General features: G+C 40.4%; 9 protein-coding genes and 2 long non-coding RNA genes across 22 annotated transcripts in view; 6 read left to right on the top strand and 5 right to left on the bottom strand.

The window, feature by feature from the left end:
• Positions 1-10,741, bottom strand: part of elna (elastin a) — a 47,216-nt gene extending 36,475 nt beyond the window's left edge. For 6 of the 10 annotated variants that reach the window (XM_079676199.1, XM_079676201.1, XM_079676204.1 and 3 more), the window contains exons 1-4: positions 9,869-10,170; positions 1,373-1,441; positions 758-805; positions 4-102 (exon numbers count right to left, since the gene is read on the bottom strand). In XM_079676199.1, the coding sequence (XP_079532325.1) occupies positions 4-102; positions 758-805; positions 1,373-1,441; positions 9,869-9,944 (292 nt within the window). In that variant the 5' untranslated portion in view covers positions 9,945-10,170. Of the gene's footprint in view, positions 1-3; positions 103-757; positions 806-1,372; positions 1,442-9,868; positions 10,176-10,722 lie in introns of those variants that run through there. The other 4 variants (XM_079676197.1, XM_079676198.1, XM_079676195.1 and 1 more) reach the window with 3 other exon arrangements.
• Positions 10,742-45,403: 34,662 nt separating this feature from the next.
• On the top strand, positions 45,404-48,510 carry LOC307038252. The gene is made up of 2 exons (XR_013807934.1): positions 45,404-45,508; positions 46,914-48,510. It is a non-coding gene; the product is annotated as an uncharacterized lncRNA (long non-coding RNA).
• Positions 48,511-48,838: 328 nt separating this feature from the next.
• Positions 48,839-57,409, top strand: nipsnap2 (nipsnap homolog 2). Its single transcript, XM_079679622.1, has 10 exons — positions 48,839-48,996; positions 50,024-50,163; positions 50,254-50,299; positions 50,669-50,763; positions 51,404-51,474; positions 51,596-51,736; positions 54,041-54,072; positions 55,190-55,284; positions 55,840-55,923; positions 56,358-57,409. Exons 1-10 carry the CDS (start codon positions 48,905-48,907, stop codon positions 56,420-56,422), a joined length of 861 nt encoding a protein of 286 aa, XP_079535748.1. The 5' UTR covers positions 48,839-48,904; the 3' UTR covers positions 56,423-57,409.
• psph (phosphoserine phosphatase) lies at positions 57,189-60,629 on the bottom strand. Its single transcript, XM_079679623.1, has 6 exons — positions 60,471-60,629; positions 59,621-59,764; positions 59,366-59,500; positions 58,385-58,530; positions 58,011-58,159; positions 57,189-57,918 (listed from the first exon to the last, which is right to left on the bottom strand). The coding sequence occupies exons 1-6, from the start codon at positions 60,512-60,514 to the stop codon at positions 57,808-57,810; spliced, it is 729 nt and encodes a 242-aa protein (XP_079535749.1). The 5' UTR covers positions 60,515-60,629; the 3' UTR covers positions 57,189-57,807.
• A 3,213-nt stretch (positions 60,630-63,842) lies between these two features.
• LOC307035323 lies at positions 63,843-66,444 on the top strand. Its single transcript, XR_013807066.1, has 5 exons — positions 63,843-64,030; positions 64,378-64,449; positions 64,703-64,763; positions 65,778-65,883; positions 66,223-66,444. It is a non-coding gene; the product is annotated as an uncharacterized lncRNA (long non-coding RNA).
• Positions 66,445-69,031: 2,587 nt separating this feature from the next.
• Positions 69,032-85,593, bottom strand: phkg1a (phosphorylase kinase, gamma 1a (muscle)). The gene is made up of 10 exons (XM_079674350.1): positions 85,350-85,593; positions 84,379-84,503; positions 82,892-83,070; positions 82,636-82,690; positions 82,494-82,559; positions 82,240-82,403; positions 80,968-81,058; positions 74,944-75,097; positions 74,726-74,851; positions 69,032-70,036 (listed from the first exon to the last, which is right to left on the bottom strand). Exons 2-10 carry the CDS (start codon positions 84,459-84,461, stop codon positions 69,770-69,772), a joined length of 1,185 nt encoding a protein of 394 aa, XP_079530476.1. The 5' UTR covers positions 84,462-84,503; positions 85,350-85,593; the 3' UTR covers positions 69,032-69,769.
• A 182-nt stretch (positions 85,594-85,775) lies between these two features.
• chchd2 (coiled-coil-helix-coiled-coil-helix domain containing 2) lies at positions 85,776-89,176 on the bottom strand. Its single transcript, XM_079674354.1, has 4 exons — positions 89,003-89,176; positions 87,981-88,254; positions 87,104-87,302; positions 85,776-86,165 (listed from the first exon to the last, which is right to left on the bottom strand). Exons 1-4 carry the CDS (start codon positions 89,044-89,046, stop codon positions 86,155-86,157), a joined length of 528 nt encoding a protein of 175 aa, XP_079530480.1. The 5' UTR covers positions 89,047-89,176; the 3' UTR covers positions 85,776-86,154.
• Positions 89,177-89,502: 326 nt separating this feature from the next.
• Positions 89,503-93,690, bottom strand: LOC307035253 (protein FAM98B). Its single transcript, XM_079674353.1, has 8 exons — positions 93,551-93,690; positions 93,365-93,471; positions 91,323-91,448; positions 90,989-91,239; positions 90,817-90,897; positions 90,525-90,641; positions 90,077-90,223; positions 89,503-89,965 (listed from the first exon to the last, which is right to left on the bottom strand). The coding sequence occupies exons 1-8, from the start codon at positions 93,592-93,594 to the stop codon at positions 89,819-89,821; spliced, it is 1,020 nt and encodes a 339-aa protein (XP_079530479.1). The 5' UTR covers positions 93,595-93,690; the 3' UTR covers positions 89,503-89,818.
• A 9-nt stretch (positions 93,691-93,699) lies between these two features.
• Positions 93,700-112,196, top strand: LOC307035250 (BICD family-like cargo adapter 1). The gene is made up of 11 exons (XM_079674349.1): positions 93,700-93,780; positions 94,554-96,695; positions 98,134-98,349; positions 103,991-104,110; positions 105,256-105,402; positions 105,873-106,055; positions 107,896-108,060; positions 108,981-109,058; positions 109,627-109,739; positions 109,999-110,119; positions 111,185-112,196. The coding sequence occupies exons 2-11, from the start codon at positions 96,450-96,452 to the stop codon at positions 111,392-111,394; spliced, it is 1,599 nt and encodes a 532-aa protein (XP_079530475.1). The 5' UTR covers positions 93,700-93,780; positions 94,554-96,449; the 3' UTR covers positions 111,395-112,196.
• Positions 112,197-114,525: 2,329 nt separating this feature from the next.
• On the top strand, positions 114,526-129,659 carry ube4a (ubiquitination factor E4A). 3 transcript variants are annotated; one of them, XM_079677345.1, is made up of 20 exons: positions 114,526-114,666; positions 116,441-116,604; positions 116,777-116,953; positions 120,338-120,450; positions 120,581-120,733; positions 121,101-121,260; positions 121,350-121,552; positions 121,735-121,926; positions 121,994-122,327; positions 122,525-122,651; positions 122,820-123,127; positions 123,826-123,958; positions 124,091-124,281; positions 124,519-124,619; positions 125,288-125,401; positions 125,679-125,853; positions 125,953-126,133; positions 126,270-126,417; positions 127,051-127,208; positions 127,404-129,659. In XM_079677345.1, the coding sequence occupies exons 2-20, from the start codon at positions 116,481-116,483 to the stop codon at positions 127,537-127,539; spliced, it is 3,228 nt and encodes a 1,075-aa protein (XP_079533471.1). In that variant the 5' UTR covers positions 114,526-114,666; positions 116,441-116,480; the 3' UTR covers positions 127,540-129,659. The 3 variants fall into 3 exon arrangements, with proteins under 3 accessions (XP_079533471.1, XP_079533470.1, XP_079533472.1); XM_079677344.1 differs by lacking the exon at positions 114,526-114,666 and adding an exon at positions 114,900-115,047; XM_079677346.1 differs by lacking the exon at positions 114,526-114,666 and adding an exon at positions 115,293-115,456.
• Positions 129,660-131,202: 1,543 nt separating this feature from the next.
• Positions 131,203-143,552, top strand: part of kmt2a (lysine (K)-specific methyltransferase 2A) — a gene marked incomplete at its 5' end in the record, with an annotated part of 37,531 nt that continues 25,181 nt past the window's right edge. The window contains 4 exon segments of the mRNA XM_079673862.1: positions 131,203-131,241; positions 131,244-131,522; positions 140,397-140,469; positions 140,568-143,552. The exon segment at positions 140,568-143,552 is cut by the window's right edge and continues 365 nt beyond it. Of these exon segments, the coding sequence (XP_079529988.1) occupies positions 131,203-131,241; positions 131,244-131,522; positions 140,397-140,469; positions 140,568-143,552 (3,376 nt within the window).

Genomic DNA, 143,552 nt, shown 5'->3' with positions numbered 1-143,552 from the left:
TACCTGCTCCCAGTCCTCCAACGCCCAGGCCTCCGTGCCCAATGCCTCCTGGCACCAGACCCCCTGGTCCTACTCCACGGCCCCCACCTCCATAACCTCCGACTGTCAGGGTCAAACGCAGTGATTGTGATCATATTGTCATTATTGTTGTCAAAATGCATTGCTATCATCTGCTAATAGTGTTCTTGCCTTGTGGTCATGTTGTAATCGTCATTACTTAGGCTTTCCATTCCATTCCATTACTCACCCCTAAGCTTGTACAAGTCAAATATGTAACCAGCCACATATTTGCAGACCTCAAACCTCAAAATGTTTTCCAATAAAATGACTCAATAACAGTGGTTGGCTAAACACAAATTGTTTATTGCTACAGCAATGTTCTGAGCATTTAATTCTAAGCTTGTGGTATTGTGACAAGGAAGTGTGTGCATGTGTTACCGCCATGCAGGTCGGACCAGACCGACGCTGAGTATTGACAAGGGATTTGGTTTTATACAATTATTTCTTCTTGAAGTTCAGTTCTTCCTGCTGTAATGGCTTTAGTACTCCTGGCTATACAAAATGCAGAGAAACTTAGTAATGTAAGTAATACAGATTTCTAAATATTTGACAATATATAACTCCCTACTAATAAACAGTGTTCCCTTATTATATCCAAGCAGCGAAACAGAAGTGCACCAGTGCATGATAAACCAGATGCGATTCTTATACAGGAGATGGGGGAAAGGATCATAAATCTAATGTCTCTTCTACTTACCTGGAGCTTTTGCTGGTTTATAGCCTGCAGGGACTCCTCCAGTAGACCCTTGTAAAATAATAATCATACAAAGTATATAGTTATGGTATGCGTACATGTAGTGATGTAATGTACAGTTTTTCGGCTAAGCAATTTAATATTACACCATCCGAAGTCCTACTTTGTTACAGGACACCCTGATTGAGCGTATTGTAGCGTCTTGTGGCATTTTATACATGTCTGCATTTGCTTCTTTACTATGAGAGTGCAAAGCTCCATACAGCTTGTAGGAGCTTTACAATTCTGTTTATTTAAACTTATCCATAATACATACTGCAATGAATAAAGTGAGTTATTTGCAACTGTAGGAAGTATTACAGTTGCATGATCCTAAAGGCGTGAAATTTATAAAATAATGTGTTAATTATTTAATATTTTGAGTAAAACAATGAATCACCACATCACTCAGATATTTCTTATACCGACCTGTGTTAACTTTCAGTAAAACCTCTGGTCTTAACTGGTATAATTTAACTGTTATACGTCTGCTAAACACCAACAGACTTTGTTTGTTTGTCGCTGTGTTGTGGATTATTCTCTTTAATCTGTCCAGGCAGTCAGCAGAGGCTCTGTTACCTGGAAAGAATCCAGTTCCTGGTCCGGCGCCTCCTGGTCCAATCCCAGTACCAGGTGGTACATACACACCTGAAACATACAAGAGAGAACACATAGGTCATCCTCTATCAACAACACGCATGACACCATCTAAAAGTTATCCGAGATAAAAGTGTAGCCAATCAGTTCTAAGCCGTCCATGTCTTTTTGATTATTATTTTATTGCAATGACATGTAACAGCATTTCTGAACAATGACCCCCCCCCTTTTATTAGATAAACATTCTCCAACACTTCCATCATCTCTGACACCAAAACGGAAATCTGTCTTGGCATAAACATGTGCCCAAGGTCAGGTCAGGTGATGGGCAGCATATTGAAATGTGAACACAGCAGTTCCAGCCAAAGTGAAAGCAAAGAAACTAAATGTTATAGGTTTGATCATGAGAACACTCTAATTGTATTCCTACTGATGAGGTATTGCAGTTGGAAAGCTGCTGCAGTACTGTGGACAACCTCCACCCCCACCTGCATCCCCTAACCTCATTTCATGACAGATTTCTGGAATCAACCCATGCAGAGAAACCCCTGAGAGGGTCGTTCTGGATCCCAGACATGGTGGCCTCATGTGTGCAAGAAACAGCAATGAAATACAAATAACGGGAGGATTAAAAATTCCCTCTAGTTGTTATGGGATGACTACAACCTAAACCCTACGAGACTGGTGAGCTGATGCCAGAAATACCAATTTATTTGAGGGAAAAACCTGGTTCATATCAATAAAAACAAAACACAGAGGAGAGAACAGGGCTACAGGATCACTATGATTACGTTTAATGGCAATTACATGCAGTGGGAGGCCAATTAATTTAAACCACATGTCAAAGGCGATAATATTTTATTAGCAAATACTGTGTGAACACTGAGCGTTGTTCTGCCCACTGAGTGTAGACACTGGGGGGAAAACATTACCAGTTTGTCACCTAAGGAGGCAAATGTTGGGAAGTAGGTGTGCCTATATATTACTCAAATGCACTGAAAAATGCTTAACCTTTTAACTAACAAGCTGTGACAGATTTAATTGGTTTGTGCTATTGTACTTCAGCGCTGATTGATGAAACAAACTCATGATATGCATGATCCAGCAGGACACTCCAAAAATCAACTGTTGGAAGGGTTGTAAAGAGATTTAATCTTATACCCGATGCTAAGAACCATCAGGTGTGGAATCACTAAGGAATTGAGTAAGAGTTTGTGTTTTTGGATAGACAATCTGAAACTACACTGCAGATTCTGAAAGCCAACAAGGGTTTTAGAGTATGGTCATGAGAAATGTAGGCGAATATTCCATAATTTAACTTTTTTCGTGCAACAGTATAAGTTATGGCGGCAGCTGTGGCTTTGGACACAAAATTATTCCATGAATGAACGAATGGACAAATGAGAGGAAAGTTTACTAATGTATCCAGGTCTGGGACATGGACGATGGCAGAACTAACCAGTTTTCCTGGGATCTGGCCTTGTAAAACTGAGGACTTACTGCAGAGAAGGTAAAATCCTACAGGCTCAAATTAAAATGAGGAAAACATAAGAAAGTCCAGGGTTATGTACTTGATCATCAAATGGCTAAGTCACTGCAAGTAATGTGTATGCATGTGCTTGTGTCTCTGTCAGTTTGCCCATGCTATTGGATCCAGATCTCCGGTGCAGGCAGCACACGCCTGGGATTGAGTGATTGTTGGAATTGAGCTCTTCATTTAACAATCAAAAAGAGGATTTCCTGTCTCGACACAGCAAGCGGGGCAAAGGGAGAATGTCTGCTCCAGTTTTCCTTTCACTCAATTCCAACATGTTACAGTACACTTACAATACAAACGCTAGAGAGCATCAGGTTCACTGCGATTTGTGCAGTCATGTAGTCACACACCAACCTTTGCCAGGTGACCTTCCCTACATTAATACAAAAAGAAAAGTAATTTTCCTTAATTATTATCATCATCATCACCACGTGCTTACGCATCTTGTGAACTCCGCCAGGTCGTGGGAATGTGCTGGAATGTGTGTGATGGACAATATTGACTTGCAGAGCTCAAGGGAATAGATGAGGCAAAACAAATTGCACAGTCGACAGTCAAGAGTTCACTCTGACTGTATGTGATATGATTAATGGTGGTTAATAAAAAATCCTTGGAAAGAAGATTTGAAATTATTACCGAGTGGTGAGTTTTTTATTAGGGATCGTGCTGAAACAATGGCTTAACTATTGAAAGATAAGAATGTCAAATATGGCCGAATGTGTTAAGCCAAGCAAACTAGAGGATGATAAGTTAGAAGTCATCTCTGACAACTATGTTATGAGGCGATGGTGATGTTATTCCATCAACAAGAATCCTGACTGTGATTTAAATCCATCTTTACTCCATTTTGGATTTGAATCTGCCCAAACTTAAGGCTCAAAGTCGACAGTGAATCAGTAAATTAGAAATACAGCCAGTTAAGCAAAATGGAAATAAGTCAAATTGAAAGATTGGGAGAAAGTCTATGTCTATGAAACTGGTGGATGATTTTTTTGGCGGCAGTTAGGTTGCTCGATTTTCAGCCCGTGATGATGTCGTAGAGATTTCTAACATTTCCAAGATCCACTTATCAAACCCCAGTAGTATGTACTGTATAAGAGCAATATGGTTTTGTAACAACCAAGAAGTTTAGGGTAACTTTTTTTCTTTATAAGGGAAAACCCTGTCAAGACTTGACACTTTCACATGGTTATTAAATCCAAAATCCAAAAAAAGCAGTGCAATTGCTGAGAAATGTCCAAATCAGATTTAGGTTTCTAGAGGATTTAAATGTGTATTTATACAACACAAAAATGACCGTGAGCAGATCAAGGGCTTAGCCTTAGAAGAAAATCATTAATGTAAACAACATATGCATATGTGGTGGTTTTGGTCTCTCCAATTACCTTGTTTTGAATTTTTATAAAATGACGTAATCCACCAGACACAAGCAAGCAGGTGGAAAGAACTGTTTCCAGCACATTTTTGGTTTAGTTTTGCATCATGTCCTGCTCTGTATGCTGGCCTAGAAAGTATGAATTGACATGTTTATCAAGTATTTTCAATATCAATGCAGGCAATGGAGCCCAAATTGTTTGGGAAGTCCTTCGGAGAAAAACCCTGTAGTGTGTTTATCAACACTGACCACCTGACATCACTTCCGATGAAATTAAAATTAAATGTTGGCAAACTAGAAAAAACTGTTTGCTGTGTTTCGAAATATCCAAAACCACTGTCCCAGAAGAGAAGGTTTGGTCTCTTGGTCTATGGAAAGCTCCCATACTGAAACCCAGAGCAACAGAACAGTGAAGCAAACACTGTGGTTGCTGGCACTTTCAAATCTCCTGTTATCAGACATGTGACAGCTGGCCCACTATCAGTCAGCCCTTGTCTATTTTCCACAGCATGTTGTAGGCAAGAGAAAGACAGTGAAGAGCTTCAAAACATTTAAATAAATTGGTCCATCTTTTTCTGGTAACATACCTCAACCTAACTCCACCGTCGCTTTCTACAAGGCCAAACCTTGACAGTGAAACTACCTTGAAGTAGGACATTGGTGTGAGGTATGGGAGGTATACTGTATACCAGCAAACAAATTCACAGCCCATTATCGGCCATATTTGAAGAAGATCTGATTCTCATCCTGTTCTTATCGAATGTAGCTTTTGAGTGTCTGAAGTATCGACTACCAACTGGCAGAACATCGTTACATAATTAGATAAGATGTGCCTTTTAAAACAACAAATTGAGTCTGTAACAGATGTGGACTTCCTGTTTAGGTATACCATAACAGGACTTTGTGAAAAGATAAGCAGTGATTGAACACAATCATTAGCCTCGTCTATTATTGTGTCAGATGTGATAAATTAGATACAAATTACAGTGTGCCTTCTCTCCTTTCCCTCCATCTGAAGCTTTTAAACCAAAAAAAAAAGATCTGACGCAATACCTGTCAATAGCAGCAAAATAACTGAGTAGTAGTAACTGCTAAAATAGTCATAAAGTTTAGCTTTCCAAAAATGAAATTGCACTTGGGAATGTAATGTTGAGGCGCAACATCTGAAATATGAGAAGGAACATGAATGAGACAAGGAATCATAAATAAAATGTTTGAGCAAGATATTGACTGTTCAACTTTTATACTGGCAATGAGAATATAAGTTTACAAAGTTGGACAGGGAGAGCATAAAATATTAGATTTATGTGAATGAGAAATTCAGGACCATCCAGTCGAGTCTGCAGTCAATTGATAAAGAGTATGTGGGAACTGGACATGTTCTCCAGTAGTTTTGTTAGTAAAACCCAACAAACACTTCCAAAATGCTGTTTGGTTTGGTTTAGCCCATTGTATTGATGCCAAAGGCCGAAAGCTGCCATGTTTACTCCCACCCTCTTTCACAAAAAGAAATCCCACTAAAACTAATATAACACAGCATAGAATGTTTTCATGCCCGAGGATTTGATTATATTGACGTAATGTGTTTAATCAGGTTGATTTTATTACCATTTTCTCTCATCAGTTTATCATCAGTTATGGCTTTGAATTGAAAAAACGTTTCTTTAATACTAATGTTGTGCTCATGTTGTCATATTGTTTGTAAAACTATAATATCTTGGAAATCAGTAGGCAGAGGGGGGTCGACAGGAAAACATTGTGACAGAAGCCCTTTCAGTGTGCTGGCCCAGAGAGACCTCACAGCCCGGTGAGGTCTGCCTGCAGAGTGGCTGGAATGAATCATCGGAGTTAATGTGCTTCTATGTTGAACAGTTGGCAGGGTTTGATCGCACACCAAACATCTGACTGGGAGATGCTGGGACTGAAATTCTTCCACAACCAGAGTAAGAGTTAGAACTTAACAAAGTATTAACGGTGTTTCTAGCTATAATGAGGACTCACTACTATGTGATTACCCTTACAGCAAATGTACACATGCTGTACAGTATATATCTACGTATGTAAAAGTGTATTTTTTTGTGCGAAACCTGTTGGCATTCAATCAACTGATTTGTGATTCAACTGAGCCATCCATTTATGATGGAATTGGCATCATACAGTCCATGAGGTTTACAAATGTATGAATGCAGACAGTAACAATGTTGAGTATAGTGCAAGAGACAACCTCAGTGTACTTTAAACCTGTAATCTTTTTATTGGTCAGCAGGGGGCAACTCCAATGGTCTGTTGTGTAGAAGTCAATTAAAATATTATCACACTTCTCAGTTGATTTATTACCTCAGTCCACAAACTCATGGACATTGTCATAGCGACTACGTCCACTTCGTGTATACACTGTGTGGTGCATGGAGTTGACCCATTAAAAGTACAGTCAGTTGAATAACATGTCTTTTAAAAACAACCCAGACATACAGTTGAATCCCTAAACTGCACTTGATAGTAGTTACAGTTAGTAATGGCTTAGCTAGGAGCTTTGAAAAAGAAAATATGTTCAGTGCCAGCCAACAAGCTTCAATGTAAAATGCACGCCGAGGATTGAATTGTCCAATTCCTTAACACTTTCCCAGAATGTGTGCAAGACTAAAAAACAAAGATATCGAATAACAGTTCTTTCACAATCGCAAACTTAACCAGTCAGTCCTTGTAACCAAAAAGCCCCTTCCCAAAATGTTACTGAATGAGGTCACCTCACTACAAATTGCACAAAACCCCTCGACATCATCAAATGAAAATGCCTTTGTGGGTCCAACATTAAGGAAGTTGAAGAAATTGAACAAAAAACTCAAATCAAGAAAAACCTTCAAGGCTTCTCAGATAGGTCTATTTCTTTAATTACAGAGTGAAGTTGTTGGGAACTGGAATGCCCACTTGATGTGTCTCACGTTAATCCAGTATGCTATGGTTTGCGCTGAGCTTTGCCAGAAGAGGGATTAAAACCAGAGAGTTGTTCGTTACACAATACAAATAAAGGCTGAAGCACCACTTGCTTGAGGATTCAACACTATCAGTTTAGGTATCTACCAGCAAAGCCGGAGTAAAGCTGCAGTTTATCACAAGTGTTTTATGACAACATAGTCATGCCATCCAATCTGCACTGTTTTCATTTAACTTCACCAACAGCCAGGCAGGTGTCAAGTATTAATGTTGAATTCCTACGATGTCTCAGGGCTTAACTCGACCAATGCCAAATGAGGCAAACTGGCTTTCACCAGGACTAAAGAAAACATCCCACAACCATTAAGACTGCAACAAAAGAAGAGGAGCTATTTCCCCCTATTCATCTTCCACTGGCCTGTCAGAATTAACTTAATCAATGACTTTGGCTCAAGTCCACCAGTTGGTTGTTGCCAAGTTAATACCTGTAAAACAGGATACTTGGTACTTGGGAGTTTTTAAAGTAAAAGAAAGTAAGAAACATTGGTATCCTTTCACAAAAATGTGCAAATACTGTATGAGATTATCAGTCTTCATTTTATTAAGTTAGTGGCAAAGGCAAACGAACTTAAATACATTCCTAAATTGAGAAATCTATTCCAAGAATGCTATCAACTATTTAGGTCTGGGTTTGATTAAGTTATCAAATGCAGCAATAAAAAAATAGAGGTCAAAATAACATGCAACTTAACTGAACTCATGTGACAAATGTTTGCTCGTAAATTTTAAGCGTAGTCTGCCTACTCCATTATACTAGGAAGTTCCAGCAAAAGTAACTAAAGTACCTGTACAGCGTTATAGGTTACCATGACAGACGGCATATTTATTAACATACTCCTTTCCAGATGTTTCCTCTAGAACCATAACTCTTATACCCTTGTTGATCGAAAAGCTTTGCACTACACTATATTTCAAGGGTTGAATATCGCAGGTATGAGAGGTGTTTTCTGTGCATAGGCATTAAATAACCGGATTGGGTGTTAATAGGGTTTATGTTACTCACAGATAATTGACCCTTGCACCATGCAGAGAGAATTCTTCCCCTCAAGATAGAGTACGCAGTTACAGATGGAACGAGTTTGAGCGCCACAGAAAGGTTTGGTTTAGACAGATTCAACAATCACTTGAGATCAAAGTGCTGTAAGGCCAATATTGATATATGTTGGCTCCTTTACTACATAATTTTTTTCTTCAGTTCACCTCAAAAGATCTCAACTGAAATGTGTCTGGCACAAATAAGAAAGGATGAATGTGCTATGAGGCGGAGAGAAGATGGGCAAAATACATTTTTAGATACAATCTATGACCTGATCAAAGCAGACTTGGTAAACTTTGTCAATGTGACCAAAATAGAGAAGGCCAATAAAGTAGCTTGGCAAGAAAGACACTTTATATGGACAAAATATTTCATCTTTCTTTCATCTTGCAAGCTAAACACAATGCATCTAAAAGGAAGATAAGTAACATAAACAGCTGTGATCTTTAATCAAATAAATACAATTTTAAAAAATGGACTCAAGAATAGCCAGCCCCAGGTGCTAAACATGTTGCCCAGATTGAGGCAGAATAACCTAGAGAATCTAAGGAAAAGCGCAGGCCAGAAACCTAATCAAAGCAATGCAGAAAGGGGAGAAACAGCTAAATCATGGGTTGAATGAGAGGGAGAGGAAACGCATGCTCACAATCTCTCTGTGTGTCTGAAACAGATATGCTGTACCTTTAAACTGCACTTGATGCTGGGCGCTCAAACCTGCAAGTTTCTGCTTCACTGATTCTAGACAGAACAGTCCTCTAACTTCAGGAGAAGACCTGACACACATATGCACTGTGTCCACTGGGAGTTCATCAAGGGTGATGTAACACCAATTGCTTTTGGCAAATTGAGAAGAGGGACCAGCTGGGCAACCTTCTCTTCCTGACATGTTATAGGATATGGTCTCCAGCCATGTAAACATATACTATGTATGCATAAGTAGAACGTAATTTAACCGTCTTAAGAACAAAGAAAAAAAAAGAGACACAGAAATGAACAGTTACTTTGAGTAGGAATGGGCATTACGAAAAATTATCATGCAGGGTCGGTTCTTATTATTCAAGCTGGAGTGATACACGTTTTACTGTCAGCGATTACCGTACAGAAATATCTGGTCAAATTCTGGACAGTGCTGAATCTCTACATTTGCAGGAACAGACATAACAAATATGATGCGAAGAAAAAAATCTCTATGTTCCATGTTGTTCCATCCCATCATCAGGGTTAGGGTCACTGATGATGGGATGGAAGAACACATTTCAGGGATTTAGACATGTGCAGAAGATAGAGAAGACTAGACAATATTTCATTTCAAAGATTAAAAAAATCAAAGTTTGCCCTAAAAATATTTCTTATTTGATATACCTTTAAACTACATTACACGGCAACCGATGAATAATACATGGTGTATAAATAAATATGTGTACCTACTGTACAAAGCAAAACTTTGAGGAGGCACACAATCAAATTGCACCTGTTCTAAGCCTGTGATTGATGCAGTCCAATAAATGTCTCAGTTCACCTGCAGCACACACTTACCTCTTTGAAGAGAGGGATGAATCAGTGCTAAGAGGAAGAGTCCACAGAAGAGCAACAGAATGTTTCTGTTAGCCATCTCGCTTGAAAATGCACCAACCCTCTCCCGATCAGCTGGTTTTATTCTCTTGAAACTAATTACCACAAGCCCCCATAAGAGTAGGGAAAAGGTGAAAAAAAGGAAAAGATATGAGACTCGACGTAATTAAGAGAGGGCAAAACCCCCTTGTTCAATGGATCACTTTGCTTTTTTTCTCCTCTATGTCTGGTGTTGCTGTTTTATTCTGGTCACTCCTGCCAACAGTACAGACGCTGCTGCCAGCAAGGAAAGAGAGAGAAAGGGGAAGACACACACACACACACACACACACACACACACACACACACACACACACACACACACACACACACACACACACACACACACACACACACACACACACACACACACACACACACACACACACACACACACACACACACACACACACACACACACACACACACACACACACACACACACACACACAGATTAGGGAGAGAGAGAGAGACAGAGACACCCCCCCTCTCATCCAGAAGGAATTGAACTGTCTGCCAAACATTTGCATGGATATTGAGCATACTAATCTGTGAGAGTCAAAAGAGGGACAGAGGAAGAGCAAACCAAATACCCTAATAATTATCTTTCCTCATTGGCTCTAATGTTCACCCGGTTGGTTCTTAAAACAAGCAGTAACAAATGTTTCTGCTTTTGCTCTCAAGCAAGTGATCCAGAAAGCATAACAGCAGAGGGGAAAGAACACAGCAACTATCAGCATGCATCTACAAAATATCAGAACAAGACATTACAAACTCACTCGCTGCAGGAATGATCTGGAAACAGCAGTGCACTGTGCGTGGCAGTCCATGGAGAGAAGTCAGTCACAGTGGTAAGCAACGAAAAAAGAAAACTGTCTGCATCCCACATAGAGGACAAGGAAAAAAGAACCTGAGAAAAATCAGCCTGCTAGCCTGTGCAGTCTCACAGCAGATTCATCAGGATAATTGTCAATGTCAGTCCTGTAACAGATATCATAAGTAGAGGGAGGACCAAAATTAGTCCACTCTCAACTTTAGAGAGCTTTAGTTTCTAAAATGGTACTTTTTGTTGCGAAACAGAGGACTTGACCCCTGGAGCATCAATCATCTTACAGTACAGTACAGTACAATCATCTTACAGTATCTCAACAACCAGTCTTATGTACTTTTAAAAGTAACTTCAAAGAGTTGGATCACATAATTGCACATATGGGTTACATATTTATTCTACGGTCTTCCAAAGTTAGAGGTCAACATATTGAGCAGAATCAATAACAGCAGGATTCTCCTCTCTTCTGATACCACCTGTACATCCAGGGTCATCAGTATCATCACACTAACACAGGCTATCGGGCCTTTATCTCTACAACAATTTTGACAGCATGATCTATCTTTAGCAAATGGATATTTATGAGCTGGGAAAGAAGGGTTGGTAAAAGAAGACAACTGCCCCAGCTTCATAATATCAACAAATCACTTTAAAACATCTTTGCTGAGTGATTAAGTGTTTCACAGATCTTGTGTCCACAGCAGAATTGAACTGGAGTTCGATCCAGAACAGGAAACATCCTCTCCAGGCACCTGTGTGCAGATTCATCTTGGCTTTACATTTAGCCATTACTCAAAAAACACCTCACTGCTGACAAGGCTGTCGTTGTCCAATTTTTTTTTTTTTCTGCCCCGGGACACATTTTTGGGATTTCAAGTAGAAGAGGTTGAGCAGAGGTACTTATTACTGGCGAGAGCTGCAGCCAAAGTCATTACTCTCTCAGACACAAACCTGACAGACTGGGCTGTTGCATTCATGCTAATGGGTTCTGCTTTCCAAGAAACACAGTATCCTTCATAATAGTGAAGTCCACCATTAGTGTTCTAATTCCCTCATGCTGATTTCCTTTAGGTTTGGTTAGGGGTCCTTAAAATATCGGATGTTAAAGGTTTGACTGAGGGGAAAGCATAATTTCCCTTAAATCATAAAATAGAGTACAGCTAAGGAACACATATTTTTACTCAAATAGAATTTCAATTCATATTGATCCATCACCTCATTTCTGGGGAATAATGCAAATTATACAAAAGTTGTATCTCACATTTACCCATTTCTCTTTACATTTTGTGTAACACACATTTGGAATAATTTCACAATCCTTTAAACTGATCAAAAGCAAGTCATTTGGAAGAAATCCCACTGTTATAACTTATATATTTAGATACTGCCAAAAACAAAGCCAAGCATTATTCATGGGAGCTAAATTAATGAAGATTAATGACACTAAATGATGGATAGTACAAGGACAGATTAAGAAGAGTATGTGACCTTGATGTTAGACGCCGGCCTGATTAATTATTGGGCCGACAAGTAAATATAATGAGCTGCCGGACTTGGCTATTAACTTAACACAACAGGTTTGTACATAAGCCCATTCAATTGCTTAGATAAAACAATTTAATGTTGTTTGGCTTTAAACACCTGAGCTTCGATTGCACCAACGTGCCCTAACTCTTTATTCAAAGCCAATTGCAATGTATAACTGCTAACAATCTTCCCATTGTCATACATAGTGGAATAAGGATTTCAACAAGTAAAACATCTGTTTTTCAACAAACTCATCAGATACATGACAAAAAACACACTGAATGGAGTCCAACAAATCTATTAGTCAATAAGATGAAACATTTGAACTCCAGTCAGCTCTTATGATTACAATAAATCATTACTTACAGTCCAAACATCAGAAGGACACTGACCTAATGCTGTATCCAGCATGGTGCTATTCTTTCATCGTTTGATTTAAGACCAAAGGCCCCAGCTGACTAGTCTGTTTGGGAAGCAAAAGTGTACTCTGGACGAGAGGAGTGTTTTTCTCCATTTATTTGAAAGTCTACATTTCTATTTTAGCTCATGTCTGGTACTCCTTGGTGTGTGTTTTTGCCAAAAAAGCTGAGGCTGAACATGGACTTTGGTGAGACATGGAGTGGGGTCCCACAGTACTTACTGTTATATATTAAACTATACACTGTAGTTTCCTTATAACACTTTAGGTTGCTGTAAAGGCTTTCATTATTGATAAATAGAATGAAAAAAGGACACTTTTTTTCCATCCACACAAAATACTTATTTGTATTAAATACTCTGTAAAAACTGCTTACAATTGGTAAGCCAAGAGAACTCATCCATCTGACAGGTATTGCAACTCAAGCTTATTGAACAGCATGATTATAACATGTGTACTGTACCTTGGGCTGGTCACAATAAAAGGCTACTCTAAAATTACATGCTTATCTTGCAAAATGTGATTTATTAGGTATACTCTAAATTATGAATTTCACATGACTATAGCTAGAGATATGCATTTTTTGGTTTTGCATTTCTTGAACCAGATTTTCTCATCTTTGAGAAAACTTCATCAAAAGTGAAAACACCATTAAGTGGGAGAATTTGCTCACTTCTGGAGTTGGTAGCGAAGACTGACTGCAGTCCACTCAACAAGTAACCTGCTAAGGACAATTCATGCTCTGATCGTTTGTGCAAAGACCATTTGATTTGCAAACCAACAGCTTTGCATCAGCTGTTCGGCAAAGATGATCTTGCAGGTGAAAAAGCCACATATGGAGGTCCTGGGTTGGCATGGTTACATGTAGTCTGAGGTTGTGAGGCCTGTTTCAAGTACTGACAAATGACATGAGAGATAGTTATAGAGACGGTTATGTTCGTGAAATGAACATTGCCTACATTTCAGTAACAGCTCATACAGTAATGCAGTCAGCATGCTGGTCTTCTCACAAATGTGTGACATCGTCAGCATTGCCTTTTCTTATAAAACACGCAAAAGAGGCCTTTTCTTTGGACCAGCCGAAGAAACCCCTGTTGTGCTTTTGTATTTTTCTTTAGTCAAGTCTTATTTTTCTCATGACAGTGACAGTGTAACTATGTTTCTTTACAGAAAAAGGAGTAGAAGTGTCTGGGTTTTTTGTGTTTAGAACCCAGTAAACGAGTGCTGACACAATCGAGGGTTGTTCTGTCACCAGTACTCGGCCACTTGCCAATCGTATCCTCTGATTGTGAGTCTGATAACAGTGAAATCATGTGCTCCAAGTACCTAAACTTCTAGGTGAGTTTGGACCTTCTTTGTGCCTTTGTCACATTTCATTTCCCAACATGCCGCAACATGCATGCATCCTTGGTTTTCTCCTGGAAACAACTAAGGATTACAAAAGACACTTGCTTTAATGGCTTTGCACCGTTGGCAGAGCATCACAACATAACACACGTCAACTGTCCAAGTACTTTTGGCTTAGGTTTAAAGGAAATTAAGTCAACCATGTCGACGCACTGAGGTACAAGTATAACAAGAACATTCAATTATAGAAATACACTCTTTACTTCTCTGCTCAAAAACGTAATGATGTCGTTCAGCAACCAATTTGAAACCAGACATACAACTAAAGTCAGTCGGCTATTTCAATTAAAAATAACCCAAAGAGAACAGCATTGCTCTAAAACATGAACGATAGAATTAAGAGTGTAAAAAAGATAGATAGCTTACCATTCATTATTCTTCACTCATGTGCAGAAGTGGTGCAATCAATATACCAATTATTGACCTTATAGAAAAACAAATTATACTTTTATTGGTCACTTTTGAGAATGTGATTGAAATGTGCAACAAGTGCAAAGCATTCTACTGTATTTAAATATGTAAATTGTGTAGACTGTGGCTCACATATTCCTTTCCCAACCCATTATGGATGTGATGTTACATGCATTCAACATCTGTTACCTAAACAGAAAACACTTTTTGGGTGGCATCCACAATGAACTGAACTGAGTGTGCTGCCTGTGATGGTCGTATGTTCAAACAACTACTATAATGATACAGATGGAGTTATTTTCTAATGTATTTCTTGAATCAGTAGGGGAATTACTGTATAACCCTCTACACATGGACTACTATTGGTACAATGAACCTTTGTTCATTGGGTAAGTACTCACATGTTGCTGTGGGTTGCTGTACAGGATCAGCTCTGAGATCGTTATCATGCAATAATCACAAAGAAAAGTTGTCCAGCTGTGTTGGCTGGTTCTAGCACAACATGCATCATGGCATGCCAAAGATTCCTCCATCTTCTTTTGATGTAAGGCTGACACTGTACAGATTTGTTTGATGTCTATCCACTCCACACTTTATTGGTTTTCAGCTACCAAAAAACATGCAAAGTGTCAACCACAAGGGTCAGATCCACAGACGGAGGCATTCTTCATCTTTTCGCAGTGGGACACCGGAGAGTGAGAACTATCACAGTCAGATGTAGATGAAGAGTGCCCTAGTCTAGTACAAACGTCATTCTTGGTCTGTGGAGTCACCAATACACACAGACAGGGAGACTGGCCTGTCTCCAAAGTGTGAAACACATTCAGAACACACTCCAGATGTGGTTTCTCTGCAGTTAACATTGCTCCGTATACAAAGCATGTTCCAGTGAACATCAGATCCAAGCGCAGGCACCCAGGGGAAACTGATGAGTTCTGGTAAGAGCCCGACCAGCAGCACGGTGACTCATGTTTGGCATTAAAATCTCCAGGACTCCAACTTTAAGAGAGCTTTGCATGCACACAAGTAAAACATCCAAGTCTCTATCTATCCTTACTCTTTCAACCTTTGCAGTGAAGATTACATTTATTACATGTGTTTCAATCGCATCCACACTAATCCCAAGCATTTGGTTACATTTTACCGTAGATTGCATTGAGGCTTTAGAGCTGGGTTCAATTAATGTGGAGGTTCATTGAAATAACTGAAAGTAGCTTGGTAAACTCTCTCTGTAGTGGAAAAGTCAATGCCAAATATTTGGTCAATAATTCCAAAAATGAAATTGTGAAACATTTATTAGGCTTTTGACATTAAATCACTAGTATTGAAATGTGATCATTGTAAGGTTATTGCCATGTTTCCACTGCATGGTACAGCAGGTCTATGACTCAACTGGACACATTTTTGTTTTGTTTTTTAATTTAAAACACTGAACACGACTGTCTAAGAGAATCGTCAATAGCGTTACATCCTGAATAAACAAGATACAAATGATAATGTCCTTCTCTAGTAACAGCAGAGGCCACTATAACATTGTGCCATAACAGGCAAATATGAAGAAGCAAATGTACACAATTCAAAGTTTCTGAATGTTTGACTTAGAGCGACAACTTCTTTGGGAAGTTTACATTTTATTCTGATGGCAGAAACAGCAGTGGAAAGTTTTGAAGTCAGGTAACATTTCTTGTAGGGAAGCGATCAGAAGTCTGCAAGGCTCTCTTAATGTAGCACCCAAAAGAAATCCCTTGCTAAAAGTAAGTTTTCGTAAAAAAAATGAAAACAATTAACTATCCTAATAATTGTGTCAAGTGCAGCTTCTGAATCTCCATAATGCTGTCCATCACATTAATCAAATTAAAAAATTAGTGCCACTCAAAAGTTATCCCTTTTCTCTCTCAAAAACTATAAACAGTGCTGACAGCGTAACGAAATGACATCATTCACAGCAATTTTGAAATATTATTAGAATGTTTTATTATCAGCTTATCAGAGTATTTCTCAGGCTTTCTTTGGGACTCTGGGGCAGGATAGTCTGGCAATGTGCCACTAAAGAGTCAGATTAGGCAGCAGAATTCATTGGCAATATAAAATGCTGATGAAAAAACGTTTCATCACATCAGATGGCTCCCAGCAAAATAACCCTTAACTAAGATGTTTTACCCAAGACATGGGAAACTGCTGGAGGCCAACATTGACAACACTCCCACACATTTCACCAAAGTTTCCAAATTTAAAAAGCTAAATAAAAGAAGAAAAAACATTAACATTTCCTGCTCCCACAGATTCAAATCATTTCTGAAAAAACCACCCGTAGTTGAAATTTGGTTGAAGTTAGTTCGACCCCATTTCTAAACGCTTGATTAAGTGCAGTCACATTTCCGACAGGCACACTAACACACTTCCTTTACATTGTTATAATTTCCCTATGGCACCGATAACGGACCTCTTGGGGCAGGCTCTATGGACAACATAAGGGAGTTCCCCTAATGTGATAAGAACTAAGTATCTTAGTTTACTCAATGTGTGTGTTCTTAGTGGATGAAAATGAATCAATGGCATACTTTAGAAAGGCTGTGAAAAATTGACACAATCTAAAGATAAGCCAGCAAGTTCTCACACAAAGTCTAAAGAGTCACACCATCAGAGTGGACGTTTTCCAAAACGTTGCTTGTTTAGAACAATCAAAAGGATGAGCAGGGCCTTGGGGAGGTTTTAAGACATGGATTACTACCATTACATTTATTTGGGGAACTCACTTTTTTTATTCACTCAGTTTTTGTCTCTAATTCTCTACACTATGTTTTTGACACTATGTTAAGTACTTAGAGAAACAGAGTACAAACGACCGTATGTGTGGGACTAGGATATGCATGCCAAGTAGTTCAGATACAAGTATCACAAAAGCAGCAACATCTCAGTTCATGTTTTATGGAGACACCTGGGAAAAAATCCCAAGCAACAACAATTTGACCACTAGGGGGAAGAAATATTCCAAAACAAAGCCACCAAAACAGATCATGTTATTCAACATAAATCTATTTTCTTTGTTGCATCTAACTCTTAACCTGACCCTGGTTTGGTTGTCAATTCTGACAAAACATATTTAAACGTTTTATTTTAAAGAGCTATGTGAATGAACATTAGAGATATTGTATTGCTTCCTACTTAATGAGAGATGTCCGCATATTGAATCATGGCAGGTGGATTCCAGTGTCAACACAGAAAATGATCGACTATTAACTTTGAATAAGACATGTTCATATATGAAGAAATTATGTTTTGAGAAGTGAGAAAAAACTCCTTTTATGGAAAATGAAATAGACAAAGATTCCTAATCCAAATCATATATGTATTTTGTATTTAGCAATAAACCAACTTGTCTGTATGCCAAAGACAATAAGCTATTTTTGAGGTCATGGTTTTGAGGAAATCAGAGATAAACAAATTAGATAAATAATTACCAGGAATTTATTTTTATTTTTTGCATATATTTATTTTGTAACACAATAGAAAAATGAAATCATATGAAACCACACTCAATAGGTCTATGACATATAACAGTTAGTATATTGGACAACACACAATCAAGTCTGCTATTAGTTCTCTACGAGTCCTCCATGTGCTGGGATCATGTTGTGAATGAGGATTATATTCTAATACAACATTAATACCTCATGTGTTTGAAGTGCATGGGTGATCCTCGGTTGCAAAGTCAACAAACAAACAGTCACCTTCGAAAAACATCTGTCAACCTTCATGATGCATTTCTGACAATATCAAACTGTCCAACTAAGTCTAGTGATATGTGAAATGGGCTGCTGTAGGTCAGTGTGTGTTCTGAGCTTTACATTCGCTGTGCAGCTGCATAAAGCTGCATGCCAGGTCGGATGTTTACCTAGAGTGAGATCACTTCAGATGAAAATCCCATAAAAACCCCAGCACCCCCAATGTCATACAAGAGCACAAGCATTTACTGGACAAGTGGAGTGTGCATATGATACACCGACATAAAGCTCCAATAACTAAAGTAACCAAACCTTTATTGAAGAACCAATGTAGCCACGGAAGGCAGGAAAGTATTGCCCTACACTACAACACTGCATTATAGTCAATTAAATAAACTACTAGGCTTGATTCATTAACATGATAACACAATAACTGTCACATTTCGGATTTAAACCCATTGTTGATAGAAAAACTGTAAAAACTGTCAAGAAAAGCAATCTGTAGACTTTTAGTATGAGCTGTTTTAGAACATAGCCATTCAATTTGGATAACTGAAGGCTAATCTTGTCTTTGGCTCTATTTCTTCAAAAGTACATTGTGCTACATTGTGGTTATAGAACAACAGGGTGTATTTTAAGTGTGGAGAGACTGGATAATTAAAATAAAATAAAACCTTTTTTTTCTGATATGAAATTCTGATCACATATCTAAACCAGTTTAATATCTTTGGATGCTACTGTATGGCCAGTGTTTTTCTATTGATTGATACCCCCGACAACACAATAGCATATTATAGTGTGTTCATCGAAATGATCAAAACTACATGAAACTCATGGAGAGGGGTCAAGTCAGGAACAGCTTATGTGTGATCCTCCAAGGCGCCACAAATCTAATTCCAATTTTAGTCTTGAAATAATTCCAATTTCCCAGCTTCACATTGGGGAACATGTAGCCTAAAACTCATTCAGCAGCACTTTTTAATTATGACTTCTGTCCCCAAATCTCCCCATGAGACCCTGGGAGTAATTTACACAGTGTTCAAGAAGAAGAGCGTGCTGTGCAACATCTAGCGTGCCGAATGTTTGGATTAACAGTTTAAGAGGATTTATTAGACATATTACTCAGTGCTTTCCAATTTCTGACTAGTTTAATTCATAAAGTATTACTTTTACTTTCTTTCTAGTTTATTTTCATAAGAGTGATGTTTGGTATCTGCTCATCAGTGTACCCTGCCCATGTAATCCCTGAACTCTTGATCTTTTATCAAAAACATAGCTAAATTGTGCTTTGTCTTGTTCTCTGCAGCTCAGACAAAAAACCACATCACTCATTAGATCCCATTTGTTTTATTACAAATGTTTCATATCTACTTCTGTTTATTAGTAATTGACAGGAAGCAATAATGATCATCATTTGTTTCTCTAGTAAATGTAGCACTCCAGCTCGCCTAACGTGGAGACAAGGCCAGGCTTACAACATTGTATGGAATTTGCAGGGATGAGACAAGCAGATCTATTGTTCCTCTCTCTGGGGCCATCCAAAACCCACGGGGCTCTGGTCTGAACACTCTGTAAACCTGAGCCTGTTGGCATTGTCCGGTCAGGTAAGCAAGCACTGGCACTCAAAGAACTAAAAAAGTTGTATTGTAGTTTTAACAAAATCTTCTTGAGACTTGGGAGCTGAGCCCTTATGAGACATTTTCAATCCAAACAAACAACAACATTACTTTTAACATGGCTAATGCTATGATTTATTGTTTTTAATTTATTCAAGATTCAGACTCAAGGCTGCATTGCACAGTAGCTACATTGTAGATATGGCAATGAACAATGTATTGTTTATTGTTTTGGCAGCTTTTGTGGTTCAGCTTTTGTGGTTAAGTCCATTTTCAATACAGAAGTAAGCTTGTTGAATGAAACATGACATTAGGTGCCTCATAATCAGAATGGTACTGTAGCCGCAACACTGGGGTTTAAACATGTTTTAATAGTTTATTTTCCAAGCGGACAATTTAGCCAATACTGTCTGGCTAAATGCAGGACCCAGAGACAAAGTCTTGAATGTAATAAAAAAGTTTATTTATTTTCACATTTCAGGTAATTCCTCTTAACAGGTGGTGGAAATAACATAAAGCGCTCACAAGGAGGAAAAAACTAGCGTAACAAAGAGAGGACTTAATAAAAACTGAGTGAAAAGCGATCCTGTCAGAGCTGAGGCTTGGCACGACCATTCTGAGAAACAAACAAGACGAACTGACACAGGACAGAGGAGAGACAGGACTATTCAAACATGAGGTGAGTGGGAGCAGGTGGAAACAATCAGGGGCGGGGCAGACACTGATGATGGCGGGAAAAACACACAAGAGGAGGAAGAAACTGAGGTTACCTACTGTAACCCCAGTTTCTATGAGTAAATGGCTTCGCCCTCTAAGGCTATCGCTATTGGGTAATCCCCCTGCGCCCCCGCGCAGCACTGAAACACTTGTAGTCCACGCCCACCCGCAAGGTGGGCCCCACCCTCGGGCCTCCTTCCGGTATACATAGGAAGGAGGCCCGGCAATCTGCTCCCATACCAAATAACTTTTCTTCAGCTATTCGTAGAGCAAGTGGGGCCCAGCGCTTAGAGGGCTGCGCCATTTACTCATAGAAGCTGGGGTTACAGTAGGTAACCTCAGTTCTACTTCGTATATGGCTTCGCCCTCTAAGGCTATCGCTATTGGGTTAAGGGCGAAGCATGATGTAGTCTGCGCCCCACTGGGTCCGCCCGGCACTAGAAGCACAGACACACCTGCTAAATAACACCCCAGGCCTGTTGTGACATGCGTAATGGCGCATCACCGTCCCTGGAACATAGCAAAACATGCCTATCTTCCCGACGGGGTGAAGGCTGGGAACAATACATACCGGCCGCTGTGAGAAAGTAGAGACGAAGGTCCCACCTTGCGCAGCGATCATAGAGGGGGAACAGCAGCTCTCTGCGTGTCAGACAGGAGAGCGCCCAGCTGGATCCCTGACGTCACTCACTCTGACCAGGCACTCCGTACAAAGTGTGTCAGAGGAAAAAGGAACATCCCTCCTATAAGAGAGGAAAAGGACCGCTCTCCGCGTGCCGAGAGGCAGGAGAGAGGCGCACATCTGGCTCCCTGACGTCCCTCACTCCGACAGGACACCCAGTACAGGGTGCGTGTGTCAGAGAGGAATGGGAGACATCCCTCAAATAAAAATGAATAAAGGAACAGGGGGAAGACCAAGATGCAGCAGTGCAAATATCTTCCACTCCACATTCCTCCGTGCAAAGCCGTGGAGGAGGAAATTCCTCTGGTGGAGTGCGCATTGATGTTCTCCGGGGGCTCCACCCCAGAGGAGACATATGCCTGTGACACAGCCTCACACAACCTGTGTGACAGCCGTTGTGCAGACAGAGGTTGCCCGATCGAGCGCTCTCTATAATGCACAAACAGGCGCTGAGAATGGCGCAAGGCAGCCGTGCGCGCCACATAGCAAGACAGCGCGCGCACAGGACAGATGAGATTTAGAAGAATAGCGGGGGTAAAAAACCGCGCAAGACACTATTCCTGGGATGACAGGAGTGTTTCTTGTATCCCATGGAACTGCTGGGGGGAGAGGCTTCTCTGTGAAGTGCCGTAATGGTCTTCATGGTGACGAGCCACGCCATCCCCGCCGCTGCCCGTGAGGTAAAAAGGGCTGCGAGGGAGTTTCCACATGCTGCCTTTCACTCCGTCTCTCCTCATGAGGCGCGTACACGCCCAGGGGATGAGAGGTGTGTGCATGCTGTCCACACGAGGCGTTATAACGGTGCTCGTGGTTATTATGACCGTGTGTAGGAGGCATATCTGGGACAGAGGAATGCTGCGAGTTCTGCAGTTTATAAACCAACAGGTTAAACAGCAGGCTTCTGCAGGGAATGAACCACCTCTGGAGTGTCCCCCTGTTGGAAGAGACTCAGGGGGATCATCACGTGACCAGCTCACGCCAACGCCGAGCAGCTGCGTCACGGAGACGGCTGTGTGGGTTGTGACACGCCGGAGGAGAGCTGTCAGTTCTTCCCCTCGCTGCCGCGAGAGCCGCGCTCTCATGCTGGCTGAGTTTAACTCCACTCCCAGATAAACGATTGTCTGAGAGGGAAGAGGACAGCTCTTCTTCCAATTTATTATGAAACCCAGGCTTTGACAGATGCGATACGAGATGTACCGTCTGTAAAGCGACTTCCTCCCTGGAGCGAGCCAGGAAATAGCAGGTCGTCCAGAGAAAAACCACACTCTCATCCCTCCTCTGTGTAGTGGCTCCAGCCTTCTCTACACAAATGCGAGGAGCCAGGAAATATCCTAACGGCAGACGATTGTCTGGTCTGATATTCCCTGAATGGAAAACGCAGGAATTTCCTGTGTTTCGGGATGATGGGTACGTGGAAGTATGCATCCTTCAGGTGGAAGTGAACCAGTCGTCCTGGTGAAAACATTCCAGCACCTGTTTGATCGTCAGCATGTGGAATACTGACAGATCGAGGATGTCTCATTCCCCCAGTCTTTTTCGGGATTAGAAAAATAACGGGAGTGAAAACCCCTGATTTTCTTCCCTTTGAGGAACCCTGGAAATATCCTCTTTCAACAGGAGTTCCAGCAGCTCGGATTGGAGCGCAAGACATAGCTTCTGGGAGGACAGGAGTGTTTCCTGTATCCCATTGAACTGTGGGGGGGGGGGGGGGGGGGGTGAGAGAGGCGAACTGCAGGACGTATCCTCTGCTGATCAGCCTGCTCATCCATCTGTCCATCAGACACACGCGCTGCCACTCTGAGAAACACTCTAAGAGCGGGCGCACATGCTCGAGATGTTCTGTGGTCGTCATGGCAACGAGCCACGCCAGGGAGCCTCCACACGCTGCGTTTCACTCCGGCTCTCATCATGAGGCGTGTACACGCTCAGAGGATGAATGGAGGTGTGTGCAGTGCTGTCCACACGAGGCGTTATAACAGCGCTCATGGGTTTATTATGACCGTGTGTAGGAGGCGTATCTCGGACAGAGGAATGCCGCGAGCTCTAGTTTATTAACCAACAGGTTAAAACCAGGCTTCTGCAGCGAGCCCTGCTGTCTACTAAACAACACATTAGTGGCAGCCGGCTTAATTAGCGCGTTCTGAAATTTATTAACCGACAGGTTAAAACCAGGCTTTAGCAACGAGCCTTGCTGGCTATTAACCGACAGGTTATAGGCAGCTGGTTTACACAGGGCGTGAGGCAACCCCAGGTGGGCTTGGACCGAACGGGCTGCGCGTGGGCCTCCACACGCTGCGTCTCACTCCGACTCTCATCATGAGGCGCGTACACGCTCAGGGGATGGATGGAGGTGTGTGCAGTGCTGCCCACATGGGGCGTTATAACGGCGCTCATGAGTTTATTATGACCGTGTGTAGGAGGCGTATCTCGGACAGAGGAATGCCGCAAGCTCTGCAGGTTATTAACCGAAGTTAAAACGGGCAGGCTTCTGCAGCGAGCCCTGCTGGCAATCAACAGATTAGTGGCAGCCGGCTTAATTAGCGAGCTCTGCAGTTAATTAACCGATAGGTTAAAACCAGCAGGCTTCTGCAGCGAGCCCTGGCGCCGTGACGCTGCGGGCGCTGCCGCTTGGGGCACTCAGCCTGGAATATTGCTCATTCCCCCGTTCTGGCTTCTCTGTGATGTGCTGTAATGGTCGTCATGGTGACGAGCCACGCCATTGCCCTCGCCGCCGCTGCCCGTGAGGCGAAAGAGCTGCGAGGAAGCCTCCACACGCTGCGTTTCACTCCGGCTGTCATCATGAGACGTGTACACGCTCAGGGGATGGGTGGAGGTGTGTGCAATGCTGTCCACATGAGGCGTTATACCGGCGCTCATGGGTTATTATGACCGTGTGTAGGAGGCGTATCTCGGACAGGGGAATGCCGCGAGCTCTGCAGGTTTATTAACCGATAGGTTAAAACCAGCAGGCTTCTGCAGGGAGCCCTGCTGTCTACTTAATCAACAGATTAGTGGCAGCCGGCTTAATTACCGGCTCCGCTTCCTCGGAGGCTCTCGCGGAGCAGACTCACTCCCCTTTGACTCGCCGCCGGGAGACCCTGTCTCTGGGGTGGCGGGGGAGCGGAGACGTGGGACGGAGCCCCTGCAACCGCCGGGGCGGTTGCTGTGGGCGTCTCTCCGCTTGCGGCCTCCTGTGGCCGGCGTGGACGCCGCGGCTGCTGCGGGCGTTGGTAACGCTGTGGCAGCTCAGCCGACTGGAACCAGCTGTACATGCTGGCGAATGCCGTCCACCTGTTCCGCGGCCGTCTTCATGGACTCCACCATGGCGTGGAACTGGGGTCCGAACAGCCCGTCCGGGCTGATTGGAGCGTCCAGTAGCACTTTTCTGGCCGTCTTCGTAACAGACGCCGCCGCGCTGTGGTGACGGAGAGGGGGAAAGCATGTTCGGCCGCCAAGCTGGCACCCTGCTCCGACTCTGTCTCCCCCGTCCGGGGGAGAGGAGGGAGGGGAGAACCGAACGGTGAACCGTGGAGGGAGGCGGGGCAGGAGTTGCTTCGGACTCCTGCCCGGCACTCGTAAGCCTGGACGGGCCAATCGTCCTCCTCGGCCACAGCAGCAAGAGTGTCCGCTCTCCGCTTTCTGTCGCCCGAGGGGAGACGAGCGCAGTGCATGCTACCTGCTGGTTTAGAGCCGCCTACGCGTGCTCTGACCCCCGGCAGGATTCGCATACTGCTTTTATCTCTGCAGGTCATAACTCATTATGAACCCAGAGCGACATGAGGGACAATCAGGGACGCAGTTGTTGCTCATGATGATTCTCAATTGCTGTGCTTCAGTAACTGTGCTGGTTTGCTGAAAAAAAGAGGGAGCAGATTGCCGGGCCTCCTTCCTATTTATACCGGAAGGAGGCCCGAGGGTGGGGCCCACCTTGCGGGTGGGCGTGGACTACAACTGTTTCATTGCTGCGCGGGGGCGCAGGGGGATTACCCAATAGCGATAGCCTTAGAGGGCGAAGCCATATACGAAAAAGAACAGGGCCTGAAATGAAAGACAGGAGGTAAATACAAAATAAAACAGGAAATGACAGACAAAATACATAAACAAAACTAACACATTTGACGAGACACAACACTGGCTCTGTTGTTTCCACAAACATCAGTTATGTTCACAGAGTGGCAGTGAAAGAAAACGCTTGAGAGTGAACATTTCCTCATGAAACAGATGCACTATTCAACAGTAGAGGCCTTTTCCTGACAATCCCTTTGGCACATTGTTGCAGTTGTCACACATTCATATAGCTATGCTGGTCTGTTAATTTCTGGATGTGGTTCTTGGCATGAAAGTATGGATGCTTCATGGTGCAAAACCAGTGCGTAATGTCTGTGATATGTCCACTAAACATGCCCAGGAAGGGATTGGCATTATTGTTCTGTATGTGAGCTAATTAAGTAAGCACTGCCAGCTTGGTCAGATTGTAGACACTAGGGAAACAAAAACAGCCTCTATTCTCTGTTACCCCTGAAGTGGTTCTTGTTCTCTTGTTTTCCAGCAGCTGTACTTGCCTGGGAGGGAATGACGAGAGGAAAATGTGAACTAAGTTGTGCCCAGGGTGCCAGTTTTTTTTGTTTTAAAGTAACTGATGTTTGTTGTTGCTTCCTTCTCCATATTCTAAAAATGGTCATGTCTCTTGTTATGAGCACCAGACTGATGTTGCAGGTGACACACATTACATTGTTCTACTCACTGTTTAACACACCGTTCAAAAGTCGCATTTAAGAGATTAAAAACCTGCAGTAACCGACTTCAGTTACCAACAAACAGCCTGTTTATGATCCAGTGAAATAACACAGTGTGTATTACACAGCTGCTCCTTATATTGACAACATAATAAAAATAAGGAGCTAGTGACGTCAATGAAATGTGCATTCAATATCAAGATTATAAATAATGTAATTCTAGCATCATAAAAGTAAGTAATCAGTAAGTCAGTAAGTCATGTTTTTATTTACAATTCTGGAGAAAGGAGACTTGAGACGTAAAATGTCCTTCTTCCATTTAAATAATGTAGTTTTATCAAACTCTATATTGTGCCACAAGAGACAGTATCATTTACCCTCATATTTCATCAAAGTGTAGTTCACTGTATCTAGGTCAGAACTTCTCTGGAAACTCTGGATTCTCAGTATGTAGTACAAGAATGTGTTTCTTACTTTAAGTCTCCTGCAACTTCACAGCACTCAAAGGGTGGTAAGTTGGAAAACCGGAGAAAATGCACAATATATTTGGTCGGAGGCTGCATAAGGAACTAATTTCTTTATTCTATGTTCAGCTGTTTTCAAGAAGCTATAAAACGTGATGCTACCTTAGACAGTTGTAATTCAAGTGACAGACGCAATTGATCCACATCGCCATATCAGCCGAGGAACTGGTCTCACTTTAAAATGTAAACATGATTGATTCCTCAACAAAATGTGTGCAGTCAAGCAGCACAAAGACAACGGTTCTAATGGCGGTGAGGATAATGGGACACAAGGTGCATCATTAGACAGGAACTCAGCTAGATATGCTGAAGGAGCATCACGCTAACTGAAGTCATTTCCAAAATGATATCCAGATATGAACATGGAGTGTTTTTGGTTGAGCATCTGATCATTCTTGTCATCACTATCGCCTTCCAGCTGGATGCTATTGCCTTCTGATTTTTGACGGTTGGCAATCGCCCTGTTTGACATCACCCTAAGCCAATCAGGAGCAAGCTGAGAAACTAATACAAATGCAGTATTAATGGACACCAGCTTTAGAATCATCCATCATCAGTAGGTATGCAGCTTGAACAGTGAAGCTGTAGCCAGAGCAGCTCAGGATCCCTGCCGTGATGCTGCTCCTGTTCTTTTCATCTAATCTAACGGGTGCTGGGTGGCCTGGAGCACCGCTGGGCCTCAGTTGGGTCTGGCTATACTCACAGCCATGCAAAGGGTCAGTGTTTTGTGATGTATTGGAAGCCGCTATCGTGGATAATTATTATGAATAATTATGACTTTTCTTTAGTTTCTTCCTGACTAGCTACAGCTCAAATGGAACTTTTCCAAAATATTCACCGTGGTTTAAGAATGCCGTTTTAACTAGGAAACAACAACTTGGATATGGAAAGCCTACACATATTTATGTATTTGTATTTATATCACTATTTATTCAACTTCTATTGTAGTCCATAGAAATAATTATGTCAATGTAATCCTTAAGAATGATATTCCACCTTGCAAGGTATTCATGTTGCCTGAACTGTGCCATATTTTAAAATATGAACATAGGAATTTGATGTCTATCTAACAAAGAGTCAGTAAGTCATTGAGTTGCATGTCTCAGAGTGACTCATTTCCTGGCAATGTCTTCTTCAACAAATAATGTTTGATAGGCATATTATGGATAAAATAAAATCTTCTTGTGTTATGCAATAAGCATTGAAGGAAATTCACAAGACTGTTTGCATGAATTAAAAGAATGCAACTGGACAGAAAATATATTGAATATACTTATCAATGGACAAGTATTGTGTGTGATGGTAGATTACCTTTTTTCTCGGCCCATAGTAAATTAGTTAGCAGATAAATTAAAAGACCTCAAACTGGCCGCATGTCCACCACATCACCATCAGACAAACACACAACAATACTTATGAGTAATTATGAATTTCCAGTCCCCTTAATATGTATATCTCTGGATTTTGGACGTAAACCATAGCACCTGGAACTTCAGTGATACATAAATGAATCTATACAATCCATTTCAAGACTTTCCTTCTCCATTTCAGGAACAAACTAGCTAAGAAACCAAATACAAAATAGTCAATAAAACACATTTGGACTAACACATGCAACAATTAACTGAACCATGAACAATTAAAGAAGTCATGTAATCATCATGTTTGTACCCAGCATACTTCACAGGCTTCGCAGGTGTTTCATGAATATAACTGAGCACAATACCGCAATACTGATATATTGACCTTTGATATGATGTAGCACAAAACAATCTATCAATAATCCTATGTATTTAAGGCAAGAGGAGGAAGTTCAGCAGTATCTCAAGGCTTCAACCAGGTTCACGATGGACTCTGACAAGGGTTATTGTCTACTGTTATGTCCCACTCAGGCAGGCCCATTGACTTCATTATTTGTTGGCTTGCTTTGCTGCTCTCACCCTGCTTTATCCCACACTCACGTACGATGCTATCACTGACCTTTTCCTCTAATCAGTGCCCTATGTCTCTGTGGCTTGATCTGTCAAGACTGCTTAGCTCTATGAGGCCGTGCAAGCTTGAGACAGAGTGAAGGATTTTTTGGCTGATAGATGACTGCACATGGTGCTGGATCAGTGCAAACCCTGCCAGTATATGTAGCAAGGAAAACATACAAGCTGTCTGCCATAAAGGCTTGTTTTGTTTTTTGCTAATATGGACATGAGATATCAATTATAAAGCCATGCATGTTAACAAAAATATTTCAGCTCCTTCAGTTTCATCATTAACAATTTGCAAATGTTGTAAAAAGGAAAAACTACTTATGTGGTAGGATACTGAACTAGCCTAAAAATATAAGACATAAATGGAAAATCCAAGGGACTCTACGGCATGTCTGCCACAGCGTGACTCCACCTTAAACTCATTAATCACAAAGTAAGGCCCACTTTAGCTGGCCATTATAACCTTAGAGATGTGATATCACATCAAAGCCGAAACATAACTGTCAAGATGATGTGTCATCGCTTCATAAATCATCAGAGTAGAATAAATGTCTTGCCTGTCAAGAGTTTTGACGGGCAAGACAAACTGTGTTACTCATAAAAGCAGTAAGAGCCCAGAACAACCATTTTCCACAGACCCTGCCAAGGGGGGAAAATGCTATTTTACTACTATGGCATGGTACAGCACACCTCTTGGACTTTTTGTTAGATCAAACTGATGGCACGGAGGTAAAGGTTTGATGAGACTTGACAATCGTTTGACTCCTGATTGATTATCATGTAAAAATACTGCATTATTTCTGACAGCTCAAAACGAAGTGTGGGGACACTTGGATGCAGATTTTAAACAAGTATGTTTGATTTTTGCACGTGTTACGGTTAAAGAACTAAATTCATGTCCTTTGGATGACTGTCCCAAAGCTAGCATCCCAACATTTGGTTCCGTTTAGAAGTGAAAATAGTTGGGGTGATGAAATTCTAATAGCGATAAAAATGGGCGGAAACACCATTGGTTATACAATCATAATTTATGACTTTGGTGATTCAGTCTAAGATGGAAGGTGGACAAAAAGAACATAACCTTTTCCATAGAGTTGCTATACAGTTTCCTTTCTTACAACTACATTTTTGTACCAAAGCTATTTGTATCAATCATGTACCGGTCACAACCAACATGGATCTTTATTCCAAACATGTTTAATAACCACATCCTATAAAGTGGTTTTCAATATCCCTCAATGTCGCACTCCCCTCCTCAGGCACACCATGACCAGACAGAGCACCCTTTAAAAGCTTTCTAGCCAATAGGGGCCACGACACAGCACGATGTCTTAAAAAAAACTTGCATCACAAAAACCAGCAACTGCGTTGTCTCATTTCCCCCCCCCCCCCCCAGACAGAACATAACGCTCTATAAAGAGTGCTCAGACTTCTATATAACTTACATTGTGATTCTGGTATCAAAAATCTGAAATAGGCAGACTCTAAATCTATCACCCTTTATATGCTACATGTTCAGTGTGGATTGGTGTGCTGTGTCCACAACCTTTCTCAAGAAAATTGAAAATATTAAAAACATGTCCAATAACAGACACACAATGAAATCAAAGTTTAAATGAAGACTTTCTCAAATCTGACAGCTTTGGCTGAATACAAAATGTAGACCAATGTTTAATGCAGTCAAACAATGACTTCTTCATATGTTCAATCTAAATATGAATTAATGAAATGGGAGCAGAGCTGCAGAGCTCCAAATAAAACATATGAAACAGCTTATTTTATACAAACAATAAATTAGCTGTCCAATCTGCAAATATTTAGCTGTTGGACCAGTTATCTGTATGTCAGCAGAAGGCTCTAACAGGGAGGGTTTTTTGGGCCAAGAAAGTTAAAATGTTGTATTTGAATTTTGTACATTTTAATATTGCATTGTGACATCAATGGTTACACACCGCCAGCGCCAACATGTAACACGAGTAATTAATGTGATGACTTGGGACCACGTCAAACTTTTTATATTAACCACTGATTGCCAATAATTATAAATGCAGTTAATCAATTGACAGATGCATTTAATTAAACAACTCAACACTTGTCACCGACAGAACACATGGAGACCAGTAACAATGGATGTTTTTTGTAAGAGATCAACACAAGCAGACCAGGAATGTCAGACAGTCCTATTATATTGCAAACTCGCAACATGAAATGGTCAGAGAGGTGATGCAATTTGTTTTCATTGTCATGCTTTCTTTGTAATGGCTAGAATTATGAAACTTATTCCAAAGGGAACCTAGTCTGGGCAAATCAAATCAATTGGACTGCCACAGGATTTTATTATTGAGATTGTTATCTGCATGCACATGCCAGTATGCATTCACAAATAATTCCCAATGGGTTGATGTGGTATGATACTTTGTTTTTTATAACAAGAAATATAGAAATGTCCGTGTTCTAAGGCTTTCATTTGATAATATGTGAGATTACAATCATTCATGTTTTAAGACTGGTAAGAATAAAGGTTTATCAGCATGAGATATTTCAGCAGTCGTCTTCAGAACATAAAGTAATTGATAATGCTTAATTGATAATCAAGTTTTGCATCATTATATGATCATTCTACAGTTTAATTATACAAAACCATTTTGCTTCACTCTAAAAAGGAACAAGAGAGGTATCACAAGGTGGCAGGCTGCAGACATTTCACATGACCTCAAGTTTAGAAGATAATTAATCACTCAATAGAATTCTGAGTAAAGCAATCCTGGGTAGCTAAATTCAACAAAAACAATAAAGCGATAAGCTTTGAGCTGTGCTGCAGAGTATCCCATATGTCACCATGCTGGCAAAGTAGCTCACCCTGGGAAATATTTAAATATTCAAATATAAAGACTCATTTTAACTCTATGCCTAAAGAGATGTCTTGGGAAATAAAAGCGTAAATTGCCAAACATCTGAAACAACTTTCAAAAATGAGGTTGAATTTATCACTATCTGGAATTAATATTGAAGAATAGCATGGGAGAGGAGGGAAACATCATCACATGTCATTTGCTTTACGAAGAGCAAGGATATTTGAGGCTGTTAACATCCACATCAAGTGTATAAAAGAGGCTGACATCAAGTGCTTCATGTGATACGTCATACTACCCCCTTCCCCTCCACTAGTGGACAACAATCCACATTTGGATCTAACTGTGTTAAAAGCAGACAGAACAAAACAAATAAGAAGGGTATATGCTGTGGGAAAGCCAAGTCACAAATTAAATAAGATTAGATTAAGTTTATGTTAACGTTTTTTTCTGTCTCCTAAAATTGTGGGAATATGTATTCAAAGGGTTACAGTTTCAACACATCTGATGTGAGTAAGACATAATAGTCATATTCATTTCCAGGCATTTTTAAATGTGCAACTTTCCTCATACTTTCTGTATAAAATGTAGATGTATAGTTTACAAGCCTTTAGGCACTGAGCGTTTGAATTCATTTTGAACTTACTTATGGGTTTGACATCATTAACACAGTCTGTGAAACCATGCTATGTTCAATTGTGTTAATGTGATGCCTAGTGCTGGAGGTTAGAATCTGTCAAAGCTCTGTCAACACAGCGAGCCGAGTGGGAAACAACAGTACATGTGCACAGCTTAGGGTGTAATTTTTGCCACCTGTTTTCTGTCTTTACATCAACAGACGGAAACTTTTAGGGTTCTGTTCATGCCTCGGCAAACTGTTTTAAATGTTTCAGAGAATGTCAGGGAATTTTAATCAACATTTAATTGATGGAGTAAACAAGCTTTTAGAAACAAACAGTTTGTCGTACACCTTATGTGTCAATCTTTATCATATGCATGAGGCAACTTATAATGTTGTGGCATTTATTCGTGTATGTTATGTTCTGAAAGTGTACTTTTCATCAACATCAACCAACGGTTTTGAATCATACCTATGCAAAATATTAAATTGTGTTCCAAATAGTATTTTATTTAGTATATTTAGGCTCTTTCGACATAAAAGTACCACCATAACTAACCGCTATAGAAATATGACCCTTTTAAAAGACACTTAACACTATTTATTTAACACAAAAAAATATCACCAGATCAAAGATCAACATAGGTGTATGTCTGCTTTGTAATATTGAAATTGCAATATTTCTTCAAACAGGCAACCTAATGTAATTTCCAGGGAAAACAGTGAAGCAGACGATGACTACAGAGCCAGATATATGAGATCACATTCAAATAAACAACCCATGTTTTTTGTCACTGTCAGAAATGCGCAATGGGACTGTACAAAATATGTTGCACTTTCTTTCTAGAAAGCACCGGTGGGGTCACATTTTTGTCAAGGAAGATATTTCATTGTTTAGAGCTTTCCTAAAAAATAGGCCTAAAAAGATAATTTTACATAAAGGGTCATACAGTCCCTTAGCTAGTAGTCTGCATTGACATACATGTATGTTAAGTAAGGTGTTACTACTTTTCTGTTAAATAAAATGAAAACCCTGCTGACAGTTTGTTGAGGTCTCCGGTTGTTGGTTCAGCTGTGCAAGTGTTACGGGACAAATGAAAGGTGGTGTTGCTCTTTAGTCAATGGCAAGTGTGCGTTTCCATTACACAGATCGGCAGCTTATCATCAATTAAAAACACCCAAATGCCTGACCAAATGTATATGAACTATTGTTCCTCAGGTTTTCTATTCAAAAAGGAAACAATGAACCTTTCTAAACACACCCTAGTTACATACTGTAAATGGAGATTTCCTATCAGAAAGTCAAACGAAAATTAGCTGTCAAGAGAACAAGCTGTCTTGAGAAGAGCCTGCAGATGGATGTTTATTCAATTCAATCGAGAAAAAAAGGAAACAGTTAGCTATCTGCAGTTCAACATACCATTCACTGACTGTATATAGACCATACTTTGCCATCTCATTTAGATGAAATACATAACCAAAACCATAAACAATAACAAATTACAAAAATATATAAGTGTTTACAATAAATGCATCCACTGAATACAAATCTGCATGTTTGCTGGACAACACTAGATATGATGAAAATAAATGTTGACACCAGAAACAATAGCTAATCTAACTTTTTTTTGCAACACCACCCACAAAAAACAAAAAACATTCATCATGTTAATGAGAAAACAGACAAACACGCTCATGTCAAGCGTATTTTCTGGTGAATACTAAGGCCCTGTTGACACAAAAATGATTCACATCTGGGAAGAATCAAAATTCAAAAGACTGAATCAATCCTCCTTAATTTCAAGGTCATGTTGGCATACAATGCACCAAATGATTACATCTGTTTGAGTGTGTTTGTTCTTTCAGATGTTGAAATTGCATTGGAGACATCAAAGCCAGATTGGCAATGTCTAATGCCCGATACACGGTCAAATAACATCCAGGAACAGTATGGCTAAAGAATGTTATGTGTTGACAAATCACACTGCAACTTCGTGCTTACGATTGCAGTCATGGAACGATTACAGCTCTAGTATTACAGCCCAACATGAGCACACTGCAACACTCGTCTATTGGCCGTCTTGGTGACGACTAAAGTGACAACAGAAGGGTTCGATTTGAAGTACATTTCCTGGTTGGTGTGAGTTTCTCGACATTCATTCTGGAATTATTCACAATCTAATCTAGTTTGATGAAGAGTTAGGGCCTGGGTCCACATGTGGCCAGACAGTTTTTTCAATTATTCCCAATGAGGTCAGAGCGCATGCAAACGGCCCAAGGAAAAGCGCTGCATCCAGCATGCCGGCATTTTTGTGCTTGTCTGACATAATTATAGACATTTTGAGAATTGGAAAACTTTCATAACAAAGACCGAAAAGCCCATTTGTCGGAGCAAATCGACCGGTCGGAACCTAGATGTACTGTCAGTGAGTGGTGTACTGTTGTTGTCGTACGTATATCGCCCTCCTGGGCTCAAAGCTATCAGATTGAGTGGTAAGGTTCATTCCTTCAAAGTGTGAAAGCAAGTATCTTCCGGCACTTTTTTAAAGCTTTGAGGATGCTCTGCCCAGCACCCTGCCAGCACCTTTCTGCCATAAAAACATACGCATTTTTATTAAAAAATAAAGTATTTTTGAAGCCGCAGTTCAATGACTCACTCAGATGTGTGTGAATTAAATAGATTACTGTAAAAGAAAACATGGCTTGGGGGTTGCCATAAATCTTTATGTCTTGGGAATACTGACAATCCGTGAGGACTAAACAGGACTGCCATGGGTTTTACTTTTTGCCCAATAAATAAAAAATTTGGAAAACAATTTTACAAATTAAGTGCAGCTTCAAAAAAGATCTGCAGTGATGATTTCCCTGACTTTAGCCATAAAAATCTTAAATCCCACTTCAGTGACTTTTTCCCTCAAGTATTAGCTTTGTTGAGTTATTGCGAAACAATTACACATATGATGCACGTCATCGTCAGGGGTTTAGCTTTCCCATAAAACACCAACATGGAATTATTGTTTTTCATAATTGCTAGAAAACAAAGTGTAAAAAAAGAGGTTAAATGCAACAGGAACAATGTTAGGCGTGTGGTGCAGTGGGTTGTACGTTGGTGTTCGGATCAGGGGGTCACAGGTTCAAACCTCAATGCAGTCAGAATGTCGTTGTGTCCCTGGGCAAGACACTTCACCCCAAATTGCTCCTGTGGGGATTGCCCACAGTATTGAGTATGGAAGTCGCTATGGATAAAAGCGTCTAACAAGTAACATGCAATGTAATGTTAAGAACAAAGAAGTGTTGTAGCACTGTTGTTAATGCATACCATCTGCATCTCTAGGTTTGGTTAAAAACTTCTATTCTAGAAAGCGCTCTTGGACGTGTCATACACATCATATTTTATCAATTATTCTCTGCTAACAATGAGGTAAATTATAAGCACAGACAAGAGTGGTTCCAAACTATGTGGTCATCAGACGCTGTTTTGTTTCTCAAAGCTTGGTTCCAATGAAATCAGAGCATTTCATGTCATAAGGTTCGTCTTACCAGCCTTAAATCAAAGGACATCATTTGACATATTTCTATCAATCTGCACTACACCTAAACAGAGAGGAAGACATGCTTCATTGTATTCTTGGGAATCTTTCTTTTCTGACGTTATTGACTATGAACATAAGCAGGAAATCACTCTCATATGGATATATGGATGTTTTCCACATTCTGTCAAAATATCTTTCCATGATATTGTCAGAGTCATCTCTTTTGGAGGAACTTCTCATAATTTAGCTGGAACACCCTGCTGGTTTGGAGATGCGTGTATCTGCATAATAAACACTAACCACCATGAGAATAGTATCAAAAATGTCCATAGCCACAGAAAAATAAACCCTACAGGATTTCCACTTCAAGTAGAACCATCTGGTGTTATCTTCTACAAGGGTCTATTCTACTCTTGCATCTTTGTCAAATACACTTGCTTAAATCCAGTCTGATTTTTTTCATTTTATGAAAACAACATTGTGTCTATGAGCATGAATTTAAGTTGAAAAAACCAAATGTATTTGTGATAACCCTGTTATTTGCCCTGTATGAATCAACTTTGATCTTCCTCTAAAGCTACCACGATAAGCATCTACTTGATTTTGGTTTAAAAATGCAACTTGACATACCACCCTATGCCTATGCATTTCAATTTCATTCATGGAAACAGTGGTTCATAATAATAATATTCAGATGTGCAGTCTGGCTCAATGTTCTTGAATGACCTATGCAAGTGACCTAATACTGCAAACATTTGGCTGAGTGAAAGGTAACATGGCATCTGAAAAATATGTTGATAAAAGTGGATGGTACTTACAATAAGGAACGCAGAATTAGGTATTTGTCATTTCAACATTCAACCCTATAATGTATCTAAAAGTGATGGACATATGTAAAAAATAGTTACACACATACCAGATGTCTGCAGTTTATTACAGCTATAGCTCTTAAGCAAGGATTCTCAACCTGCTTTGCCTGGGGGGCCACTTTTGAGAAATGACAGTAGGCAAAGGGCCAGTTAATAAACACATTAGGACCTCAGACCCCTGTCAGGGGATTCTGGGAAATCCTCCACTGTCAATAAACAAGCTTTTTTAGTCTATTTGAACAAAAGTATCCACTTGCTTTTCTTATTAACATTGAAAGTATCTTTTTTTATTCTGAATAAGAAAATGCCACTGCACCCTATTCATAATGAGAAACATATATTTGTCCCACTGCAGGGAAATATAACTTGGGCCAAAATGGCCTTAAGTTGTGTATTACTGCTCTAAATGGTAATTATCTCAGATCCCATAACAGTATTCAGCAAAGGCCAAAATAATGTGGGTATTCATGTAACTGGTAACAACACAACCAGTTGGACAATAGCCAAAAGAAAGCAGTCATTTCAACTACATTTAATAATTGATTACATTTGTATGGCGTTCTTTCTAGATACACTGCTGCCACACAAACCCTGTATGGACACAAATACAGGTTGGGTTTCTCTTTCTGTCCTAAATCACTATGAACTAACTTTTATGTCATTCATGGCCACATATGGTACAAAACAGAGGTCCTCTCAAGAGAGGCTGATGCAATGCTATTACAGATGTAATTCACAGAAGATGACTCAAATACTTTGCAGCTGGAATTCTACTTGAACATTTTCAGTGTTAAGCTTTTTTCTTGTTGGAATAAAAAATCGAATCAGGGAACTTTAATCAGACTGGTCCAGTACTAATGTGACTTAAAAAAAATAATAATCATAGAACATATTTCTGCATATGCAGAATGCAATAAACTGGTTCCTTGACCAAACACAGAAGACCATACTCAGATGAGATCTGATTTCTTGTTGTCATTGAAAGCCATATACATTAGCTTATTTCATGAGCTATAATTGAACAGTTATCTTCAGGTAAATACATAGTTTGAGTATTTCTGGGCCTATTTTAACCTGCAAAAGTATCCTAACACCTGTCACTATCTAAAAGCAGATAGGCAACAAAAAACACACAGTAGGATCGTGTAGTATTTAAAGCCTTGCTAATAATATTTTTTATGAAAAGAGACAGCAAGAAGCTTTATTAAATTAATTTGATTTGTCTAAGTAACTTGTTTTAGATAATCCATGATCCATTATCAAGCGTGCATATCACTAACATGTGTTGTCATTCTTGTTTGTATCTTATCTACGATACAATTTGTAATTTCTTCCCTAACTTGATAAATGAGTAAAAACTATTGTCTAGTTAGTACACAACATATTTTCCATCACACCTGATTAAAAGAGCCTGGGCACATCATTAAAACAGCAGAGATCGTGAGATTGTTTTTTCAAAGTTTGGCTTGGATGTATCTTTCAAAACAATAGTTTTTTTTATCAGCTGCAGATAACACTACTATTAAACGTTAATCATATATCTGAGGTAGCTTTGGACAAGTGCAATCCCTGTTAACAGAGCTACATCAAAAATCAATATTACTTTTCCATAACATTTAATGTTGGAAGTGGCAAGAAGTCGGATGAAATAACCGACTCAATAGCCTCAATATCACATGATGAGCCATCCAGATACTTAAACTTTTGCCAAAATATTTTATTTGTTCGGATGGATACTTATCCTAATGGGGATATCAGGTCATTTCAGTAATACAAGTAATAGCCTTCAGCCCTTTGTGACCCTAAAGATTCAAATTAAAAAATATGGAAAATGAATGAATGATTCTACAGATCTGACAGCCGGTAAAGCTGCAGATCAATTTCTCCGACAGGAATGAAAACCAGCATGCTCAACTGTAAGAATTGTACATATCACCTTATATACATTTGTTAGTTAACTTTTATTAAATTGAATAAGAAAACAACACCTTTGTATTTGTTACATATACTAGTTGTCCAATTGCAATTTGCCGGATGACATAATTACAAGAAAACATGTGGTCTGAAATAGCAGCATTCTATTCAATAAGTCATCCATCACGAGCACGAACTTTCACACATGCCCACTGTTGGGATGACAGCCCATGCTCTATTTCTGTCATATAAAAATAAAAACATTCAGAGGATCGACCTCGGGGCCTGTGATATATGAGATCAACAACATATTCATCTGTAGATATCCTTTTTTGTGTTTGAGATGTAAAGGCTAAATTGCTTCCAGGCAAACATCTCATAGATGAAAGAAGACATGGGCCGTTTCTCAATCGCGAGGATGCTTGCTTGGTAGCACATGTCTTCCGAGTCACTTCCTTCAGAAGAATTCTGTGCTCAGCATTCACCTTTGGTGCTTTTGCAGCCGCAGCTAGACCATATTGGAGATTTGGGGAAATTGGTCCGTGCGCAAAGCATTGTGGGGATTTGAAGGACGCAAAGTCTACCCATGTGCAGCCTCGAAATTACCCCCAAACCAAGGACGCGGCCTTGGTGGAATTCCAAGTATACTGGAGATTGGAACAGTCCTTCGGCGGCACTCGATGACGTAGTATCCTTGAAATATTGGCTTGGAAGCCAGTTTCCTCGCGATTGAGAAACGGCCATGAAGTATGTTCCAGCCCACTGAAACATCTTGTTTTTATGAGCACTGACCACTTAATTTTTCATTCACACCTGTGACCTTATGTTTAAGAATTAAAGACCAACGTCATGAAATACCAGAGTAAGAACAGAGGATTGATTTATTTCTCAAGAGACTACTTTGTCCATCCTCAAAGGCTGTTTGAGGGATTATTTAGGATGAAAAAACACATCGACAAGCCAGAGAGCGCAGGCCCATGCTGTATAACAGAGTAACTTGACTGTCCAATACAAAGGTTAAACCTCATTTAACTTTCACAATGGTATGATTAATATATTGGTAATAAATCTTACAAACTGAAGAATGTTTCTTGCCAAATGGAACAGCAGCACTTTGAACAGGACCAGGCAAGTCATTTCACATTGAAAAGGGTAATTTGGCTCAGAATGGTAGATTACAGCAATTTAAGTAATTGATCTCAGTTTGCACTTTGTTTATCATAATTTCACATTTGTGTTACAATAATTCACGCTTGTGTGCCTTTGCTTGACCTACATTTAAATTGATGTCATCTCCTCTGCCTTCATAAGTAATGGCCCTTTTCCTCACTCATTCAGTTGTGTAAAATAATATCATTCTTTCAGTGAGCTGCTTGGCTGTGATAACATATGAATGTGCAGAGCTGGCCCACAGGGCAGTAGCACAGCAGCTGTGATATCCTGTTGTCTGTAACCACTGGATTTAAAGACGTTTTTTAAAACCTACATAAAGATAACAGGATGTTGCTCAATCTCTTGTCAACATTTAATCGAACATTAAGTGACCTTAACCTTAAATTGTAAGTGCAAGGTCTTTTGTATTTCAATCAAACCTTCCTTTCTTTTCTACATTGTTTCTCTATTGGACTGTTGATACTTTTGTGTAAAGTAGTGGGATGTAGGTAAGTAAATGTATTAAAGTATCGCACAACTTTTATGTACTTTTGCCTTATTTAAGATTTCAAATACAAAAAAGCTACTTACACATTTGTGCATCAGTAATAATAATCCATTGATATGATACTCAACTTTGTGACATTGGAGACAGTTTTCTGTCATAAGTGATTTTACTTTTGATAGTCAGGGTACATATTCACTGCAAGAGTATTTATATTGTCAAGGCTATGGGTAATTTCTCCACCGTACTGTAGCACAACCAGTTAGAGAGTATTAACAAAATAAAAGACACATTCAGAATGTATTGTGTCTTGTTAGACTTAAGAAAAAAGAGATACCATCTGTAGGTCCATGAGGCACTGATGAATGTTGATCATCACCTTATCTTTATTTCTCAGTGTTTAATCTTGAATTAAGTAATGCTTAAACAAACATCTTTGTTAGAGTCCAGTTGTTTGTCCATTTTTGCTGAAAGCTTGAGTCACAGTGGTCCATCAACAATCAATGTATCACTCTAGAAGTCTTTAGATTTGGCACAAGCAGCATTCATTTTCTTATCAATATTACGCAGTTTAAATGAAAACACAAGCATATTCAAATCTGCTCAAATCAGCCATTATAAATGCTTTAGTGCCACTGTGTGCAGTAGTGCTCCATTCACTCACTGCTGCTCTCAAGACAAGATAAGGAGTGAAGACTATATGTCCAAAATATTTTTCTCACAAGTCAGACAGCATTTCTTGGAAAACTTGAATATTGTTGAAGCCAAACATAATAAGAGGGAGAGGGAAACTGCTAATACAGCCAATGAGATAATTGCTTTGGAGGTATTTAATTTTCTGAAGATTCAGTCAGAACATACTGTATGCCCCTACAAGAGGCTGGAGTGAGAGGTTTATCCATGAGGTTTCAAGAGAGTTACCCTTTTTTTTATCTTCTTATCTGATAAATAGCATCTATGATTTTCGGGTGCATTAGTGCAGGATTCATATCAGCTGTTTTCACAGCTGTTCTTCTCAAGCATTGGTTTAGAGACAATCATTGTATCCAAAAGCGAAATCTGAGTATACTGTAAGAGATTTTGGGAATGCAGACAAGCACCAAACCGGTACCAGCATTGTCTTTTACAATACAAATGAAAAACATGGATTAGAAAAATACATACCACAGCTGTTCAATGGCTCTGTTGCCTTCTGATTGATTTGGAAAGACCTGCAAATAGCAAATGGACCCTGAGCTGGGATTGTTTTCTCAAAGTTATATACAGTTCAAAAAAGAACTTCCATCATTCAGTATAAAGCCAATGAAACAAGAAGTCCCAAAAGTCCCATGAAAACTCAAGAGTCACTGAGTTTGATTGTCAACAGATCTACTGGATCTCTATGAGAACTGAACTCAGTCTGCTGATGCAAACTGTGATATTAACAATTATTTATTTATCTTTTAAAGTACTTTGAGCTGCATTTTATGTTATAAAAGGTGAGAAATAAACACAGTTAATTGTTAACTGGTGGGATGACTTTATAAGGTGTCAATTGCTAGCACTACAATACAAGTATCTTGCTCAGGTGAAGCATACAACGGGAAAAAGATATGAGCACCAGTGATAAAATCAAGATGTTTGACACATTAGGGTCTTAGGAATAAGGATCTGAGACAGTTTTAAAAAAAACTCATTTTAAAACACTGGAGCTACCCTGTCAAACACTGCTATTTCTGGGAAAATAGAACTAGGAGATTTTCTGCATTTGATGTGAAAAGAAAAACACAAAACAATCACACAAACATTACGTGTCACACCCCCAGGTTTATGTCACAGGTTTTAGTGTTGTCTGTCTAGGTTTGGGTGTTTGCGGTCATGTTTTTCCTCCTGGGTTATTGTCTGTTCCTTTTCCCTGTGTTTTTCATGTCTGTCGTTAGTTCCCTGGTGTGTCTAATTCCCTGATTATTTTCACCTGTCACTCCTCGTGTGTCTCCTGTGCCAATCAGTGTCAGCCCCGCCCCTGATTGTTCCCACCTGTGCCTTGTTACCCTGTGTTTAAGTTCCCCTGTCTCCCAGTGTTCAGTGTCAGTTCGTCTTGTCTATTGTCATGTCAGGTCTATGCTTTTGGAACTCTTTGGTTTTTGATTCCTCACTGCGTGAGCGCCTTCATTTTTTGTCCTCTGTTTTTTTGTCATCTCGACTGGAGTTTTGGTGATTACCTTTTTGTTCATTTTTGCTAAATCATGGAAAAATAAATTATCTCACAATACTTTACTTCTGCCTCCCTGTCTGCATTTGGGTCCTACATACTAAGTGCCTGGAATCTTAACCTTACGTCAACATGGCGATAAGACCCAACAAAATACTTTTTAATATACTATATGAGGTATACTGTTTTTTTGTACGTCTGATGTCGTGAGGCTGGAGTTTGTAAGAAGCTGATCTAATTTCTTCCATCAATAAAATATGCCCTTTGTGAAAGTATTCCCATCCAACTAAGATAATTAAAACACAGATTAACACTGACATTAGGAACTAGTGGACATTACATTATATGTATAGTGATATTCATGGCTGCTGAAAAAAGTCCAACACATACAAATGTTGGATGTTGGTAGTAACCATGCACTGAGGTAAAAACCTTCCCAAAACAAACCACCTTAATAAATGTGCTTACAAAAGAGCAACATTTCAGTGGATACAATCATACTTAAAATTCCCAGACATATCTACATTTTGCCATTTGTTATTCAAAAATGCTTCACATTGAAATCACTCCCTTATGATTCATGTCTTTGAACTTAAAACAAATCCCTCCATAGTTGCTGAATTCCACTGGTGGTAAGTAGTCTTTCTCCAAAAGCCAAGTAGGCTTTTGCAATATGGCCTCTGTTAGCTTTATCATCACTCTGTCAAATAATAAATCAATCTCATCTTTACTGAATTCCTTCATGTTTGCAACCCCAATCCCCCTCTCCATCAATGATGGACAACTGGATCATTCACAGTTATTAGGTGCTCTTCCTGAAGGCCTTTCAACACAAACACAGTTCCTTGCAGCCATTACCAACAGCATATCAGTTTTAAAGAACATAAGGACCTAATTTCCCAAAAATAATCAGCAGCTTATTTTTTTTGTTTTTACGAGCTATATGCCACATATTGTCAAAGGTCTAACAAACCCAGTGGAGTTTATAATGCAATGATATAAGGCAGGCTTAAACTTTGAGTATGATGTGATGAGTTTAATAAGATGTCAAAGACTGAATAAAATGATGGAGTCAGATGGTGTTCAAACTGTGTATCTATCTGGACAGTGGATTTAGTAGTATACTTGAAATCTCAGTTGATGGTTTATGGATTGAATTGTAGCGCCCCCAGCTGGTCAACCAAAGCATGCTTTAGAAATATTGAGTACTAATGACAACAGAGGGCATTTATGCAAGATTAATGGTGGGTTAGGCAAAGCCCGGCTAAAATAACTGGATGGCCTACCTACCTGTCAGCCTTCCATCTGTGCACAGACTTATCTCGTGCCTTCATTGGTCATGTGCGCGTGGGGCTTTGTAAGGAAGTAGCAGATTTCTTCCGGCTTTGTATTTTCAAATTCTAGCGCACTCGAGCTGGTTTCTCCAAAATTACCTACCCCACATTTAAAGTTGGAACATTTTTAATTTATTTTCCCTTTTGTCATAATATTACTATTTTAGAGAGGAGTTTGACATTTGCAAATCAATGATTATTGAGTGGGTGTGCATCGAGATTTAATACTTTATTTCCTTAACATCTTAGAGGAATGCTTATATTGTTTTATGTATGTTTTTGTATCTTTAAAGGTGGGGTATGTAATTTATTTCAGAAACACTTTTTGTTATATTCCATGGAATGCTCTTAACATTCCGATAGCAATGAATATATTAAATACTTTGACAATAAATACATAAAACAATTTCATCTGTGGAAGCCGTAGTACTGTAAAAAGCACAACCAATCATTTTAGCCGGCCCGGCTAAAATAACTGGATGGCCTACCTGCCTGTCAGCCTTCCATCTGTGCACAAACTTATCTCGTGCCCTCATTGGTCATGTGCGCATTTATGTGTGTTGGAGGAAGGGCTCTGTAAGGAAGTAGCAGATTTCTTCCAGCTGTATATTTTCAAATTCTAGCGCACTCGAGCTGGTTTCTCCAAAATTACCTACGCCACCTTTAAGTTATGTTAAGTAATTGTAATTGTATTGTATTTTTAGTGAAACCATAAGGGACGAGATGCAACCTGTCTTCATATCCATGGCCTCAGTATATACCAGAGACACTTTTGTATTTTATTTATTTTATATTCTTTCCAGCTGAGGAGGATTTTATTGTTGTATTTAATGCACTACATTGTGTGGGACTGTCCTCTGATTATATTCATTACAACAGGCCTTTTGTCACCACAGACTTTTCGACATGTCATGACACACGTGTTATTAATTACCTTAATAAAGGTTTCCCTTGTGTTTTGTTTTCTAGCTCCATGGTATTGTGCTGGCTCATTGGCAGAATAAAACAGAGCCATTATTATTTATGTGAATTACACCTGCGTTTCCCGTACTGTCACAAGTGGAAACATCTGCTGCAACAACAAAAAAAGAGTCAAAAGCAGCAACGTAACTGGTTTTCATCCTTAACAATGTATAATTAACAGTAATTCGATAATTGTCCACAAGATTGTTGTCGTATGTGTCTTGATTCCTCACCCTCTCAGACACTGTGTTCTGTAGCAACTAAGAAAAATCAGAAACCTTGATGAGGTGTTTAAATGCATCTTTATCCAGGTTTTCTACAGAGATAAGCTGTTTAAATGGGAAAGCGTAACCTGGATAATCCAAAAAACAGAACGTAACAACAATCCAAAAGTATGTTACAAATGAAAGTCTAGTATTTAAAATATTGCCTACTTAAAATATTGAAAGTAAAAGTACTCATCATGCAGAATGACCCGTTTCAGAACAATGTGTATATTATTACTCAATATTATTAAATATGCATGTTTGTGAAAGCGTATTCATATTTGGGATTTTGATTAATGAGGCATTAATTCATTTCAAGGTTGTATCTTCCTGGTCGAATGCACTTATTGTAAGTCGCTTTGGATAAAAGTGTCAGCTAAATGCAATGTAATGTAATGTAATTATTCATGACTTAATGTTGCACGAATAGAGCTTCTTTTCTTTTTTTTTCCTATATACAGTACACCATGGGTTTCATAAATGTAATTATTATCTTAACCTATAATAATACATTGTGATTGTTATGTGCCTGCAGTTGGTGCGTGTGTCTGTGTGCTGTGTGTGTTTCACTCCCTCCCTGATTGTCTCCAGGTGCAGCCTCTCCCCCAGGTGCTCCCAATCCCAATCAGGGCCTCCTTAAAGGAACTGAGGAAGGCTGCAGGTCTCTCTCCTTCTCCTCTGGCTGCATGTGTGCAGCATGTCTCTGTCTCTGTGTGAGGCCTGTATATTTGTGAATTGTTAAGAGTTGTGTTCCTGTATCTTTGGTACCTTAGTTTACTTTACAAGTTGACTGGTGAGCCCGTTTTCTTTTTGTCCATTAAAACCTCAATTTGTGGCTTCAGAGATCCGTTTCCTCTCCTTTTTCTCTTGCCCGGTAATTTTATATTTTGTTACTTCCCTTAGCCCAGTAGGGAACGTAACAAATGGGGTCTCGTCCGGGATTTGAGACAGAGTATTTGTTTGTTGTTTGGTGAGCAGTAGTATAAGTGTAGCATTGGCTGGAGTCTCTTACTGTTGAACAGCTTCCTCAGTTTAGATAGGGGAGTGTCTAGCTGGGCTGAATCAGTCCTTCATTCAGACACTCATTTTTTATTTTGCTTTTTTTATTTTCAGGTTAATCCTGGGTGGGGGTTTAGTCCCTGTTGGGGGCAGGCGTTTCAGGGTTTCTGCCACTGATGTTTGCCTTTTTTTAAAGTCGCCTTGAGCCCGGCACACTCCAGAAGATAGGTAGGTAAGTTTGTGGTAGGCAGGATCTGGGGAAGTTTGTTATTTGAAAGGGTCTGTTTGTGTAGCCTCAGATATTTTTGCCCGTTGTTGAGTGAGTGCTTCACAGCCACATAACATTATAATAAAATATAATATTACAATAATAGATAAAAGGCAGTGGCACACATAAGAATAGATAAAAGGCACACAAGGACTATGGACAGACAAATAAAAGCATAAAAATCGATAAAACATAGCTCAAACTTATTCGAAAGCGAGGGAAAAGAGGTGGGTCTTCAGGCGGGACTTAAAAGTTTGATTGTCAGGTTCTGATGCTCCTTTTGATGTAAGTAACAACATTCAGCTGGTTTCAGTATTTCTTGAGTCTGAAGTTGAGTCATACTTTGTTGTGTTTGAGCGCATTGCTGCTGCTTTGCAATGGCCCAAAGATGTGTGGGCCATACTGTTACAGTGCAAGTTAGTTGGTAAGGCTCAAATGGCTTGCTCTTCTCTTCCTGTTAAAGATTGTATTGTGTACGAAAAAGTTAAATGCGCTGTTCTCAAAGTGTATGAGCTTGTGCCTGAGGCTTATAGACAGTGTTTTCGTGGCCTAAAGAAAACACGTGGCCAAACTTTTGTAGACTTTGCAATAGAGAAGAGAAAGCTATTCAACGGATGGTGGCGTAAGGCATCAAAGACTGACGACTTAACTTCAGTTTGTGATCTCATAGTGCTGGAGGAGTTTAAAAACTGTGTCCCAGAACATACTTTTGTTCATTTAAATGACCGAAAAATAACCTCCTTGCAGCAGGCTGCCACTATGGCGGATGAGCTGGTGTTAATGCACAGTAGTGTTTTAGCTCAGAGCAATCCCCATCGTGTTTCTTTCCGGAAAGCTCGTAACAGGCGTGCCACACATTCTCATTTTGCTTCTCTTCCAGGACTCAAGAAAAAGAGATTGTGTTTCTTTTGTCTTGACCTTGGTCATCCAGTGGCAGTGTGTAGCTCGGAAGACGAAGGTGGCAGCTTCCAAGCGGTCTATGGAAAAGCCAAAAGACCGGCACCCAGTTGCAATGCAACAGAGTGGTGAGTTGCAGTTAAGTTCTGCGTCCGCCTGTGACAGTGCTGTGGGTGTGGGTGTTCCCGTCTCTGACACGGTGGGTGTGGACCTGGCTCAGAGCGATGTGGATCTGCCAGTTTTCTTTTTGTCCATTAAAACCTCAATTTGTGGCTTCAGAGATCCGTTTCCTCTCCCTTGTCTCTCGCCCGGTCATTTTATATTTTGTTACTTCCCTTTGGTTCCCCAAGCCCAGTAGGGAAGGTAACAGTGATTATTTGTTAATTACATGTTTTATTAACCATCAGACTCTTCAAAGTAACTAACAGATACATGTAGTTGAGTAAGGTACAATGTTTGCCTGTGAATTGTAGTGGAGTAGAAGTTTAAAGTATTAGCAATGAAATTCTCTAGGAAAGAATAAGTACCTCAGAATTGCTTTAAGTACAGTACTAAAGAACATGAAGGCCTTAGTTACTGTCCATCCATCCAGGGAATTGACAAAGAGATTTGCTGCAAACAACAAAGTGATGGCGCTTATTCCCAACCCATTCTGAAGCTTTCTCACCAAGTCCTGAGTTTATAGCTAGTTCTGAGAGAATAATCGACATTCTGCATTACCACATAACAAGCAAAGCACTATACAGTATGTCCCTAGATATAAATACATGCCAAAGAACATACATTTCCGATAAGATGGACTACCAGACGTCCCTAGACTAGCCTGCAAAGCATCCTGTATCATGCCAACAGGCAGGAATAAGGAGACACAACTATGCTCTTGTAAAGCTCTCACAGCGAGGGTAGCACCACAAGGTCGCAAGCCAGTGCTCATCCAGGGGTTAGAAAGTGTTACATTGGCTCAAAGGTATTGGCCTAGGAGATTATTTTTCTTTAACAGTTAAAGTATTTTAACTTAAGAATCTGCAGCACACTATACATTACATTTCTTCAGAATCGAGTTTATTGCTAGGTACGTTTACACATACAAGGAATTTGCTTGGGTGAATGGTGGTGCAAACACAAACAACATAAGAAAACAAGTTTTAAGGAAAGGTCAAACATAAAAAATATAATGATTATAAAAAGAAAATGTAATAAACTATACAACATTATAATAAAGATAAGTATTTACACCAAATTTAAATATACAAAATAAACTAAAAAGCTTAGTACAATGAATGTATGACAATATTTGATAAACTGCAGTGTATTTTAAAGTGGAGGGCTGTGCAGAAATGTACTATATTCAGAGATGAGTTCAGAATATTATATGTTTTGATAATTATTGATGCATTAAAGTGTTATCAAAGCTGGTAAAGGTGCAACTAGTTTTAATTACTTTGTTTGCTGCAGGGTGTGAGTTTTATCCAGGTACTCCAAATAAAGTATTTTTAAGTATTCATTATACTTCATTATAAATCCAAATCTGGAAAGTAACTAAAGGTATTCAATAATTGTAGTGGGGTTAAAGTCCAAAGTGGCAAAAAAAAAAAAAATGTAGGCTATACTCTAAAGTAAGTCTCTCAAAAGTGTACTTAAGTATAGTTCTTGAGTAAAGCACCGAACCTGGGGGGACAGAGCCTCCCCCCCCCCCCCCCCTTCAAAACACTGACCAAAACACACCTATTCAGACTGGCTTTGAATGTGTGAATTGTGTTGCTGTTTTTATTTTATTTCCTTTGTATCACCACTGTAAAGTGTCTTTTAGCACCTGAAAAAGCACTTTGAAATTAAATGTATTATTATTAAATGTACTTAGTTACCAGAGCCATATAATAGAATATATGGCGCTGCTTTACACCACTGCTGTCTGCAACACCTGTCTCGGGGTCATAATGTCAGGTGTCAGAGGCTGTGGGCTCTAGCGCCCCCTGCTGGTAAGACCGCGGACCTGCGGGTGTGAGTGCATGAGGACAGTTGAAGATGGCGACTGGAGTCCTTCACAGAGTTTGCGGGGGCCTGGGTCGGGCTAAAAACAGGGCCCCGACAGCGGGACAGCTCGTCGTGTTGAGCAGGTAAGGCAGTCTTCAGTGTTCATGTTCAGTCGTCGTCTCTGGAGTGTCTGTAGTCAGCTGTCGACTCATTTATTTCTCTAGTTTTCTCCTGTGGTGGCGACGATGAGCTCGGGCAAGCTAGCGCGTTAGCCAGTCCTCTGTGGCCTTCAGCTGGGACTCAGGATAGCTGCAACACCTTTTTTAAATAGTTAATACCGGGATATTTAAGGCGAAAACTGTGTGTGTTTGCAGGTGAAGGGGAAATAATACAAGTTTCTGTCATATTTTGTTATTTAGAATATCAAACGCTCAAGGTCAATTTGGTAGTTGGTTGTAAACATGAGATGTTTCTGCCTCACTAGTCTGTAAACAGTGTGTAGTGCTTATAAATACAATAAACAAAGGCTCAATGCAAGCTCTTTGCAATGACGTTAATGCAAATACTGTGCCAGTGATTGTCATGCATTTTAGATTTGAGTAGCATCAAAACTAGGAAATGTTTTGTTTGCACAACGCCCAATTTGAGATTAGTGTATATTTGATAGTTGGAGTACTATTAATACATTACTTTCTACATCCCTTCCATGTTGCAGCTGGTATAGGTGAAGCTTTATATATGCTGTTTTTCAATTCCCTTGTGTTAAAAGTTGCTATATAAATAAACGTGCCTTGCCTTGCTGTGGGCTTGTGAATTCCAATCAAAAGAGTCTGGTTTTATTTGAGCCTATAACGACACATCATATTTGTAGGTTATATTGTGTAGTATTAGTATACATTTGCAAAGTAACTCATAACTAAAAGTATCACACAAATGTAGTGAAGTAAAGAGTACAATATTTCCCTCTGAGATGTTGAGAATAATTATAATGTAGCAGAAAATGGAAATACCTCAAATTGAATTTATGTACTCTACCTAAATGTATTTACTTTCCTGGTGGATACTCTTGCATGTCGGCTCGGCTAAAATAACATGTTTATGTGAGTGCAAATCTAGCATGCGATCCAATATGTAATCCCGTTGTTCATCATGGCTCATCTGTGTTTGCAGGGGATTTGAAACGTCAAGCAGCAGAAACAGTCAGGACAGCTGGTTTAAATCACTGTTTGTGAGGAAAGTGGATCCCAGGAAAGATGCACATGCTAACCTACTGACCAAAAATGAGGAAAGCAACCTGTACAAAATTCAGTGTAAGTTCACTTAACAGTATTTGCACTTAATAAAAACACATTATCCTGAAGTAACAATGACATTATTCTTAATGATGTTCTTTTTTTCAGTCCATAATGTCAAGCCAGAGTGCCTGGATGCATACAATAAACTCTGGTGAGTGTTATTTTCCTATATAAGCTGCATACTGTCAATAGCTGTACTTACACAAAAGTGGTGACAGCAATAGTAATACTAGGACCGGGACAACCTAGTACACTGTTTTAAAAATAACTCTGAGCAGTCTATTCCTGTAGTGATTGACAAGCTGGCATGACTTCAGTTCTTTAAAGACCAACCTTGCTCATGCCTTAGATGAGTGGAGGCCGTCTTCTTGTTGGAGGCTAATTTTAGACTTGTGACATTAAACAGAGGTCACATGACCAGATAAACATGGGATTGTTATTCAAATTATGTTATTTAAAATAGTGTTGCCTTCAGTTAAGCTGTATTTCAGTATTTGTTGGTGTTTCTCATTCCTTACAGTGAGGAGGTTTTGCCCTCCATCCACGCTGATAAGTACTACCCCTGTGAGCTGGTGGGCACCTGGAACACCTGGTATGGAGAACAAGACCAGGCTGGTAGGAATATTAATATCAACACACAGAGATCTGCAGTGCCACATGTCTGTGGTCTGCACAGTACAGATCAGCCGGCATGTCACACTGCAGATCCACACTCTTGAATGCATGTATGTATGTATGTTTACTGTCATGTTGTTTTTAAACATAGACGCAATAGTACCTCCTCATTCCTCTTTTCCAGGTTCTCAATTTCGTACTCTTCTCATTCTACAACTCAATTATTTGTACAATGAAATATTGAATTATTGGCTTGGTGGTACTTAAAAATCTGAATGGCAAATAATTCAGTCCATTATTTGTCATTCGTGTATATGACCTGTACAGATGGACAAACAGTATTTTTAATTTGGTGTAGTCTTAACGGCTAATGATCTTTCATTATTAGAATGGAGTTTGTTTTAATCTGATGGGAATATATGGCATTTTCACCAACATGTACAGTTCAGAACCCTCCTGACCTGTATAGTTTTAACCCTTCACAAAGGCAGAGGAACTATGTCAAAGGTTACATGTTTTATAGCTGGAGGAATATGATTGTAATAATATCATGTAATGATGCTTTGAACCAGTTGACTGTTTCTTTAGATTTTGCCATTTTGCACCCATTATATATATATTTTTCTACCCTTTTCCCCAGTTCATCTGTGGCGTTACAGAGGTGGATATCCGGCTCTGACGGATGTGATGAGCAAGCTGAAGCAGAACAAGGTAATCATCCTGATGCATCTAGTCTGTGTCCACCCTCTTTAGTGTTCTAATAATGTGCTAATAACCCAGTGTAGCCATCAGTCGAAGTAAAGCTTATTGATCGGTGTCTGTTCGTTGTCAGGAGTTCACAGAGTACAGGAAGGAGCGGGGCAAGATGCTGATGTCTCGCAGGAACCAGCTTCTACTGGAGTTCAGCTTCTGGAACGAGCCCGTCCCCCGGGAGGGCCCCAACATCTACGAGCTGCGGTCCTACCAGCTCAGGGTGGGTAACACACCGGAGAGCTCAGCAGGGCTTTAGTTGTGCTAAAGATGTCGTGATGGAGAGTTTTAAAGTGTGATTCCAGTCTGACCTGATGTTATATATTTCTGTTTTGACAGACAGAAAAATAATCGGCAACTATTTTGATACTTGATTATTCCTTATTTAGTCATTTTTCATGCAGAATTTTTCAGGAAAATCCCGTTTTCAGGCTTATTAATGTTCTGCTTTTATTAGACTAAATAACTTTAGGTTTTCCACTGACAAATCAAACATTTAAAGACTTCCCTTTTCATTTTTTGAAGCTGGGATGGACATTGTATAATATATTCTGACATTTTACAGACTAAACAATTAAACGTGAAAATAATTTGCAAAGAAAAAGAAAAAATATTAATTCCAACAGGAGAGTAATTACTTGTATTAAAGAACTGACATGAAATACAGCGCCTGTTGTGTGTGTGCAGAGTAGAAAGAAAGAACAGTGGTATTTTCAACTGAAAGATTGCTTTTTTACAAAGGTTTGAATTATTATTAAAATGACTTTTAATAACCAGTGTGTTGACAGTTGCCTTAACACTCAATTGTTACATGATCACCACTAGAAGCTTCTCGTGGACTTAACATCACTTCTGTAAATCATGTAGTGTCTTCAGCATTTAGGATGACAGCGGTGATTAAAGAGTCCGCATTTGTGCTATCTGTAACTTATTTTCTACGCATCCATTCAAATGAAATCAAGTGTGTCAACGGTTATATCGAAGGCAGTCTTGACTCGCATTATGTTCGACACACATCACGCCCTGCAGATTAAGTCCTTTCTCCTGATCTGCCAGCAATAACTTTAGGTCGGCACTCCCTGTCATGTGGTGAATGCAAGCTATTATCCCTCATCACTGACTGGGATTACATCTGAGGAACAGCAGGGCGTTTGTTTGCTTAAGCTCCAAAATATGATTGAAGAAGCCTTTGGGTGGAGTTGCTGTTGCAGCTTATCTTCACAATGATGAAATACCTTTGATACATCTTTACCATTTGTCTGTAGTAATGGGCATGCTCAGGGGCCTCATTTATAAAGGGATACACGCTCAAAAAATGTCGACCGCCAGTTTTGACACAATGTTTGCGATTTATAAAATACTAACTTGACGGGAAAACGTGCGGTCCTCCACGCAAACTCTAACTCATGCGTACGCACTAAGCACAAAAACGGGAGAGACGAGAAACTGCGATACCGTTGGCAGAAGGAAGAATGGAGAGAAATATGTGGAAATAATACCAAAAATAAAACGTTACCTCTCATTTATCATATATGAAGAATTCATTTTTTCAAACATTGATCAAAGCCAATCTTAAAATGATTTAACAAACGCCTGTTTGAGACTCCTCAGTGCACACAAAAACATAACTTGGAGAAATAAATAAATACGGATATGTTATTTAAAACCACCTGGAATATGTTGTGTTAATGTGATGAAATGTTTTCTCATAATTGATGCGGTAAGCAGGAAGACAGAATTACGTCTAAACTGACGCCGTTTTGCATTTCTATAGGTTGTATACGAGCATGGTTTTATATATCATGTTTAATCGTGTTTGATAAGTCGATCGTAAAACACAGGAGCTATGGAAACTAAGAGCACCATGTGTGGTAAATTGTACAGCTAATATAACACAACACATTAGTTGTATTTCCTTTAACTGGTGGATATAGATTTGCGGCTGAGGAAGGCTGTGTATTTTTGTTGTCATTAACTTTTTTCGGACCACTTATTTATTTATTTTGGTGACGATCCGACCTCCATGCTGCTACTCTGGTTCAAACTGCATCCACCAAACAATATGATTTATCTCCACCTCCCCAAAATAACCAAAATCTGACACGGTGTGAGATGTCTTTTTTAGCTGTTCTGCCGTCATTTCCTGCTATCTTCTCCATGCAGTCAGTCAAAATGAATGAATGAATGGGCGTTTCTTTGACTATTTATAGGCAAATATGGGCGTTACGTGAAGCCCGCAAAAGCTGCACCGCATTTCGAGTCGGTTGTGATTTATAAAGGGAAACCGGCGTAAGAAGTGCCGTACGCACTTTCCTCTCGGGTACGCAATGTTTGGTGAATCGGAAAGTGGCGGAAAATGTATGGACCTATTTTTCGGATTTCTACTACGTAAGCAACCTTCCCACGTCAATCCTACGCACGGCGTTATACATGAGGCCCCTGGAGATCAGACGCAGGTGGGACATCAATTTGTACTTTGGAAAGTTGATGAATTGTAATAAAGAATATTGTGTTTTCTTTCTTTCAGCCAGGAACCATGATCGAGTGGGGTAATTACTGGTAAGGCAGCTTGAATTCAATTTGATACACTGAACTGTAGTCACAGAGCAGTTGCACTACATGCACAACCTTCCTCATTAATACAAGATATTCCACAGGGAGGCACCATTTTGAAGACGAACTGTCATGCTTTCAAGCCAATATTTAAATACAGGTGGAGTTCTCTGTACACTACGGTTCAGAATAATGATCATTTTCTCGAGCAGACCAAAAGGTCAACATTCATCAGTTCTAGCAGTGCGGCTGATTGCAATTGATTTAAATGAAGACGTGAACTTTCTGAACACGCCTTAGTTTTCATTTTTTACTAGCTGATTGGACCACTATTGAGTTTTCTCTTGGTCTTTGTACTTTTCAGACTGCCTTGCTTTCTAAACCTACTTCATTATATTTCAAAGCCTGTTTTGCACAGTTGTGCCAGTCCATGTCAAATCTTCTGCACCTTTTTCCAGTTAGCACATTTAAGAATAATTCTTTACTTATGTCTGTGTGATTTCACATGTTAACTTAACTTGAACCACTTTAATAACACCCAGCCTTTTCTGCTCTGAGGCTTTACTCTGCCTTTCATTCTATTACAGCACATTTAAATGACCATAAGACAAGAGATCAAGCTGGGACATGGTCATATTTTCCTAAAGCTACTATTCTTGTAATTATTTATCCAGGCTGCATTTGAATAAACCCCTATAGTCAAGAAGATGTCATTAAAGCAATTTTAATATAATTTGTGTAGTTTAAATGTCTTAAGGAATGGAAACTTTAAAGTTTTGTATCCAGACCATCATTATGATTTAAATAAGTGTATGTTTGCTTGGGGGGAAAATCGATTTTAAAATATTCAACTCACACCAGAGCAGTCATTTCACATGGAATTGGCCAACGTTAAGATTTAAAAAAGATGTGATGTTGCAATGGATAATCACAGCTAAGGAAAACGATTGTCATGTACTATACGTTAGCAAAAGTGGCTCAAAAATAATAATAATAATAAAAAACAGACCATAATGCATTCAAAGATGGCGTGGGATACCAAATGTCTCTTGCCGGTCTGCTGTTGTCATGCCAGATGTAGCCTTGACATTCTTTTTCTGACTGGAGTTGTTTTTGTCTGCAGGGCCAGAGCCATCGGATATCGCCAGCACAACAGTGAGGCTGTGGGGGGGTTCTTCTCACAGATCGGAAACCTCTACATGGTTCATCACCTCTGGGGTACGGACGCACCCCAGCTTGAGGGGGGATTACACACCGACAGTGTCAGAGTAGACAATCAAGCCAATCCGGAAATCTTTAGTTCCAAAGAAAATCAAGTTTTGACAACGACTGACAAAGAAATAGTTCTATATTATTGTAAATAATTTGAGTCAAAGGCAACTTTATTGTCAAATGTCTGTTTGTGTTACACAGACAGGGGGTTTGAGTTTGTTTGGAGCACAAAAATATTTTCGAACCTGGTCAACTTTCATTTATTTATTAACTCTACTGCACTCATTTATATTCTTTAACATTGTATCTTTAATGACTTAATTTAGTTTAAACTGGTTCAGTTGTAGTGAAGAACCATGTTATAAATATCACTCCATTCAGCAGTTTCTCAGCAGAGTTGTAGTCCCTTGTTTCGTTTTTAAGAAAAATCTGTTCAAATTTAACAATTTAAAAAAAATGAGTAGATGAATCTATAAAATACTCCTTAATCCTTAATAACTGCAACAGACTTTACAGTGACTATAAGCGCTCATCAGTGCTATAATGTGTGGTTTGTTGCAGCTTACAAGGACCTTCAGACCAGAGAAGAGACGAGGAACGGCGCCTGGCAGCAGGAGGGCTGGGACGAGGTGGTATATTACACAGGTGAGCACAAAGAAATAGGTTTCTAAACACAAAGTGGTGAGGAAATGTCATATTGTATGTCTGTAGCTTTTATTTCACATGTTTTAAGGCTGTCTTGAGTGAAAAAACATGTTGACTTGGTAGATTATGCTGAGCCTGATCAATATCACATGACCTTTAAACAGTTGATCTTTTAAAAAATGTTGTAAGGCATTGAATTAATGAATTGGAAAATATGGTCATTTGTTACCATTTCTAAATCTTTCAAATGTTTTAAAAGACATGGAAAGTGGGATGAATAGTTGTTTTGTTACAATATAAAGAGAACACTAACATCTATTTAAAACTGATTGATTTACCAAGTGCATTCCAAGTTGTGTTTAATCTAACTTGCTTTTATGTGGCCTTGTTTAAACGATGTGGACACTGATTTAAATCTTATCACCTTTCTCCAGTTCCTCTCATTCAACACATGGATTCCAGGATTATGATCCCGACTAAGGCTTCCCCGTTGAAGTAAAGTGAGCTGGAAGCTGAAATCCAGGGGCACCCCCCCCCCCTCCCCCTCCCCCTCCCCCTTTGAATGTTACATCCATCCAGAGCATCACTATCGTGGTTTCCATCTCCCGTCAGTGCTGCCGAACAACGTCCCTTCTCTTCTCCCTCCTTTGTTACTTCAAAATGTCACCAGGACAGAGGAGGCAACAATGCCCACCATTTATCAGCTGTTGAAATATTCAAAACTACTGACGGATGCACAACATCCCTTTTTTTTTTTTTTAGTTCAGGTGCAGGGTGAGTACATTTGGCTGATTTAAACCTCCTGATGCTCACGATGTCCAAAGTCTGGTGCCACATTAAATCTGGGCCGTGCAGAGAGCTCATCTCTAAGTTTAGAAACAACCAAAGTTACTTGAAAAGACGTGCAGCTGTGTTGACAGATAGAAAAAATAGTGTTGCTGAAGCTCACTGCACAATGCAGGAGCTATTTATTTATTTAATGTAAATTTGGAGCGGTTATATTGGCGTGCTGGGGAGTGGCACTTTGACATTGCAGAGTGAAGTGAAAACGTCTTCATCTTTCAAGAAAACTGTATTTGTTGCATATCATGATAAAACTAAAGTATAAAATTGTGTAACATGTACGTTAATTGAGGTCCTAATATTCAAAAAAAAAAAATGGTAAACTACTCCTTTCTGTTGCCTCTTTGTATGTTCCTAGGTTGTCTGTTATGGTAATGTTTCATGGTGCTGTGTTTGTAGCTACTGCTTTTTTCACGTGAAGACAGCATGCCAGGTTTCAGAAACAGTTTTTATCCAACAAGTTTAATACACTCATAAAACAAATCTATCAGTGGCCGAGGTACTCTAGCTGCTGCTTATTGTAATATCAGATGTTATTGTTAAAGGAAGCATGTTTATCTTGTCTTTTGTTCATCAGTCACAGGAAACAGTGTAGAGGGAAAAGACGAGAAGGCCAAAACAGAATAAAGCAGTTTCAACAATGTTTTTGACAAGATGTTCTCATTTTTAATACTGATGTTCTTTACAGGACTCATTGACGTAGTGTAGTTACAGCTCGTTATATTCATACTGAACTAAAACATTTCTATTACTCATTGCGCATTTCATAAAATGCACGAGTTGTGAATGCAAAAAGTGCATGACAAGATATGTTTACCTTCACATAAAAAGTGCTAGGTTAATCCTTTAGTAACTAGTACAAATCAATAGGGCAGCATCCCTATGAAGGAAAAACTGGACTTTCTCGTGTAAACATTTTCAGTCAATATAAAAATCTATCGAGTAGAAGGAAACGTGTGCACGGGATAAAACCAACAGAAGAGCACCCTTGGGTGCAAATAAAAAAAGTTTAAATGACTTACAGTACTCTTTTTAGCTTGTTTAAATATTTTCTAGTTCCTTCAGCAGCTCCCTAAAACTTGTCACGTACCACAAGGACTTCTCCTTAACCTGCGGCCTGATGACATTACCACCAAATCCAATGAAGGCGTCCTGAGGACGAAAGAGAACACTAGTCACAATGTGTTACAAAATATCAAGCAGGCACTTGCACACAAATGAAACTATGGAGAGTTTTCACTTACAGCAGGAGGGCATGCCTCTAGATCTGTGGCCCCATCTCCGATCATCACCACATTCTCGAAACCATTTTGTTCCTTCAACATACTGATGACTTTCCCTTTTCCACCACCCTCAGCAGTGGGCTGGCTCTCATCAAAGCCAGCATACTCTCCTAAAAAACACATGATTTAATTTAGTAACTTAAAGTGATTCCCCTATAACAAGCTGACAGGTGTATACTGACACAGGTTGAGTCAAATTTGAAATGGCAACCACTTTTATCAAGGCCGATACCTTTTGGATAGAGTGGTAATCGTTATTTCAAACAGGTCCTCTTCAAGACTGATACAAAAACAATGCTCCGCCCTTATGAAAAACAAGAAAAGTCAGCTATTACCATTGAAGTAGAACTTGAGCCGGTTGGCGTAAACATGATGAAGAGGAATGTTTAGCTGAGTGGCCACGTGTTCAACGATGCAGCGGAAGCCCCCTGAGATGAGGTACACCTTGATGCCACGCTGGTGCAGGCGGTCTACAAGCTCACTGGGGGAAGATGTATGGACATTTGTCAAAACACAAATTAGAAGGATGGAGTGTTCATAGGTATTAACAGACTTTTTTAAAAAGATAAACAGTAGCAGGTATCCCTTGAAAAAGAGATCAATGATCTCAAGGGATACACCTGGGTAAATAAAGGCTTGAAATGAAACAAGATTTCCTTTTTAAGTTCCTAACCTGTAATTTCCATAGCGTTGACCTAAACAAATCTAACATACATTATTATTATTATGTGCTGATACAACAAATAAAAATAGTTCCGTCTCTCTAAATGTTTGCATGTTTTAATACAGTACATACAAAAATGTACTCTTGTTGTCTTCCTCTATCTGATCCAGTCAACTAAAACAATTTGCCTTGATATACATGTTGTGCATCCCTTGTTTTTGTACACTTTAGAACAATAGGCAGTAGTAAAACCTAATTTACATCAACAGTGGCCAGACAGTTTAGGAAATTAACCACTTAGACACATCAACGAGTTGTTAAGTAGGTAAAGCAAGCACAAATGCATGTGCACAAAGGAGCAGAAAAGAGTTGAAATGTTAACACATGACATTAGTTTGCATAAACTCCCACTTAACTGTCGGCCATGTCAGCCACCGTGGTCGTTAAATACATACAGACAGCCCACCATGACCCAAGATCACATTTCTGTGTAAGAAGGTCAACTTTTTCACGTATAAAGCCCTTTAAGGTATGCTTGTTTCAACCCCCTATATACATAGTCAAAAAGTACTGAGACCTTATTAAGAGAGAGTTGTTTACCATAGATTAGGAAAATGTATATTTAATGTACATTAAAACTTCACACACTCACCTTATACCTGGAGTCAGCTGGGGTGGATGGTCTGTTAACAGTTTGTTCACTTGTTCTCTTGAACATCGGATGATGGATAGACGCTCAATCAGGGCTGTTTTGAATGACATTGAGCCGCCCATAGCTTTGCGGGTCCTAAAATGTGAAAGAAGCAATATATTTGCATAATTATTTAAATAAATACAGTTATAATCTCAATTTTGGGGCACTTTTCAGTGCACATTAAAGTTATGTTGACAGCATTTATACACATACATTTCAGTGACTGCATCCCCCACACCGCAAAATTTGGCAAGTTCATCTATGCCTTCTTCTTTGATGACTGTGCTGTCCACGTCGAAACAGACAGCATCTGCTCTCCGGAAGACTTCCTTCATATCTGAAAGTGTTGCCATTGTGCTGAAAAATGAATACAACATGTGAGACATATTTTAAAAAACACAGCAGGAGTATCAGTACTCTGATGGCATAGTTGTGTCAGGCTATTTTAGGAAGTCATCTGAGGGGGAAACTAATGTCATTAGCAGGGGCCTGAGCTGAGTTAGTTGGTTCAACACAAGGTCGGAGATTTCCCCCGCAGCTGCATGACTGGTATTGTTAAACTAAGCCCTTTATGCATTGGATGTTTTCTATCCAGTGAAGCAGCAAACCCATCCATTGATTGAAATACCTATGTGCAAACGTTTCTGCATCGAAGGATCTCAAATAAAACACGTGTTCCATCAACAATGAGTTACGGCTGGGCAGTCTGTCTGCCTAAACAAACTATACCACAGGCTGTTATGGACATCCTTTGCACAGATTGCATCACCCGAGCCAGGCACACTACAAAGAACCGAGCGATATAAAACCTACCTACATACATACATTCTTCAAACATGCAATTGGCTTGTTTTGCGTAAAAATAACTTGCGACTTGCATAAAAAGTCCTCACGCATTTAAGTAACGCACAACAGATATTCATACATCCATGATTCAGAAACGTTACCGGTCTGTGAACACACAAGCACTTAGCGGTGACCGTACACTACTCAAGCTGCAGCACTAATGTATGATTGAAAAATATATGTTTAAAACACTTTTAAAAAGTAGTGTCGTACTTACTGTTGGGAGCAGCGTTGGTAAGGCACTAACAGCAGCTTCAGCATTAGCCAATCCTTCAATGGGCTCAGCGATGAGGAACAGACGAGGAAGGACAATGCGAACTCCACCAATCAGAGGGAAGCCGGAGAAGGACCGCCCACTTTGGTTGGCACGGTTACATGACGACAGCAACGGTCAACTGACGACTTATTTGATAAACACAGTGAATGTGTGCATTTCACTGTGTGTAGTGACATGACATCTAATGGGTGGAAGATACATCTATTAAGTACTAATACCAGTATAGAAACACTTTTTTACAAGTTAAAGTCCTGGATTCAAAACATGACTGAAGAAAAAGGGAAATATGTGTAGTAAATTAGTAGGCCTTCCATGGTTTGTCCTTTGGAGACACATGTAGGCTATTAGCCTATTAGGCCCTTTACTTGTTAATTGTTAAAACGCGTTGTTATTTGTTATATATTCAATGCTGTGAGATAAATGTGGTGGAGTAAAAAGTTACCCACAATTTCCTCTCTGAAATGTAGTCAAGAAATGGCACTTAAAGGAAAGGCTTAAATAAACTAGCCCAATAATGTATCAACTAAGTAGGCCTACTGTAGTTAATGTGCTTTACCAGTATGTTTTTGCCTGATCCCCTTTATTTGTTATACATATTAATTTACATTGTTTCATTGACAAAAATCTGCTTGTATACAATAGTTGTGCATAAAGAAATTGTATTGATACGGGGGTCGACCCCATAGTAACCGATTCAGGCCTGATTTATAACGCCTCATTGACTCAGAGCCTGGGTGTCAGCCAAGTATCCGCAGCAGACTCCTGGTGAATAAGATATCTACAGCACACATCCTTTTAAAAACGTTTAAATCATTTGGAGATTAAGTGTAGCTTACTCATGAGGATGCATGCCTTTATGATTCACAAAAGTTGTACTGCAACATGTCGCTGTCCAACACTTTTTTTGCTTTCAACCCACAGAGTAGATTCAATTACTGTTAAATTAACCGAACACCTGGTAAAGGTCATTTTAAAGAAGATATTGCATTTTTATATTTGATACTTGTTTAGGGTATTGTATCTGTATGTTTGTGTCATCTTGTGAAGATGACTGAAAATTACATAAAACTTAAATATATATATATATTATATATATATTATGTACAGTCTATTGTTTAAACAAAACAACTCTGGTTAAAAAAAAGGACTAAACATGTTGATGTTTTATATGATTACTACCCGCAGGAAACCATAGCACATGTATAAAGTTATCCTAAAAGCAAAGGGGCCATCCTGGGTGGCATCAGGCTCATAACTCTTTTCTAGTTGTTAAGCCCCAAAGCCCCCCTCGGCGGGGGCTTTTTTTTTTTTTTTGTACGACACTGTGTCAGGGCATCTTAATATTTAAGAACCGATTAATGTGTTATACCAGATTAACGGGAAGAATCTCAGCTAACTGACGATACAAACCATTTTTACCAAAACAAAACACAAGTCTCATAAGAAGCATCTAAATGACCCCTGAGCGAAAATGCTAACGCACTTTGGCACAGAACTCAAGATAAAAGATACCCTTATTACTTATCGTAGCTGCACATACAAGATATCCGATTAAAGCTGAGGTTCCACAGATTATTTAAGTATATATATCTTCACTGAGTGATCCGAACTCTTGACAGGGGAAGCAAACACAGACATCAGAACACGTACCTTTACGTAGCTTTTACGGGAGATCGTCTCACCGTAGCTGTCAATCTGATCAAAAGACTTGTTCAATGGCATTAAAACAAGAAAAAACGCGGCTGAATCGGTTAATCCATAGGTTGATAATGTTTCTGGGTGATCATTTTTTAAATTTATAATCCATAATTCCATTTTTATGTAAAAATCGGAGAGTAAAAGTTAGCTGCTAATGGTAGCCACCAGAATTATCGCAGCTTCCGGTCTTGGCTATGCGGCAGTCTCAAACACACACATTACCAAATAAGGAGTATGTGGGAGTTCCCCTCGATTCCATTGGCTCTGACGGTTAGAAAGATATGTCAATCAGCAAAATCGACCAAGGGGGCCAGAGATATGGAAAATCCACCCAAATGACCCCAGAAGTGTTTTTTTTTGTTGCTAAATCTCTCTATGTAGCATTTCCCTCCGAATAATGGTCAGTGTTTCCCCTAGGTTTACTGCCTTGGCAGGGTGCTGCTCGGGTACCCCGAAAAAATGTTTCGGGGCACCCAGATTTTTTTTATCCTCTGGAACAGAGAGAGGAGCTGTGGATTATTGTTATTGATATCGTACAGTAACAAAGTATTTGTACATTAAAAAGTAATAAAGTACAGTGTTACACTGTACTTTATTACTTTAATTCAAACTGTATTCCCTTCTTATCATGTAGCCTACACTTCTTCCTTTCATTGATACATTTAAATCACCTGACTACAGCATATAACATACCTGCTGCAACCCTGTGCGCGGCCGTCTACACTACAGGCATGAAAAAATCTTGAAGCTGGGCGTGTCTGAAGCTTGGCGATTTTTTGCGAGCAACCAATCACATGAATCTCCCTCCCCCGACATACAAAGCAATAGCAATGTTAAAACGAAGTAAACTGGATTTAAACTCTCCAAACAGGTGAAAAAACTATCCGTTTCACCCACTGTCTCTGCCACCTCCCTCCATGCCTGGTTCCTCCGGTTTGTATCCCGGTAAATAGTTCCGGTCTTAAAGAACCGGGTGATTTGCTACCGTAATATCTCGTTTGGAATATGAGGAAATTAACTGCGGTCTGGCTCTCCCAGCTTGCACGCGGTTTGATTGGCTGCGCTTGCACTGGCGGGATTTGCATAAACGGGATTTGATTGGCTGATGCCAAGCATCGAGCCTCAAAAGTTGAACATTGTTCAACTTTTGATGCCGATAGATGCTCGTGACGGTACGTCTACACTACAGGCATCAAAAAATGCTTTCAACGCTTCGCCCATTCACTTGAATGGGGTGACGTAGAAGATTTTGAATCATGGCATGGCTTTGCAAGCATCACGAGCATCTATCGGCATCAAAAATACACATTTAAAACTTTTTTCTGTATTTGGATTTTATTTACATTTATATGAAACGGAACACATTTGTGTGTGCATTGAAAAACACAAGTGTGGATCCGGAAATACAAGTGTGAATCCTTTTGCGGATCATGAAATACAAGTGTGAATCCTTCTGTGTGCATGTGTGTATTACATAGGTGTATTATTATGAGACTGTTCTGAGCCCATAATTATGGTGTTTTAACCATAGCTTTAACAGACTGTGGTTCCCAGCTCACCCTCCAGTCCAGACGGGGCGGTAATGAGCTGTGCTGTTGTTATAAAGCCCAAACCGCAAAGGCGCAAACATACCGGAAGGAAAAGACGAAGAAAACCAGCCGCAGCACCAGCACAAGTGGCAGCCTGGCAGCTCATTGACTCTTGTGAACCCGAGATGTCGCTCTTTATCTTCTTGGGTTACTTACAACTTGAACAATGGTGTAGATGGAAGAATATCAAAGAGAAGATGCAACTCTGCACAGGTAATTCTATCCATCTTATTCTGGTAAAGTATTTTGGCTGACCATGTGGAAAGCATGCGGTGCATGGTCGTGTGCTAACGATAACCACGTGGATTGAACCTGGATGTCTGCTGGGAAAAGTTGTATATTTCGATTTTAGCAACGTAAAATACTCTTAATAATACGATACTAAAACACTCATTCGGAAAAATATTGAGCCTCATTGTGAAAGATGGGTCCAGAGAGTTGTTATGTCGTTATTATGTTTCAAACTTGCATATGACATTTAGAGAACAAACGTTGGTGTGTATACAAAATGTTGATGGAAGGTTGAACATTAAAAGGTTTTTTGTGTAATCGTTTCACAGGATCCATGGGAGGAGAAGGCCTGAGCTGAGTCACCATAAAGGAGGCCATGCCTTAAACACCATGCGGCAGAGGTGAGGAGGAGCAGATGTATAGGCCTACAGTTTTTTTAAATTATTTATACACCTGTCAAGTGTACCATTTGAAGACAGCCAAATGAATAACACAGCAAGACCATATTGTATAAAATGTAATTTGAATTCAAGTATTTTGTGAATTTCTTAAGGGCTTTACACAAAAGATAGTTGGAAGACATGTAGCACGTTGAATTTAATTTTTACAGGATCAATTTCTCTGAGCTTACTGAGGATATGTGTTTTCCTACAGATGCCTTGTCTGAAGATGGGATTGTTGATCCGTATGTCACCAAGAGCAGAGACCTGCACAGGTAACTTGTTCCTATGAATACATTTATGAGTTGAAAGCATGGACGAATTCTGTTTTACTCTTTAAATAGTAAATGCAGTCAGACACCATGCGAAAGTATTGTTTTCACACACTGACTTAACAACAGGATAAGAATGCTAACTATGGCGCTTATTCTAATGTCAGAGTGAATACAGAAACATATAGGTATTCAAATGTTAGAATTCCGATATCATTCTATTAAAGGTGGGGTAGGTAAGTTTGAGAAACCGGCTCGAGATACTCTTTTTGTTATATTCCATGGAATGCTCTTAACATCCTGATAGCAATGAATATCTTAAGTGCTTTGACAAAAATCCATTAAAAAAAAATGTCATCTGTGGAAGCCGTAGTACTGTAAAAAGCACAACCAATCATTTTAGCTGGCCGGGCTAAAATAACTGGATGGCCTACCTGCCTGTCAGCCTTCCATCAGTGCACAAACTTAGCTCGTGCCCTCATTGGTCATATGCACGTTTGTGTGTTGGAGGAGGGGCTCTGTAAGGAAGTGGCAGATTTTGTCCGGCTTTGTATTTTCAAATTCTAGCGCACTCGAGCTGGTTTCTCCAAAATTACCTACCCCACCTTTTAATGGAGTCGGCAACAAACCAAGTCCACTTGATAAATAATAAAAAAATAGATTTTATTTTATTTTTAGCATTTTATGAAGCTGTTTCTAGAATGTTTTTTTAAATTTTATTTGATCAATTAAATGATGAGCACTACTCTCTGTAGCAATCGTAGGTAGAACTTAGTCATTTACAGAGCTAGGGGATATAGTTAGAGAGAAACTCACTGATATTGATGTTAAATACACAATTTAAAAAACGTGGGTATAATCCATATACAATCTATGGTATAATCCCATTCCTCCAGCTCAATATATTACAATGTCCATATCAAAAGATGTCCTAATAGTACATATGTGTGAGAATACCCTAATTTGTCAACAGAAAATGTATATCATAGTCCCTAATATCCCTTGTTCCTCTTCCAGCATTTCTTAGAAGGCGTGTTTGTGGAGGAGTGGAGTAATGCATGCAGCTGATCACCACAGCCCAATGAAACATGGCTGACGTCCGGATTGTGAAGGCCTGATGATGGTATGTTATGTAACGACAAAGTATAAATAAAAGTCACACTGAGGCATGGACGAATTCTGTTCCAGCTGTTCTGTGTTGGCTACAGTCAGACACCATGCAAAAGTATTTCTGACTTCTGCCTAATAACTGGGTGAGTGCTTCTCGGCCTCATCCAGCTGTGCAGGAAACAGTACAATTATAATCTTTGAAATACTAGATTCTGCTCTGCCAATATTCATGTTGGTGCTTTTCTGATATTTGATTTTCTATTTTAATTCTGCACAACAACCAGTCAAATATTTATAATTTCATGCTGTGATCGATATATTTCTGAATGGTTTTGCTTCCTTCTACCCACAGCTTCACAAGGAAAAAGAAGTGTCATGCTAAAAGCTAACACAATCGTGACTGAAGTTGTCTTTCAATCTGAAGGTTGTCAGTTTGATCCCAGCCCTGTGCAATCGATGGATCCTGAAACAGTGAATGTGTGACTTTGTAAAGACTTGATTCAAAATGGATACAGTCCATTTAACATGCATGTCACTTTTCTGTTTTTCTAATAAACTGGTCTTGTGTATAACATTTGTCCTGGAGTCCTTGTTCAAAATACAATTCAGGTATCTTAAAGGTCCCATGTCATGCTTTTCTCTGGTTATTACCTGTCCCCTTGTGTGTTATGAAGGTTTTTATGCATGTAAACGGTCTGCAGAGTCAAAAACCCTGAAAGTACAGCCTGTAGCACAGGGGTGCCCAACTTTTTTTCTTTTTTTAACAGAGCTACTTTTAAAGTTGCCAGTCTGCCGAGATCTACCAGTCCAAATAGAGGCGTAGCCATTACTGACAGCCTAATACCAGGTAAATACACACTTCTACTTGTATAAAACGGACCTTTGTACGATTAATACTGCAGATCCTTTCTTACCTCTTTCTAATCTACACACACACGTATTTAACTGAAGTTACACAACACGTCACATATTACAGTGGGTAATGTTTTCAAGAAACATTGAACAGTGCTGCCACATGACACAGGAAAAAAAAGAAAAGAGACTGAACCCTTTCTTTGCCATTATATAAAAATAGTGTTGCTACAAAAGTATAAATTAGGCTTACTAATGACAACTCGGGTCTGAAGCTACACAGCAATCTACTGCCAAAGTGCAATTTTTTTAAAACAACAAAAACACAATTAATAGAATCAAACCTTTTTTTGTTGCATTTCAATAGAGTTTAAAAATAAATGCCTATAAAATAGGATGCAAGAAACACTAGTTAACCTGAAATGATAATAGACTATCGTTTTAAGTTTGCATTCTTATACCATTTTGTACAATAATTATAATGAATAAGTTCCAACAAATTAAAACTTACAGCTGATAAATAACGGTATCTAACTTGAGTTTTTATTATGTCAAAAACCTGTTGAAATGCTACTGTTTTTACTATCTCCAAAAAGCTTCCAGGAATGCTTCTTTCACAACTTCGCCGTCTTTGAAAGACTTCAGGCTTGTTTGAGACGCGTTGCGGCTCGCCTCGAAAGTAGACGAGAATAGCCGATCGCAGCCGGTGGAGGTCTCAAAAAGCTCGCCTGAAGTCGGACAGCTCCGAGTCGGCTTCTTCTACTTCTGCTGCTGCTGCTTTGCCTTCTTCTTCTTCTTCTCTCGGTTTTTTGACGGATTGCAAACAACTTTAAGGTGCATACCGCCACCTCCGGAGTCGGCTTGACTCGGTTTGCATTTATAAAGAATGCACACGTGTTTAATTGTTAATGTCAGATATGTACTAAGTAAATACATTTGTTCCTGTTCAAGATTAGATTCAACCTTATTGTTATTGCACAGATTACAGGTACTGAGACAACAAAATGCAGTTTAGCTTCTAACCAGGAGTGCAACAAGCAGTAAAGTGAAAAGTAATGTACACAATCTACAGAATAAAAGATGGGAGAAGTGGATGATGAATAAACAATGAGGGGTATGAATACACTAGATATACACAGCAGCCTGTGAGCAGTATGAACAGTGTGTATGAATATGCTAAGATATATAAAGTATAAAAACGGTAAGCACTGCAAGTATAGTATTTAACATATAGATATTAATTTCATGATGATAAACATTGTGGAACAATGATGAAAAATGTGAATGGAAGTGGCGACGTAAAACTGACACCAAACAACAAACTTTTGCCGAGCCAATTGGAGAGTTTCATCAGCAGCACGGGGTAAAAACCACCAATGAGCGCTCAGCTCGAGATACCAGCGAGTCGTTTCCCATCAAGCATTTCGCCTCCGCAGCCCGTGGAGAGGAACTGCGCCGCCTCGCCGTGCCTTGCTCTCAAGGCTGCGGGTGTCTTTGTCCCGCGAGATTTCAACGTCTCATGTGAGCGAGCCTCCAGAGTAAAACTCTAACACAGTAAATACCTCCCCAAAACGCCTCGTTGGAGATTTCTCATTTTCTTCCTTGGGTACTCTGACGTGTGAATACCCAGTAGCCACGCCCAGAGCTATGGCCGCACCCTCTGCCAGCCTTTCACGAAACAAAGCTTCCCAAAACCTTTCAGCGATTCATGCCGGATATGTACAGCGTAGGGCACTGAAGAGTGATGCTGTTCCTACTTTGTTTGGACCAGTGGGAGATTCGGTACACAACCTGTAAGTATTCATTGTTGGTGTATTTATGATGTTTAAAATAAACAAGGTATCTACCACGACTGTTTAAATGGGTAAAAGTTTTTCGGAGTACTTCGTTGGATTGCTCTCCGCAGACCCATGCTCACAGCGTTATAAACCTTTTTCTTACTCAATATCAAGCCACACTTATTGTTTTTACTTCGGCTGTGAGTGTTTGTGTTTGCTCAGGATGAGTTTCGTGTGTGTCTGTGTATGTGCGAGCCTGTCAGCTTCTCGACCAATCAGAGCACACTGGGCTCACAGGGAGGGGGGGGGGGGCAGGAGCTCCAACAAGCCGTTCAGGACAGAGAGTGAATACACATACTTTACAGAGATGCTGTATGAGAAACCAATGTGAGTTTGGAAAATTGCACAGTATAAATCTATTTTAGTATACCTCAACAATGGAATTATGATCTGTAGAAATGGCCATGACATGGGACCTTTAATATCCTGAGCATAACAAATCCAAGTTTTAGCCAATAACAAGACTTAGGATTTTAAATTAAATGCACCTTTAATTAATAAATCCATAGCATACATTTTAAACTGCAATAAATATAATACTTCCTTCGACGCTGTCATCAGTATAGACAAGTAGTTCAGTACATCCTGCTTAATAATCAAAGAGCCACGCAGTACCCACACACACATATCTAAGTCCATGCCTTTTTTTAGGTTTACCATCTAATATCCAAGTCTGCCACTTGTTGGTTATTTCAAATGTTTTGCTTTAGCTGAGAAAAGTTCTGACCAGATGTGTCATTTATACAACCAGCAAAGCGTTCACTGATTCTATAAAACTGTAAAAAATAAAATCTGATCTTAAACATACATTGGTTTAGAGATGAGCTGGAACTATTTTATACAGATATTAAGATTGATGCCTATTGATAAACAATTTCCTTTTGGTAATGTAACAGGGTGGCTGCTGGCTCCATTCTCTTAAGACATGCATCAAAGAATAAGTACATTCTCAGGTTATACAGCTAACAATGGGTACATTTGACTTTCTATCTACATTTGTATGGCAGTTTGAGGTACTGTATATCAATTCCTCTAATAAATAATGCTGTATTTGAGAACTCATGAGCAATAAATGCTCTCCAGATTAAAGACAGACTTTAATTAACTTGTCTGGTGGTGATGTTTTGCCAGTTAATTTCCTTTATACAACAGAAGAGCACAATAAGCCAAGCTGAGTATAACCTCTGTCGCAGATCAGTCCTGAGCTCTTCACCAAATGTGTTGCACCGGCTCTTCGGCCTCGGCAGCCATCGACAGCAGGATGGCTTTGGGAGTGTTCTCAAAAAGTGCTGCTCTGTTCTGAGTTTGTCCCTTCTTAACCCAGTGGCCGTAGATCTTGAAAGCACAGGCGTCTATCAGCTTGCGGATTGGCTTGACGGCGTACGGGTCGCTCATGATCACCTCCTTGGTGACGGGCTTGGCACGCCGGTAGTTGCAGTAGATCCGCATCGTGGCGAGGACAGTCATGCAAATGACCTGAAGGAGAAAATGTGGGAGAAGTGAACTGGTGTCTAGATGTATTAAGGGTATATTACATTTGGCAAAGTGTATTTGACCGTCACTGAAGTAATGTTATGACACCCTATACAGACTCCTATTTGATAACACAAATATTTATGTTTAAGTGGTTGATGTAAATAAAGCTTGGTTGACTAGGTCAAATGGACAAAATAAAAAAAAGATATTGAGAAATAGCTAATCAAGGGAATAAACACAGGTGAATGCTGTGTTAAACTGCAGCAATACATTTAAAAATACTATTTAGAAAAATATTGAAAATAATAGTTTCCCTTACGTACGTATATTTAATCTAAGTGGTCAATCATTGTGTGACATTACATTTTAAAAGTGGTCCTCATGCACATCAATGAACATTTTAAACAAAATAATGCTTTGAAATGAAAATTAGCCGGATTTTAGCTTTGAGCTAATTTCCATCCGTAGTCCCGTCACATACATTGGGGGGGGGGCAGTCCATGTTAACATTTATAAAAAAAACACATACTTTTAAAAGACTTAAAATTGTCAAAACTCAAGAAATTGTGTTTATCAAGGATGGTACAGTGGTGGTATGAATTTGGCCTTCTGTCAAACACCTTGATAGCTCTCTTTTACAATTGTTCTATGGGTTTCAGGTTTGTGGCACAACCAAACGACCAGTTTGTAAAACAGTATTCAATGTGGGATAGAATCATACAGTGGAGGTATGACTTTGCAGCATTGACAGTTAAGAAAGGTCTAATTTGTTTAAAATGTTGCAAATTGAATTTAACGGTATTGGAGACTTTCTTGAGATGTTTCTTAAAAGTCAAGTTCGAGTCCAGTATGACTCCAAGATACTTGAAGTGGGGGAATAGTTCTAATTCTGCTCCATTTAAAAAGACATTGGATCCTTCGATTTTGACTGGTCGTTTACTGAACATCATGCATACTGTTTTTTTTGCATTTAACTGTAAGCAAATGTTGTTCAGCCAGTGTTGAACCTTGTCCAATGCATTTGAGAGACAGGTTGTGATTATTTCAGTATTTTTCCCGTGTACAAAGATGACCGCATCATCGGCATACATTTGTATATTAAAATCAGGACATACATTAGGCAAGTCATTAATGTACAGAGAAAACAGTAGTGTTCCAATAATGGAACCTTGTGGAACCCCAACAGGGTTCCCAAGGTAGGGGGATTTGGTACCGTTGACCAAAACACACTGTTTTCTGTTCTATAAGTAAGACTTAACCCACTGTATTGAATCTGCAGAAAAATTGAAATAAGTCAGCTTTGTAAGGAGCACTTGGTGGTCAACAGTGTCAAAAGCCTTCCTGAGATCAAGGAAGAAAACACCTACATATGGGCTTGTGTTCAACATACATTTAACCTTTTCCACAAAGACACAGTTAGCTGTCTCAGTGGAGAGGTGAGCGAACTGCATTGGGTGGAGTGGAGCGAAACCTTTATCTAAATGTTTGGTGATTAGTTTTGACACCCATTTCTCAGCTATCTCAGAGACACAGGGGAGGATGCTGATTGGTCTGTAATTGGACATCATTGCCTTATCCCCAGATATAAAGATCGGTGTCACCGTGGCCACCTTCCAGGATGATGGAACTTCCATCGTGCTAATAGATTGATTTACTAGCCTACTAATTGGTTTTATTAGAACGTCAATATGTGTCTTTATAAGCTCATCCAGAATGCAGCGGCTCGTCTGGTCTTCAACCTTCCTAAATTTTCCCACACCACGCCACTCCTCCGCTCCCTTCACTGGCTTCTGGTAACTGCTAGAAATCCACTTCAAGACAATGGTACTTGCGTACCATGCTGTGAATGGATCTGGCCCTTCCTACATCCAGCACATGGTTAAACCGTACACCCCAGCACGTTCACTCCGCTCTGCATCAGCCAAACAGCTCGCTGCAACCGCACAGCGAGGGGAACCCAAGTTCCCATCAGCAAAAACAAGTCGGTTTGCTATCCTGGCTCCAAAATGGTGGAATGAGCTCCCCATTGAAATCAGGACGGCAGAAAGCTTACACATTTTCCGGCGCAGACTGAAAACTCATCTGTTTCGACTCCACTTTGAGCGATAGAATTGCTAACAAAGCACTTATATATTATAAAGGACTGGCTTATCTAAAGCCAGTTGAGTAGCACTTGAAATGTTTTAGCTCTATGAAACCTGATGTAATTCTGTTTTCTTCAAGTTTGTATTTTGTTGGTCGAACGCACTTATTGTAAGTCGCTTTGGATAAAAGCGTCAGCTAAATGCAATGTAAAAAAAATTAAGTTGGTGTCTAAATTATCTGCATCCCTAGCCTTAGAACCTTTTAACCCTAAGATTATAATTTTTACCTCCACCTCTGTGATTTCCTCCAGGTCAAAAACTGGATGTGTATCCACAGTAGGGCTAGGTGAGACCTCAGATGGCGGGAAGAGCTTTGTGATGTCCAGAGCACTATTTATAAAATACTAATTTAGAGAGCTGGCCAACACTGCAGGGTCTTTTATCAGGGCATCATTGATTTTGAATTCTAGAGCATTATTTCCCAGGTTCTTATGTTTACCTAATAGTTTATTTAGGATTTGCCAAACGTTTTTACTGTTACCTTTCGCACCTTCAATTATATTGATGAAAAAGTTTGCTTTGGCCTGTCTTATTGTTTGAGTTACCTTGTTACGAGCATGAGTGAATTTCTGTCTGTCAGTGGATAGTCTGGATTTTAAGATCTGCTTTAATAGTTGGTCTCTAGGTTTAATTAAATTCCTGCACTGTAGATTTAGCCAGGGAAGATGATGTTCCTTCCTGTCCCTAACTGACCCTCTCCTTGAGAAGGAAGACATTGTATCATTAATTTGAGATATAAACAGATTACTGTTTTCACCAATGTCTTCAGAGGACAGAGTGTCCCCTCAATTAATAATTTTCACTGCCTTCATAAAACGTTGTTGCAGGTTTTTGGGGATGAAGCGAGAACCGAAGGCAGGGGTTTTAGCTGTGGCCATGAACCTTTTTTGTGTGAGTTTCCTGGCAAAAAGAACAAGATTATGGTCAGAAATACCAGTCATGAAGTTGTAGGTTTTAACTATTCTGTCAGCTTTGTTTGTAAATAATAAATCTATCATAGTCTTGGAGGTTTTGGTTATTCTAGTCGGTTGATCCATTAGTTGTATTAAGTTGTGTTTATCCGTGATCCGTTTTAAGCTTTTTCTATTTTGTTTGTCATTCCAATTGATATTAAAGTCTCCTACAATAATTAGCTCTTTGTTGGAGTCACAGGAATTCAGCAGGAGTTTTACCTGGTCATAGAAATCCACCTTTGCGGTGGGTTGTCGATACAGGCAAATCATGTTGAGGGACATTTCCTCAGATAGTGTGATTTCCACACAAACACAATCAAATTCAATATTAGCTGGGAGTGCAATCTCCCTACAAGTAAAGGTATTCTGTGGAGTCTATTTTTATATAACATTAGAAAGACTGATTCTTATTATTACATTATAAGCTTATTGTGCTAATGTATGTGGCTGTGACTTTGGAATAAATAAAGTATTTAAGTTGTGATAGGGAGGACAGGAACGCGGGGAAAAGTTATATGAGAAAGTGTTTAGCTTGCAATATTGAAAGTAGCAAGGTCATGTGCAGAGACGGAGAGAATACAAAGAGGTAGTCAGAACAGCACATCGCACCGGCCTTGACTTTGTATGGGAGCCGCGCTCCCCCACAAAGCTAGGAAGCAACATTATGGTTTTCCGCTATATCTGAAGAAACTTTAGAGAAAACAAATTACGTATGATAGAGACAGAGTGCCAAGAGACTCTATCTGTCTGTGCACCAACCAAAGAGAACCAAGTCTAAACCGCGGTATCTCTTCATCTAGTCATGACCAATCATAAATGTACGGGCAACGCCCTGTGTAATAAAATGTATTGTCGCACGAGGTTCGAGGCTCTTTACGGATTTGGGGGTTACAGATTACAGCTTTGCTGCCTGTGATTCCCAAAGACGTGATGAGTCCCTGGCCAAGTCATATATATTGTTTGCTCTCTTTACAATAAATAGTTAAACTTAGAAGTTGTCTGTCATTTCTGGAATTCTGAAACCAACAATTCCTCACATAAAGCAATACACCCCCTCCTTTTTCCTTCAGTCTGTCCCTCCTAAACACATTATATCCTGACATAGATACAAGAGTGGATGGTGACGACTGTTTTAGCCAAGATTCCGATATTCCCAAACAGTCAATATTGGACTCAAGGAGGAGATGTTCTAGCTGTTCATGTTTATTGCAGATGCTGCGGAAATGTAAATGTCCACTGAATAGTCCCTTCGGCTTGCATCAAGGATCCCACACTATTTGAGCTTGATTCACTGTTTGAAACATTTTTGTGCAACGGTGTTTTTTAAATACAGAATTTCTAGGCTTTACCTCGGAGCCGTTGTTTACAGTGGAGCAGTCAAAGCTAGCTAGGGGTACCATCTCTCAAAAGATCATAACACTTAGTTTCCAGTCAAGCCATACAATACACATAATGCTGTTAGCTTTATTGTTGCTAATTGTTTGTGGTTACATTATGATATGGGCCTGTTTGACACATTGAAACATCTAAACATGTATTGCAGGCTGCATAAATGTCAATGATTATTCAAGTGACAAACTTTAACGTCTCACCTTGAACCGCCTGTATGGAGTGAACTGTCGCACTTCATTCACCACATACTGTGAGAAGAACGAGTGGTTGAGGACGTCTGTAGCTGTGTATCGCAGCTTTGGGTCCACCACCAGCATCCGAGAGATCTGAGGAAAGTAATATAAACCCTTAGTCAAACACACTAAGTATTGTTACTTAATCCAAGCTGCAAAAGCAGACGTGGAAAAAAAACGCCTACCAAATCTTTCACAGTGTCTGAGCGGTCTTCCCACTCTGGTAAAGAGAAGTCGTAGCTCCCTGATAAAATCATACGCAGCATCAGCATCTGCTTCCTGTGCCAGAAGGGCGGAGAGCCTGCAAGCAGTGTGTACATGATGACCCCTGAACTCCATCTGCAGGTAAACAAGGAGAACATCAACATACATGCAACATCTCCATTTTATCTTCTGTATTTAAAGAGCCAAAATGGAAAAGGGAAAAAAGAAAAACAAGAAACAAACACGTTTTGAAAGTCTAAACAAACCCACCTTATAGATAACTTTTATGTTTAATTAAGTGAAAGTTTAAGACCAGCAATTTTATTGTTAAATTACAGCATGGCAGTGGTGGAGTATGGTGTATTTAGTAGAAGGGAAGGACAGTTGACAGTTGAAGCTTGCCGGCGGGCATGTCTAACGCTCGATCAACAACCAATCACATGAATCTCCCGCCCCGGACACACAAGCAGCGGTTTGATTCGCTAGAGCTTGTACTGGCATATGATTTGATTGGCTGACGCTTCCGTCGAAGCTTCGAAAGTTGAACATTGCTCAACTTTTGAAGCGAGCAACGCGAGAAAAGCGAAGCGACGGAACCACAATGTAGTTCGGCAAAGTGTGACGTCACGTGTTAAGCTAGTTTAGCATCGGGAGAACCGACTACGAGGGAAGCTAAAGCTACGCTAACAAGGACCTAAGCTAAGCTACTGAAGCTACAAACGAAAAAGCCATGGCGAATAGAACCACGAGGAAGAGCAAGTGGCCCACGTTCGACGGGAAAGCAGAAGAGTATGAGCTCTGGGAAGAGAGGATGCTGTGTTGCATGCACAGAGTGGGATTGAAGGAGACCATCCTTCGAGCACCCGCTGGAGAGCTGACCGCGGCACTGAGGGCTCAAGACGACAAGCTCAACGCTGACGCCTTTTGTGAGTTAGCGCCGGTACTCGACAATACCAGTTTAGGCCTGATATTCAGAGACGCCGAAGGACAAGGGCCGAGAAAGGCTCAGAATATTAAGCGAGCACTATATTGGAAAAGGCAGACCCCGGATCGTCACCTTGTACATAACCATGACTGCGCTGAAGAAAGCTGATAATGAAACGGTGACAGAGTACATTATCCCAGCTGAGCAGATCATTACGGCACTCAGGAGCGTGGGAGAAGCACCGAGTGAGGGACTAATGATGGCGATGGTTATGCAGGGTTACTAATGGTGACACACGGTGACAGTGAAGTAACGTTGGGATAGTTCAAGGCGAAGTTGAGGAACTTCGAGGCCTCAGAAGATTCAGCCCCAGCCTCAGACGAGACGAGCGAGAGGGTGCTGAGGGTCCAAGCAGCGACGAAGAGAAAGCCCGCCAAACGATTCATCCCCAAGAGAGAAAGGCCATCGGAAAGATGACCGCAGAAATGAAGTCTGGTGTAGCTTTTGTAAAAGAAAAGGGCACACAGACAAAGCGTGCACAAAGAAGGACCGCGGTGATGCCGCTCGGTGCGCGAGCATGCCAGATGGTACCGGAGAAGCTGCGGGAGGAGATGACTACATCCTCAAAGTGCGAGCTGAAGAGACCAGCCTACAGAGACAACAACTACAGACCCACAGAAAAGGATTGATCGTGGACACGGGAGCGCCGTCCCACATCATCAACGATAAGAACAAATTCAACATTTTTGACAGCACCTTCAAGCCGGAGAGACACAGCATGGAATTGGCAGACGGGAAGCGTACCTACCTTCGGGGTGGCGCGAGGCAGAGGAGAAGCAGAGATGAAGCAGAGATGTGTATGATAGACAGCGAGAGACGACGGTGTAAAGTGACTCTGAAGAATGCACTATACATCCCATCGTACCCCCAAGAACTCTGCTACAGCTAACGGCGCCAAGGTGTTCTTCAACGAAGGTAAAGATGTTCTGATGTTACCGGATGGTACCAGGTTTGACATTTATGTATGTAAGAACATGTACAGAGTGTGATGTTGAAGATAAGTGTCATGTCAGCGATGATATCCAAATGTGGCATGAGATGTTTTAAAGCTGCAGGATGTAACTGTAGGTATGCATATTAAGGGTACAAAGCGTAAGCCTGATAAATATTGCACAGTATGCAAAGAGGAAAAGTTTACCCAAACGAGAAACAGAGATCTGACCGATAAAGTAAACACACCACTTGAGTTGGTGAACATTGAGCTGGTCCAGTTAACAACGAGTCCATAAATGGCTTCAGGTATATGCAGTCATTTACAGATGTGTGTACAGGGCCAGTGTTTGTTTATTTCCTGAAAGCGAAGAGTGATGCAGTTCAAGCCACTGAGAAGTATCTGGCAGATGTAGCTCCCTATGGGACTGTGAAATGCATTAGATCAGATAACGGGACTGAGTTCACTTACTAGTAAGTAGTTTCAGACACTATTGAGAAAGAACAAGATCAGACATGAGGCGTCTTGTCCTTATTCCCCACATGAGAACGGGACAGCTGAAAGAGAAGGGCGCACTCCTTTTGAAATGGCCAGGTGTATGTTTATTGACAGTGATCTACCTAAAAACCTTTGGCACTATGCCATTCAGGAAGCAGCCCATACCAGAAACCAGTGTTTTAATAAGCACACGGGCACTACGCCATATTCAGCACTGACAGGGAAAAAGTGTAACGCACGTTGAAGCTTGCCGGCGGGCGTGTCTGAAACTCGACCAACAACCAATCACATGAATATCCCGCCCCAGACACACAAGCATGCGGTTTGATTGGCTAGAGCTTAAACTGGCATATGATTTGATTGGCTGACGCTTCCGTTGAAGCTTCGAAAGTTGAAAATTGCTCAACTTTTGAAGCGAGCAACGTGAGCAAAGCGAAGCGACGGAACCACAATGCAGTTCGGCAAAGCGTGACGTCACCCCATTCAAAGTGAACGGGCAGAAGCGTTGAAGCTTCAACGCAAGCCGCCGTGTGGACGGGCCGTAACTTAGCTAGGATGCATAAGTTTGGAGCTGTGTGTTATGCGTACCAGCATGACAGGGGGAAATTAGACACTATGTGTGAGAAAGGACGTTTTGTAGGGCATGACAAGGGAAGCCCCGCCCTATCTAGTTAACGACCCCGACAAAAAGAAAGGTGCAGAAGCACAGACGAGTAAAGTTAATCACCAGCACAACTTGTGATAGTGAGACTCAGACACAGTCGCTAGAACAGGATTCGGAGGAAGAGGGAGTAAAGGCCCCACAGCCTAGTGTACTGAGCACAGACTAACGCTCCACAGTCAGCACCAGAGGATTATGGCGAACAACACCCTAGGGTGGCGTCACATGCCTCAGACAGTGGGAGATATCCCAGTAGGGAGCGCAATACCCCAGAGTACTTGAGAGATTATACTCAGGAAGATAATGATGAAGATGATAAAACACTCACTAGTACAGATTATTTTTAAAGAGCAGTTTGCGGTGTACCTCTGATCTTTTAAAGAGGCCATGACATCGACTGAGTCAGAAAACTGGGGAAAAGCGATGGATGAGGAAATTAAGTCTCTAGAAGACAATCAGACTTTTACCGTGACAAAATTGCCAGAGGGCAGGAAAACAGTGGGAAGTAAATGGGTCTATTCAGTTAAGATAGACGTTGACGGACACAACAAGTACAAAGCTAGGTTCGTAGCGAAAGGATACAGTCAGAGGGCGGGGATAGATTACGGGGAGACGTTCTCACCAACAGCCAACCTGACAAGTGTACGTGTATTAATGCAGAAGGCAGCCCAAGAGGATTTGATTTTACACCAGATGGATGTGAAGACAGCCTACCTGCATGCACCCATCGATCACAACATTTACATGGAACAACCTGAGGGTTATGTAAAGGAGGGAGGAAAGCTAGTGTGTACGCTAGAGAAGTCATATTTACGGCCTGAAGTAGTCAGGGCAAAATTGGAATACGATATTGCATGAATGCTTAACAGATGACAATTTTACACAGAACCCGGCAGACCACTGCGTGTACTCCAAGGAGTCTAAAGAGGGGAAAGTAATAATTGCTATCTGGGTCGATGATCTTATCATCGCAGCCAGCAACACCAAGATTTTAGAGAGAGTGAGCATGCTTTCCACAAAATTTAAAATGAAGGATTTGGGGAGATTAAACCATTTTCTGGGCATGGATTTCAGTCAGTCTGACGGCTGTGTGAACGTATCACAAAAAAGATATGTGGAAAAGATACTGGAACGTTTTGACATCCAGGAGTGTAGGGTAAGGCAGACACCTTGTGACCAAAAGTTAGACTACACTGAAGATGCACCTAAAATGGTGGATGTGAAGAAATACAGAGAGGCTGTTGGCAGCCTCATTTATTTGACTACCTGTACACGTCCAGACCATAGGTCCAGACTTATGTTTCGTGGTAAGCAAGTTATCACAATATTTTTGCTGAACCGACAGATGAACATTGGGTTACAGTAAAACACGTTTTGCGTTATCTCAGGGGTACTGCAGACGAACAGCTTTGTTTCAGAAAAAGCAACGAGAAACTAGGCCTATAGCCTACGGGCGTATAGTGACGCTGATTGGGCTGCAGACAAGACCAATAGACGCAGTATGACAGGGTATTGTGTGAGCATGAGTAAGGACAGCTCACTAGTCTCTTGGAAAACCAAGAAACAGCCTACAGTAGCGCTTTCCACATGTGAAGCTGAGTATATGGCTCTAGCTCTAACAATACAGGAGTGTATTTACTTGGAGCAGCTACTGGAAGGGATACACACATACGTGTATAAGAAAACAGTTGTAAACGAGGACAATCAGGGGACAATAGCCCTTGCTAAAAATCCTATGTATAGACAAAGGTGTAAACACGTGGATATCAAGTACCACTTCATAAGGTCTGGTCCACCATAAGGCAGGGAAAGATGTTACTGGTTTATTGTCCTACAGACGAAATGGTTGCAGATGTGATGACCAAGCCTGTTTCCAAACTGAAGCTGAGGAAATTTGAAGGGATCATGTTTGGTGTGTAAAATATGTTGAAAAAGTCCACATTTGGTGTGTAAAATGTGTTGAAAAAGTCCACATTTGAATATGTAAAATGTGTTGAAGAAGCCCACATTTAAATCGTTTGTACCATATTTTTGCTTTGTTAATTAAATATGAATACAGTAAGCACATAAGTGGGAGTGTTGAGGTATAACCATAGACTGTAAACACACATAATTATAATATACGTCTAAATATGTATTAAATATATATACGTTTACAAATATATATATATATATATAATGTCACGGAACACAGCCTCGCTTTGTCCCGCCGTAAAATCGGCAGAGCTGCAGCTGAGAAAAGATTGAGTGTGTGTGTGTGTGAGGAAGTCCACATTGGCCCATTTGGACCAATCCACGGACTTAACGTAACGGCTCCGCGGACGTAACGTCACAGCTCCACGGATTGGTCCATTTGGGTTCCTGTACCCAGGAAGAAAACAATGGAAAATGAGAAATCTCCAACGAGGCGTTCTTTGGCAGCATAGACAGGTTTTTTCTGTGCTAGAGTTTTACTCGCTACAGGGTGTACTTTGAGGGTTTGTGACTTTGCAGACCGTTTACATGCATACAAACCTTAACATACAAGGGGACGGGTAATAACCGGAAAAGCATGACATGGGCCCTTTTAAAGATAAATAAAAAGGTTAACATTTCTAACGAAGGTTATCATAACATCCTCTTATGTGCAAACTCACTTTTTTCATGATTCAAGGAAAATAATCACAACCTTAAAAGCAAGCCGACCGAGATCGTGAAGTAGATTTCCAGGCAAGAAGTATCCTACTTTTGCCATGAATATATGAATATGATTATTCTGATCATAAGTGTAAAAGTGTAAGCAAGTTATATTTAGGATAACTTTGCTTATTGTAACTTCTCTTAAAATATATACTGTATACGGCGCAATAGGATCACACTGTTGCAGAATTTGTGTTAGCATTGTTTATAGTCATTTGCTCAGAACAACTTGCTTGTCTCTGCTCACTCACATGTCCACAGCAGTACCGTATCCCTTATGCCCCCCGTCCATGGAGCACTGGATGATCTCAGGGGCCAGGTATCCAGGGGTCCCACACACCTCTGCATCACAAGACACGTCAAACACGTCAACGTACAGTAACCACATTTATAAAGCTTAAATAAGCTATTTCTGAGAGTGCACTTTAATCTGATGTGTGTTGATGGAAGGAGAAGTAGTCAGTAGAATTACATTTAAAAAATAGTCAAATCTAAGTATTTTAGTGGTAAATAACTTTAAGTAGTACTTAATTAATAACAAATCCTGACCATAACCACCCTTACAAAATAATAATTATCATGTGTATTAGTTTCTTTTGACTTAGCAGTTCCCACTGCTAATGATGCTTTCTGAGTCTTATCTGAAAGGTCAGTGTGTGTCTGAGACTTCAGCAAATAGATCTGAGTGTCCTGTTGCACCGTAACCTTTGTGAGAGCAGCTCAGACCGCCAGCAACTGCTGATACTGCACTGTAGGTTGTAAACAGCATAACTCTAATAGAGAAGGACATTGATGTATCCTGGGCTGAGTATGCGGGGACTGGTAGTGTGATTAGTGCATGGGATTGTGTCCAATATTGTTAACTGCTCTGAATATGTCAGTATCAGCCATTTGATCACTTTTGGAACTTCTTTTACAGTGGTATCAAAATGTAGAAATGCTAATTTACAAGTAAAAGTCCTCAATATTTTACTTTTAAGTTCACTACTAAAATTACAAAATCATTAGCAACAAAATATGCCTTATGTCCTAGAAGTAAAATGACTCATTATGCAGAATAACTCATATTAAATGAGAAAGGTTGCAGCTGGTAAAGTAAAGGGGAGGCTTTCAATATATTTTTTATTTTACCTTTATTTAACCAGGATAGGTCTCATTGAGATTAAAAATCTCTTTTTCAAGAGAGTCCTGTACACGGCAGTATATATACTGCTGTGTACATTGTGAACTTCACCAAAGGACCAACAAAAAGCTTATTTTACCCTAAAATAATGCAAGAAAAGTAATTTCTCGATAAGATATTTTCTACTACATCTACTAATCTGAAAAGTAACTAAAGTAGAGGAGATTGAAAGTACATTATTTTCCTCGTAATTACAGAGGTATGAAATAAGAAGTACCACAAAACTCTACTTAAGTAAATGGCACCTGTCCAACCCTGCGTGTTACTCATAAATGACCTTAAATGTATTCTACTATTGTGATTGTTTTCATAATTAGTTTCCATTCAAGCTTTCGCCGACCTTTGAGTCTCTGTCCCGGCTGGACTTGCACAGCGAAGCCAAAGTCTGTGAGTTTGATTTTCATGTCGTCATCTAACAGGATGTTCTCAGGCTTCAAGTCGCGGTGGACGATGTTCTGGTGGTGGAGGTACTCCACCACCTCCAGCAGAGGACGCATGATGTTCCTAAAACCAACACGCACCAAACTCATAAGGATTCTTTCTGATAGAAATAAGATAATTCACAGCTTTTGTATTGGTACATTTCTCACTGACCTTGTTTCCTTCTCACTCAGAGTAACTTTCTCTGTGAGGTAGTCAAAAAGTTCACCCCTCTTCATCCTGAATTAAATAAATACAAACATTTGAGGATTTTGGATAGATGTGAGTCATGAAAAACTTGAAATTGGACACTTACAGGTCAAAAACTAGGAAGAAGAAGGCTTTTGATTCATAGCAGTCTTTGAGCTGTACTGGAGAGGAGAGAGACATTGGAGTAAAAAAAAAAGGGGGACTGATTCACTTGATAGGTGGATCAGTAGAAAACAAAGGCCATCAATAACCACAACTCTGGAAGGTCAACAAACTCTTTAGGCTTTGTGAGGGTTTCATAAGATTATTAATTATTGCAACCAGTTTTAATAGAATAATTTGAGGGTAGTGAATGTGCTTACTGATGTTGTGCTGTCCGCAGACTTTCTTCAGGATGTCGATCTCCTTCGCCGTGGCCTCTCTGATCTCCTCCATCTCCTGCGGGGTCACCTTGTCCGAGGGGGTGATGTCGATGATCTTCACTGCGTACTCCTGAGACGTCCGCTTGTTGATGCAGCGACGCACCACGCTGCTTACTCCCCTGAGGAAGAGAGAACACTTTTAAGTTAAGCGGGATGTTTGTGAAGTGTACTAGAGTAACTGAACCCACTTTCCTCAGATCCAGTGACCTCATGACATGGATGTGTGAAAGAGAGTAAAGTTACATAATCTAACAGCGTGCCCTAAAAGTTACATAATCTAACAGCGTGCCCTAAATCCCTCTCAACACTGAACCTTTGTTTATTATGGAAGGTAATGAATGAAGCCTCCTCCAACACTGGGGACAAAAAGACAGAAAGGGAGCCCTGCCACTGCTGACATTACTCTTGGACTTCTGGGAAACTTCTGGGAAACCCTTTGGCTTGTGTTTTAAGCATTCTGGGAAACTTCTGGGAAACCCTTTGGCTTGTGTTTTAAGCGTCCACAACAACTGTGTCCCAATCAAATGAAATTACTACAGTTCAGTGAGCTGTATTCAATTGTATTGTGCTTTTGAAAAGAATAAAACATGTTGGATTACAGACCATCTTTACCATACTAACCAATAAATGTAGGCCCAGTGGTTGTGCTTGTGTCTTCTTAATGGATAACTGTACATTATATGTATTGCAAAATAAGCATCCTAGTACTAGACTTGACAATTTTAAGTCTTTTAAAAGTATGTGTTTTTTTAATAAATGTTTACATGGACTGATTTGTGTGTGAGGGACTACGGATGGAAATTAGCTCAAAGCTAAAATCCGGCATGTTTACGTTTTAAAGCATTATTTGTCTTAAATGTTCATCAATATGCATTGTCCCTCTTCAAATAAACGATTTTATATCAAATAAGTATTAAAAAAAAACTCCTGGTACTTGGATGGGTTAAATGGAGAGAACACATTTCACTATGTGTGCTGTGTGCTCTGCATGTGTGACCATTGAGGGTTATTTTTTTTTTTTAAATGATTCACTTTTTTTGCAGAGAGTTGGATAAGAATATTGAAACACTTTTGTATCTTTTTGTACATAAAGCAACATCCAGCGGCTAGTTATAGCCTAGTTTAGCATTAGCACTGGAAACACTAAAACTATATTTGATTAAACTTGTTTATCATTGCAGTAGTCTGACTCTGTGTGAAATGTATCTTTATGGAGCAAAATGAAGTTGTGCATTTTGGGAGCAGGATTTTTCTTGATTTATTTGGACACTACCACAGTCCCAATTACATAAAATTGTCCAGTAACTCATAAGAAAAGAGAAATATCAAGTATAAGCTAAATATTGACCCGCAAGCTCAATACAGTCTATATTCCTGAACCTCTGGTTGGGAACTCCCGCTGCCAGCTAATGAAAGTCTTTACAAACCTGCCCAGAATCTCCTTGGACTCGTACTTCTCGTAGAACTCCTGGGCTCCCACCCAGTCGGGGACCTCCTCATCTTTGGTCATGATGTCTGTGATGCTGCTGCAACACTTTTAGGTGTGACAGTTCTATCAGAGACGAAATAGCACCAATTATAAAATGACTTACTGTGCAGCAGAAGAAGCTCTCCTATTTTTTTTCTGCATGAATGATCATTGCTGATTCATTTATGTACAAGAAGCCCTTTGATGTTAAAAGGTCACAGTACGGCTCTTTAACTGAGCTGCAAAATGAATCTGCCACTGTGTTAATGAGGGCTTCTTTGAGTCACATGATGATGCAGAAATGGCAAGTGTTTGGTAGTTGCATCTTCTCAAATTGAGGATTTTGCTGGTCTTTTCATGTTTATATAACAATACATATGATTGATGTACTTAACTATGATAATTTCACCTGCAAATGGTTAGCACATTGAACTGCTGGACATTTATAGATGTCACTTTAGGCTCTGAGAATGTCTATATTTCTTTCTGGCATTTCATATGATCATGTGCTTCTAGACATGCCTGCCCTTAAACAACCTAACAACGCTTTACTGACCAACATGGCTTTCTTGTGGTCTTGCTATTAAAGGGACTCATTTCATGTCAAGGTTAGAGAAGATGTATAATGAATGGAATCTATTACCTGATTTACCAGTCTAAATGACATGACCACTTCTACAAGTTTCTACAGTCAAAATGTTAAACTTCAGTTCTGTCTCATCCAAGTTGATTGCAACGGATAATAAGCTAAAAAAAACTGTTGAGGATCTAAACCTGATGTCACAGCCGACCTATCAAATGGTGTTGACTGATAATGTCAAATGCCACGAGTGAAATACATCTAATGCGCTGTCACTATTTGACCTTTAGCTGCCTCCAGACAGTAATAATAAAGTAATTAATTCAATGTAAAATCTCTCGGTCACTCACCGTGTCCCGTGTCGGTTAGTCCCTGTTATAAATTAGATCCATTATTGTCAGTGGGTCTGATCACAAGGACGCACGCGGAGCTCCAGTCAGACCCCGGTGCTGAGTGTGGGGCTGCTGCCATGGCTGAGGGTGAGCCTTAATGTCAGATGCCAAAAATAAATAATTGCTTCCACAGCAGCAGCAGCTCACTCTGATCGCACAAAACAGAGCCATGAAATAACATCCTGCAGCTCCTGCCCTCGCCATGAGACATTGAGAGGGAGAGGGAGAGGACTGTCCTACATTACTAACAGCTCCACATTTAACTCGTGGATATACACTGAGACTGACTGGAGTGACATGGCAGGTGTGAAACCTCTGAGGCATCTATTTATAGATATATTTTCTTAGAAAGTACAGAGTAAGAATAACCAGGCATTGAAATCATTGTTTTTTTGAAGCGCTTTATTGTTTTAAAACCTAAACTGCAGACCTCCATCATCCAGAAGGCAGGAACGGTTGGTTTTTACAAGGTAGCATGATCAACAAATGCAGTTCAGTTATTTAAATTAAAAGCACTAAAGCTAATGAAAAACACTCACAACTGAAATTAACATGCAACACGATATATAAACATTATTTATACTACTGTTACTTCCAACTCTACAGCATTGTCCTGAGAATGAACACAATAATAATCAAATGTCAAAATAAAGTATGTTTATTAATGTTTTAAGAATCAACACCCTAGTACTATTGATCAAGCATGACTGCTAATTTGACTTTGTGTGCGCTCTGCTTCATTCTCCAGGATGTTATCTCAGTCTCACGACATACCTGTGGAGAAAAGAAAAGTTTATTTAGACAAGTGGTAATACTGCTTTAATAATAATAATTTGACCAATTTACCACAGACTAAGAAAACACTCCTCTACATATCTTTGCATTTTAATGACTGTTTTTAAATGCCATTTTCTTAATGTCTTTCATTTTTGTAAAGTACTTTGATTTGCCCTGTTTGAAAGGTGCTTTATAAATAAACTTGCCCCCATTGGCCACACTGTGTATTGCAACACATTACATCACACACATGATGCTAAGTTATTTGGCTATGACGTCTGGGTGACTCAGTGCTGATGTAATGCTTCCTATTTTGTTATGAAATGAGAATGTCAGTCTTTCAAAACAGATGAACAAAATAATAATGCTACAATTACATAAGTGGTACAAGATTAAAGCGTGGGACAACCTTAGAAGTCATGTCAGGATTATCCTTCCCAAAATAACTTTATTCACAGTATTATCCTAAAAAATACAAACACTGTTAAAACTCTTAAAGATGACACTTACTGGAATTATTTGTATCTTACTCTCTTTAAAGAAACATATATGCTTTTATTGCATCACGGATATGTCACACCATTTTTTTGGTAAAAAACTTAAATAGAGTGGTCTCAAATCATAAGATCTTCCTGCATTAATACACACACAAAAAATATATATATATATAACAGCCCATTGTGTAAGTCGGTAACTCGTGAATTTTAAAAGATATTTTATTTTTTATTTCTTTAAAATGATAGTGAGTTCCACAGCTTTTTCCAGTCACTCATGTAATGTTACTCAAGATTATCCTGATAATAAAAAAACACATCAATCAGTGATTGTGTATTTTACCCTGGTCCACAATTACACCCTTAGTGCCCAATCCCTATGCCAGACACACATATCAACAAGCATTAAATCCACCTTTGGATCAATTCCATTCAACTCACCATAGTTAGACTTGCACTGTTTGAGCACCTCGCTGAAGCCCTCGCAGAGCTTGTAGTCGTGCTGGTTCTGGGCACACTCGATGAACTGTTTGAGCTCATAGGAGCAGGCCTGCTGCTGCTGAGGGGCCTCCTGCTGGTACATGGAGGACTGTGGCTGCTGCTGGTACATGGGCTGAGCCGGGTACTGCTGGTTCTGCTCCTGAAGGACACAAGGCACATGACGGGACTCATTTACTTTGATTAAATACATGGTTCACATAAATCAGACCTCCGAATAACACAACTTAAGTTGGTAGCCTACAAAGTAAGCTACTATGTGTGATGGAAAGTTCTGAAGCAATGGAGACGAGACTCGGAGCGACACGGAGAGAGCTGGTACTTTGATGGCAAACACTGATGGTTTATTTGGAGCTTCGGCCGGAGAATTCACAAGACATGTGCTGTGCCACGAGGTGATACAGCGGTTGCCAAACCAATTCTGGAGATCTCTACCCCAGACCCCTGTATTTAACTTGTTCTGAGAGAATAATCAACATTGTGCATAACAAGATAAAACAGGCAAAGCACTATAACTCCTCTATCAGCTGACGCTAACAGGCAGGAATAGGGGCACAAAACACAGAGCACAGCAGCTCAAGGTTGCAGGCCTGTGCTCAGTGAGGCCAGTACAAACTGATAAAATGGGTCACAGGTGTGGGACTAGGAACAGATTTCCCCAACACTATGTGATGTTTGTTCATCATTACTTTGCCTCTTCCAAACAACCCCCAAACACACCCACACCTGTTTTTGTCACCGCTACCTAACATGTTCCAGACACCCTAATCAGATCTTCATTATTCCAGCTTTACCACCGGCTAAACCAGGGTTTATTTACCTGATATGTGACATCAGGCTTGGCAGACTCTGAGTTTCCTCCTCCTCCACCTCCAGTCATGGCGTTGCCGATGACGTGTCCGACTGCAGATCCCACTGCCACTCCAGCTGCTGTAGTCGCCATCTGGGCGAACATACCGGGCTGCTTGGGTGCTGCTGGGGCACCCACAGCAGACGGAGGAGCGTGTGCTGGAGCCGGGGCATAGGAGGGAGGTGGGGCCGCCCTGGCCATGGGAGGTGGAGCCCTCGACATTGGCTGTGGTGATGGAGCCCGTCTGCAAAATCACAATTCATCAAACAACTGATAACCTGTGTGTGCTGATATAAGATTGCCCCCCTGGTAAAAGAAATAATGGTTCACTTTGGTCTTATTGAACATTTAAAATGGTGCTTTGGCAGAAGTATTTGTGGAAAACTCTTCTAATCTTTTAATTAAATCATCTAATCAATTATTTGAGATAATCATGCCAACTAATAATTTATTTAGTCGTATTTTCAAATTAGTTTCAGCACATATTGAAACAATAAGCCATACAAAGGTCTAAGATAGAACATCTTTAAACCTTTATAATATCAATATTATTTTACATTACAAAAAACAATATGGTATCAACTAGCTTTAGCCTTGAAATGTGTCTTAATAAAAAAGAAAAAGTGAGTGGAAAAAAAGTCTTAATTTAATGTCAGGTTGAAGAGAAACTGATCCTCGTTGTCAGTATGTAATCATTCTGTTTGAATAATTTTAAGAGCATGAGCAGATTACCGTGTACATACTGTGACCTTCATAATCTATCAATAATTTCTAAGCAATCACCAGTTTCTTGGTAGAAAAGGAAGACATTGAGATGCACAAAACTAATGATTATAAGTAAGTAAAAGCTGCTCATCTAATAGGTAAAGTCCCTGATTAGCACTAGTGCTAACACACGTAACGGTGAAGCAATCAAGCTAAACTAGTTAGCCGTTAGCATTTTCACTGACAGCTTGGAAGGCTTTTATCAAACGTGAGACATCAAATGTTACCTGGCAGGAGGCGCCATCCGTGATGATCTGCTTCCTCTCGGCATTTTTGAATTAGTTGTCTATTTGTGCGTTGTTTAGCTGAAAACAACCGAGGGCTATAAAGTCGACCTTTAACTGGAACCAAAACGCTGAACTGGAAGTTTCCGTGTGTTACAGTTAATGCCTGTCGGGTAACTTCCGGTATGACGGAAACCACAAGGGCGCTTTCATCAGCCACAGTGATGTAGCTTTTAGCTGTTGTGTAAAAATATACAGTACAATAATAAGATAAATTAATGAGAAACTGGATAAAGAAACACATCTGGTCAATTGTTCATTAAGTATTACACACTTATATTGGATGAGTTTACGAATGTACCCGTTAACAAGGCATTTCCTTAAAAATGATACTAAAAAAGAGAGCTATACATAATTGATTATCAAACAGTGATTGCCAGGCTGTCTTCAGCATCAAAGCATTACTAACAGTGAACAATAAAATGATCAAAAATAACAACAAATGTGTGCATAGTAGGTTTATTTTTGGGCAAACAAACCTATATATTAATGTGCGAAGGAAACATATAAATAATCTAATTATTTTGCACATAATGGTTGCAAACCAATTGTAGCAATAGGAAGTTATTATAAAAAAAGCACATAGTCAGGTTTTTATAATACTACAAATAGAATAGAATTAGGAAAACCTTTTCTAAATACAAAAGTATATCAAATGCAGCATTCCACAGCCATATTTCATTTAATACAAATAATTTAAAGAAAGAAAGATAATTACTTATTTCTCAAATTAGGCAGTAAGAAAAATACATGTCACTGTTATTTCCCTTTTTTCTTTTTATCTGAAAATCTTTGTCGATTCGGTCCACCTCCCCGTCCTTTCGCTCTACGACCTTCCCACGCTGGCATTGGTGGCTCAATTTCTCCTGGTCGTCCACCTCTGTCTGGAACACTGCCCATCAACGTCTAGTGGGACATAAGAATAATTAATAACCATCTTTATTTGCTGCTGCTGCTGCTGCTGCAGATGTCACGCTGAGAACCACAGATATGGTTTGTAATTGTTTACTGTTGTACCTTGTAGACGAGTGTGCGTGTTGCAGACTTGATTATCTCAATGAAGGACTGATCTTCTCTGGTGGCCATCAGAAGAGATGGGGACACCTGAGAGGAACCGCTGAGCGACGAAAGGGGAGGCACTGAGGCCAGCGCTTCAACTTTCTCCTGTAAATAAAAGGACCAATCTAACTTTAATGTTGTTATCAGAAAAATAGTCAATGTCTAATGTCTTTTTCAGAGACATGTGTTCAAAAAACAACATTAAACATCTTAAACATTATACCTGAAACATTATTGCAAAGGAACATTTTACAAAATAAGTTCTTTGAAAGTTAAGCGATCTTCCTTTATGGGAATTTTTTTTTAGGTTGCTGCATAGCTGTGCATGCATATGCATCGCAAGGGCAAAACCCATTCAATAAAACCCAACTCAGTCCTAACTGATGCAATGATTTGTCATGCCCACCTTTTGTTTGTCTCCCCATGTAAACGACTCGAGAGTAACCTGAAAGCGTTTGATCATCATTTGGCGTCGGCACTGATAGTCCCCTGACAGAATTTGATTGATCTTTTTTACTTGCACCTGTGAGGCAGAGAGGAAAATGTAATGTTGAATATCATGTTATAGTTACATATCGTTAACCTCATAGTATAATGAGTCAAATGTTAAGGTTTTCAGAAAAGGTTTTTCAGCAAACACGTAAGTTATATGACTTGATATGATGTATAATAAAGTGGTAAAAGCCCTGGCAACATACCCACTGCTCTGAGCTGAGGCTGCTGTTGAGAAGCGGTTTGGTCATTTCTCCACAAGGTAGACGAGTGAGCCTCGCCTCCACCTGCATCAAAATAACGTTTGAAAAAATACTTTGTGTTTCTCAGTTTAAAAGTATTGAAATAAACATTTAAGTCTCATTATATCAGACTAACCTCACTCAACACATCTGTAAATTGACAGGAGGAATCCATGTTGAGGGCGTGCAGCAGTAATATCCACTCTCCCTGCATTTCTGCCTCCCTTCTGTCTTTGTCAGCATCCTCTTCATATTCCTCAGAAAACTCAGTCAATCCTACTTCAACTCGCTGCTCTTTTTCAGACTCCTCTTCTGTGGGTTTGTCCTCTGGATGCAATTCTTTGTGCTTCAATATTTGAGCTGCTTGCAATTCTGACACAAGGGACTCTAAAGAATTGAAAAAATATATAAATAATAATAAGTTGTGCATGAAATGTTCAATCCATTGGCACTACAAGCACACTACTCACCAGTGACTGTGTTGAGGATGGACGGCCCCATCACGTCTGAGGCCAGCACAGTGAGGGGAGACACAATGTCTGACAGTAAAGTTCTCAACTCTCCCACCAGCAAGACATCTCCTGTCCTGTTTGAATCTAAGAAAAAGGGAAAACAAGACAATCTAATTTATACATATGAATATAAATATACATATACATAATAATCACGCAGCAAAATGGAACAAGAACAGGATAATACAATTCTGTACAGTATAATAAAGTAAATGGCACCTGACTTTCATTCATGCAATGTACCACTATTTGTAACTTTGATCTGCATCTTTCTTTGGACTACATGAATATTATTGGTAAATCTATATTCCAGGTTGATTTATGATGGACAGATATTAGCCTGTTGCAGATAGGCCTATATTGAGGTTGGTGTAAAGCAGGGGTCGGCAATAGGCGGACCGCGGTCCGGATCCGGACCCAGACCTATAATCAATATATTAGTAGGGGATTTCAATTTTCACGGGGTGATTCTATTTTAAACGCCGCCGACAGGGGCGAAAAAGAGGAGTGAGCGATACAGGGAGAGAAACACAGAAGAAGAGATGATGGCAGAGAGAAGCGGAGAGGAAAAGTGAGTGAAGAAGAGAATAATTAGCGATAGAGGGAGAGAAGCGGAGAGGAGAGTGAACAGGCATGTTAGCGGCAGACAGACAGAGACAAATAATTACACATGTCGCTCTCCAAGAAGAGGAAAGTGGACAGTGAGAACAGAGCTTTTAACCCTGAGTGGACGGACACAGACTCATTCATGTTCATCCTGCCCACTGGGAGCACAGAGCCAGTGTGTCTAATTTGTTCAGAGACCATTACAAGTGCCAAAACGCCACTATGAGACAAAACACAAAAGTGTTTGACCAATCATTCCCTCTCAAGTCAGAACTGAGGTCACACAAAATAAGTCTCAGAGCCCAATATGATCAGTCCACCAGGATCAAAATTAATACTTAATATCGTTCCAGGGCACTGAGCAGGCTAACCGAGGCTAACCAATGAGCACCTGCATGTTTGTATGAGAATGGCCCTGACACCATTTCAGTCCAGATTTACAAACTCCTGGCAGGACAAACTCGAGCTCAATTCTCGCACTGAATAATATAATAATAAAAAAGTGAGTGAGGGACTGCAATATAAGAGGGAAAGAAAGAGAAACTTTAAAACTGTTCAATTGTTATGATGTGTAAGACTGATATTGTTCTATAATCGGCTGAAACTGTTAAGTCATGATGTGAAACGGTTAACAAAGAAAAAGGGAAACTCAAGCTGCTGCTACACTTTATTTTGTTTATCTAAAATTAAGCACTTTTGAGATGCACATATTTTCAAAAGCTATTTTATTTATTTTCTCTATTTTATTTTTAAATGCAGCCCGAGAGGAACATTACACATATCCACAGTATTTACTGTATATCTGTATAGTTCAATGTTAATTGACAATAAATATTGTTGTTTTTGAATTGTACTTTCTTTATTTGATTGGCAGTCAGTTGTTGATTACATGCAGACGTTGATAAAGCTACAGGCTACTTCAATACATATCACACTAATTCATAAAGCAAGTAGCCTAAGACATTTTGATGTTCCGGACCTTTACATGGGGAGATTTTCCCTAACTGGGCCTCGTTGAATTTTAGTTGAATACCCCTGGTGTAAAGCAATGTCAGCCAAAAAGTGAAAAGAAATTGCAGATAAGAAAAGTAAAAAGCATTGTTGGAAAAACAACACCACCTGATTACTTAAAAAGTGTAACTGTACAACATAGTTGGAAAAGTTCTTATAATTTGATGTATAGCTGGACTGTTTTGAGAACGTGCACACATCCTTTATTGAGTGTGTATATACATCTTTCTGGGACATTTCTCTTTGTTTTAAATCATAGGCTACTTAGAATTACTTAAAGAGGGTTTCCCTTGATTTGTCTGTATAGTGTCCTTGGCTTAAACAAAACAGATAATCAATGCCATAGAGGCCACGCTGCAGCACAGACAGTTTATGATAGAAACCTTGCAGCTCCGGACACAGAGTGCTCAGCTCTGCAGTCAGCCAGGTGAGCAGCGGGCAGGGGAGTTCATCACATTCACACCGAGAGAGGCAGCGGCTGCCCGGGTACCTGAACAGGAAGTGAGGCGGACAGGTGAGACAAACTGAGAGCCTACGCAGCAAACATGAAGCAGGTAAAAGATACTCACCCGAGAGCTTTAATTGCTGAAACCGTCCCTGCGCTGCTCTCCATTGTCACTTCAGAGGTGATATGAATCGTTTAAAGTACGCAAGCTCCACACAACTCAGGAAAGTTCAAGCGCGTTTAATAAAAAACTGCTGTTCAAAGTGTGCTTCCTCTTTTTACAGTTGGCAGTGGGAGGCCACATACCGCCATCTGCTGACTGGAGGTGTTGTGACAATAACAAGTAACGCAACGGTGAGCTAAAATATAACATTTTAAGAAAGTAAGACAATAAATAGTTAAAACAATAACAAACAATAGTTAGTTATATTAAAGTCTAATGAATTATGTGGAAAGAAAATGTATTTAAGAAAAAGATGTGCTTTATACAATATGCTGTAGCCTACATTATGTTAAAAAATAAAACAATGAATTTGTTTAACTTAATTTCATTAAGTAAATTACATTATAAACAACAAATTAACACATACAAATCTGTTTCTTTACTTTCCTCTAACTCTCCTGGAAGAGCACATAGTAATGTGTTTTAGTCTTTTGTCCACCAGGGGCCACTTCAGGTCTGCGCTGGACTGACATTATATAAACTAATAATGACATTTACACTGACAGTAAACTTAAGTTCATTTTCTTAAGTACTGTATTCAAGTGCATTTTTAAGGTGCTTATATTACTTGAGTATTTCCATGTTATGTTACTTAATGCGTCCAAGCCACAACAGTTTAGGGGAAAATATTATAATTATATTATATTAGTGTTACAATACTTACACTGCACCACATTAATTTAAAAGCTTTTGTGACAACTTGTAATTTTTTACGAGGCACTGAATAAAGTTTCAATTAATCAGATTAAATTCATTTCTGCAAGGTTTTTCTCAGTGTACTCAAGTAAATACAATACAAACAACAAAAACAGTGAGGTAAAAGAGGTATAAAAGCATAAAAATATACTTCATTTATCTCTTCATCTTCATCGATCAATATTTTTGTGTCATTTCCACTCAACAGGATCACCGGAGCTGATGGAGGTTTTGCTTCAATGGAGCTGGTTGTGCACACTGATAGTGTAAATTACAGTATTAGCAAGCAAGCACTTCCTCGATTTGAAACATCAACACGTTTTTATATTACCTTACTTCTTCACACCTTCAACAAGAGCTTTTCAGCAGAAAACCTTGGCTCAGAAAAAGTGAGTCCTTTTGGACTCACTTTGGAAGGAGGTCACACTTATTTCTGTAATAAGGGTAGGAAGCAGCTGATATTTATCTTTTGTTAAAGTGTTATGTTAGTTCTGCCCCTACTTATGACAGACAGACTAACGCACGTGCTTCATTAGCTTTGTCTGGATGTGTCTCTTCTTTTCTAGCACTGCTTGGCCACATGTGCCACACTTCCAGCATCAAGCCCCTTCATAACCCCCCTTTAAACTGAGCAGGAACAATGGAGACAGGACTGAGTCTTCTACATTTGTTTGGCCCCTGCTACCATATGTACAGAAGCTGTGCCGCCCCTAACAACAAAAGCTCTGCCACGCGTCAGGATGCTGCGTCTCTCTATTCCCCTGACACTGCCCCCCTGCTGCATTCAATCCTCCGGGGGCTGAGCTTTGACCTCAGGGAAGCAGCAGACCCTCCACACATGGTGGACCTGTTGTGCACTTGTTGGGTGGATGGATGAAGGAAACAGGGATTTCACTTCGTCATTATCTGTACCATACTTATAAATATAATATATTCTGGGCATCCAAAACAAAACATGTTTTCGGTTAGGCCAACATTTCCAAAATGGCCTAATACAAATTAAAACATGATCTGCTTAATATTTCTTGTCAGACAAGTTTAATCAGGTTTTGAAAAGTGCTGTAAAATAAAAAATGTAAAGTTTAAATGAATAATTATAATTATAAACACCCCTTTGCATTTGAGAAGGATATATTACAAATGATAACCCTTAAAAAACATTTTGAATAAGTGTACAGTTTAAAATAATTGCTCATTGTAATCATCTTGAAAGTCAGTCAATATTTGACCATACAATATGGAAATGATTTTGTGTATAGTATGATTAGTCTTGAGATATTAGATTATTAAAAGCTAGGTCAAATAATGTTAAGTAGACCTAGTTCTAATTAATGTAGCCTACTAATACTTTATTTTTTACGATATAAAGAATATGTACATTTTTTTGAATATATTCATCCCTCATACCGATCACACATTAAGGGGAGGAGGAGAAGAGGATATGAAGTCCACCCGCACTTAACATAATGTTAACATGGAAAGGACACTATTACATCTGCACATTTTTATACAGTAACCTATGTCCATATATGTTTCTGTTTTTGTAGTAGATTGGTCTACTATAGAGATAAGAGATAAGATATATCTAAGCCCCCAATGTTACTAGATCCCAGTAACACCCCTGGTTACAATAACTTAATTAACATTTTGAATACGGGACTTCATTGACACAGTTGTGCTTTAAGGTTACTTTGTGCTCCTCACACTGACTGAAAATATCTAAGTAGTATTTTTTAAGCTTAGTTTGTCTCTCAGCTTTGTGTTAATGTTCCACTATACCAGCAACAACACCTTGAGCCTTTAGCGGCAGGAGGCAGGACAGGTGTCCTTCTGGCTGGTAACAGTTTCCCAGGTGACGGAAGGAAGCCACACCCCCTGGAGACCATGTCATGTGCTGCTGACAGACGGAGCAACCAATTCTCACCGAGGAGCTCAAACCGTCAGCTCCACTCACAGAAACACAGACAGACACTGAGACAGAAACACAGGTGTAATGGACGAACTTATTCCCACCTGTGCGTCTTTATTTTAGCTTTTTTCTGTGTCTTTAAAACACTTTTAACTTAGAAAGTTTTGTTTAAGTCAACTCCTCGGTTTTGCAATTATGGATCGCTTGGATGATTGGAGCTTCAAGACCAAAAAAATGGACCTGGAGGAGGATTTCTACTTCGACTACGAGTCGGAGGAAATGACAGATTATCAAGACCCCAATGAACTTGTGACTGCATTGAAACAAAAGGAGGAAGAGGTTATTTTGGCAGCCCAGCTGGGAAACGCATTGCTTCTGGAAAACCGTGAGTTGAAAGAGCGGAGCGACAAACTTCATGAACAATACGCAGACAAGCTGGAGGTAAGACTGTATGCTTTATTTCACAAAAACTGCTTAAACATGTTAAATATAATACATGCTTTGTGTTCAAATATGTGTATTAAGAAATCTTTGACGGTTGATGATAAAGCTTGAAGTGGGAGGGTGAAAATGTAAATGTTTTTAGGATTAACAAATGACAACGCTTTCATTTGTTATAACTGGTATCAGACCCTAGAGCCAATTTAGTAACACAATCAAGTTTAAGAAAACAATAGGCCTACAACATATCGGAGCATAATCCAATTTGGATGTTTGAAAAATACATACAGTTGGCAGTTTCTTTTGTATTAGATATCCAAATGACAACTTTAAATACTCAATTGTAATAATAAACAGCAACATGTGACAAATACATGGAGAAAGATACACGTTTGAGAAACAATAGACACCGTTCAGTATCATCTTCAGCAGACTTTACAACATTCATTATAAATTCCAAAATCTATTGTTAATCTCAACACCATTATATGATCCATAGGATACTACTTTGAATAAAGCTATCATTCCCATACAAAAGGAATAAAAACTACTATTTTCTTTTGTGTTTTTCCACTGACTACAACAGTATATTTACAGAAATGTTTCTCAGCAAGCTATTTTTACAGGTTGTGAAATAAATTGGCAACCTGCTGCAGAGGAACCAAACCTGACTTGACTCAAACGTTTTATAAAACATCAGAAGTTAACTCGTGCATCAATTACAAGCAAACTGCAGCAGCAGAACCCACATATTTACTGGGAGCACCAGAACACTCCTGAAAGAGATCAGAGATGATTCTCCAAATTCAATAAATGTCTTTAGGACAACATCTAACAGCATTGAAGTAAGAGACAGCTAGTGAAATGAAATTGTCTGCAGATTTTTAATTGTGTTTATATTTGTTGTTAAGGTGTTGCCTACTGCACAGCATCACATACCCGAGCCTTACGACAGACTAAATAATGGCCTGATTGTTTTTCTCATGGTGAATGCTGATTGGCCCTTCAGATGTTTAAACCCAACTCTTATCAGCGATGACTCGGACTTACCCGTACTGTTTACAAAGTGCAATAAAGATGTGGCAAGAAGGTATCTGCCTAGAAGATGAATGATAGTTTTATCTATAATGAAATATATGAAAACAGATTTGACTGATGTTTCTGTAGCACATGAATTAAATGCTTTACATCTCAGTGCAATAGATAATGTTTTTTTTTATTAATACAAATATCCAGCAATAATTCCTTTGGATGATCCTTTAAAGCTCTAAATGAGGCCTACTGGCACATTCTGTCCCTCAGATTCAAAAAAGGAACGTTGTTATTATGACATCCTGTTGCTGACAAGGCAGATTTAGAAGCATTATAATTTCAGTCCAATGCAAAGTATAAACTGCCTATGTTGAGTTAACCGTCACTCTGAATCTGTGTTGTGTAGGCGCTGGAGCAGGGCAGGCATGAGCTGCGGCAGAAGCTGGAGGGCTGCCAGTCCCAGTGGGAGAGCCAGGTGGGGGAGCTGGAGAGGGATGTGAGGGAGCTGAGAGGCCAGGTGGAGCGGCTGACCCGGACCCTCAGCGAGGCCGAGAGGGACAAGAGCCGAGCCGAGCTGGAGCACAGCGAGCACACACAGAAACTCAGAGATCAGCTCAACACTGTGAGTCCCAAGTGTGTGTGTGTGTGTGTGTGTGTGTGTGTGTGTGTGTGTGTGTGTGTGTGTGTGTGTGTGTGTGTGTGTGTGTGTGTGTGTGTGTGTGTGTGTGTGTGTGTGTGTGTGTGTGTGTGTGTGTGTGTGTGTGTGTGTGTGTGTGTGTGTGTGTGTGTGTGTGTGTGTGTGTGTGTGTGTGTGTGTGTGTGTGTGTGTGTGTGTGTGTGTGTGTGTGTGTGTGTGTGTGTGTGTGTGTTCTCCTGTCTGAACTGTAGACAGTGGTTAAAGGAGAATTTACTTGAATGCCTGACTTTACAGTCAGGCATTCAAAATGTTACTTAAATAAAAGTAAGTAAGTCTAATCAGCTTAATGTAATAAAGTATTAAATGGAAAAGTACCAAATCAGAAAAATAAGTTACAAAAAAACAATTATTGGGAATAAACTAGAATATATGTTTATAGATTAGAAATAATTATCCCTCAATCGGCTAGTGGATGAATCAAGTAACTCTTCTTGTATAAACAATTTGCAAGTTTTAGTCATAACAAAACATTTAATCATATTTCATAAACATGAATCTTTCTGAGAAATTCTTGATTTGTACTAAATCTGTAAGAAAACTGTATTCAGGTGAAAAGCACAATATCTTCCTTTGAATTTTAGTGGAAGTATAAAATGCTATGAAAATAAAATACTCAAGCAAAGTACCTCTTTACTACAATACTTGAGTAAATGTACTTAGTTCAACACTGACTGAAGAATATACATCTATAGATTTTGGTTCAAAGTACCTGGCTGCTGCAGGTACCCGAGCCTCTGAGAAACAAACACCGAGCTGTGGATCAGAAGCTGCCGACCTTCGGGGTCAAACCAGATAAGAGGAGCTGTCACTTTATCCCCGCACTGAAACATAATGTTCTCTGCAAACTGCTTAGGTATCAGTCTGAGTCTAACCTGCTCTAAAGCAAGGCCAAACTCTCAAACTGTTCACACACTGAGCAGTGCTTACTGTGATAAGAAGGACCTTCTTCATCTGGGCGGGAGGGCCAGACGTTGTTTGTCCGTCAGTAGTTACTTAACAAAGTTGTTGGCTTCAGGCAAATGATCTGATCTGTGGTTTAGAAGGGAAGCGATATGTAAACAACAAGGGGAGTGAAAGTTAATGGCATGATTTAGATTTATATCTAGGACAGACAAAAAAAGTCCTGAAAAATAATGATTGTTAATCTTAAGTCACAAAAACCTCTTTCAAGAATCTTGATTGTGAATTTGTTCTGCTTTCCTTATATCATGGCAAACACAATACATCTGCTCATCTCTGTCTTTTGGACTGTTGATGAAACAAAACGCAACTTTAAGACTCTACCTAGTGAAAGGCATGAATCACTATCTTCTTATGTAATAATTGATTGATCGGGAGAAAAATGTGCAAATTATTAGATCATGAAAATAATCATTAGTTGCAGCCTTACATGAGAACATTATAATCCATTTAGCCTGATCCAGTTATTATAACATGAAGCCATCTATTACTAATGTCTTTGGGTAGCTATATTACGTAATGGAAAAAAGACTTGGCAACATACAGCTGATTCAAATCATTATCAGCTCATACGTCTTCAAGTCAAACATTAATGATCTTCAGTGTAGAATCCTTAGGAAACAATTGGAGGAGAATCAAACTGGTGACATATTTTACTGCCTCTTATCAATGAACATGGAGGAGCTGATTGGATCACGCAGCTGGACATCCTTCAGTGTTTTTCCAGCCTGAGAACGTTTCACTAAACATTACAGTCATGACGTGCTGCGTTACGCACTACTAGTAGAGTGGTTCTTAGTGTCGTTTAAAAATGAACAGCAGACCTGAGCTGGCAAAAGTTAAAAATGAATCCAAACAACAGTGAGCCACCCCCGCCCCCATGAGTCAAGGTCCACCGAATAAGAATAATGAATGTCTTGCCCCTGTCTGAAGCACTTACTGAGGAAAAGAGACTCCCTAGAAGTTCAGGAAAAAGTCCATTTAGATAAAAGGTGCTATCTCTGTTCTGTTCGGGGAGCAGGAAGTGGAGAAAAATGTTTTATTTGGCATCAGACATGGGCAACTCTGGACTCTGTGTGGTTGTAAACAGTAAGAGGAACGAGTGAATGTTTTAAAGAACGAAAGAGAGTAAAGAAGCTCCATGTCTGACGTGTTTTTACCGGACGTGGTGGAAAGAACTGTTGCTTCTGCCGCGGTGAGTTGTGTCTGTATATCTGTGTGTATGGGTGTTTACAGGCGTTCCCAAAGTAACCACTGGAACAGGGACATGTATTATTTATAGTATGTCCTGATTGGATTGCAGATTAGGGTTGATATTGATTGATTGTTGTCTTTATGATATGGTGGAGGAGAGCACATTTAAATGCCCACATGACGTCTTCAAATGTCCTTTTTTTTTATACGACTTCAAACAGAAAACTCATATTATACATCAATGATAGTAAATATTTACATTTGGGGCGAGAAGACAATGTTAGAACCTGTACAACCTGTACATATTTGTTCAATTATACAATTGACATCCTTTCCGTCTGCAGTATTTCTGTTATGGATTGTGAATCTACACATAATGAAACTGTAGTAGGTTTCAGAGAGCTTGAAACACTATATCCTAACTGTGAGAGTGTAACCAGAGCATGACAGGAATCTGGAGGAGGTGGTCTGTCTGTAAATGGCACCAAGGAAACCTGAGCGAAAAAGAAATGCTGATGTTTACCAGCAAAGCTCTGATGTGAGAGGAACGGTTTACCGTGACTTTTCATTCTAGTGCATTGGAGGAAGCAGCTGCTAAAAACAATGTTGACGTGTGCCAGATTGTCACATGGGTCAGTGCTAACTGTTTAGACAGAGCAGAGCAACGTAGGTGTTAAAATACGAGAGTGTTGACTGATGTCGGGGTGTTTTTTATTTCAGATAATATTAGTTATAGTTACTGTAACAGACACACAATGTGAGAACATTAAGGCAAGCTTTGATGAGTTTGTCTTGTTTCTGATTAATGTCAATTCAATTTATCATGTGATTCAGTGAATGTTTAGCAAGGAAATGTATAACATCTGATTCTGGGGAGCTAGTAAATTACGACATTATTTACTTGGAAAAGGGAGATTAAGGTATTTTTCTGCTTAAATTGGACTCTTGTGCAAGAACATTTTCCACCGAAACTGGGATATCTACAAATTAGCTGGATATGAAATGTCATACTGGAAAGGGAGTATGGTTATTCAATGATAAACTGGAATTGATAATAATATTTACTTACAACGTTTCCCGGGCAAAGAATTCAATAACATATTCTTAGGGAGGTTCAGGACTACGTAATGACCATAAGTTGAATCTTCATCTTCTTCTTCATTTGAGAAGCTTCGAAGTAGTAATTGACTAAATTAAGCATCTATACTACTTATTGAGATTTCAAAGTCCATATTATTCATTGATTATTGAAAAGAGAATTGGCAGATCATTCGATTATAAATATATTTTCAGTTGCAGGTCAAACATTTGGTCCACTGCGTTTCTAAGGGGAAACTGGGTGTAAAGGAAACAGGTGGTGATTTAGTCTTTATGTGGTAAACACATTACCTTTTCACCTCCTGCTTTCCACCTAGTGTTACATGAACTCATGACCTTGCATCACCTCCCCTGGCTCACAGTGGATCCCAGTGAGTTATTGGACGACTGTCACAAATCCCATGCTGTGAGATTTCCGTTATTGTAAAAAGAGATGCTTGAATTGAGGCGAGCCCCCGTGACCTCTGCCCCCTCCACAAGCATCACGCAGCCCACAGACAAAAAGGGAAAGACAATATACATTGGGGAGAGATATAAATCTTTCATTTGCTCCTTTGATGTTGCCCCTCATACCCAAACATCCCATCATCCCAGGGGAGAGCTATCTTTTCTGTATGCTCCCTGAGGCCCTCGTCTGTAGCTTGGGTCGTCAGCTGTTGGGTACCTCAGCGTTTGGATGGCTGGAGGCTCGGGGGGCCGTGTGAGGGGATGTCATCTCTGTGTCTCTACCAAATGGAGCGTCCTCCTTCCACTCCTGTTTTGGTGATTCTCAGTGGGTCGCTGCCTCTATTGTGGAGAAGGGGCCCGTGTTGACGAGATGAGGCAGCAGTAACGACGACTCACTCATGGATACAAATGTTCATCAAGCCCCCCCCCCCCCCCTTTTATCCTCCTCAAAGTGTGTCTGCTTGCAATGTTTTTTTTTCCATCAGCGCCAGATTTAATCTTGTCTTCCCGCTAATTTTAGCCCTCACGCCTGCCTCACTTCCTCGTACACTGTTGCAAACACGTACACACAAGCTTCCCCCCCCACCCCCACTCCCACTCCACTTCACCCTAATGAAGTCCAAGTTTGCCCTCCGCCACACTTTTGTCTCATGTGGCATGGTGATGTCACAGCCGAGACCAAGATGCCCTCTGCTCCATCTGCTGCGGGGGCCGGCCTTTCATCTTGTATTATGTGGCAATGATAGGGCCTGACAGGGGCCCGCCACACTGCTGAGTAAGGGGAACTGAGCGAGAGGGGGGGAGCAACGGGTGGGTGTTCACCGGGGCTTCAGATCCGTCAAGATCCCAGTTTTTTTACTTTTCTTTTTATGTTTCGAAATTTGTGTCTGAGAGCCAAGTGTTGAGGAAGTAGCTGATTTCCTGATAACCAAGGAAAAACAATGTCAACAAGAAATAAATCATTATTTAAATCTTAATAGGACGTGGTTTGGCGGTGACTGGCTAATCATTTTGTACTCTGGATGCGTGAGTGCTCACAGCAGTCAGGTTGTGTTTTGTAGTTTCCAGTCTTTTTGGCTTGTGACATGTTTTAGGATTGTACATCCCTTTGCTGCGCTTTCTCACTTGTGAATACACACATAACATTGCTCCATAGTCTTAAGAGTGACCAGAAACTCCACATGGTGCCTTTTAAAAAAGAAATCCAATATGTACACATTACCCTTCATCACAGGTCATGATCTTAGGTTCAGTTTCAGGTATGACTTGTTCAACAAAACAAAAAATCCTTTTCAAATAGTTTTATCTTAAGGAGTTTTAGACGTTTGAAAAATTTAAAATATAAAAAGAAAAGAGACAATTTATTACAAAAAAAAGAAACATTTGATCTTTCTTTACCCTTTAATCATCTTGTGACCACTTTCGATTGTATCTTCAAACATCTCTGGGGGTCACTGGGTTCCCATGCTGGGAATATTGTAACCAGGAGCAGTTCTTACAAAGACAGTAAAGAAAACAAGCTCTCGTTTTCGTTTTCTTGGTGTGCATGGCCAGCAGCAAAAAACATACCCAACACATGTTCAATTTCACCTAATCCCCACCTTTCTGTCAGGTATCATATTGTGCTCCTTCTCCTCTGGGTCTAGATTACAGGATTTAGAACTATGCTATATATGTGGTTATTTTAAGATTCAAGATTGTGTCCTCAAGTCTCTTAAAGCTCATCCTTCAGGCAAGCTTTGCTAAAAAAGTTTTGATCCCTCCTAAAGGTAAACGCAATTCAGAAGGAAGGCTGTTCTGAGAATTTAAAAGCCACATGTTTTTGACCTTTTTTTGATTCTCATGTGCTCCGTTTATTTTTCTCTAGGCGATGGCGGTGGAGAGAGCCATGTCCGGCGAGCTGCAAGCTCTGAAACAGGAGCTCCAACAAAAAGGAAGCAACAACAGGCCGCAGGACGAGGAGCTGATCAGTGCCATGAGGGAGCAGGTAACTTACATGAACATTACATATGTACCACTAAATGCTGCAACCACTACAAAGCTAAATCCTGAATTTAAAAAAGGATGGTCAGCTAAAAAAATGTCAGTGCTGTGAGCATCGTGTTCTCCCACAGACACGACGACCAGAACAAACTGCACCAGCAAGTCTGTGTGTTCTCATATTCTATTTCCTGTCAAAAGTGGTGATTGTGTTGCCAGCTGCTGGTTCTTTTTGCTTTACCGTGTTGCATTTCATTTGAGTGTTGTGATTTAAGTTTTGAAATCAACTTTTCCATTACATGAAGAACATAATAATATTAATATAAAGAGATTCAAAAGAGATAATATCCGTTCTCACACTTAAAGGTGGGGTAGGTAAGTTTGAGAAACCGGCTTGAGATACACTTTTTGTTATATTCCATGGAATGCTCTTAACATCCCGATAGCAATGAATATCTTAAATACTTTGACAATAAATCCATAAAAAAATGTCATCTGTGGAAGCCGTAGTACTGTAAAAAGCACGACCAATCATTTTAGCCGGCCCGGATAAAATAACTGGATGGCCTACCTGCCTGTCAGCCTTCCATCTTGTGCACAAACTTATCTCGTGCCCTCATTGGTCATGTTCGTGTGTGTTGGAGGAGGGGCTCTATAAGGAAGTGGCAGATTTTTTCCGGCTGTGTATTTTCAAATTCTAGCGCACTCGATCTGTTTTCTCCAAAATTACCTACCCCACCTTTAAGCTTACTCTTAAATGACAAATGACCACCCTCAGAAACCTGCAATTACAAATCCACATTCTTGTTTGGATAAACATATTGTTAGAAAAGACCTGTCTACAGTAAACAATGAATGACAATGATGTTTAATGCAACCACACAACAACACTTTTGGCTCCTTGTTTCCAAAATAGAGAAAGAAAGTGACATTCTCACAGTAAACGATGGAAAGCAGCTCCCTTTTGTTTCTCCAGGGAAAACAAATTCAGAGATTTTTGGCACCTTTTAAAAAGAAGAAAATCACATATTTCAACATCGGTTTGCTGATATAGAGTGATTCAACAGCATAGTAGGAGTTTGTGAGAGTTTTCCTGGCAGATATGTGGTAACTTTTTTATCATATTTAAGAGCTTTGTTTTTGTGCTTTCAGGTGCTGCGTCTCACCCAGAAGGAGCAGGTGCTGGAGGAGCGAATAGAGAGTGTGTGTCAAGAAAACGCAGATCTGAGGGCGAGTTTAGCCTCTTTACAAACACGCCTGGCTCTGCATGACCAACTCAAACAGCAGAACAGCCAGCAGGTAAACAAACACACACAGCCGGGGCGAAACAAAGCAGCTCAGTGCGGTCGCTGTATGAATGAAAGAGCATTCGATAACAAAGGGATTTTCTGCTCCCTGCCTGGCAGCCTGGGTTTCGGCAGGATGGTGGAGAGCATTGCTAAACAATCAGCTCATCCCCGGCATTGTGTCTTTCCCTCACAATTCTGGATTCCTCACATGTTCATTTAGTTTCATGTGAGGCTGCAGGCTGGAAACTGGCAGGTCTGGATTTCAGTAGCAGAAACTATTTTAATGGTGGCTTTTTAAAAAGCACACATGGCCTTGGGTAAAAACACTTTTGTGTCCTTATATCTGTTTATCATGAATTTAACCTAAGGATGGCATTTCTTTCCCTCATTGGTTGTTGGGTGCTTACCTACAATGCACTATTGTGCCTGTTGTTGTGCCTCTATGTTTACAGTATGTGTATGCACCTTCTTGTGTTGTAGCTCTCCGAGGCGTGGCAGGAGGTGGAGGTGGCACAGGGCCGCTCACAACAGCTGCAGGCCCAGGTGGAGGAGCTGCAGGAGCAGGTGTCCCTGCAGGAAGGCAGGAGCCACGGAGAAACCTCTCTGCTGTCCGAGCTGGAGAGCAGCCTGGAGACGGCCGCGCTGGGAGTCAGCAGAGAAGAGGTACTGAAGCAGATTGAAGTCAAACTACAGTGTTTAAACCATCAGGCAAGACAAGGAGAAATATTTGGTTGAAAACATCTGGTCAGCGAAATTAAACAGAGAAAAAAACCTATGCTTTATATGAGAAATCTTTATCAGAATCAGAATACCTTTATTAGTCCCACAGAGGGGAAATTTGCATCGTTACAGCAGGAAAGAGCCACAGACAGCTTAATCTTACCTATGTTAAGAAAAAAGTACTAAGTTATGATATAATAAAAATATAATATAAAAAATGTAAATACATTTTTTTCTTATAGTCAAGAAATCCCATAAAAAAAAAAATCCAAAACCAACAATCGTTCCTACTACAGAATTGACCCATAGCTCATCTTTATATCCAATGCAGCGGCACTGAGCCACACTGTTGCACTGGCTGACATATTTCTGCGTGACCACATGGATAAAACTGTTTCTCAGTCTATTTTCTAGGACATGTGCTACGTATGAGTTATGTACAAGGTGATGAAGAATGTATCTGTTCATCCATATCAATCATTCTTAGCAGTAAGTGACTGGATACAGTTTTGAATTGTTCTTAAAACACAAAACCATCACTGCTGCAGAATAACCATGGGAAGTGAAAGTAGATCTTTGCCCAGATGTAGGAAATACCTCTCAGACAACATTCTTGTCTAAGAGGTGGAGACTGTGACTGACAGAAATAGCAGAAAAGTATAGTTCGGGACTGACTGAACCGACATTGTCTCCATAATGTGGTTGGCAAGAGTTAGTTTTGTTCTCATGCCCACAATGATTCATGACTGTTTTGAGGGGAAATAGTTTTCCTGTGATGACTGGAAACACGAATATTAAACAAAGTGTTTCCTGCAAAGTGACATAACGGCATAATGGCACCAGAAAAACCTAAAGGAGAAAGTGGAATTTTTAAAGAAACATGTATACATGTCGTGGCATAGAGACGACATGCTGACAGGACATTTTGTGCTAGTTTTCAAAGGACAGTGTGACTTGTGTTTGATGCAAGGACAGACAGGAGGTGGGACATTGTCATGTATTAAAGTGAAGACACTACAAAAGATTAGATAAGACTCGTTGCTTTGATTATGTCTTGGTGGGAACTGAAAAACTGTCTTTCTGCCCCGCTGTGTTTCCACATTTGTTTCCAGAAGTACAATCTGATGTTTAACTGCACTTATGAGTCATACACTACACTTCCTGTTTGTCATAGCCACAGTGTAGGAGAGTTTCCTTGTTTAACAGCTCAGTGCACGTTAACCCTTGTGTCTGTAAATGTATCATCATTTTTGCTGTATGAAAGCGGAAGGGGTGAAACCTCAAGATGATGTTTAATGAGGACAGTATCACCATGTGATATACTTGACTCAAGAAAGTTAAATAAAGAGATGAGGTTATGCTTGCACCTCCCAGTGTGTAAATACTTGATGTCACTAAACCGATGTGTGTCACGCTGAAAGGAAAGGGGGAAAGAAAAAAACAAACTATTTTTAACTATTTTAATTTAGGCCATATACAGCAGCAGCCTCATAACTATAACAACTGTTTTTATTGACTGTATCAATTTATTTGATAGGGATAGGAATAAACATCATTTTAAAAATACAAGGTTTAAATATGCCTGAGTTAGCAAAAATGTACATTTGATGTCCCTAGGCAGGTAAAAAAACAGACAAACATCAAAATAAACAGTGAAACATGTGTTTGTGTTTTTAAGAGTAAATTAACTCTTCAAGCAACCCCAAAACAGAAAGTAAAGTTCACTCTTTAAAGTCATAAGTTAACTTGCATAAATCAACATGTTTCCTCTTTTTTAACTTAGATAACGCAAGAAATGGGGTCCATCCTTCAGTTACTGCTCCCACTGACCCAGCCCCTGAACAGCTCGGGGGGGTCAGAGGTCGTGGGTCAGCAGGAGGATCTGAAGGCCATGCTGCTCCAGCTGAAGGGAGCGGCCCAAACCCTCGCACAGGCATCCAGCACACAGGTGAGAGACTGAATGAGCATGCGGAGCAGGAGAGGAAATGCAAAACAAAAGGCTTACCTTTTTGATTGAAATCAAAGGAGGACTGGATTTAACACTGTGGCTTATTGTATTCTAAATATTTGACTTATAAATCAGTATTCAATACATACGTAGAGCAGCCTTTTTCTTGCTTTTTAAATATAGATTATTCAAATATGTTCACTATTGTTGAGAGACAATCTTAGGACATATTAAGTGTATGTTTTTTCATAATCCATAAAAGGACAACTAAACTTAAAATGCTTACCCTCCCCCCCTTGTTTTTACTTTGTGTGTATATGTTGTATAAGCCCTAAAAGTACAGTTGTGATTTTATATCTTTATAATTTGATATCTTTCATAATTTTGTAATCCTTTATTACGTTATTGTGTTTCATTGTTTGTATTCTTGTAAATATTTCTTATTCTTGTGGTCCCTATTATGAACTGTATCCTCATCCCAGTTAGACTGATTACAAATAGATTATAGAATTAACCATTGAGAAAAGTCCTCTCAAATACCACATTCATCACTATCAGCCTATCTACCCCCTAGTGGCTGTTAGAGGCAGCATGGTGTCCTCACACTGAACCAGGCTGAGGAACTTGTGTGTCCTTGTTAAAGCAATAGATGCCAATGAATTGTTGCAATTGATATCTCATGTGCTTTGTTAAGCCTCTATTTGCCACAAGCAAGCATATACAATTGTCCAGTTGTGTTTAATGGTGTTCAGACCTCTAACAGGCATTTACCTCTGAAACTAAATATCCCTGCCCATCCCCTTCCTCCCTTGGAACACATTCAAATAGGCCAACTCTACAGAAGCTCCTTTTTGGTATAGATAAATCTCTGTGAAGTGCACGGACGATACCTGATCTCTTTGTTAATGTCTGTGTCCCAGGAGCTGAATCAAGCTTTTGTCGTGAGGACGGGCGATCAGTGTGGGAATCCGAGCGCAGCGGAGGAGCTGAGAGATCAGGTAACTGTGATGAACGAGCACGTCTGTCAGGGAGGAGCAGCGCACACAGCAGCTCATTATATTAGGATTCAGTTGTGCATTAGTAAAACTGACCTTACTGTTGTCACTGTAATCCATCCTGGTTCCACAGACAAACAGAGTGACTTCTCTGGAGCGGATTTAACGGAGCGAAATTTTGAAAGCACATCTGAAATCTTCCAGTTTTAATTTCCTCTCCTTAGTTTTTTGTTAGCCCTAAAACATGGGTGTTAACAAATTCCATTAGCGTGCTTTGGTTTATTTCTTGTGTCGTTGTCACCTGAGTGCAACAATCTTCTTTTTCAAAACACTCCAAGCTGTTATAATGCTGTTAAACACCACCTTTTAAACGGACTTTGGTATCACATTAGGAGATCCAAATTGGCTATGTGTGAGCTCCAAAGCCATTAAAAGATTAACATTTATAAAATGAAATTACATTTTAGTGCAACAAAAATTCCTTAATTGTGTTATATGTAGAAAAACACTTTGATAAATGCTCTGACTTTCACACTGTGACCCTAACACTGCTCATTTCTCCCTCCTGCAGAACGTCCAGCTGCAGCAGGAAAACTCTGAGCTGAGGCAGAGGCTGCAGAGCGGGCAGGAGCAGACTGAATTTGTCCATCAGGCCATCAAAGACCGAGATGAAGCCATAGCCAGGTAAAACATTTTCTCCCTAAATATTCTCAATGAAAATAATCAAAAATCCAATATATGCAGCTATCATACTTGCTATTATAATTCTGCCATGTTTGGTTTGAACAATAAGAACAAATCAATGAATTTATGTCCGGCAAATGTATGTTTTAAAACAAAAATAGAGACATAATTCAAAGTTTTCCTTTAGAACGCTGCTCTTGAATTGATTATTGTAGGTGACAGTGATGTGACTGAATGTGTTTCTTAATTTTCTTTGTAGGAAAAACCTGATGGAGGCAGAGTTGGTCAGAAGTAAAAATGACATGATGTCTCTGAACAACCAGTTATTAGAGGCCATCCAACGTAAACTGGAGCTGTCGCAGGAGCTGGAGGCCTGGCAGGTGAGATCCCATCCCATTCAGTCTACTCTCCCAGAAAGAATATTAAACCATCTCCTTCTCAGCCCTTTTGTTTCTCACCAACTGCCTGTCAGATCTGTCAGAGAAACCTTTTGCTTATGAAAAGCATAAATATGAATATGAGTACATTAAATGAACACCTTTAAGATCGAAATCATACATTATGTTGTATACAGCAGACGCATGATGTCCTCAGTGGGAGGTCAGTGAAAGACGCAGCTGTTTCTCTCTCAGCTCGGTCAGTTTGGAGGAAAATGAGCGGCAGGTGTTTCTGTCAGCGTCTCCTCCTGCTGCTGAGTCACTATGCCAACCACAGCCATCTGCTGTAGAGCCTGCCATCCACCTTTTGGGGACAATAAACCAGATTATAATTGGGAGGATCCATGTTTATCAGCAGAAGTGTAAAAATGATCCTCAATAATAACGAAATAAGTCATTCAAAAATATTCCCATAGAATATAAATCACAAATAAAACAATAACAGAGTTTTTCACCTACCAATATTTTAATGTGCAGTGACAGACTGGCATCAACTAGTCCACAAATACAATCTCTTATTTCATAGCTGTTAATAATTCACACATTTATAGGAATATTTACAAGCAATCAAAAATGATGAATGATCTACACTGGTAGGGACAGAGAAAGTTATGTGTTAGGGAAAACAAATCCTGAATCAGTACACTCATACTAGGCAAAATATGTGTTGAGTCTTCTTAATTCAATGTGTTGCTACTGATAGCACCAATAACCAAGTGCTATACAGTTCCATCATCTTTGAGAGAAAGTAGACATATTTAAGACAATATTTGCAACACTTGGCAACCCAGACCAAAACAGTCTAGAGTAGACTGATTCAAAAAAAAAAAGTTTTTTTTAAATTTGGTTTTAACTGTCCCTTTCATAATGAAGCTTTAAATCTAATACAGTCATATTGATGTACTGTATATACTGAGTTTGAATGATATGAGAGCAGTGCTGACAGTGTTGAGTCACCGCTATCCACACTTCCTGCTAATTTCCTCTTTCTGTCCATCTTTCCTTCAGGACGACATCCAGATCATCATCAACCAGCAGCTTAAGTCCCAGCACCAGTTGGAGCTTCCTCAGAAGAAGTCCACCTCCAACGGCATGGCCTTCTTCCGCAGGCCCAGCAGGACAACCAACGCCTGGAGCTCAGACGCTAATCAGGGCAAAACACAAACCCCCTGGAGAGACTGGTTAAGACGAGGAAAAGGGGCAAATAATGGACAGTGAGCAACACTTACTCCCTGAAGACAAAGGAGAGGACGCACAAGGAGGACAGGACAGAGGGAGGTGTAGCTTCAAGTTCATCTTGTGTGGTGAAAAGAAGCCATAAAGACACTTTGAATTTAGTGATGAACAGCAGAGCCACATCGGACAAAGACTTGCCAGATAGGCACTTACTTACACATTTCAATGAGAGGCTGAGCCTTCGTATCAATCTAAACTGTGACAACCTGGAACACTAATATGTTTCTTTCCCTTACGAATTACATTAGGAGGTTTGCCTGGACTGTAAATATTGTGCCTTTTTTGTATTATTGTAATGATCCCTATGTCTGAGACTTTATATGGTATACATGCAAAGTGTAGATCACTGAAAGTATTTGTTCAGATTATTTAATGTCACTGATCAAAGAGAGAAAAAAGTCAGGAAATAAAAACGAACAAACAATGAATTTACAATGGTGCTGACTTGTGCCTTTACATAGCAAGTTTCATGTGAGAAGTTCCTTTTTTACTGTCAGATGTGCTCTAAAGCTCAATGTCAAACCCTTTAATTATATAGTAAACACTGTATGTTTTCATGTACACTGAGTTAGCTGTTGTTTTTTTATAATTGTTTCTGTTCTCTGAATGATTACTTTTTGTGGTGTGATTCTGTGTGCTGCAAACACAAGTATGATGATTCTGTTTTTCAGTGTTTAATATTAAAGCTGCTCAGTACAGGCTGGGTTGTTTCATACATGTAAACCGTCTTGACTCGCCACATCTGGAATAATGGCCGGATTACTACATAAAACATAAAATAATATTTTCCGGGTTTCTGTTTTTTTTCAGTTTTTTGTTCAAAATGTTAATATGATAAACTAAAGAGGGGAGAAAGAAGGTTTTAGTATTATTACTACTACTATTATTAGTGTTTAAAGTGTTCAACCACGAACAAGAAACATACAGTACATAGGTCATGATGCCACTTGTCTATGAAGTTACAATCATTCACTGAAGGTTGACTATTTGTAGTGAAGTAGTTGTTTATCAGTCTTCCAGCCCTGCCATACTCTGTTCAACAAAACACAGATTTCTTTCTTTTTCTCCTGTTTTAAGTCAAACACATTTTCACCTGTACAATATCAAATGCAGCACTAGACTCAGGATGACCAAACTTAAATTGTCTGCAAAATACAAAGATGGTGTCAACATCGTCAAAGTAATTTGTAAAAATACTGGAGGTGCAACATACTGTAGTACATAGCCTATGCCCTGGTTTGTTACCATTTATAAGTTCACAAAGAAATACAAAGCCTAGAATGAATTTTAATTCCATTTACACCAAGTATTTCAAAACACTTTCCACACACACATCTCCCCGGTGATTTAAACATACTTACAAATGCTCAAACATGATACTTTGACTGGTTGTCTCTTTAATTGGTTTCATATAAATAATATATTTTTGTATTTCTTATGATTTTTTTTGAAGCAGCATGAGAATAGTTCCAGGATAGGATAGGACTCAATTAATCTAAACTACAGTATATGACGTGCAAGAGGACATTGTTTTCCATGTTCCAAATCAAATACACTCTGTCTTCATTATTGAAAGAATCAGTCAAAAATTATTAGAATATGTGAAAGGTGAATGTGAAATAACAAAAATTAACTAAGTTCACAAATAGTCAGACAGCCTTTCAGTATGTATTTGACTATTATTATTGTTATCTTTATTAGCAGAGGTGGGAAGTAACTAATTTACTCAAGTACTGTACCTAAGTACAATTTTGAGATACTTTTACTTTATGAGTATTTACATTTTATGTTACTTTGTACTTCTACCCCACTAGAATTCAAAGGTAAATCGTGTACTTTGGATCCACTACATTAATTAAATACCTTTAGTTACTTTGCAGATTGGGATGAATGATGTGAAATATAATCAATACTTTGTTTACACCTGGAGTAAATTCACAATCTACCCTGCAGCATACAAAGTCATTAAAACTAGCTGCACCTTTAACAGCTTTAATAACACTTTAATGCATCAATACCTACAATCAAAACATACAAAATATATTATTCTGAAATGAACCAATCTGCATAACGAGTACTTTTACTACTTTTAGTACATATTTGTAATGCTAATACTGTTGTACTTTTAGTCGAGTAATATTTTGAATGCAGGATTTTTACTTGGAACAGAGCATTCCTACACTCTGGTACTTCTACTTTTACTCAAGTACAAGATCGGAGTATTTCTCCCATCTCTGTTTATTACGGCTTGATGTTCAACAAGTGAAAGTTTACTATTGTGAAGACACATCTGCCAATTTCAAGAGGTTTCTGCATGGTATGTTGAGAGATAGTCCGCTGATGCCCTCTGCTGACGGTGAGCACACATCACACAAACATCCCAGTACATGCAGATGTTGCAAAGAAAAAATAAATATATAAAATGATATAATATAATAATAATATAAAATGTCTCTAAAACTCACACTTATTTTTCCCTGAATAGAATGCAACCTATTATTTTTCTATACACAAGCCAAGTTAAAGTCAGGCCCATTCACAAACCGCCCCCTACACCCTACCCCTACACCCTACCCCTCCGTTTGCGCGTTCACGCGGAGGGTCCGCCATATTGAGGGCTGTTCCAAACCAACGAGTATGGAGCGGTGTGGAGGGGGAGTGGGCTATCAAGCCCTCAAACAGCGAGTCTGCAGCGGTGCTGACTTGAGACCGGTCTCTACCTGACCGGAGTCACGCTGTGTGTGTCCGTCAGGAAACACGTTTACAAGTATTTCCAGCAAACGTCCACTGATAAACTGCGATGTTAACAACCTCATGATAACCTCATATGTTTTTAACTTAGGATCATACCTGTGTTTAGTCTAGAACAAGGTAAATGTGTGCATTTTATTATAAAGTTGTGTATACAGACTGTTGCAAAAACTAAGAAGCTTATAAACATCAGGTTTAAAACTAAAAGAACACAATTAAAGATGTTTGGAGTTTTATTTGAGTTATTAATTTACATTTTTTGTCAAAGAGATGCTGATTTGAAACCGTTGTTACATACAGTTACGGCATTTCCTATTTCTGCCGGAGAGGGGAGGCCGTCCCAAAGCTTGCTGCTGTATTTACTCCCTCCATCTGACAGGAGCCTCGTTGAGCTGCGAGTGTGGCTAAAGGGTCGAGGGAGTGGTTTGCGATTGGGCCTTAGTCAAAATGTTATCCCCAGACCAACAAAGGCTCTTTAATATTCGACCATGAGAGTTAAGAATGTAAGTTTGTGAATATTACATTAAGAAAAATTAGATAGACCAATTATTGTCATATTCAGCGAAACTAATCAATTCATTTTTAGAAGTAGGCTAATATAAAGCGAGGCAGGTTGAACACTCAAATCCTTGTTTCAGGGTAGCACAATAAATACATATCTAAAACAAAACAGGGACAAATTAGAATCAATTAAGTAAAGTATTGTAAATTAAATAAACGTATACATGCTCTTCAATTATGTATTAATGTTGAGTAAAAAGTTACGAAGCAAAAAAGACGCCCCGTCTCATTCTGATGACGTGTACAATTTCAGTTTACTGAGGAGCTGGTTTCGTAGAGGCGATTTCTTTAATATCAGAAACACGCTTCTTCCCGTCAAACAGGTAGGACAGTCCGCTTCATCGTTTGTATCCATTATACAAACTGAAAATACGCTGAATCCGTGTAACAGTTGATCTTATTGGTGCTGAAATAGAGTCGTGGTGACCCCATGACAGCTTAGCTTGCTAACTAGCTAACCAGCTAACTGATGCAGGACGGTTAGGGCTGCTAGCTTACCCTGCTAGCTGGATGGCTAACTATCGCCAAGCTCAAGCTGCTACTATATGGTTAAACCTGTGACAGGACATAAAAAAGCCTAAAAGTGGCTAGTTGTAAAGCTAGCTCTATAAAGGTTCAACGGTTTATAATCGTAAAATGATGGATGGATGATGGGTAACCGTGACAACACGTTATACCGTAAAGCACTGATAATCATATGTTCTATGCTCGGTTAGCTGTCAGTGGAAGCAGGTGTGTTTCTTTTCATTCCCTTCTACCTGGATGTCATCACTGAAAGTTTATAATAGCATCAGAGGGAAATGCATAGTGTGGAAGTGCTTAAATCAAGATTGAAACATCTCTGTAATGTATTGTTTGCCTTTTACCACAGTATATACAATGTGTTTTTAGGCTAAGATGCCTAATAACTCCTGCTAACGAAAGCTAGCCTTTCAGTTGACACTATTATACTTGCATATGTTTGATTCTTGTTTACGTTTCCCCTTTTCAAGTAATGAAATTAAAACAATATCTTGCAACTCAAATGAGGCGATAGTAAGTAACCAGCATTGTATTGTTATCAGTGTCATAGATATTAATCGAATAGGATGTCCTAATAAGATGCAGGAAATATGACGTAAAGAGACAGGAAATGTTTTAAGAATTGCACATACAACCCTCATTTGTTAAAACATGTTAGGTGGTTTGCTGGGGACACAAGTTCCAGTTAATTTGAATGAAGTTTTGATTAAAAAAAAAAGAAGCTACCAAGCTGTTAAGGACAAGGTTCAGATGTTGTGCAGTTTTGCATTTCACTGGTTTACAGGTCAAGGTGATAGTGGGACAATGACTAAGATGATGAATTGTAGGGCTGCGCCCACGTATTGACTTATTGGTTGTTTTTGTCTAAGTCAACTAAGATTTATTCAGCAGGTTACTCATTTTGATGTATTAAAAACAATTCAGGACACTTTTTTTTTTTAAATGACTTGCATATTTCTGTTAAAGTGGTGCTTCTGAAAGATTTTTTGGCGGAAATCTCAGTTTAAGCTGTCTGACAATAAAAATCAACAAATCAAAAGATGAAGATAAACGTATGAGTATACATAGGAATTTCTTTAGTCAAATACTTTTTTGCGTGTGAGAGAATATACTCTGCATGCTCCTGTATCCCTTGCTCTGTTATTGAATGTCTTTATACTATTGACAGTTTTTGTGTCTGCATCGCTCCTTAAGGCTGGGATCTTGGATGGAGTGAGTGTTGAGCCCCAATGAGATGACTGACCAGGGCAACAACAACCAGCATATCTCCCGCAACCCCTTTGCTGCTCTCTTCGGCTCAGTCGCTGATGCCAAGCAATTTGCATCTGGGCAGAAACCCGAAGCGTCTGCTGAACCATGTGGGTAGAGTTATTCGAGCAATCTTCTGATGAGACGTATTGTCAGTGTTATGAGGGATGCGTTCACATAAACACATTTATAACATGTCAGTGAAGTAAAGGTCATGTTAACATCTGGCTCAATGGTATCCACATTGTTTTTCATACCTACCCTCTGTCTCCTGCACAACAGTGGAGGACTCGGGAGAGAGCCATTCAGAGTCGGAAAACTCTGTTTCGGACAGCGTTGATGAAAATGACGATTCCGTGGCAGAGATCAGTCGCTCCTTCCGGTCCCGGCAGGAGCTGTGTGAACAGCTCAATGTCAATCACATGATCCAGAGGATATTTCTCATCACTCTGGACAACAGTAAGTAGAAGGAGGAGAGTAATACGTTTTTGATCTGTAATTTATACTCCTTTCAAAGAGAATATGTGCGTCCGACTAAGTTCCATTGACTACATGATAGACACAACAATATGAGACAGCTGTCACTGCCTCAATTCTGCTTGGTACATTTAGCAGAGGCTATGGTCTGCATTGAAGTTACTGATAAAAAGTGTATTTTGTTGCAAATTAACAACAAAAAAGTTTTCCGATTAAATTCCTCCTCTTCTATCAGATTCACTTTTGCTTTTAGATCCCCTTCTCTCTTCCTGTTTTCAAATTTGCTTTCTCTCACTTTTGGTTTTGCATAATTAAATAACATTTAAATATTGTTGTCATGCCAGGAAACTTTCATGTTAGAACCAATCCATATCAGGGTTGTGACCCATATAAATAGACACAACTAGATGTTGGTTTGACCCTGTCAGAGAGTCAGAATAGGGTTATAGACAGGGGTGCACATAACTGGTACGCAGGAACGCATGCCCGGCAAAAATCTAAATTGCATAACGTCACTTGTGTCACTACGCGCCTTTACGTACCTGAAACATCAAAACAAAACACATATTTCGTCTACACGTGTTTCTTGTTAACACTCAATGGAGTAAACTACGAGAGATGTAAAAAACAAAGACATTAAGCAGCTACGTTGCTGTTTCGCTCCCTGCAAAAAATCTTCGGACTTTCTGTGACTGACTGAACTGGAGCTGGGCGAGCCGCGCAGGACATAACGAACGGACCTCTGAAGCTTTACTTGAGGCAGAGGCTCCGGACAACAGAGTTGGTCGCCGTGTGCACAGACAGGGTTAACGTCGGTAGGAACAACATAATTGTGCCAAAACTCTGCCAACTGGCTGCAGTGGGAGACTCCCCTGTGCACATTCTGTGCCCCGCGCACACTGGAGAACTGCGCAAAATCAGATGATCACAACGTTCACGCTCTGTGGTCAAGCTGCTGCAATTTTATTTCCACCAAAGTGGAGTAAAACACACAGCTGCAAACTTCCTCAGGGTGTTATGGAAGAGTTTGAAATCAGACAGAGGTGGAAGAAGTACTCAGATCTTGTACTTGAGTAAAAGTAGAAGTACCAGAGTAACTTACTCTGTTACAGTAAAAGTCCTACATTCCAAATGTTGCTCAAGTAAAATTAGAAAAGTATTATCATCAAAATATAGTTAAAGTACCAAAATTAAAAGTAGTCATTGTGCAGGTTGGTCCATTTCAGACCTTTCATGCATAGAGGTCACTACAGTGGACAGCTATTCAAAAGGTGTTTTCTTCTATATGCATTGTTTGTTTTTGCATAGTTGCACCATCAGCCACTACATAGGACCCTATTGCATCATCCCATACGCTGCCACTCAGTGGAAAGTCAGTGTAAGTGCATGATACATGTCTCTAAACCAAGATGGACGACAGAAAGCCACATGGACCAAGTCACCCATCTATATCTTGCCAATCCTTTTATGGAAAGCGTCCCCTGCAGGTATAAATGTGTTGACATCAAGTAACAACTAAGGACTCATATAATTCATAAATTATCAAAGAATTTATTTTATGTTTGCAGGAAATCATGATTAACCACCTGTCCACTGCAGTGGACGTCATGCATCACTGGCTATATTTCAACTACAATGAATACTGGTACTGCTGCTGTTGTTCCCAGGGCCGTCCCTCCCTACAGGCAGATCATGCAGACTGTGTGGGGACTCACCTTGTGGAGGGGGCCACACCTTGCGGAGGGGGGCCTCATCTGAGGCGCACCTATGCGCTTATGTGGCGCAATTAGGGTGGCGCGGCACGGTTTTGCCGCTGCGAGGCTCCACTAGCACTCATCAAATAACTGTGCGTGGGGCCTCAAATTGGCCCCTGGCCCTGGTTATTCTTGAAAATACTTCATCTGCAATATCTTTTTGGGCCGTAAATCAATGTACTTATGTTATTATGATGTAATTTTCAGTTTGCACATCTTTATTTATCATTTTTTCAAAATGTACATCTCTTCAGTTCAAACCCTGAACGCATACTGTCCACCTGAGTGGACATATAAATATCTCTTTGAAAAAACTAGATTAAAAAAAAAAAAAAGTTCAAATCTTGTTTTTCATGCCCCAAGAGCAATAATAACACTTGGTAAAAAAATCCTGACTGAAGCTTTCATAATTCATGCATGAAAGGGACAGTATATATGATATGTTTTGTAATGATTGATCATTAAAGTGTTATCAAAGCTGGTAAAGATGCAGCTAATTTGACAAATTAGATCAAAGTCAAGTAAAGTACAAATATCTCAGTACTTGAATGAGTGTACTTAGTAACTTCCCACATCTGAAATGAGATATGACTTCAAGTCATGTGATAATCTCTTAGTATTTGATCCTTCAACTTGGCCTCAGGAAATGCAAGGACTTCACAGTTTTGGCAACACATTTTGGAGAAAGCAAATCGGAGGCTTAAAAAGAGACAGGGAGGTGCATCTTCATCCTCTTCATCATCGAGCATGCAAGAAGTGTAAATAGAGGACAGTGAAGGAGACACTGAGGAGGACCACGCTTCAAGTGGGGTGCGTACCAAACGCTGTCTCCTGGTACTCATCTGAGTAACTCACTCAAAAAGTGATGTGCACCCCTGGTTATAGATGTAGAAGTAGTTACTAGTACTTTCGGCAATATCCCGATAGCATACTCTAGCTTTATGTTCATAATGAACCGGTTTATATTGTAGCCCTTTAAAGCCAAAGATAACGAAGCCCATGTGAATCTCTGGGTGTGAGACGATGTTGGAGAATCAAGTCAGATAATCCTCATTGACCTTTTTACATTTCCAGTTCATCACGTTTCCCTGCAGTACTTCCTTTTTTGTGGAAGGGACATTAGGCAGACAGACAGGAAGTTGTCTGATCCTGTTAAGTCTGCTCTGTTGTCCCCCTGTTATTTCAAGTGCTCTAGCGACTTGAAAGTGTAATTTCCTGTAAGCACTGCAACAAATGACTCATAGTTCTTGACAATACAAAGACCTTGCATACTAAAGTCTTGCTTCTGACTCTCGACCACTGAGACCACCTAAGGGTGTGTGATGGTGATCAGGAAATGAATGTTAAAAGTACCCCTGTTTTCACATTAATACATTCTGTTGCACCTCAGTTTGAAATAAAGAAGTAAAAACATTAATTGCATTTAATCCCCATGTGTCTTTTTGCCAGTTGCGACAGCATTGCTGGTATTGTTTTCCCTGTGGAGTCTGTTTGTGTCTGCGGACATGTCATTTGGATGTTATGGTCAGCTGTTCCTTTAAGCTTCATAGGTTGTTTTGTGTAATATGATTTGTGCAGACTTAATTTGAAGGACCCTGGTTCTCTCCCTTAGGTGACTCCAGTCTGAGAGGAGGTAATGGGATCCCCCCTCGCTGTGTTTACCTGGAGGAGATGGCTTCAGATCTGGATGGACAGGACTGGCTGGACACGGATAACATAGAACAGGTCTGACGTCTTTTTGTGTCGTCACTCCATTTGTCCCACATCCTGTTTCTACTAAATGTTAAGAACTTCTATAATTTTAGGATGTTTCAAAAATGTATTATTGAGTAAGTTGACTGATTTGTGTCTTTAGGCTCTGTTCAACCGTCTGCTGGTGCTAGAGCCGGGGAACAACCTCATCTACATGACGTCGTGCAGCGCTGTCAACCTGTCAGCTGACCGTGACGCTGGAGACACGAGTGCCATCCGTTACCTCTTCGCCTGTTACCAGAGGTCCAAAGAAGAGGTTTGTTATCGTAGCACTTTAACTAACCTTTTTCAGAGATTGCCAGTTGTAAATATTCTCATTAATTGGAACAGAAAAATAACCCTTTTGCACTATTTGATATGTATTTACTTGCACATCTCACAACATTCTCTTGCCCTATTCTATTTCTATTGTTATTTCTTTCTCTATTTGTATTGGTTTAATTTCTTTCATGTCCTATATATATTCATGTTGCATTGTTGGAGGAGCCTCGGACTTAAGTCTTTCATTGCCATATCTACACTGTAGCTACTGTGCACATAAAGCCTTGAAATGAATTGAATTGAATTCAATAGAATAACCCAGGCTCTTTCATAATTTAGTGACTGGATTATCTGTGTATTAGGTGACGAAGGTCCCGGAGAAGTTGCTGTCGTTTGCTGTACGCTGTAAGAACCTGACAATTTCCAACACACGCACAGTTCTGCTCACCCCAGAGATCTACGTCACACAGAACATCTATGAACAGCTTCTGGACTTGTTGCTGGAAGGTTTCCGCGCAGCACGTAGGTTCAGGACTGTTTCTTTCCTGCCTCGGTAAAGCTTTTCCTTGATTCTACTCTTCTCTGTTTCTTACAAAGCCGATGTGTTTCAGAGCCAGAAGAGGTGTTTGAGTTTTTGGAGGAGATCATTGCTGGCCTGCTCTCCGACCAGGAGGTGCGCACCTTTGGGGAGGTCATAGTACCGGTGCTGGATATTTTCCAGGGACGCATCAAAGACCTGGACCTGTGCCAGCCTCTCCTCTACTCCTACCTAGACGTCCTGCTCTACTTCAGCCACCATAAAGATATTGCCAAGGTCAGGAGAAACACACAGATGTTCATACATGTTATCATAATTATGACTACTGACAACAACTACAAAGTTCGTTGCCCATCACTAATCGAGTAATATTCAATAATTCACAGTACATCAAATAATCATATTCAGATAAACAGACATTGCCGAATATTTCACTGTTCTTTTTATTTATTTTTAAGGTGTTGGTGGAACACATTCAGCCCAAAGACCCAGCTAATGGTTTGCAGTACCAGAAGACCCTGCTGGGAACAGTGTTGAGTATCTCCTGCTTGTTGAGAACCCCAGGTGTGGTGGAGGGACATGGCTACTTCCTGAACCCCTCCCGCTCCAGTGCCCAGGAGACAAAGGTCCAGGAGGCCAACATCCACCAGGTAAAGAGACTCTCTTCAGCTTGATGTTGCTGTCGGATAAACGATGTTTACTCTCCTTGTGTTGCAGTTTATGGGTCAGTTTCAGGAAAAGCTTCACCAGATTTTGAAAAACCTGCTCCAGCGATCCAGTGAGACGCGTCACTTGCTGCTCTCGTGGTTGGGCGGCTGTCTGCAGGCTAATGCCGGCCGGGCCAAGATATGGGCCAATCAGATGCCAGAGATCTTCTTCCAGATGTACGCTTCAGATGCATTCTTCTTAAACTTGGGTGCAGCACTGCTGAAGCTGTGCCAGCCCTTCTGCCGGCCGCGGTCACCCAAACTCCTGACCTTTAACCCCACCTACTGTGCCCTCAAAGAGCTGAGCGAGGAAGAGAGGCGCAATCGCAATGTGCACGCAAGAGGTTACTACATTTGAAAATTAGCATCAATTTGACCAGTTCAAATACATTATCATCATTTTAAGTATTAGTGCAGCTGCTCTGGTGTTTGCATTGTCTTTATAAATGGGCTCATAGCAGTTTGGATTTATAGCATTTATAATTTTACAATTGTACAAACTACATTTTATGTCTAAATAATCCCCAATCTCTTACGCCAGGTCTCGACAAGGAAACCTGTCTGATCCCTTTGCCCCCCCAGCAGTCGGTGGAGTCTGCGCAGTCGTACAGCCTGCTGACCGAAAACCTCATCCTCACACAACTCACCATGCATCTCGGCTTCCACAGGTGCATACCTTCAAAGAACTTCCATAAATAAATAAAGAAACTTCCCGTTTTACATACCCCACAGAAATGTAGCATACCTTATTTTCTTCATATTCACACCATATGTCAGCATTAACCCGTACTGTGTTTTTCTGTTTGTTTCCATGCTTCTGTGGCGTGCATGTGCAGACTCCACGAGCAGATGGTGAAGATGAACCAGTCTCTCCATCGGCTCCAGGTGACGTGTCAGGACGCCCAGCGATCGGGCAACCCCATGTCGGATCAGCTGCTGGAGCAGTTTGAGCGTCTGATGATTGTTTACCTGTCTACCAAAGCTGCCACCACTCAGCCCGCCATGCTGCAATGCTGCTTTAGCCTCCAAGCTTCCTCGGCTGCGCTGCTCGTTCAGCTGGGTGTGGGGAACCAGGGGCCTGAACATGTAGCACTCAGTTTCCCCCTGCCCCCCCTACAGAACACTGTGCTCTGCTACGTACCAGGTAGCTCACGTCTCCCACTACACTACAAACAGAGTTAAACATAAAGCCGCTCAATCTTAAGCTTTGATTGATCAGTGGGTTCAAGGGAGGCTGACATTTCATTTCTATACATTTTTCATGCTTAAATCTCATCAGGTTGTTTCATGTTTTTATATGTGTTATCTCGTAATTGGAGCATGTTTAAAAGTGTGTTGTGTAAACTTATACTTCAACATATAATTGATAGAAATCCTTTTCCTATGATATTACGACACCTTGCAACTTGAAATTATTAAAATTTCACATAGATTTTATTTTAAGATGTATATTTTTGTATATTTCACTGTCGGGTTCAGGCTCAGTCAGTTCAAATTATTTTGGACCATTACGTTAAAACCTTTAACTCTGCTTATATAATATATATAAGCGTCTTTGAGCATTAGGAAAAGCACTTTACAAATCCCATATATTTTTATTATATGCAGGTGATACTTCAATATTTTATTTATGAATGAATGAAACCCTCTTTATTTGTCACACATACATGCACGCAGCACACAAAGTGAAATGTAGTCTCTGTTTTTAACCCATCCCAGAACTAGGAGCAGGGGGCAGCTGTGCATGCAAGGAAGGGATTCATCACTTTTAGTAAAATGATTCATTGATGCTGAACATACCTTTTTATGATATTCATCACTTCTGTGTGCCTGTTCCGACAGAGTTCTTTGCAGAAAACATGGGAGATTTTTTCATCTTCTTGCGTCGATTTGCTGACGATGTTTTGGAGACTTCTGGAGAAAGTCTGGAGCAGATTCTTAACTTCATCACTGTCTTCATGGGAAACATAGAGAGGTACACAACTACATCTACTATATCAGCCATTGTTGTCAGTTGAAAGGAATAATTGATGTCCTATGGGGTTTGAATGATGCAGACCGCCTTAGAGTGTTTGGCTCAACACCCTCTGTCCTGCATGCACAACAGGATGAAGAACCCTCATTTAAGAGCAAAGCTGGCGGAGGTCCTAGAGGCGGTGATGCCCCACATGGAGCCGGTGGCTTCTGGTGCTATTCAGCCAGTCGTGTTCCAGCGAGAGAGAGCCTTCTGCTCCTATAGACACGCACCTGAGCTGGCCGAGGCCCTCATCTCTGTGTTTGTAGACATCGAGTTCACAGGTATTGTATTCCTCACAATTTTGTATATGCTATCGTCGTAGTGATGCAAGCAGCATCGAACTGTATCATATAAAGTCCCCTTGAAAAGTCCAGTTCAGGTGCTGTCACAAGTACAATCACCTAGTGAAAATAACTTTATGTAAGGCAATGATGAAAACGAACATCCAAATGAGAAATTGAAGAAAAAAGAAATTAGCAATGTTTGATTTCTTTTATTTTTCCCATTCCTTTTATTAGGTGACCCTCATCAATTCGAACAGAAATTCAACTACAGGAGACCCATGTATCCCATCCTCAAGTATATGTGGACAAAAGAAAGCTACAGAGAGAGTATCAAGGTAAAAAAAACAACTGGTGACTTTGAGGTTTTCCATCCAAGTAAACTGTTTTCAATGGTTTATTGAATGGCCATACAAAAAGAGGCTCACGTGTTTAATTATTAAATGTATTTGGTGTGTGCTCTCTTATTATCTAATCCTGTCTTAATCATGTTGCATGCTGTTCCAATAGATAGAAATCAACTTTTGAAATCCGTGAGAATGAAAACACCACTTAATAATGAACATTACAATGTTGGTCAAAGACAAGTATCGGCTGGTCGGCCGCTCCTAGGTGTATTACAGAGTTTGCGATTTGGAAACTTCATCAAGAGCAGACCTAGATTTTCGGTGAACAACAAAAAACTCTGCCAAAAGGCCAATGTTTCCTCACTCTCATCACCACTCACTCAAATTGTGTCTATTTCTAGAGGAGTAGTAGAGAGGAAAGAAAACGGCCCGGGTAAACTGTCCAGGGTGTGTCATTCGGTTTCACTCAATGAACACAAAGATTGGCTTGGGCCTCTTGACTCATGACTCATGACAGAGTGAAGGCAGTAGAGAGAATGAGGGCTGAAACAGGCATCTATGGTTTATCACCAGGGGATTTTATGTATTGGAAAATTGTAGTTTGTCGAGCAGATTGATCTAAATTGGCCCTTTATTAAGTTTGACATCTCTTGTTTCAGCACTTGGCGCACTATGCATCTGAGAACCTGGAGGCCATGAACCCCCCTCTGTTCCTCAGGTTCCTGAACCTCCTGATGAATGATGCCATCTTCCTACTGGATGAGGCTATTCAGGTAAGATGATTCAAACATGCACCACCTGACATCAATATGGCAAATAAACTTGTCCATTACATTACTACTGTGTAGTTTATAGTCAAGTACCATTATAGTTTGTTTGTCTGGTGTTTATTTCATCTTTTGCTGTGCTTACTTTGCATTCATTTTTTGGTATTGTAAAGTATTGTGCACAAGGAGAACATCTGGCACAGAATTAGTCGATGATGGCCATATAAACGTAATTAATGACTTAAGTTTTTCATTAGCTAAAAAAAAAAATCTTATCTCATAGTACCTGAGTAAAATCAAGGTCCTTCAGTTGGAGCGGGACAGAGGGGAGTGGGAAGGCCTGGCCCCCGATGCCCGGAGAGAGAAGGAGTCGAGCCTGCAGATGTTGGGACAGCTGGGACGCTTCCACAACATCATGTCTAATGAGACCATCGGCACCCTGGCCTTCCTCACATCAGGTCAGAAAACACTTGATTCTTCATGTTGATTCATCCATTTAAAGTTTGTCTTCCCCCCTCCCTTGTGTGTTCTGCTTTAAACAAAGTTCTCTTTTCCAGACATCAAAGGGATCTTCGTGCACCCCTTCCTGGCTGAGAGGATCATCTCCATGCTGAATTATTTTCTGCAGCACTTAGTGGGCCCTAAGATGGGGGCCCTTAAAGTCAAGGACTTCAGTGAGTTTGACTTCAAGCCCCAGCAGCTTGTTTCTGACATCTGCACCATCTACCTGAATCTGGGGTATGTAGTAAACACTGAACATATTCTCTTGTGCTATATCCTCTGAAGAAGAAATACAGTGGGACATTGCTGAGTGTGATCATTATTGTGGTCCAATTCATATGTAAATACCATTTTTTGTTTCTGTCTTTGGCAGGGATGAGGAGAATTTCTGTGCTACAGTCCCAAAGGATGGACGATCGTACTCTGCCGCCCTCTTCTCCCAAACAGTAAGGGTGCTGAAGAAGATAAACAAGCCTGGGGACATGATCGTGGCGTTTGGACTCCTTGCTGATAAAATAAAGGTATCTTTTGTCTTGCAGGGTTCCCCTAGATCCTGGAAAAACTATTGCCCAATTCCCAGTCATTGAAAACGTCCAGGAAAATTATTTCAAAATTCTCCTATTTTTAGCTTATGATTTATTAATGAATACCAAGGGCTACAAAGCCATAATATTTGGTCTAGGTTATGTTCAGGATCACATAAGATTCAAATTCTAGTTTATGGACAGGAACATTTTGAATCGGGTACTCTCAGTTGTTGTGGAAACGCTGTGAACACTTCCTCAAGTCAAGTCATGCAGGTTGGATGACATTACAAGACGTGCTTTCTTTCTAACTTGTTTTAAACTTTTAAATTGTTAAGCTGCTTGCTACTTGTTTAGTATGCAATAGTTTTACTTTGGTCATTAATCTCTGGCTGGGAGAATTGGTTTCAAATGTTGGTCAGGCCTCGGTCAAAACAATGAATTTGACATCCACAGAGAGGAACAGGTCAGTGAATGGCGTGTTCAGTGTCACTGCATCACTGCAAGTGGCCTGGAAAATAATGTCTAGAATTGGGAACCCAGACTTCGAAGCTTTTTTAGGAATCTTTGCCCTGTTCTCTGTGGTAAAGAGAACACAAAGGATTCATTGTCATTGTACCTCTCCTTTAGCCCCATGCAGACAGACAGCAGCAGGAAGAGGAGACGTATGCAGATGCCCCGGATGAGTTCCTGGATCCCATCATGTCCACTCTGATGCTCGACCCGGTCCTCCTCCCTTCCTCCAGTGTCACAGTTGACCGCTCAACTATAGCAAGGCATCTCCTCAGGTAGGGTACTTCCTAAAAGCGCAAGAGTTACCTGAAATAATTGTCTTTATTTGTCTTTCTGCATGCAGCAAAATTGGTCCTGTACATCTTGTCTTTATTGTAATCTGATGACTTTTAACCGTCACAATAGACTTGAAGGGAAAGCTTGGTGCACAGAAGTAACAATTAATTTATACACATATGTCTTCCTCGTAGTGACCAGACAGACCCTTTCAACCGCAGTCCTCTGACCATGGACCAGATCAGGCCAAACGAGGAACTCAAGCAGCAGATCTTACAGTGGCTGGATAAGCATAAGCTGGAGAGGCAGCAGCTGGGACCCAGTGGCTAGCCGCGAATCCTCGCTGTGACAAACAATGAATGCATCCCGGGTTTCTTTCACAGCTTACATCTAGCGTGCTCCTCTGCTTCTTGTCTAATCCATGGTGTGCTTGCCTCTGTGGATTTCTTCAGACTAACATTGCATTAGCTTTTACATGCAGCCTTCACGCTCCGTGGATTCCCTCTGTGAAAAACTGTCCAGGCAAAACTGTAGCTCACAGGCTGGTGACGACTTCAAAATCCATACCAACCCACGCAGTAGCTGTTTGAGTCCCATGATGCCCCGTGGTACCATGATGCACCCGCTGGTCTCTCTCCCTGAATACTGTGTATTAATTAGCTCATTATTACAATCAGAACTGTGGCCAGAAGCATCACTTTCAACAGGACTTGTTGAATGTACTGAATGAACTCCTGACTGACCAGTCGGCCTAAACCAGATGTTATACTGCAAGGTGAGTATTTTGGGGAACTGTTAAAGCAGAACATGGAGGAAATGGTTAGGATTTAACTTCATGAAAGACAAAAACACTGCCTCTTAAAGTTCTTGAACACCCAACGTTTCAGCATATTAGGCTAAGTCTCAAAGCAGAATTGTAAATAAAATGAGCAATTAAAGGCAACAGCAAAGGTAAAACTGAAGTTTATGTGTGTGACTTTTATTTGAGTGGAGATAATCTAAATTTAGATGGAGATGTTTAAAATAATTGTCTCTATTATAAGCATACTGAAGCACAAAACCATACAGAATATACTTTTTCTGTATTTTAACCTTTATATCTAAGTGTCTTTGCATCTTCAAGTCCACCTGCCTTTAATTAAGTAGTAATGACAGATCTCATTAGGGTCTGAGAGCTTGCTTACTAATAGGTTGTTGGATAAGGATTTAAACTCTGTTTAACTTAGTACTCAGTAATAACACTAATCTAAAATCTATTTTCTATTGGGGGCCAGTCTAAACTGAAATCTCATACTAAAATCAGTTAATGGTTGAGCATGGCATTGGTAGCCTTGCTAGGTATGCTCAAAGTGGTTACAAATTAATACTAATTAACAGTGGTGTTAAACAAAACAAACATGTGTTTAGTCCTTGGAAAATAGATTTTTACTCACAACTTGTAATAAAAAATGTCTCAGACTTTAAAAAAACTCCTTTCAGAGCAAGAGTAGACATATTACAATTCCTTTCACTGAGTACTTTTTATGACATTAAACTCTTCCTCGTGTAAAATCTCTGAAGTGCCACTTTGAGACACACAGCAGTTATCAGGGCCACACAATAACTGCTCTTGGCACAAAAAGCAGTCGCAGAAACATGATCAAAATACATCCAGAAATAGTTTTTAAAAAATTGAGACACAGCAAGTCTCAACATTTGCTGATCTTGCTTCACAGGGGGCGAAACATACATTTATGAAATGTTATTTGGCTAGTTTATCATAAAAATGTTTAAAGATCACAATATTTTATAAATAAACTCATAAGCTTTAATTTTGTTGATTTTAAGGTCTTTACAACGATCACATTTTTGGATCAAAACATAATAAAAAAAGCTAAATTTTAGGGTGTTCAATAATTTTTGACTGGCAGTGTATTTATTAATAATTTTCACTCTTTGATCAAACATTCACCGGATTAACTGATGTATCCTGATCTTGCATTTTGAACTAATTTACTGATTTATTTTAGCATTTGGCCAAACAAATGATCAATGGGTCCAGAACAGATCGGTGCCTAAAACCAAGAGCCTTGCAGTTAATGTCAGTGAATGAGGATCTGACTTATTTCATACTAAAGAGAAATAATGATGAGTTTGTTTCTTTTGGGCGTTACAGGGAGCTATGGGTAGAATATAAGAGAAGGATCAGAATAAGATGACTCTTTTTTTTTTAAGTAGCTTTTTCAATCAAAGAGTTTTAATTCAAAATTGAGTGTGGTTGTAAGAAATGGCAAAAAGTGAGAGATGATGTATTAGTTGGCATGCCCTCATACTGTATGTTGAATATCTACCACCTGAATGATTACATGGGTTAAATTATAATGCAATATTTTTGTTTTAATTGTGATTATAAAATGTTTATTTTGGATGTACATTATGATTAATAAATAAAACTAATGTGCGTTATATAACACATTGTAATGTTCTCCTTCAGATATATTATGACAGCGTTAAGTACATTGCAACATGTAAAATGTGTGTTTTGCTATTGGACCACCACAAATAGGGAATGTACAACAAATAAATAGAAGTTTAACTCAAAAGACTACTTTAAATAGATTATAGTATATTATGTAAATGCCGCATGTTTAAGAACAAGCTTGAGGTACATTTATCTCAAGGACAATATGAATATGAGAATATTTTATTTTCCTTCAATAACTGGGTCTCAGGTTTAAGGGTCCTTAACATTCTTTATAATGTCTCCAGGCTATTTCCAAACAGCTTGTGACTATATGTCAGGAAATGTAAGCAGGTATGTGTGACATTTTTGAGAGCCAGAACCCCCCTTGTTCTACTAACAATTCTCATATCTTTAAGAGCTCAAACTAATTCGTTTTGAGACACTCAAGCTCCTATAATAGTACTTGGAGCTGCTCCTGGTTGTAACGTGCACATGTAGTTAACATCATAAACTTTAACATTTAACCTAACAATCCCTATTAATGAGAGTCGAGAAGCACTTTCAGCTTGTAGGTATTGCACATTTGTTATTGGATTGTCCACTCGATACAGTCCACTTTTGATTGGAAATCAAACAATTAAAAAGCTTTAGGTGGCATTTCCCGATGCATACAGAAGATCACTCAAGCTAAAGCTCCTCAAGTGCTCGTTGTATGTTTGTGACTATATTATTCCCACCGTTTAGTCCTTGCTGAGGAATTTCATGTACAAATGTATGTGATTATTAATATATTGAAAAATGTAATGACCCTAACTAAGCTTACGAGAGGGACCCAGTGGCTCTTATATTAGAACCATTGAAACTAATGTCTTTAACGGATGTGTCACTGTGGATGTGTAATCTGCAATGATTTGTATCTGTTGTTTTTATTATCCATTTTATACTGATATTGAGCTATAGGCTATGTCAGAAATGAAGTTCAATTGAATTAGGACTTTGTGAAGGATCACACCTGATGAGAGGCTGACCATGTCCAAAAACCCTACAGCTGGCAGGTGGCTGCAGCACCAAGGACAGGGTACAGAAGTTTTCTAGCTTCAAGCATTTCAGAGCAGTTTTAAAAGAGAGAAAACATTTATTCCCAAAAAAATACCAAGTATTGTGGGAACAGAGCAACACTCTTCAATGGGATGAAGGATTTATTGCAACGCCCTTGATTGATTACAGATAACTATTATAATGAATATAGGCTACTATTGTTTTATTCTGTTGTGGTTTGTATTGAAGTTTGTCTGAAGCTTATGAAAGTATTTTTTAATGTCCTTGTTTAGGAAACAAAATTGTAAGCCAACGGTCTTGTTCTTGCTTGCGATTCAAGCGCGAGGCTCCTTTCCCGGGCAAAGCCCCTGAACCTGATTTGGATTCAGCCATGCAGAGTCTGAACAGGGCCGCTGAGAAAATGCATTGTCGGGGTTACTTCAGTTCCGCCCCGCAACCTGCATAACGACGTGTCGGCCAGTGAGAGCGTAGCGCTGTGGTAGAGGTTGTTTATGTGGAGTGCTGGGTTAGGGTTCCGCCCACCGAGGTATCTCTGATCGCAGGGCAGACAGGCAGAGAGTGTAAAATGGCGCACAGCTGTCGGTGGCGGTTCCCCGCTCGGCCCGGAGGGAGCTGCAACTCCGGTACCGGGAGGAGAGCGGGCCGAATTAGGGTTACTGCCTCTCTGCGAAATGTCTCTGGAGCCCACCCTATCGCAGCTGGGCTCGGACCCGGGTTTGATGCTGCACTACAGGTCTCTTCGGTTATCGGGAGCAACCTGCAGAAATTTCGGGATGTTTTGGGGGAATCGAGTGACTCGAGCAGCGGGGAGGTAAGCACAGCACCGGACAGCATCATTGTAACCCGGGAGCTTCGGTTAGACCAATGCCGGCCACGGGTTATACGGAGAGCCCGTTTCAGATGAACAGCTAACGGTTACTCTGCCTAACCGTTTACCATATTTTCCTCCTCATAACGTTAAGTGTGACTGTAAGCAAACTTGTCATTTCCAGGATGCTCAGTTAACTTTGAGTTGGTTGTTTGGCCTTAAACTCTACAGTAAGGCGTTATTACGTTGACTTTGGTTTCAAACAACACAAACACCCAATGTTTCTCAGATTTATAGTCACAACGGTCCTACTGGAAATAAAGTTTTCTTCCCCTCAGAGGAGTGTGAGGACAGGCTACATCCACACAGCTTGTTGGACTGGTGCTAACGTTGGTCTGCTAACCCGACCAAAACACTGTAGAGAAACACTGGTGTAATCTAGTTAATTAAAACATGCAATACAATAAACACCTAACCCTTTATAGGCTATATGTATATGACTAACACACAGTATGCAACTGAGCTGTACAAATGGTGTAATAGTTAGCTTCTTGACATTAGCTTGACGTGAAGCCTTTAAGGCTGAGCATGTTCCCTTCTAATTCATGTACATCAACACAGTCAAAGTTATCATACCGTTCTAGCATTAATATTCTTTTTTACAGTGAAATATGAAATAAACATCGGTGAATATTTGTAATAACGAGGGTTCATTGTGGTGTTATAGCACGGGTCCTTCAAGATAACCTGTAATGTGTTTGAAAACAAGAGATGTCAACTTTAAGGAGGTCCACAATTGGTAACAAGCTAACGTGAATTTAGCGTCTGTCTGCAACCTAATCCCTGAAAGGGTTTTTAATTAACCACTTTACCTGTTAGGGTTTTCATATAGGGCATTTTTGCCCCAAAAAAATCTTAATATTTGCAACAAGACCTCGAATGCTGGCTGTTTGCATTGAGGTGTCAACCTTATAGCGATGCTTGGCTAACATAGCTGATTGGTTAGCTCGCAGGCTAGCTGTCTACTAACAGCTAATACTACACCATTATTATCATGTCGTAAGCGGTGTTAAAGTTGCAGGTTTGCTCGGGAGGGTTGTTGTGTTTAACTCCGGTCAGCATTATGCTACGTATCGGGTTAATACACCGTAGCCAAAGTTGGCGAATATCATGCACAAAACTAAATCATTACCATTGCTGTTTGGTGTTAAGCTAGGACAGCTACCATGCTACGCACTCCGCCACGCTAGCCATCGGGGCTATTGCTGATGCATAGGAAAATGGGAGGTGGACATGTTTTCCCCTTCTCTACACAGCCAGTACGGAGCTATTAACAAAATAATATCGGTTTTTATCATGCTTGGAGAAGCCGTCTGATACACAGCCACATCTCAAAATCACTCTCCTCTGTGTTGCAATGCCTTACTAAGAGTGTATCGGCAGGGTTTGGTGTGTGATTCGTCTCGTTTTTATTAGAGAAACGAGACTTTCTAGTGACAGAGCGCATGCAGGGCTGCCTACAATAACAACGAGCCCCTTCTTGACGGGCCGTGTGATGTGGGGGTGTGTTCGCCTTAGCGAACTACCATCTTCCTCTTCCATGATGAGCAGCATGCGTTCATTGCAGTGGGAGTACACTGTGTGGGGATGTTTACCAGTAGCTCCACTGCTCCACAGACGGCTTATTTGGTTGTAGCACAGCATTGTTTACATGTGTTCTAGTTAGATATTCCGTTTTCTTATTCTGAACTTTAGAAAACGTGTGTGCATATATTTTTGAATAATTATAATGAGAATATAATAAGTCATTTTATAGCTTGGCAGCAGAATATATACATATATTTTGGATGTATTTTATAAAATAGTATTTTACACTATGCATGCAATAGAAACATGATTTATTTGTTATAAAATATAATATATGTGAGCAAATCACTTCTTAGGTAACTATGTCAATAAAGACAATATATCCGTATTTGGATGTGTGTAGGCAGACTGGACCAATACATCTATTGAACTTATATTATATAGGAGCATGCAGATTGTGGACACAACATGTTGATTTAGTTTACATACGTTTTACTTAAAATATCAATTGTGTGTTAAAATAAACTTATTTGAAAGACTGAAAATGAGTGAGATTAACAGTATTTGGAATGTGTGTACACAAAGACATTACAATCCAGTGCAACTTCAATGATATAAACATTTCAGACACGGCATGTGGATTTCCTTGATTTTTTTACATGCATGTGTGCTTTACATCCCATGATATTTCAGATAAACATTAATGTTACGTGAAACATCACCTGTTTAATGAATTGCTTTTTAAGTTTCCTGCCTTCCCATCCTGCAGTGAATGAGAGTTAAGCAGTATTTTGGATGTAAGGAGACAGACTGGGCCATTGAATCCCCATGGAACCTGAAACCTATGGGAGTTGCAGACACAGCATGGTGATTTTATTGATGGGCAGTGTGGTGTCTGTCTGGCCAGAGCAGAGCAGGATTGTTCAGGCTCACTGCAGCCTGCTGAGCCCACAGGGCTACCCTGAACAGAGCGCCAGCCGGACACTTGGCCACCCCTCCTTCTTCCATGCAGGAAGAAAGACCCAAATCCACTTCAGACAAACGCAACCCCGTCTGAGAGGCAGAGCAACTTTTCTTCTGACAGCTGCCACTTTGGAATGGATTACTAAGCCTATTGGGGTCGCTCAAAGGGGTGCTTGTCGGCTGTAGCTGTCTAAATGAAGGCATTTGTTAGCTTTTGTATGTGTGTAGGGAATTAATTTTCTTGATCCGGCCAAATTGGCGTTGCCTTTTTTTTGGTGCTGCGTGAAGTCCATGTCGATTTTTTTTGTAAATGTGACCTTATCACCCCTACCATCAAAACCACAACTCCCACTCACTGTCCACCTCATCAGAGTTTGCCTCATTTTCCCTTTTTGTTCTTGGTCCATTAAATCATGCCTTCTGCTGCATGTATTCCAGATTATTACCAATGTTTAATCGCTCATACAAAAGTGCTGCTGAATAGATGTTTAAACCCAATCATCTCTGTGCCTCACTGGTTTGATAGAAATAGTGTGTTTGAGCGGAAGGGGCTTCAGTCCAGCAGGTGTTTGGCCTATTTAAATGGAACCCCCCTCATCCTTTTCCCCCCACCCGCTTACCCATCCCCGAGACAGCGTGTGGATTGGAGCAGGAAGCTTTGTGTCTGCTTTTATTCTAGCTCTCACAAAGTGCGGGCGGCTGAAAGAGCACAGGCAGGGATATCAAAGAGTGTGGGGCGACCCCCCTCTTTCCAACGGGACAACGCTGGGAGGAGAATTAGTCACAGACCCTCCCATCCATGGCTTTATTCGGCAACAGCAGAATGCTTTAGGAGTTGCCTGACTGGGAGAAAGGCGGCAATTGTGTTGTCTTTCTTAGTGTGTGTGTGTGTGTGTGTGTGTGTGTGTGTGTGTGTGTGTGTGTGTGTGTGTGTGTGTGTGTGTGTGTGTGTGTGTGTGTGTGTGTGTGTGTGTGTGTGTGTGTGTGTGTGTGTGTGTGTGTGTGTGTGTGTGTGTGTGTGTGTGTGTGTGTGTGTGTGTGTGTGTGTGTGTGTGTGTGTGTGTGTGTGTGTGTGTGTGTGTGTGTGTGTGTGTGTGTGTGTGTCAGACTGTATACCCCTTTTTGCACTCAGGAGTAGGCGTGACGTCTTTGTCTTTAGTTTGATTAGAACTTCAATTCAAGCTGCTTGCATGGGTGGGTAGGAGGGGTTGTGTATTTCTGCCAGCCTGTGGAGAGAAACCGTGTGCACGTGCCAATCAGTCTGTTTGTCTTTGTCCGTTGACTGTCCTACGGTGCGAGGTGTAGCAAGAGGAGTCATCTTGCCTTGGAGGGTGTTTGTTTTGGTCTGTGTGCTGTTGAGCAAATGTGAAAATGTTACACTTACTGTTTGGACACTTGAAAAAACAAATGTCCACCTTTTGCTGTGGGCTGACAGGGCTCACAAAGTGGTGCAACTGTTTGTTTCATCTGGTAAAGGAAACAAGATGTTCTGAGAAGTGTCTTTCACACATGCCTTTTGGCATTACTCATATTTGCTTATTTGTATAGTTGTATCTAGTTAGAGGTATTCTTGGAAGTCCTCTGTGGCCTTTCTTTGAAATGTGTCATCAGAGGGTCATATAGGAGTATTTGCTCATCGCCAATTTACATTACAGGAAGGGATGATGCATCGGTGTGTACGCTGAATCCAAGAGGAAATCTTTCAGGAATGTGTACGGAAAATGTTGTTTTCAGACTACAAAGGATTCTTAAGATTTGTTCTCTTCCATCCCTCCACTCAGTCTGAGTCACATTCACCTCAACCCTTTCCTCCTCCTGTTTTGTTGTTAACCTGTCTCAAAGTAGAAAAACCTCAACATTTTAAATCAATTTAGCCCTTTTTATTGTTATACTGTAATATAAGATTTCATCACAGTAGTTCATTTTGTGTTATGTTTTAATGTTCTGGTGAATGTTAATGAAAATGCAGATACCACTGTTCTGTTTGCGTAAAAAGGTAACTTTCTTTTACTAAGATTTATGCATTAATGGTTTGTTCTTTATTCTATTATAGTATAATTGGGATGTTGATTCATAAATGAAAACTTTAAAAAAAAGTGGATCACACTGCATCATCCGTTTACAAAGGGGGATTCGTGGCTTGGGGTGTGTGAGGCAGTTTGGTTGTGGGCGAGGCAGGTGTCGCATACAGTAACTGCTGGGCCTGGGTTTCCAGTCAAACTCAAAACATTTCATTACGTCGTGTCTTGTACAGTCATTTATGTTGGCCCTAACCTTGTTTCCAAACAGTTATGTTTTGTGTACAAACCCCCTAATTCTTATCACAAGAAAATGCATCTCTACGGATTATGAATATTTTCCTGGAGCACTAGAGAGATGGAAATGCATGAAAGTTAAATGTAATAATAACTTTGCTTAATGTTGCCAGTGAATGTACTGTAGTAAGGTATTGCTAATTAGCTGCAATAGTATTGCAGCGGAAATAGTCGGCTGATTACGATAAGAGTTTTCTTTTGGTTTATAAACTTGGTTTGATCTGCTTCCGTTATTTGGTCAGTTTTGAATCCTCTGACTCCATGAGCATCTGCATGTTAGAGCTGTGTGCACATACCTTTCTTATGAAGACTAACTGTGATTGTTACTGTAAATGAGTCTTAATCAATCAAAGTCTTATATTCCGTCATTAAAAATGAAGTTGCATTTCAGAAAACAACTTGTTAAGCAAAAAGTAACTCTTAGGTTAAAGCAGGGGTGTCAAACTCAACTTCATCGAGGGCCACATCAGCATTAAGGTTGCAGTCAAAGGGCCGGTTGTAACTTTAAGATATATAAAAATACATATATAAATATTTAATATATATAAAATAATGTATTATATTACATTATTGCCTCTGCATTGGATTATTATCGGATAGGTGAATAACTTAATAATTAACTACGTCTGAAAGCAGAAGTCTAGGGCAAATAATTACAACTCTCTTCAGTGCGCATGTCACAAAAATGATTTAAAAAGCAAAGCCACATTCTAAGAAAAAAGTCAAATTTTGAAAAAAGTGTCAAATTCTAAGAAAAAGGCATATTTGAGATGCATTGTGGGACATGTAGTTTATGGGCAACTTGCTTCTGTAAATCGGCATGTAACCGTAAAATAAACATATTATATTCTTTGCAAGCTCTTGTGGGGCCGCATGAAGTTAAGTCACGGGCCGGATTTGGCCCCCGGGCCTTGAGTTTGACACCCCTGGGTTAAAGCAAGGATTATACCATAATAATCCTGAATCTGGAAAAACGAATTGCCTATAACCAGTTTGATTTCTCCTAAATGTTACCTTGAAAGACAGTAAAAGTCCTGTTAGCTTTCTCAAAGTGAGAAAATGCTGTGAAACGTTCACATCCGTCTCAAACCTTAAGGGACAGTCCCTGACTTCTGCATCATGTGCTAGTGTGGCTTCCACAATGACTCCGATCGGTCTACTTTTATTAATCTTTTAGTGATTTAAATAAAGTATTTTTGACATTGATCAGTAACATGAGATGGGACAAATCAGCAGGAGGTGAAACAGCTCAGGGTTTCATGCTGAGACTGACAGCAAAAGCCAGCAAATGAAGAAGAACCACTTGAACAATTTTTGCGAAAATAGAAAGAAGCAAAGAGAAACCGTGGTCCTTAAGTAACCTTTTAACCCGCAAGGAAAAGGAAGTACATGAACCTTACCTTGCTAGTGTACTACAGTGTTTACTTCTTAAAGTTCCCTCCCTGTTTCTGCCCTACAGCTCATGGTGACCCTGGTGTTTCACACGCTGCTGCTCTGTGCTCAGCAGCCAGTGGGCGGGATGGCAGCGCGCGAGCAAGCAATGAGTGACTGACTGAATATGTGTTTGGGAGCATGGCAGGGAAGGAAAGAGGAGGCTTGTAGTGTGTGGGAGGCCTGTTTAGATTGGGATTTGGCAAGCTTCTGCATGAGCATGTTGAGACCGTTGAAACCCCAAGCCCCTTTCATCCTCAATGCTCCCAGGAGACGACTGCGCTTCCTCTGTTGTTGATGGTGCATGTGGTCAAGATGCTGCTTCCTTGTCTCTTTTCCTCCTCTCCTCTTCACCCTCCTCCCACAGTCCTCCTCCTCCTCTTTTCACTCATGTTTGCCTCGCCTGTGCTCCCCTCCCCCGCATCCTCACTCCTATGTTCTGCTTGTTTACATCTTGCTGTGCAGTTCACGCGCAGGGTATGCAGGTTTTTTTTCTTCCTCCAACCGTGTGGCACGTGTAGTTGACAGATTCAGGAGGTACATGTGCGCATGTATCAGTGTGTGTGCACACGGACCTGTGCAGCCAGCTCAATACATGCTGTGATGTCATTGACGGTTACTCGCACTATTACAGCGAGTCAGAGCTGGCCATTGGTACTCCGCCCCCCTCCGCTCTGCAACAACCCCAACCAAGAGCAGAAGCTTGCTCGGAGAGGAGGGGATGCTGGTAGTATATGGAGGAGAGGGGAAGAGGAGAGAGAGGCCTAAGGAGATGAGGAGTAGTTGATGCTGACATCAGTATTGCCTGCCAGTATAAACAGCAGTATGGACTGTCTGTTATTGTTGTTTGTTTATATGTACAACAGATGAAAGAGGCAGCTTTGTAGCATACATTATTGGTTTTAATATATGTATTAATTAGATTCCAAAGTGAGCGTGTTTCAGACACATTTAAGAATCAATTATTCATATTACAATGTGTGTAAGTCGTAGCTGGTACAAATCAGTTTGCATGTGCACACACACTTGCATGGACTACACTTTGGATAGCAGCTGCTCTACAAACTGGGCCAACGAGACCTCCACTGCATCCCCACACGCTTCTATAAATAAAGATGATGAAATGACATGCTCACCTCCACTCTTAAACACACACTGATTGCAAGAAGGATCAGCATACTGAAGATTTTGAATCATCCTCCAGTGGTTTCTCTGTTGCATATTTCAAAGCTTTACTGAAGTATGAGAAGAACGATGGAGTCACTGTAGATACCACTTTTACAGTTTTATAAAAAATGTTCCCCCACCATCATCAAAATTACTTTAGAAAGTGAAATGTCAAGTGCAACTCATGTTGTATTTGCTTACATTTGTTTCTGGAGTATAGTATGTGTTGGTTGTGCAAGAACATGGCACCTCATTGATTACACATCCTGTTAAATCTGCCATGTGAGGTTCTCACATGCCTATTGACACATGATTAGTTCCTAGGACTAGACAGATGGGCGATTAGGCTTTGTTGGTGTTTCTTTAAACATATTTGATTCCACTAAGGTGATAAGATACCATTCACACAGAGATACTTTTATGTGTTTCAGTGGAAAAATTTGACATGAGTGATTCATAAAAGGTCAAACTGTCAAAATATAGTATAATAAAGTATAATATCCGGCCAACTATTTGAGGAATGGACTGAATGACATTTGGTATAGACATTCTTGGTGACTGAAGCATGACTCCTCATGTCTTTGGTGATGCCCTTTAAGTGAACGTAACTAACAGGACAGTCATTTCCTTCCGTTTGAAAAAATCTAGAACTAATGAACAGACTTCTCAATTTCTTGGGAAATAAACCGTTGGAGTAATGTTAGGATAGTAACCAAAGTAACAGTTAAGTGTAGATGCTTTTAGAAGTTGTCAAAGCTGAGCCACATTTAAGTACAACCAATTCTTAGTTTTTACTTCCATCCAAGTTTCGCACTGTACATAGGATAAACCCTTTACATCTAGGCAACAGTGTTTCCTTACTTCTGGTGGTAAGCCGCAAGCCTTACATGTTTGGCCTCGCGAGTAAAGCTCATAAGCTGATAGTTAATAAGCATTAAAACCTCAGACTGCTCTACAGTAAGAATATAGGCATTTTTTTCTTTCCTTTCTTTTTACTCTAGCTGTCTTTAGAGCTGTCTGTGTAAGATCAACTACCATAGCGTTTTACTGTTCACTCAGGGAGCTGGAACGCAGTTCAACGTGTTAGACACCAAGTTAGATTTGTCTTTTCGGTTGTGGTCTGAGCCTCCTTTAAGTGCAAGCATGTCATCCCAAAAGCCATTGAAATGTGTGAGCACCAGAGAAAGCAAGCAGGTGAAAGTGAGATTCAGGACATAATTCGAGCCCGTAGTGTGGTTTTCATTTGAGTCACTTCAAAAATGACTCAACCGTTGCATACCTAGGCCAACTTCAAGCTTACTTTGTGCCATGATTGATGCTGTAAATTTGACTTGTTAACCAACATTGCTTCTTGCCTGTATTTTAGCAAAATGATATGGTCGCAAAACATTCATAATCTTCTTTTTATTTCTAGGAAGAAGCATTTGGAGGATTTGCACCGATTGCTGAACAGGAAAGAATACAGAGCCCTTCAACACCCCCATCAGGTAAAGTGACTTTACTCTTCTCTTAAGATGCCTACGCACAAACAGGTTATTTAAACATGCTTACTAAAGGGCCTCTGTTTGTTCTCTGTTTTTATCAGATACCCCAACCATACAGGAAAAGAAGCCTAGAGGACGTCCCCCACGGGCCCTGTCTACCCTGAAATGTGCTGCAAGTCTACCTTCCTCCTCGTCCCTTCCCTCTCCCACACAGGCAAAACCTGATGGCCCTGACAGGCCAGCTGAGAAGGTAAAAAGGCTGCCTGGGAGGCCACCTGGCACTGGGGAAAAGAGAAGAGGTCGACCTCCGTCTTCAAGTAGCAAGAAAGCTTGGAGTGCAGGCGGCCATGCAGCAGGGGAGGACAGTCGAGCAGCTGGGTCTGAGCTGGGCATGGACACAGAGGAGGAGAAGGACAGAAAGGGCTCTGCCCAGCCACATGACGCAGAGGCAAAGCTCCCCAAAGGTGGGCGGGGTGAATCCAAAGTTACAAACCTGAAGAGGCTGAGAGCAACCAAACTCGCCCCTCTCAAGTCACGGCTAAAGACTTTGCCTGGTGTACCCAGACGCAGACGCGGGCGACCGCCCTCAGCTGAACGTCTGAAAGCTGAAGCAGCAGCTGCTGCTGCGGCACAGCTGTCTACCTCCATTGAATATGGAGAAGGTAAACAGAAGGCCTTTAGAGGGGATAGAGGCACAGAAACACACGCTCCTCAGGAGCCCATGCTGAGGAATGTGGGTGATGCTGAGCACCAGGACTCTTCCAATCCACCTGCCTCCCCGTCTCCCTCCAAGCCAGGCAAGACAGTGGGCCTCAGAAAAAGCCCCCGCCATAGAAAGCCTGTCAGGATTGTGCCCTCTTCAAAACGCACTGATGCAACCATTGCCAAACAGTTGCTGCAACGCGCTAAGAAAGGAGCGCAGAAGCGTCTGGAGAAAGAAGCTGTAACCATCGGGGGGAATGGGAGAGGAACTATTGACACTGGCATCAGGAAGACGCAGCTGAAGAACATTAGGCAGTTCATCATGCCTGTGGTCAGCACCGTCTCTCTTCGCATCATCAAAACCCCCAAGCGCTTCATTGAAGATGAGGGCAACTTTGGAACGCCACCACCCCAAATGAAGATAGCACGGTTAGAAGCAGCCGCCTCATCTGTCGCCGCCTCTGCCCAACCCACCTCCACCCCCTCCTCTACGCCGTCTCCTGCACTGGTCTCACCCACACCTGCTTCTACGAGCAGCGGCACCACGGCTCCCATTGACTCCCTCCCCCCCCCTCCACCTCCTGCCCCGATCCCCGCTGTTCCATCAGCATCCGCTAGTCTGCTCAACAGCAACACCAACAATGGCGCCAACGGGCGGTTTAGCAGCAGCGCGGCGTCTTGCGGCTCCAGCGCTGTGTCGCAGCACTCGTCCCAGCTCTCCTCTGCAGAGTCTTCCAGGTCCAGCAGCCCCAGTTTGGATGATTCATCGTGCGACTCCCAGGCTTCTGAGGCCACGCAAGCTTTGTCAGAGCAAGAGGATCACTCTCCCTCCTCCCAGGGCGAGAGAGAGGCCACCCGTTTACACAGCTCACGGCCTCCCTCTCCGCCCTCTGAGCCGGAGCCGGAGCGGGAGCGCGTGAGGATGGAGAGGAGTCGACGAGGGCGGAGGGGACAGATGATGGGCCGGGGGAGTCAGATCCAGAGGGTGAGAGAGCCTCTAACCGCTGGGGCTAAAAAACCCATCATCAGCCCACCAACAGGAGTGCTGTTGTCCTCTTCTTCACTTGTAAATTCCCAGCAGGCTTCATCCACAGCCTCCTCGTCTTCTTCACCTCCGCCTCCCCCTCTCCTCTCCCCTCCACAGCCTCCCCAGTCAACTTCCTCCAATACAGCTGCAATCAGTGAACACCACTCGCAGTCCCCCTGGATGACTCACCCCATGCCTCAATTCATGTCTGGACCGTCAGTGCTGTCCGGCTTATCGGACAAACGAAACCGCTCGATTTTGAGAGAACCCACCTTCCGCTGGACGTCCCTGTCCCACCCTGAGCAGCAGTACTTTTCCTCAGCTAAATATGCCAAGGAGGGCCTCATCCGCAAGCCCATATTTGACAACTTCCGCCCCCCACCTCTCACACTTGAAGACGTCGGGCTGTTGCCCCAAGGAGTGAGTGGAGCAGGGGGAGCTGCTCCAGCGGTGTTCCCCGCACAAGGCAGCGGAGCAGGAACAGGGACTCGACTATTTGCCCCTCATCACTCACACACCCACCACCAACATGCCTCTTCGTCCCGCTTCGACGCTCCACAACAGAAGCGGAGCCCGTTGCTTCGTGCTCCACGGTTCACACCCAGCGAGGCCCACTCTCGAATCTTTGAGTCTGTTACCCTTCACTCCTCTTCTGGAAGCAGCCCTGGCTCTCTCTCGCCGCACCAGACGTCCTCGAGCTCCCACAGAAGCTCGCGGCGCAGGAGGCGGCTCATCTCTCTAACACCACGCAGTCACCCACGGTCTCCTTCCCACTCAATGACCAGACGCAGCAGCCATGGAGGCCCGATATCTATGGGGAAAGGTTCCTCGGAGATGTCTGCGCTGTCAGGCTCCGTCTCCTGTAGTAACCCCAGCTCTTTGCCAGGGGTTTCTGCAAGTTCACTAGCCACTAGTGCCTTAACTCCTCCTCCTTTCAGCACCTTCTCCACAGTATCAATGGGTCTGGCCCCACAAGGGACACCTGATAGCAGGAGAGGGGCTGCCGGGAACGCGCCTCCTTTGTCAACCACATCATCCACTTCTTCCCCACTTTTCCCTCTCTTTCCTTCCAGTGCCCAGGACACAGGGCGAGGAGCTGGGAAAGGAGGTAAAGAAAAATGTATTTCTGCTCCCCAGGAACCTGCTTCAAAGGACAAAGAAAGGGACTCCGAGAAAAACCGAGAGAAGGAGAAAGAAAATAAGAGGGAAGGGAGAAAGGATTTTGAGAAGAGAAGTAAAGTTTCTCCACCAGATGGCTCCCCCAATGCACCTTCCAGCCTGTTTACTGTTGACGGGAGGGACGAAGATGCCCTTTTATATATTGCTCCCAAAAAGGCTCCAGGTAGAAAAAAGTCTA

Source organism: Notothenia rossii (assembly GCF_949606895.1).
Source record: "Notothenia rossii genome assembly, chromosome: 4".
Classification (NCBI taxonomy): Eukaryota; Metazoa; Chordata; class Actinopteri; order Perciformes; family Nototheniidae; genus Notothenia; species Notothenia rossii.
This window is presented reverse-complemented; position numbering and strand designations above follow the sequence as displayed.

Bases quoted from the DNA above. Each gene is read 5' to 3' on its own strand.
- LOC307035250 (XM_079674349.1), top strand. From the start codon at position 96,450: ATGGATCGCTTGGATGATTGGAGCTTCAAGACCAAAAAAATGGACCTG. The intron at 98,350-103,990 runs GTGAGTCCCAAG...ATTTTTCTCTAG, and splicing joins TCAGAGATCAGCTCAACACT to GCGATGGCGGTGGAGAGAGC. The intron at 105,403-105,872 runs GTAAACAAACAC...CTTGTGTTGTAG, and splicing joins AACAGCAGAACAGCCAGCAG to CTCTCCGAGGCGTGGCAGGA.
- LOC307035253 (XM_079674353.1), bottom strand. From the start codon at position 93,594: ATGGAGAGCAGCGCAGGGACGGTTTCAGCAATTAAAGCTCTCGG. The intron at 90,898-90,988 runs GTTAGTCTGATA...ATTTTGATGCAG, and splicing joins TTACAGATGTGTTGAGTGAG to GTGGAGGCGAGGCTCACTCG. The intron at 89,966-90,076 runs GTACAACAGTAA...ATGTCCCACTAG, and splicing joins CACGCACACTCGTCTACAAG to ACGTTGATGGGCAGTGTTCC.
- nipsnap2 (XM_079679622.1), top strand. From the start codon at position 48,905: ATGGCGACTGGAGTCCTTCACAGAGTTTGCGGGGGCCTGGGTCGGGCT. The intron at 50,764-51,403 runs GTAGGAATATTA...CCTTTTCCCCAG, and splicing joins TGGAGAACAAGACCAGGCTG to TTCATCTGTGGCGTTACAGA. The intron at 54,073-55,189 runs GTAAGGCAGCTT...TTTTGTCTGCAG, and splicing joins ATCGAGTGGGGTAATTACTG to GGCCAGAGCCATCGGATATC.
- ube4a (XM_079677345.1), top strand. From the start codon at position 116,481: ATGACTGACCAGGGCAACAACAACCAGCATATCTCCCGCAACCCCTTT. The intron at 122,652-122,819 runs GTGCATACCTTC...GTGCATGTGCAG, and splicing joins ATGCATCTCGGCTTCCACAG to ACTCCACGAGCAGATGGTGA. The intron at 125,402-125,678 runs GTAAGATGATTC...CTTATCTCATAG, and splicing joins TACTGGATGAGGCTATTCAG to TACCTGAGTAAAATCAAGGT.
- chchd2 (XM_079674354.1), bottom strand. From the start codon at position 89,046: ATGCCGAGAGGAAGCAGATCATCACGGATGGCGCCTCCTGCCAG. The intron at 88,255-89,002 runs GTAACATTTGAT...GTGATTTTGCAG, and splicing joins CGGATGGCGCCTCCTGCCAG to ACGGGCTCCATCACCACAGC. The intron at 87,303-87,980 runs GTAAATAAACCC...TGTGTCCTTCAG, and splicing joins AGCCTGATGTCACATATCAG to GAGCAGAACCAGCAGTACCC.
- phkg1a (XM_079674350.1), bottom strand. From the start codon at position 84,461: ATGACCAAAGATGAGGAGGTCCCCGACTGGGTGGGAGCCCAGGAGTTC. The intron at 82,560-82,635 runs GTAAGTGTCCAA...TATTTAATTCAG, and splicing joins TTCTTCCTAGTTTTTGACCT to GATGAAGAGGGGTGAACTTT. The intron at 70,037-74,725 runs GTGAGACGTTAA...TTTCTCCTTCAG, and splicing joins CTCCATACAGGCGGTTCAAG to GTCATTTGCATGACTGTCCT.
- psph (XM_079679623.1), bottom strand. From the start codon at position 60,514: ATGCTGAAGCTGCTGTTAGTGCCTTACCAACGCTGCTCCCAACA. The intron at 59,765-60,470 runs GTAAGTACGACA...TTCATTTTTCAG, and splicing joins TACCAACGCTGCTCCCAACA to CACAATGGCAACACTTTCAG. The intron at 58,531-59,365 runs GTGAGTGTGTGA...ATCTTCCCCCAG, and splicing joins CAGCTGACTCCAGGTATAAG to TGAGCTTGTAGACCGCCTGC.